This window comes from Cyprinodon tularosa, unplaced genomic scaffold, assembly GCF_016077235.1.
Source record: "Cyprinodon tularosa strain WSP-4 unplaced genomic scaffold, ASM1607723v1 ctg77, whole genome shotgun sequence".
Classification (NCBI taxonomy): Eukaryota; Metazoa; Chordata; class Actinopteri; order Cyprinodontiformes; family Cyprinodontidae; genus Cyprinodon; species Cyprinodon tularosa.
In genome coordinates, this window is record NW_024039529.1 from 1,245,269 (window position 1) to 1,367,656 (window position 122,388).

At 35.8% G+C, this 122,388-nt stretch overlaps 1 protein-coding gene across 2 annotated transcripts; it reads right to left on the bottom strand.

The window, feature by feature from the left end:
• Positions 1–51,662: 51,662 nt before the first annotated feature.
• Positions 51,663–112,853, bottom strand: lrrc4cb (leucine rich repeat containing 4C, genome duplicate b). 2 transcript variants are annotated; one of them, XM_038270637.1, is made up of 2 exons: positions 111,850–112,853; positions 51,663–56,724 (listed from the first exon to the last, which is right to left on the bottom strand). In XM_038270637.1, the coding sequence occupies exon 2, from the start codon at positions 56,695–56,697 to the stop codon at positions 54,802–54,804; it is 1,896 nt and encodes a 631-aa protein (XP_038126565.1). In that variant the 5' UTR covers positions 56,698–56,724; positions 111,850–112,853; the 3' UTR covers positions 51,663–54,801. The 2 variants fall into 2 exon arrangements, with proteins under 2 accessions (XP_038126565.1, XP_038126566.1); XM_038270638.1 differs by lacking the exon at positions 111,850–112,853 and adding an exon at positions 58,070–58,088.
• Between the last annotated feature and the right edge of the window lie 9,535 nt (positions 112,854–122,388).

Here is a 122,388-nt window from a genome sequence, read left to right on the forward strand (position 1 = left end):
AGGAAAGCCTTAATTTGTAGGACAAGTAGGGTTACTCTTTAGAGAAACACTATTTCATTTTCGATTTATTTTCTTAAGTTAGCCTTATCTGCCTTAAGTGTAGTTTTAAACCTTAAATTAAACCTTAGTTTCACTAAAGTTTTGTCAATGTTTTTTTCTACATCACTTCACATGAATTTTTATTTTGTAAGCTTTTACATCATCCTCCTTATTGCACTTTGTCCTTGTTCCGTAGTTCATTACAAGTAAATAAATGTTTAATATGAAATATGTGCTGCAAAACAGAACGAATGGAAAAGCTACAAACTCCATGTCTAAATGAAAAAAAAAGGTTTAAAAAAAAACATACCATTTTACAAGAGATTTCACTTCTGATGCAATAACTAAAGACCACAAATCCATCATTCTTAAGGATGAATAACAGTAGATTATTATGCAAAACAAAACTAAATTTTCCCTTTAAATAGTTGAAAGCGTGTAGCCATTGGATTTTTCTAGGTATCTGGAAAAGTTTTTCTTACATTTAAAAGAAAAATTGATTGATTAAAACATACTCTGATTATTTAATCTAAATTTTGTGCCAGTAAATATTTTTACTTAATATGTGTAATGGAATATCTGCAGATCTATCATTACAGAAGCTGAGTAACCAGTAGAAGTGTCTTACTCTGTGCCAAATTAAAGAGCAGTTATTAAGAATTTTAACTGCATGTGATAGCTTTATTTAATCTGATAGGAGGGCTCACAAAAGCTGACATTTCTGAACAAACCAGACCTGTCTGTAAATGTAGATAGTGATGGAAGACATGGTGTACTAGTACTGTTCAGCAAGATTCTTAAAAAATGTATCTTATCAAAACATATCCAATTTTTAATTATGTTTAAATAGCCAATGTCTGCTCTTACCTTCATTGAAATAATCCATTACTGTAAATAACTGATTACAGTCTCTATAGGAGACAAACTGATAGATCAGAGGCGGTTGCTGTAGGATGATATATCTCTAAACTGTTGCTGTAAGGTTCACATTGAGGGAAGATAAAGTCATTTTGCACCTAATAAGCTAATGGATCCTAAATCCATTTTTGCTTTGCATATGAGCTGAGCACCATTACTGTAATGGTGATGCACAGACTAGGGATGAAGAGAATGGCAAGCAATGTTATTTGAGTTTAAACCCACTCTAACCTCAAACATGTGTGTGGGGGGGTGGATTATGACAGAGGCTATGATGCAGTTGTTTTCTCTTCAGTTCCAGCCTTGGTGTTCAAGCATTTTCATCAGACGGATTAGATTGGATTAGCTGGAATTATGGCAATTTATGTTTGACTGCGCATAAAATCCTTTCTGAATTACAATTGTTAACTGTTTAAGAAAACCTCTAAAATGTTGGTAACTTATAAATCTATATTTCAGCAAGAAAAACAAACAAACTTTCTGAAACATTATACCACCAAGGGAATGTGTATATTCACAAAATAAATTACTAGAGGGGAAAAAAAGCCTTAAAGCACCTCCAACTTTAAACAAACAAAAAAATGTCTTTCTACTATCATAACCCCACTATAGCATCAATTTTGACATGCATACTCTATGCAGTCTGTACAGATTAATATATGTTTCTATTTTATTCATTAAATCAAGACGCTAGTAGTCTGTTTGCAATACCATTAACTTTTTAGCAAACATGTGGGATTAGCTTTCAGGATTCATGTGAAAATATTAGAAGCAAGATACAGATCTTTTTTGTTTTTGTTTTGTGCACTATTCAGACTTTGATCGATTCAGATCCATTACATTCAGACTCTTTACAATATATGTGAGCTGTTATTATTGTGATATCAAAAATGTATGACAAGGTCCAATAGCTTATAGCAAAGTTCCAGAATTTTTGTAAGCTTCTGTTTCTGTGTTGGTCCTTCTTGTCCTATTAAGATTACAATATTCAGCTATAGTGACTCAACAATGCTAGACGGGATAAAATGGCTGTGGAAACTGAATAATTGATAAAATGCCTTGACAAAGTACTCTTCATCTTTTTTTGAGCATACCAACCCTGGATGTTTTGTGGTTAAGTGCTCAACACACCTGATTTAGGAGTATTAATAAACCCTTCATGGAAGCTCTACTGATTGTTTTTTTTTAAAGACCTAGAAGTTTATGAATAAGCTTTATTGACATTCTGTGGGTTTGTAGCTAACCTATTTTTTCCCCTTGTGGGGACAGTTTAAGGTTAATTTCCAAAAGAATATTTTTCTTTGTGGGGACTTACAGGTACATGTATGGACCATTCAATTGGTCCCAGTGAGGACTTGGGTTTGGGAGTTAAGGTTAAGGACTAAGATATGAATTGATTTTAGGTTAGGGTTAGGTAGGTAAAGTACTGGCCCTGAACAGAGGACCGAGGATTCAAGGCAGAATAATAAGCAGTAACCATGTTAGTCTGATGGAAGATGGTCATGAACGTGAGTCATTAATCTGGTCCTTTATTTCAGTCCATGCCCAGAGAACGAAGTTGATTCCAACCGGTTGGCTGCCAACAAGGCACAGTGAGAAGCCAAAGCCGGTGCTCATTATACTGTACAGAACCAGAAGATCAGAAGTCCGAAGAAGTTCTGAAGGGATATCCAGGTTGGTGACAAGAATCCGTTCCAAATACGTTTAACAGATAGAATCCAACAGGTGTCCAGACACAGCTCAGGCAAACAGATAAGAATGTGGACAGGCAGGCTCAGTGGTTGAGAGGCAGAAACAGGTCAGGATCAGATAATCAGTAACACTAAGGTGCATGCTCTCACCACTGGCTGGAGAATAATCTAGCCCTGATGACTGGTTAGAGGGTTGGTTATGTAGAAGCTGGAGTAAGTGGAGCAGGTGGATCAGATAAACAGCAAACAGAAACTGGGCAGAGTTAGACATGTTAATGAATCGAGCAATCCAGCTAGTCATCAGTACCAAGATCATGATACATAAGTGTCTATCTTCAACCTAGATACCGTTATTTGATTTTCACAAAAAGATTCACAAGGATACTTTGCATTTAGGGAGCCCTGCAGGATCAGGCTTTTTAAAACACATCGTAATACACGCACCTCCATCATATATACTTACTCAATTCTAACTAATTTATTTGGGAAGAAATTTTATTCTGATCCAGCACTGGTGTCTTTTAATGACCGAGTTTCTGAAGTGTCTGAGCATCCTTATCACTTATGTTCGGACATAACACACCAAAATCAGACAAAAATGTCTTTTGAATCTGCTTTTCCAAATATTAAGAAAAGACAAGACCACATCTAAAAGCTACGTTTTAATCTTCATTAAGACTATATTTTATCTGTTATCTATTGTATTTATGTGCCAGGATTCTTTCTTGAATCTAATGCTCTGATAAAATCTCCATTTTCTCTGTTTTTTCTTTGATTGAACACCTTTGAGACAGGTATTTTCTCTAACCAAACACCAGGACCTGAGATCATGATAATACTCATTTGTCTTTATTGGCTGTTGTTGCTTTCACTGGAGCTTTAGTATTTCTTTAGGGCTATTACCCTGATTGAAATATTAAGGAGATAACAAAAGCAAAGCAATCTGGAAAACAAATTCAGAAAAATAAAATGTGAATAAATTCTGCAAAGAAACACACCTGGGAATATATATATATTCAGGCACAACTTTCTAATCAATCAGTCAAACTGTTGGCAGCATACACACCTGGAATGTATTCACAGTCCTGCTTGTGTTCACGTTTAGTTATTTGACCACTTTATTCCAAATGTTACTAAATTAGTTTGTTTCCTCAAAATTCAAGACAGGTCCTTGAGATATCAATGCAAGAAAAAAAATGTATGAACAAATGCGTTCTTTAAATCATTCACACAAGAAAATGATCACCATTTTCCTACTATTTCTAATCTTAACATTGGAGTCCTGTGGAATCAGTCAGCTGTTGTTGTTGTTAATTATACCCCTTCCAATTGGCTGAAAAACCTGTTTAAACCTGGAAACCTCATTTTGTATACACAGAGTGTATACAAAATAAATTTCATTTTGTACAGCTTTCATGACATTTCCATTTCTTAAAGTGCAGCAGTGATCAAATGTAAACAGTGTGGGAGAAAAACAAAAAACAAAAAAAAGGCATTGATATGGAAGTTCAAAGCATTAAATGCAGTGTTTTGGTTTGGTGCTGTCAGTATGATGAGTCTGTGACATGATTTAGAGTTTTCTCAAAAGTTCAGCTGTCAGATGGCAGTAGAGAAGAAGCTGTTTCGGAATCTGCTGGACCTGCGTTGAATACTGCGAAGCCTCTTCCCAGAGGGCAGCAGGGAGAATAGTCCATGGTGGGGGTGCAAGGGGTCATTGATAATGTTACAGGCTCGGGACGCACAGTGCTGGTATGAAATGTCGTCTATGGAAAGGAGCCCCGATGATCTTCTCTGCTATTCTCGCCACTCTTCCCACCTTTTTCCAGTCTGCAGCACTGCACCTACCACACCATACAGTGAGATAGCTGGTCAGAACGCTCTCTATGGTGCTTCTGTAGAAGGTCATGAGGATGGGTGGGGGTAGGTGGGCTCTCCTCATCCTTCGCATGTAGTATATGTTCTTTTAGTCCTAGTCGTTGTCGTCTCTGATGAGGCCCACCACCGTAGTGTTGTCTGCAAACTTCAAGATATGATGGTGGTGAACCTGGGGGCACAGTCATGTGTCATCAGCAGGGGGCTCAGGACGCAGTCCTGAGGGGAACTTGTGCCTAGGGTGATGATATCAGAGGTGTTCTGTCCAACCTGGACTGACTAAGGTCTTTTTGTGAGGGGTGTATTGAAGTTCAGCTGTTCCAGTTTTTCTATCAGATGCTGTGGGAGGATGGTGTTGAAAGTTGAACTGAAGTCCAGGAACAGCATCTTTACGTGGGTGTTCTCCTCAAGGTGTGCTAGGCTCAGGTAAAGAATAAAGGAGATTTATTATTAAAAAAAATAAAAATAATAATTTTCGTTGTGATCACTGAGTCTGGGACCGGGCGTTTTTGCCCAAATGTAGAAACACCTCACTCCTAACATCTTCCGGCAGTGACATCACGGTGCGGTGAGTCTAGTGCCATTCTCCCTGCTTTACAAGCAACATCAATGGGAACTACCAGACACATCTGCAATCAACAACAATTATTTAAGATTTCGAGAGCACCATTGAAATTCCAGAGAGCTACAGTTAAACTGACAATAACCACGTGAATGGCAGTTGAATGTTGTAATACATTGTGTAAAAGTGAAAAAAAAAAAGTAGTTCCCCTTTCGGTTTCATGATCCTCCATGGACTGGTTACTGCAGTCCTGGTGGTTGGATTGCCAGCTTGAAGAGGGAGGATTTACCATCGAACTTCTGGCCTGAGAAAAAACACATAATATGTAGCCAACATTTTGTAGAAAAATATTTTCAAGATTAATTGGATAATAGCGAATTGTGACAAACACCCAATACAGTATTGGGACTTGCTCGACAGTCGATACCGCAACGTGACGTCACAAACTGGTAGGTGGCAGTAGTGTTCTTTGACAAACATGGATGTCTCCAGTAAAGCACATTCAATTGAAATTACTCTTAATTAAAAACACTTATCATTTATTAAACAGCATATAATAATTCAATATTTAAAGTACTTTCAGAAATTGGAATTGTGAATTTCACTGGACTTTTCCTTTAACCAGCCTTTCAAAGCACTTCATCATGATAGTGCGACAGGCCGGTAGTCATTGAGTGAGGTGACCTGAGGCTTGTTTAGAACCAGAATAATGGTATCAGACTTAAAGCATGCTGGCACTACAGATTGGTTCAGCGAGGTGTTAAAAATGTCTGTGAGGACACCGGCCAGCTGACTTGCACACTCTTTGTACACCCATCCAGGTATATTATCAGGACCTGGGGCCTTTCTTGGGTTGACCCTCCTCAGAGTCTTCCTTACTTCAGCTTTGTCAAAGTTGAGTCCTCCTCCCCCTAATGTGGAACAGCTTTCACTGCTGGAGTGCTGTTTAGTGCCTCAAACCTTCCAAAGAAGTTGTTGGGTAGTGTTGTAGTCTGTGATCGCCCTTATGCCTTGCCCCATCCTCCCGGTTTTGCTGGCATCATGGAAGGGATCCTGGATCTTCCGGCTGTAGTTCTGCTTTGCTGATCTGATGGCATGGTCCAAGTTGGCATGCACTGTCCTCAATGCCTCTTTGTCACCAGACTTGAAAGCTAGATTCAGTGCTTTTAGTGATTTTCAAACCTGCCCATTCATCCAGAGTCATTGGTTTGCTCAAGTGTCGGCGTAAATTGCTCAAATTTAGCTTCACTACAAAGGCTGTGCATGCCTATATAGATGTGACACCTTTTCTTTTGATAATACGTTTGCAAAAATCTCAGAAAATAGTATTCAATAAATATGAAAAAAATAATTTATTTATCATTTGGAACTAGTCTCTAAGGGCTCTATTTTCAAAGAGCTAAATTGAAATGCATTAGTTTTTTTGTGTGTGCAATAAGGGACCAAGTCGTGGGTGATCTGCAAAGATTGCTTCCCCGGTTATTTTTCACCCATTAAAATTAGTAGACTATGCTCCACAGGCAGTTTGACAGTGGCCCTAAAAGATAAATGAGGTTTAAAGTCATGTAGATGGAGATATTAATGACATTTATTTAAAAAATAATGATAATAGTACTAAATAGTATTTATAGTACACTACATATAGGGAGCCTGTCTCAATGTGCTACCAACAAAAGGAACTGTGCATGGTTATGGGTTTTTAAAAAGAGGACGAAAAAAAATCTATGTGTGACCAGTAAGAGCTCCTTTCACCCTCTCTCACTCTTTACAAGCTATTTTGACATTCTATTTTTATAAACCTGACACAATATTCAAGTTCAGGTATTATTTATGATTTGATTGAATTGCATAAATATTGTCTTCTATGCTCTTTATTTATTTGTGGCAGCCTGTGGTAATGTTTTCCTTATTAATATAATTGTACAATTTAATTTTTAGAAGGTTTGTTTACATGTGCACAGAATCCTTTTCCATCCCTTGTCACACCATCTTTGAAGATCTGCTTTTTATATACAAACAAGTTTGCACCTGTTGTAAGATATGTACACCTGATGATCATGCCCTAAATCTGCAAAAATTGAAGCACTGTGAAACTTTTCTGGCTGCTCTGTAGACTTTGTCCAAATCTAAACCTTTATATGGCATTGAAAAAGGAAAAGTGTGGTTGTACTAAAACAATCTTTTAAAACAAAGTCTTTCACAGTCTTTCACATAATGCCAATTTAAATAACCGCAGTCAGACTTTGCTATTTTTAAGCATCACTGGTCTATTGTTAGGATTAAATGTGTAGGTTGTTTTGTTTTATCTTATTTTTTTCTCAAAGGTGAAAAAAAATTAAACGGCATTGTATGTTTTCGACAAGGTTGGTCGCTCTAATACTGTATAACAGAAGAAATGATGCATGCATCCACAAAATCAGTACAGTCTTTCACTTTCAGCTTTAATTTGTCATTTTTACTTCCTTCTCATCAGTATAATTGCATGAGCAAAGCATTTGGAGCAAAACTGGGTTTTGCCACAGAATGAATTTTGAGAGAATGCATTTAGTCCTTTGTCTCTTACCAGCTATTAAGTGTGCCATAATAGTTTTTATATGAGCATTCATTTGACTTGGTCCATCATTATGTGATATATTTTTTTCTGTATGAGGACAGAATGGCAGAGAATTTGAGGTTATTCCACAGGCGCGTAATAACAAAGTGATAAACACTGTTATATAATGGAATCCTAGATGAATTCAAACCATTTCTATTATACACAATTTATGGATTTATATGCCTTTTTAGTCACTTTTAAAGTGCGAGTACAGCTGACAGCTACTCTCAAACATTTTGATCCAGTGAGATAAACATAAACATATCTAAAGCTCTAATATGAAATAAAGCATAGGTCAACTATGTTTTTTTAAATTCATTGTAGTATCAATTGCCCACATTCTATCTATAAATGTAAAACCTTTGATACGTATCTTTTAACTTGTGAATTTTCAGATGTCCGCTTCCATCTTTTTTTTCTTTCCAAAATAAGACCACGTTTGTTTTCAGAAACAGTCAGAAACAAATCATGGCAACCACAAAAAAGGGCTTCATATTCAGTAGAGGCAACTGGACATTTGCTCAATTGTTATGATGTTTTGACACTTACCTAGAGCAACCTGTAGCTGGAGCGCTCCCGTTTTTAAGCACATTAAGGCAGATTCCGATGAGCACATTCCGAGTCCAATGCAGATCAAAGACCCACCCACTGTTTGCCACAGTCAGTGGGTTACAGAATATTACTTGTGAATGACAGCATTTAAAATGGTTCTTTCTTTTGATGCCATCTCTCTGGTTGCTTTTTAATGATTTGACTGATTGAAAATTACTTCTAAACACTGATAATAACACTTAATTTTCTTTTATGATCATAAATAATGGGTAAAGCGCATATCATATTTACAGATCTATCAAAATATTATCTATTAAAGTAAGACTGAAGGTATCGGGAATGTACACTTTGAAAGTCTAATTCTAAGAAAATATTCCTATTCCTATTCCTATTCCTGAAGAAATTCTCAACCAAGACGAGTTCTAATCCTGATCAGAAAAACATACATATCTGAAGGTATCAGGGCGATGGCTGCTGTGGATAAACTTTGCATAAAAGGACAGCTACACCGATCACGAAAAATCTCAATATCCATAAAAATAAAAAGTTACACTATTACAAAAAAATTCACTGACTAGATAAACTTGTATTTACTACTAACTGTAATTAATTTAAAACACAGCTTGGTATGATGTTGTACTGTGTATGTGGTCTGATCTGAACTTTTCCTCTTCCTGCCACCTACCTTCACTGTCACACACAAATAGTTCACATGCTTAAACACTTTCACTCTCTCCGTTTACTTTCCTGCTTTTCTGTATTTCTGTTTCTCTGTTTCTCATGACTCTGCCTTTAAACCAAAATCTAGACAACCAAAGGCTTTATGTGTGATTTAATTAGGTCATATATGCTTCTATGGGGATTAATGTTGCCTAATGTTATCTAATCACAGTTTATTATGGGTAAAGTAAGGTTCATCACACGGAATATGCATGCAGCTGGCAACTGAGAGAAAAGGTTAAGCAGCTTTCAAGATTATGGGAAGATGTTGCCTTTTTACAAGAAGCTCATAAATCAGCTGCAACTGCAAATGATTTCAAATCACCTGAATTCCCAGTTTTCTCTGCCTGTTATAACTCTCAGCAATGAGGAGTAGCTATCTTAATTCCCAAAAATATAAATTGTACAGTGTTAGACACTCATACGTACCTGGAGGGTAGATTTTTAATAACAAAGATATCTATAAACAAAAAGTTTGTACTGTTAGTGTTTATGGCCTAAACTTTCATTCTTTCTTCATAGTTCTTTTGGAGCATTTATACTTCACTAATTTGGGGCAATTTTCTGTAGTAAGAGTAAGAATCCTGGTTAGAGAAGGAACTCCAGACTGCTGTGCTGATTCCAGACACCCTTCATCATTATGGACGTCAATACTACATGGAAACGAACATGGATGTGGCTCACTAAAATGGGACAACAACCTTCCTAAAAAGAACAACAAAGAACAGACATATAACTAATGCAGAGAAGGTTTGAAGCTGTCCATCATGAAAGCAAAACTATTTAAAAGTATGTACATTTGCACAGTTTATACAGAGTACCCATGAAGAATTAATATTCCTTATTTTCCAGACTATAGAGTGCACTTCACTATAAGCCGCACCAACAAAATTATTTTATAAAAACTGGAAATGTAAATATATAAGCTGCAGCGGGCTATACATCGATGATATCTACTGTAGGGGGAAGTGCTACATATCACCTCTAGAGTAGAGATGAAGAAGAAGGCTAGCTCCTGTTAGCTTGCTGGCCCGTGGCATTAAAAGTCACGTCTAATTTAAACTCTGCAAGAGTTGTGCAGTCTCTTTATTGGCTTTACAGCTTTAATGTGGCGAAAAAATTGAATATGTGGAAATTCAGGACATTTGCTCTTCATCTTGAGTTTCTTCTCTGATTTCAAACTTTGACTTTTTTTCCCCTGGTGGTGGAAGAAAAATCCACAGAAAAGCCATACCTTCACATAAGCCGCGCGTTTCAAATCTTGGGAAAAAACAAGTAGTGGCATAAAGTCCAGAAAATACACAATCCTTAGAAAACTAAGGATTGTGGGCAACCATATAGCTCCTAGGCAGCAAATAGGAATGTTGGGAGGACCCTATTCTAAATCAAGTATCCATAAGAATCTCCTTCTTACTACCGCCCCCCTTACTGCCAGCATGATTCAAACAACACTTATGGCGACTGCTGACTGCTTAAGTGTCCTTATTGATTTGCACAATCATGGTATCAACTCAAGACTAAAACATTGTTGATGGACACAACCAATTATTTACTTCCCTTCTGGTTGAAAAATTTGAATTATGCTTCTTTTCTGTTTTCTTTTTTACTTTTACAATAAATGTATTTACACTATTTTATTGGGTACTTTTCACTTGTAAAATTATACAACTGGGGTACTAATGAAGCCGTTGTGTACAGAATATTTTTGGAGAATATTTTCTTTTGCAAGGCTATATGCATGTATAGGTCCAGCACCCAAAAGCCAATCATAAAATGTTAAACGTTGTATCCTCATTTTGTTACCCTTACAGTGGATATCCTATCCTGTGTTTTTTTTTAAACAGAACATTGAATACTTGTGCAGAAAGGACAATCTATTATCAGATAACTTCTAGTATGAAAAATGATCTTCCTTCCAGCCAAAAAATGACTGCCAAGAAAAGATGACTCCTTGTCAAAAGGTAATGCAGTAGATTTTTCCTTATGGTGTTAAATGTTTATTTTGTATAGATGTTCTAAATCATATTTCAAAACCTTTCCCCCTTATTTTTATCCAAATGTGTTTGCTGGTTTGAAAGAAAAATTTGCTCATATTACTAAACCTTTTGCTCTCTGTCACACAAAGTTGTAGCTGTTGTACAGTGTGTGGCAAGAGATTTATGCATAGTTAATGATACCAATCTCAGCATAGTGAACATTGTCAAATACTATCACAGTACTCCCTATGTGGGGCACTTTTGTGCTGTTTTGGCAGCTCCTGTCCACACAGCCCTTTTGTAATCTGTCATGGGCTTTACTTGAAGTGCACTCTACAGCAGCAAAAGGGAGTTGGTTTGATTTCTTACTGCATGCCCGCCCAAGCATACCAGGAAGGTACAGCTATTAAAATGTTAAAAATTAGGGTAAACTTATACAACAGTTATAAACAGAGGTTTGAGTATGTTGACATCTCACTATTTTTACAGTGTGTTCTAGACAATCAGAATTGCTAAACTAAAAAAAAAAAATTATTAATTAATTAATTATTAATTAATCCTTATTACTTTTAATATAAAATACAACACTGCTGCATTTAGATAGAATGGTGTGGCTTTTTGCAAATAAGAACTGTGAGCTTCTATTTGGATCTGATATTGTGAGATTTTAAGGTTAATCAAATTGTCTGAATAATCTGAGACTAAAACACATGAATCTGCTTTCAACCAAACACTTGCACACTGATGGTGGTAAGCTACATTGTAGCCACAGCTGCCCTGGGGCTCACTGACAGAAGTGAGGCTGCCATACATGTACGCTTGCGCCATCAGTCCCTCCGACCACCATCAGTAGGCAATGCAGGTAAAGTGTCTTGCCCAAGGAAACGAAAGCCGGAGCCAGGGCTCAAGCAGACAGCCCTCTGATTGCAGGGCAAACTCCTACACCTGACGCCACTGTCGCCCTAGGCTTAGGTATGCACTGGTGATGGCTAGGTTTAGCGTTATTGTCAGGCTTTGAGTATATAATGGTTTGAAAATGACTGAAAATTAATTGAAATCATATAATCATCAATCATATAGATAGATGAGAATGTGTGTCTGTTTGCACTTATACATATGTCTTTGTGTGTTCATGTTTGTCTGTCTCTGTGGATTTGTAAGGATGAGTTAGAAGTATATTGTCACTTCCATTTTTTTCTGCTGTGTAACTGCTTTTCTAAATCAATTTTGTAACCGGCCAATGGACTACATATGTGATATAGCTGCATGCTATAACCTACCGTGCATCAAATGGTGACAGCTACCAGCTCATGTTTAAACTGTCAACTTTCCTTTTCTAAATAACGTTCATTGTTAACTTAAACCCAAAACATATTATAATTTAGGTTTGCTCTTGCATCAAGATAGTTTCATTAGCTACAGTAAACATACATTGCCAGCAGTAGTGAATGTATAACTAATTATACATTTAATTTGCACAGGTGAGGTTCACTTTGAGCCAAAACATAAAAAAATGCATTTTATCTCCCCTATCTCAATTGTCTTAATCACAAGTCTGTTAATCATTTGCGTATTTGATTGTTTGCTATGGCGCTGATTTTCCTTATAACCTGAAACCATAATACAGGCAACACGATTTACATTTGGGTAATTAAAGAACAGATACCAAAGTCCTTAGGGGACTATTTAACAGATGATATAAAGACCTGTGAGTTCTGAGGCAAAAATTACACCTTATATGTTGGATTTGTTTTTCTGTCTTAAAATTAGAAAATACACAGTTCTATTTTAATCAGATCACTGTTGCATTGACCTATCTAAAACACAACACTGAAATCTGTTGGCATAGTCAGAGATGTGAAAAGGTTTATTAAAGATATCTGAAGGTTTACTAGAATCAGTGACAGTGAACATTTAAACTTTTAGTGTTAAGGTGCCAGTGACATGCTTTTCCATCAAATCAATAAATACACGGTAGAACATTTAACATTCCATTGTGATAAAAAATATAATGAAAGACAGTTGTGACCCGTAATGGGCATATTTCTTTGTTAATATCTGATGGTTTAAACTTTAAACGATGAAACAGTTCTGGTAGACTGCTCATTGTGCAAAAACTGCGTTAATATGGCAAAAAAGCGTATTTATACTTGGTTACCACGGTTTGTGCCATTTTTCTGAAGTGAAGAAGATGCAGAGCTGTAAAACTAATGAGAGACAGCTGGGCTGGTCTGACTGAGCAGAGCCTGTTGTGATCTGAGGATTTTCTTTCAGGCAAGAAATGTCTGACTTTCTTGGAGAAGTTATACCAAGAGGTCTAATATTTTACAAACAAAGGAGGACCATGAAGGGAGATGATATTTATATGCATTTTAGTATATTTAATATAAAAAGCTCACCAAAGAAGCATTTGTTGCCAGGTGGACCAATGCTCAGGAAGTAAGAGAACATCCTTGTCACAAAAGTGGCTGTAGATATTGATACTTATTGTAAATTATGAGAAATCCAAAGTAAATATGATTAACATAAGAATTAAGCTCCGAAGTCCAACCATGCTCATTTTATCTGTAGGAAATAATAGAAACTCCACCAGGGAGTTCTGCTCATAGTCTGTATTAGTCAGATTTAATACATTGTTTCATGCTATTATGTTAGGAACATGGTTTGTAGATATATACGTAGGCCTGAGATTTAAATTCCAAATGAGGTGCAGTCTTCAAGTCCTTAAGTCATCTGTTTTTGTGTCCTGCCACTCCACTGCGCCACTCTGCTTCACTTGTGTGTTTTTCTACTGCTGTGTGGCGCTGTCAGCTCGGTTAGCAACTCTATTAGCAGCTCTAACACATACAGAGCTGGGCTCTAAACGTGTTTTGCTCTCTAATGACAGCTGATGTTCTTCTCCTGACTGCTTCATTTCTCTCCCATAGTGACTGAAATACATCTGTGGAAACATGTGATTCTTCATCGCTGTGTGTCATCTGCTGTAAAAGCAGTTCGTTTATGTGCTGGGATTCAACAAAAACACAAGCCAGTGGTCTGAGAGGGCTTTGTTTTAGGGGGATTTTAACCATTTTTCTCAACAATCACTCGCTTCAGCGACATGACATTTATTTCAATCATATTTCATAATTGTTTTTATAAACACATGTATATTTAATTTAACAAATGATATACTAAACATCTGCGATAGACTTACCTGTCCAAGGAGTAGCATGTCATTCACCCAGAGACTGCTGGAGACCAGCCCTACTGTTACCCTGATGGATCAGCAGAAGAAGATGGTTTAATTAATGGACATCCCAAGCACTTTATTATCTGTCAGTTTTATGTTATAAGCTATAGAAGCCTTTAAGTACACCAGTAGATATGTTTTACAGAACTTGATGAAGTTCTGCAGTGTATGTATGAGCGATAAGAGCTTTTGGGAAATGGATGCACAGGTGTATTGTTGCCCCATATAGTGAAGGCTGACCAATACAGTAGGTGAGTAGAGAAGTTGTGATTATTTTCATCAACAGTGATTAATACATGTTAACTATTTTAGAATGCAGAAATGAACCTAAAAAATTACAAAGATTTATAAATCTATTGTCTTCTGGTTATCTGAGATTGATTCTTGAAGTTTACACCTCTGATAACAATCTCTCTTGTGAGTTCTGGCTTTTTCACTGGGGTTTCCTTTCAGTAGAATGTGTCTGAAACAAGCCTCCAAAGGAAGGTGCATCCTGATCATGCCGCCACCTTAAATGACCCTTTGACCATATAGCTTGCCAGTGCATGCTGAAGTTTATGCCAAGAAGGGGCAAACTGAGCCAAATCATTAGTAAAAGCATAGACGACACCCTCACCCAAAGCCATACACCTACATTATGGCATATTATCCATTGATTCCACAAACAGGATTAGAGTCCCAGAAAAAGATTAAAACATTCATATAAATTATTTTAATGTCTATAATGTGTAGATCCAAGTATGATCATACACTAGAGAGACTGAGTCAAATTCCAGGCTTGATATAAGAAGTTGTCTATGGCAAACCTTTAAAAACATCACAAACTGATAAGGTATCAAACTGATACCTTCCATCCAGTCTGACTGAGCTTTATCTTGTAATATACAATTGGGGGAAAAGGTTTTGGCCTACCTAGTTGAGGATTTAAGGTGATAAAAATAATGCTTTTCACAAACTAATGGCTTTTTTTTGTTACATTATATCTTAAAGAAAAAGCCATTGGTTAAAAACATACCAGTTTCTCTATCAATACTTTACTTTTTAATTAGCTATACAGAGAGTTGATTGACATTTTGACAAACATTGTTTTTTTTCCCTAAGTGAAAAAATGACATATCCGTATGATATATTTCTGGATTATGTATTTATTCAAAGTGAGGAACTGAGCTGATGGAAATTCTGTTTAGCAGTAACATTGTCTTCTGTGTCATGTTGACTGGGATTTTTGGATGTAGGACATTGTGTTAATTCGTATTGAATGAATTTGAATCTGTGATCAAATGAGGCTTGAATGTCAGATTAAAGGTTCCGTGAGAGACTAACATCCTCTACGCAGCTATTAAACCATTTTTTCATGAATCCCACTTTTAGTGATATTTTCTATTGTTTTTAAGTTATTAAGCAAAGCATATAGGAAGGAGGGAATTATGGCATTTAAATTTAATAAAGATTTGAATATATCAGTATTTAATTTATAAAAATGGTTTCTGAAATGAATTAACTGACCAATTGTTATGTTTCTTCCCTTTTGGACTTCTGTTATTCTGTGTTTTCTTGTTCATTGGTTTCTTTTCCATTTTGTGTTGTATTTAAGCAGTTTTATATTTTTTTGATTTACTCTCTTCTGCCCCCTTGTGTGCGTTTCCTTTCCCCTTGGCTCCCTTCTAGTTAATTCCATTCAAGCCCCATATCACCCCATTAGCCCATCCTTTGTTCAGTTCCCCAAATATAGACCACCCCTGCAGTTCCTCATTGCTGGTTTCTTGTTTATTTGTTGATTAGTCGTTTCTTTGCTGTTCGTTTTCCCTGACGTTTCTGGATTTTTTGGTTTTCAGTCGTGATGGTGAGATGATGCCTCATGAGAACTTTGAACCATTTGGCAAAGTTGCTTCAACGATCCCCACAGTTCATGAAGGTTAATGTGAACATGTCATCACCTACTGATGGAGTGCGTAACTACAATTAGCAATTTAATCTGTCATTGTTTGGTACTGTTGTTCTTGTTTTTTTTCCCCCCATTTAAGTTCCTTTGAAATTGTTAATGATTAGTGTGTATGATAAAATCTTTTAGAAGTTTTTTGTGAGTAAAATGTCTTACAAGAGAAAAAACATTTAATGAACACCGTTTTTCTGACATTTTCTTGAAATGAGCTCAAGCAGACAATGAAATTCCTTGTGCAAATTGGGCAATGATGAGCAAAAGGAAAGGTGTTAGTCATTTTATTCAAACAATAGTTTTTCCACAGTTTCTGATTTTAATCGCATTGGAAGTTACGCGTTCAACAAATCTTTTGGTTAAACCAACTAATCTAATTTGTGTTTTTTAACCCAATCTATATTTGTACTAGGTTAAACCAATCCAAATTAGTCACATTAGCCAATAATACTTGTCTAACCAAACTATTTTTAACCAACTAGATTGGTTGTTTTTCCAACAAGTATTCAGACGTCATCTATTTTGGTTTCTCTTCCAAATTAAGAAAGCCTCAATATGTGCCTTGCGGAAACGCCCCCTCCAGCACTCAACACACGCCTTCAAGCCTCGGCTCATCTTATAACATCATTCGTTTTCAGTATTTTTTGTTTTCGGATTTCACTTTTGTTGCCCGTTGGATTTCAATTTAATTTGTCTTCTCATTTCTGCATTTGGGACCTCAAAAACCTCTACCAAACCTTGACACAGATGATATTTTAATATGCTAAATGTGACTAGATTCAATTGAATTTATTCTTTTTATATTCTGCTGATTCACAATACATGTCATCTCAAGACAGTATAAGCGGAAAATCCAGTCAAATCATACAGACAGATTAGTTTATAGTTTTATTTCTAAGGAAAACCTCATAGCATTGAGTCATTGACTTTGCTGAATTTTCTCCTCTAGATGGGCATGTGGCAAAATTAGATACCGGTAGTTCCTTGCATTGTGTTGTTGACTCTGCTGCACTCTCTTACACGGAACATACATGCAGCAACATGTGAGAGAGAAAAAAATAACCTTTTTAGACGAAGGAAAATCCAGAAGAACCAGGCTATGTGTGAGCAGCCCTCTGCTGAAGGTGGGGTTCAAGGAGACAGAAGCAGACACCCAGAAGCACTGATTAATTCATATAAATGCATATAGAAAACAATCTAAAAGTGTTACTTATAACTCATGCATATTTGCTAAAAATCAGTATTAGAGCTTACAGTGGGGTAGCTACAGAGATAAAAAAGGTCTTTTGATCTTTAGCTTTGTCGGCCTTAGATAATGCTGCAAAAAAGTATAAAACAAAGTTTATGACTTTCACTGTTATTTGCTTAAACTTAGGTTGAACACCACAAATTACCGCTGAATAAAATCTGCAAGGCTAAAAGTGTTTTTAAGAACCATATGATCAGAATCCATTTTTTAAAATGCTTTGCCACCATTTAATATATATATTTTAACCTATAGAAGTACTACTAATAGGGCTAAGCATTGCAATGAAACTGATGCTATATTTGGCGATTTTGAGCTATTTTCTGGTTAACTTTTGATATTAATAATAAGATATAGTTCAAACTTCACAACTCCTAACTTTAAATAATTATTTACTGGCCATTAGAAGTTTAAGTGTTTGTTTTTGATGACAAAAACTTAACAGTTACCTGTTGTGTTCATTCCTAATCCTAAAATGCTTGAGCCATTGTTGATACGGTGATAATTAAGCAGAAAATGCTCACTGAATGCGTGAATAAATGTCAGACACTCTTCCAAACATCATCATTATGTTGCTCTTCATTACACAGTTATAGATTTGACTCATGAATAATAAAAAGTAACAAATATAAAGCCATCTAGTCTAGCAAATCAGCCAAATTGATTCATAATAATGTTCAGTGGCAATGAAGCCTAAATTGCCAAATTTTCTGTGCCTATAGGTCATAACAAATTAGAGATGCTGTCATTCACCCAGCTAACTTATTTTCAGCTTCTCCCTCTAGAAAAATAACATGGTGTAATTAATTATGCTCCCAAGCCAGTGCTCCTTGTCTAATTCCACCAGTTGTAGTGGGATTACATAAAGGCGCAGGATGGCAGAGTTTCTATGTTTGAGTAGATTTTATCTCAGTTCGTACCTTAATTTCCTCTTCAGAAGCAAGGGAAACATTATTAGGGGTTTCTTGATGTACCAGGGGAACTGCACTGTTGAGACTATGTACAATGCTTCTCATACAAAAGATAAACAATACTTTAGAATAAAAAGCAATATTTTTATCCTTTTAGAAATATTCAGACATTTATATAAATACAAACATTTCAGAAGATCTTAAGTGTGCTCTCACATTTATTTATAATTCAAGAGTCTTACTGTAGCTCTTATGTTTACAGTATGTTTGCTCCATTCTCATTTGTGCAAAATCATACCTAAGTGAAAACAAAGATTAGGCTGGTAAAATAACCAGTAATACCTTTTAATCTGGAAAGTTTCCTAGATTAAAATTCAAATCAAGCAATTCTTGGGACCTTTATATTTCAAACAGGTACACAAACATATTTATCTGTGTTTTGTGGTGGGGGAGAGTTGTGTGAACTTAAAACCCATTTGTTAAAATTTGAGAGAGCAAGGTGGTTTAGATCGGAATGGGAGATAAAGCTTTAACTCAGTAGCACATGAGCTTAAATTGTTGATAATTGACATAGGCTACCTTACATTTCGAATGCTGACACTCTCTATATTTCCAAATTGTAACCCCACAAGTCCAGTAAAATGAAAACTTTAGAAAGACAGCAAATCTGCAACCAGCAATTGTTTTTTACAATCTCACTCAATAAAATTGTACATATTACAAAGATTAAGAAACAATGCTTTAGGGTTGGGTTCTGATTTTCCAAGAATTTAGCATTTTATATATATATATATATATATATATATATATATATATATATATATATATATATATATATATATATATATATATATATATATATATATATTTTTTTTTTTTTATTTTTTTTTTTTTTTCTGAAGAAAATCTAAATTCTGATTTTGACTTTAAAATCCAGTTTTTTAACAAAATATATTCCACTAACAGCCTAATTTACACTGCACCACAGTCTTTCAAATTTTCCCTGTATTTCATCATACAAAGTCCTGGTTGAAATTAAAGGTTGTTGCATTGCTCTCAGTGTCATCTTTTTTGTACAATTATAGGCAGAATTTTATTCTTTTGTCTGCTATTTTTTGAAAAAGAAGAAATCAGCCTCTCGTAATTTCTGTAAGATATGTATCATGCTGTGGCTTGAAAGTCATTTTTAAATTGGTATAAGTTACTTTATTTATCCCCTGTCCTGTCCTTGACTTTGCTGGCACATTTCTAGTTTATTTAGCAATCTCCTTTGTCACAAACATGACTAAATAACCCAAAGAAAAGTGCATGACCTTATTACCAACAGTAAAAGGTGTGTGTACAGATATAATTGTCTCCCCAACAACATTATTGACCACTGGGGCAAATCTATGATTGAGGCCGAGCCCCTTACTTTAGTGTTTAGTGTCCGAGATGCATTAGTCTAATTTCCTACATGACTTTTATTCAGTGTGGTATTTGCACTAAAATAGGTCACATTTTTTATTCTAAAAAGTATTTCCAAGTTTTGATTAGGTCTCGGTGTACAGTGAGGGTTTCTGACCCCAAAAGCCATAAACATAGCAAAAGTAATTTCACTTTGCACTACTTTTCAGAATCAATAACCTTCAGGTTAGACAGTTAATATTAGCCAATGTAAAGATGCTTTAGAAGTAAATGTAGGTGACTCTACAACAATGTAGTTATAGGACCCTAGACACTATTTAGGGTTTTGGCACTATTCATAATTTTTTTATTAATTATTTATATAGTGGCTGTTCAGGTTCAGCAAATAAATAAAATACAGAAACACAGCAAATATGAAGAAGTGAACTGAACACTTATGCTCAGTTTTTGAAATGCATTGAAATATGAATGACATTATACATGACAACTACAGTATTTAAACGCTGGTTCTTAGTTCTTGTGTAGGTCATTAAGAAAAAAAGGTGTATTTCAAAAATACAAATAAGTATGCAGAGTTTTTCGAACAGTCATTTTTAATTGACTGTTCAATTAAAAATGAACAGTCAATTGAGTGGTAAAAATGAACAGTCAACAGTCAATTTTACTATAATTTTCATTTTGAAATGAATAATGAGTTAGGGCAGTTTTATTAAAAGATTTTTTTTATAGCAAATTCATTTTTTTATTTCCTTTTAAAAAAAAAGTAATATCGTATTAAGCTGATAAAAGTGCTAATATTATTTAGGAAAATTATTTGAGAAACTAGATTTGTTGCACTGCCTTGTGCAGAGGGAAATCAAAGCACTTATCCTTAGACCACAAACACTCACACTGTTATTGTAAGCAAAACCATTTTCCAGTTCATTCATTTAAAGTATAGAGGCGTCAAAGAACGCTGGACTTGATGCTATTATGTTCTTTTCCGCCAGCATCATTGTCATACTCTGTTTACTGTGTATCCAGGGTGTTGCCTTTTTTTTCTTTTCTTTTGAAAGAAAATGAGCAAACTCCTGCATCAGTGCCATTTAACAAAAGCAGTGCTTCACATTTATATGTGGTCTCATTTTCACACACAGCTCAGTGAAAAGCAAAGTGATACCCGTGGGGTTGCTTATGGCTCATTTCTTAGTCTTGTCTTACGTTTGCTGCACACAAACCCATTAAACTGCAAGGTCTTTTGTGGAGAGCCTGCTCCGTCATGTGCAACACAAACAGATGCGCTGTCAGTGCATACACAGACATCCCCCCAACACACACACACACACACCAGCCTTAAGGCTTCTTTTCCTCGGAAGGGAGAGCCCACTTTGCAAAGTGGGTGTGTACAAGAAACGGTAAACTCGGTGAGTGGTAGGAAACTCTTGGATGTTTGACGTTGACTGAAGACTCTGCACACTTTGTTGGTGGTGTTGACTGGCACTCGGGAGATTGCATCAAATTAGATTCTATTTTAGGGAGAAGATTTTTCATCTACTTTGTAACCTATATTAGATTTTTATTCTTGTACTTCTGAACGTGTAACATCTGAGTGCCTGTAATGTTTAGGAAATACCATAGTAATAGGTATACATTTCTATAGGATAATCAAAGGGTATAACTTTCATTGTAAAAGGATCATGCAGAACCCTGCTTTAAAAGAAAAAAATCATGATTCCTTGCAGGCTCACCACTTCAGCCAAACAGTTCTGTTTATACAAGGTGGGAACCAATGGAACTGTCTTCCACAAACACTCAGAGGATGTTCCACCTATATTTTTTTTTTAACTCAACTGAAAGAATGGCTATGGAAGAATCCAATATGTACACATTAGTTCACACAGTATTGCACATTTCATTGTATGAGATTTTTATGACTGAATCTTGACTAAAAAATGTATGTTGAGATTTTTACTTGTGTTTTATTGTGACTCCTCAAAGAACTGTAAAGTGTGTTGTGGTGCGAATGAAATGTTAATATATAAAGGTTTGTCAATTTTATTATTTTATAAATGTGTAACCCCTTTAACCCCTGCCCGTGGGATAACAGATGGAAATTAGCCTTCGGCTACAATCTGGCATGCTTACATATGTTTTTTTCAAGTCTGTATCCATTAGGCAATATATCAAATAGATACATTTAGTTAGATTAAATGATGTAGAGTTGAGATACACCGATCCTGTTTTTTCCGGTCCGATACCAATACCTGGGTTGAGCGTATTGACCAACATCCAATAACTACCCAATTCAACTGTTGAATGAATGAACCATATGAATATCAGAGTGAAGGCATCAGCCTTAAAATAAACTCTGTTAAAAAAGGTTACAAATTAACAGCGATATCAATGTAATTGTACCTGTTATTCATCAACAAATAAGCAGAAAAAGGAAAGAAATAAAATTTCCCTTCAAAGTGCAGTGGATTAGATATTCGATATTAACTCACCAATATCCGATCCAGCTAGTCAATATCAGAACCGATATCTGATCCAGGTCTGGGATAGGAGCATGTATGAAATAGAGCCCTTAAAGACATATTAGATAAAACATGAACACCATCATGTTAGTTTGTTGGCTGTCGTCCCCAATTAGAGAACATCACTGTTATTCTAGTTTCTAGAGGGAAAAAACTGTCTGGAACTACACTTTATTTCTAAAGCATTTTCTGTGTTGCCAAAAGAGACCATACATTATTTAGGTGACTGTTTTTTTTAATGTAAAATCTCACTCTTGACACAATGCAGATCTGAGAGCTGATTAAATATTGTTAGTATCAGGAAAAAAAAAAGATGACAAAGCCATTCAAACTCGTCCACTTGTTAGCTCTTCATTTGCAAAGTTAAGCTTGGAGAGGCAGCATCATTAGTTGCATCCTTTATGTCATGCAAACTGACTGGTAACAGACTGTGCTCTGAGACTTATCACCAACAAAATGTCCCTTCAGTACATATAAATCTTTGCAAAAAGGCATTCTCATTTGCAGGTCCATCGACCTGGAAAGGCTTACAGCTGCATCTCAAGTTTTCCAGTTTCATTTTGTTTGGCTACTTAAGCATTAGTTAAGCGATGCTGAAAGAAAAATCCTAAAAGGAGTACTTGTTTGTTGAATTATATAATGAAGTGTTAGAGCATTGTTTCAGAGTTGATAGTACATAGAGCACTTGATAAAATTATATGTACAGGTGTAGCTTGAAAGTGATTGTTTTCCCAGTTTGACCCTTTTATATAAGGTCCTAATCTTTAATATTTCTGTTGCATTTTATGTATAACATGTTGTATGTTGGCTTAAACATGTCTCTTTGGACAATGAGCCCTTTTGTCTAAATGGGACTCATCTGTGTAAAAAAGGTTATGAAGAAAAAAATGTATAAATGAAAACGTGAGCTAATTAAGGATATACCTGGACAACATGTCAGAAAAAATCATTCAGTTTCCATTTTGTTTTGCTTTTTTTTTTAGCCTGAGTCAATCTAAGCAAATAGTTAAAAGAGGTCTAGAAATTTGTACAGATGACTTGAAACATCTAGTTGGATATTTCTTAGTTTTAAATGTAGCCACAAAACAGCTAAATACATGCCAGAAATATTTTCCTCCTAATCCTATACATATTAGAAGAAAACATAAGATGAATCATTCCATGTCTAAATTGTTTTAGGAAAATTCACAAATAACGGTTAAAGAAAGGCAAGAGATGTCTTTGGAAATGTCAGGTTTGTATTTGCATTTTCATTTTCACAAAGATTTTAATCAGAAAACATTCAGTATAAGGTCTCACCAAAAAAAAAAAAAAAGATTATCAAAGGAATGATTCACTATTCTACCTCCATATGGGCTAAACTTTGAAGAGAATAAATCCTGGAGACCTCATGCTGTCCAAGTGTTTTATCTTGGTCACCATAGGTGGTATATCACACATTAGATGCTGTAGAAGCCTAGGGAAACAACACCATAGTGCGCATTAATTGAAATGCACAGCTATGCCATAATCTCTGTGGTTAATTTGCATTTTGCTTTTCCACTCTCTGATCTTTTGTTGAAGACCTCGGGTGGGTTTTCCAACACATGCATGCTGACAGAGAAAGAACACCATATTGAGATCATGTGTGGATGTCCCACTGATAAAAATATTTAGAGGCGTTATTTGTGCAATGATGAAAAAATGTGCCACTGGCCCATAAATGGGTGTAGTTCTTAAGCTGCAACAAGGGAATGAAAATTGTTATATCATTCACAAATTTCAGATGGAGAGATTTTCCAGCCTGTCACTGTAGAACCAAATAAGTGTTTCAAACAGCTGTTTTTGAGAAATAGGAAGTTGTTATTAGTAAGATGGGAAAAATTGTTTACTTTTTATCATCTACCACAGGTAATTTCTGTTTTAAATAAAGAAAATAGAGTGCCCGTTTTATCCCAACTGATTTTACTAAGACTTTAAATGTATCCACTGACATTTTTAACTTGAATTAAGCTGATGGTTTTTACACACATCTCTCTAAAAATTATTTTTTGTTGGACCAACTTACTGAAGGTGTAAAAGCAAGATGTCTGCCAGCCAGGAGGCGGCTAGTTTGAGCCCCATCTCAAGAGAGTCTCATTCGTTGACACATTGTGGATCATTATTGTCAATGCATGGATCCAAATATGTATGTGGGTTAAGAACCTGACATCTATTAAACAGGCATTATGGAGATGTCCAATAATACTGCCACCTGTGGCCAAAACACAGAACTTCTTTTTTCTTTTTCTTCTGTTTTTCTGCTCTATTTACATTGCAGTGTCCACATAAACTGTAAAAGCCCCTGCATAATTATAATAAAGCAATTTATATGCATGAAACAAGTGGAGCAATATGGCAATTGCCATACTGCTACACTTGTGAAAGTAAAATCTGTTGGGCTCTTTTTGGCATCAAGACAATTATTCTTATATCCATATTGCCAGACAGGACACTATAAAAAAAAAAATAAATAAATAAAAAAAACACAGAACTGCAGCCTTCTTCTGTTTGTTCCCTTACCGTGTGCTTGTATTTGACAAGGTTTACTTTTTTAACCTTAAATTCCATCTTGAAAATAACGCTTTAATTGTTTTCTGTGTCTGACCCATTTAACATGGACGCGCTTGATGTCACATTCACTGAACAGCGTGGAAACTTACAACCTGAAATAAATTCAGGAAACTAGGCTACAGGCTTCAGATGCATATTACTGAATTACTGAGTTGTCAGTCTGCACATGTTGTTTAAGTAGTAAAGGGTAAAATAAAAAGACTATTTTAAAGATATATTTTTCTGTATAAATTTACATAATATCTCTTTAAATACTGATAAAACGTTTTCTTTTGTATGTGGAAGGTAAACTAGTGCATTAAGTGTGGATTTGTGGTTTACAGTTATTTAACTTACTGTATCTAAAGCAATTCATCTAGCGAACATGGCTACATTTTTTAAAAAAAGAAAACAAACAAAAAATGAATGTTGGTCCCTGAATTGTGACCCACATTTTTTGCTGTAATATTATATACCCATGCAGATATATACATTTAAAAGGTTTTGGGACCCCAAAGCATGGTATAATGCAGGATTGACTGACTTACTGTTTGGTGGCAAAGCTGTAGATCTTCTGAGTGATTTTCCCATTTTTATTATAAAACAAGTCAGTAAATACTAATATTTTGCTCTGTATCAAAACAGGTGAAGTGAAATCTATTGGGTAATTTTTGATCATTTAATAGACCGCAATATGAACTTTTTTTTTTTTCATTTTGGTTTTAAAGACCCATACACTGTTCAACCTGATCTCGCATTCATAAACCCTCAGGGTGCTCTTGAAGATGAAAAATTCATCACAGAGAATAAAATTTTTTAGGGAGTCTTCAGAAGTGCAAGGATAGTAGATGTATAAGCAGCCAGCCTTTACAAAGCTGTATATTTCATTAGGACATCCATGCTCATTTTGGCCTGTTTAACATCATCTGAGAAAAAAATAGACGAGTTTACGCCTGGTAATCTACCTCCTTTAACACAGAAATTCTGAAATCCTGCACCCACCAAATCATGAATGTAGGAATAAAAATAAATAAATAAATACAGAGTGATGGTTATCTATGGAGTATCCATATTTTTCACCCTTCTAACAGATTTTCACCACTCAATAAAATTCATTGCACATATTCTAATAATCACATTAAACTTCTGTCATGTTCTTCTTCTAATTCTATCTCATCCTGAGGTCGCAAAATTTCCCTTGTAGTCACAAAGTGTTGATTTGCATAAACAAGTGGCTTGGAAGCTGGATGTAGCAGACCTGGCGCATGCTTTCAACTTAGGTTGGACTAAAATCAAAGTGAAATTCAAAGCTCTTAGTGCAAAAAAATAGAAAATCAGGCTTGTGAAGTAGAAAGGCAGACAATTTTGGTAAAATTAATCAATAAAGAGCATCACAAATGGCTTTGAGAGTAGCTTTTACACTCAGGCTTCAATTACAGAGCTGAGGTGCAGCAGATCATAGGTTCTGAGTAACTGATATGTCCCAGATTGAGGGAGGGAAAGAGACTTTAAGATAGAGATAGATAGATCATAACACTTAAACTTTCTCCCGTTTAATTGTATAAAACATAAAGTACAAGATACAGATTGGAAAACTATAAAAGCAAGCCTTTATTGATTGCATGAGAAGTGTATGCAGTGGAAGCATATTTGTTTAATGATGAAGCATAATAAAATAAATAATATCAGTGTTGCAAAATACAGGCTGTTTTAATGCTTTTATCACAAACAATACTTAAAAAGATGCTGCCTTTTAGTTTATCTGTTTGTCATTCATTTCTATCTGTAAAGATTTAGTGGTGAACTCTGCTTTTCAGTGTTTCTCACAAAAATAACACTCAAATTTTAGACAAAAACAACGTGGAGTTGATAAGTGCTCTGCTGATTTGAATCTTTAATTATAATTTTACATAAAAGGGACTCAGATATATATTTTCACTCCCAAAATCTTGTTTGAATACTAGCTGGGCTCAAGATCGCTTCTTTATCACTTTTGGAGATGGAAGCAGGGAGGGTGAAAAGCCTACTGGAGAAAAAACATCTTTTTAATATATTTTTTTTGCAAATAGTTTTATGTTTAAATATAGTTATCTAATATTTTAACAGTCAGAAAAACACTACCACATGCAAAATCTTTTTATTTTGCTACAAGACAGTTAAGACACCAAAATATGTAAGTGATGAGATATGACTGTAGAGCAGTTAGAACAGGTGTTTGGAAGGCGAGTTTGAAATGGAGGATATGCGTGTTCTTAGTGTTGCTAAAGAACAAAGTAGTTGAAGTTCTGATGGTTTTATAGATAAGAGGAAGTGTGATACCAGGAGCTTATCCAAAGAGATGAAATGGCCAAGACTGAGTGCAGGTAACTGGTTCAAGCCTGCAGGCAGATTTAGAATGAAGAGAGCAGAAGATGTGAGGAACCACTGTGGAAAAGCTAAGGACACTTTGTGGAGAAAATAGTAATGTTTGAGAAATAAATCCATTCAGAGGAGGAGACCTAAAAGGCAGAATAGACACCTAAGGTGATTTTTTTCAGAGGGAAACTAACAGTTTACCTTGAGAATGCTGGATTGTGTGATATTTGTTGAACATAATGCAAAGAGTAGCTGTCTGCCAGCCCTTTAAAAGAAGGAGCCGAATCAGCAGATTCATTTCAGTGCGAGCACCGCTGTTAGCTTTCCCACACCTGCTGGTGGAAAACCTGCATCTCAAGGAGAAAGGCAAACACATACACACACAATAGTGCATTTTGCTACCCAACGTTGGCCCCCATAATGCTTTGCCCCAAGCTCAAATCTAATCGTGTCTATGTGGTTTGCGTAAGTAGCTTATAAAACTGGGCAGACTTTCACTCTGCTGAAATGGTTTCCAGTTTACATGGCAGATAGCGAGTTCTTTGTGTCATTTACCATGTATGCATCTTATGACACACAATCACTGCAGGCATTGCTCAAGGCTCCATTAATTGACCACTTTTATCTAATAGTCTCATGCAGGATTCAACCAATAACAGCACACTGGTGTGTGTCTGGAGTTGGTGTTGAAGGTAGTATACCAAATGCATAACATGCAACTGAGAGCTATGTGACACAAGGTGGAAATGTATGATGTAATGTATGTAAAATCCCTATATCGTCCCACAGTAGGGACAGTCACTCTCTGCATTTAACCCATCCCTTTGGGGAGCAGTGGGCTGCGATTGTGTGGCATCCGGGGAGCAGTGTGGGGTTAAGGGTTTTGCTCAGGGACCCAGAGTGGAGGCGGTGGGGATCGAACCATGTACTTGTAACCCTCTCAGAGAACAAGCACACTGCTCTAACCCACTAGGCCAAAAAGGGACACTATAAAGAGATACAGTCAACTGACTGACTTCAATATATTTAGGAATGCCAGGGATTTTTTTTGTGTGTTTTATCCAGCAAACATCTATCTTTTATATAGATTATATATCTATATATATATATATATATATATATATATATATATATAGATATAGGTTATATATCTCAGACAGGTAGTTGCTGATCAGGCCACCCCTCCAACCCAGAGAAGCACAGAACAAACCATGATGCTTATTGGTAAGGGGGATTTATACAGACCAATTAACCTTATTCCTCTGACATCCTTCCACACATGTATTTATCTCTATGCAAGGATATTATATTTCATCCCCTAAATTTTCTTCTTGTTTGCATTAGGTTCATAAATTAGCAAAACTGCACCTGAAATCATAACAGCTTCTGAAACCTGCTTTTATGTTGATTCTCTCTTTGAAGCAACTGCTCTGCTGCATGTTTCGTTAATGGAGCTTTAATGAAAACAGTCCTTTGTATCATGCAATAATAGTATGCCTGTGATATGAAAATTGTCCTTGTCATCCTGTCCTAAAGATTGACTGTAATACAACTGGTAAATTGATGCTAAACATTTTCCAAATATGTGGTAAGAAACCATTCTTTTGTATTTGAAGTAAAAGTGCAATACCTGGTGTTGCAAAAGTTTTCACTAAACTCTGAAATGGAGCAACCTATTGAATTGTTCTAACAATTCACTTTAATGTAAATTCTGAATTTTGCTTCATGGATCATTTAAAAAAAGCCATATAAAAAGAGATATTTTCACTCTGAATATTACACATGGCCCATGGCAGCACAGAAATAAATTAATATCACAGTAAATAAGTCTTAATAAACTGACTATATAAACACTGCAGACACATGCATTCATCATAAGATGCCAAATCATGCATTCTACTGCATCCTTAATGGTCGTGTCCTGTTGAAATCCACATGGAAATATCAATGGATGAGCAATAAGTGGGTGAGAAAAATAAGAGCTGAAAGTCTCCTCAGAGACAGTTTATACTCCTGGTGGAGTGACCTGTCTTAAATAAATCATTCAATTTCGATGGCCAACTTCGCTATCATTTTTTTTAATCCAGCATGGGAGACAGTGAAACAAGATAGAAGAGTAAGCTCTTTGCTTTCTTTTTTTTGACTTTGTGTTGCTTCAAGGCTTTAGAAACTCGAGTTCCCGAACTTTTTCCTTTTTTTGTTGTTGACCCACTTAAATGTTACTGTAAATCCACAAACTGGTTTTTACAGTTGTGCAGAGAAAGAAAAATCTCTCCAAACATTTTTGCTAGTAAACAAGAAAACAGTTTTCAGCAACACAAATTTCTGAAGCTCTGTTGACAGATTAACCTCATTAATAACCAATAAAGCCAAATTTCTTTGCACTTACTGCACAGAGACCAAACATTCCTTTTGTTTCTTCCTTTTAACAAACAGTTTTAATTTTTCAAAGCCAAAACTAAAATTGTTACTGTAGTTTTGTGGATATGAAGGTTATTGGCCATGTGAATAAAACTATGTTGTAAACACTGCATAAGTTGGTTATATAAATGCATATGATGTATCATTATATCTTATTATAATAGCTGGTTTATTGCAGTGATTGACATTTCACCCTTTGAAATCTTAATGTTTTTTAATAATTGATTTCTTGTCTCATCACTCTTTGAATGGATCAGCTCTTTCTCTGATCTATAAACATTTTTTCAATGATTTTTGTGTTCTTTTATCTCTCACAGCCAAAACACATTTTAAGCATTGTATTAATAAAAACAAAGAATATATTTATGCAGCACAAATTAGAAACAGTTAAATTAAAAAGTAGCATGAAGAAAATCATACAGCATAGTCCTCTTAATGCTTTGTAAGTTATGCTTAGGCTTGTCAGAATGCTCTGAATGCAGAATGTAAAGACTCAAGCACATCCACCAAGTCTAAAATATATGACCAAAGAAAGGGAGAAAAAAAATCTTCAAGGAGCTTAATGTCCTGACAACTTTAAGCAGATGTTTCTTAATATATTTTTTGATGGCCACATTAAAATGACCACCAGCTTTCAGGGAAAGTCCTTTTAGCGACAAATTATGTGGAAGAGTGAAATGTTGGATGTTCATATATTTAAACACTACTCACACTTCAAAGTACATTTTAAAGGTTCCCAACTCCACACACTTGCTCTGGTATGTAATTTATTTAACTATGGTCAAAAAATGCATTTAAGTGTAGTCAAACAGGTTAAATAGATTTTAGTACTTCGACTAAATTAGAAGTGCTAATGTATTGGTGGATCTGGCACATGTTCTTTGAGAATTGAAAAAAATGCACTTTAGTTTGCAGATGAAACTGAATCTTGGAAATACCTTGGTGTATTTGCTCCACAGAGTTTAGGGCTATTTCTGCAATATTTGCTGTTTTTTTTTTTTTTCTTCTTTTTTATTCACACACATGCATATCAAAGTAATCTGAATCTTCCAGAAAAACAGAATCAGCAAATCATGTGTTTGCTACAGGAATATGCCTTCCAAAAGGTTAAGGACCTGATCCTCAAAGATTCCAAAAAAGCAGAACTAAACATACATAAATAAATGTAAGAAATTGCAAACAGTAAGTATTTGGCTTGTTTTGGACAAACTACAAAAGGGAGTGTGCAAATGCTAAGTTAGTTATGTGCAATATATAAATTGCATATGCTGCTAGCCATTTAAAAGAGGCTGTAACAGAAAGATAGAGTTCCAAATCATGTAGTTGGATGAAATTATAATAAAAATAAATTACTTAAAAACAGTAACATTTTAACATTAAATATTATATGAAGTGCACTTTACATAAATGTATCTCAGAATGCTAAAAGCAAAGAGATAAACAGTTAAATATAAAAGAATTATCATCAGTCACTTTGCAACCCTTTATATAGTTGATATTCCTGTTGAGGTTGTTTAATTAGAACTTACAATTGTTTGGAAACAAATAAACAAAAAAAAAAACAAAACAAAAAAAGAGACCCTCAGTGGTGTTCTTCATGTCTTCAATATAAAATCTTCCAGCAGAAGGCTGTCGCAATGTGAGAGCAAGTTTTAAAGCACAATCTTTATTTAAGTTACTCTGCATTGCCTGGTACAACAAATAGGCTGGGTTTTCCCTTTATCTTTCAGTGGTCATAATATTATGACAGATTTTTGTATTTTTAGTAAAATGAAAGCCTTGCTGATTCAACAAGCTACAGCTTGTGGTTAAATTCCCTTCATATTAAACTGTGCAGAAAGCACGTTAAAGTGTAATGCTAGGAGGCTCCTGTCAGACTGGCTGAGAGTAGTCTTTCAATATTTATCATCCTTGGCCAGTTGCACAGGGATATGACTTATGTATGAAAACACTTACAAGCTGCAGAACAATGAAGATTTACACAAGTCATATGAGATTAGTTGTGGCTGCAATTTGATGGTTTCAAGCTTGGTGGCTGAAGGCTATATCAGGCTTTACTTTAGAAACTACCATGTTTAAATGCATCAATATGCTTTGTTAGAGAGATAGCTCTTGTGGTTCTGGTAGCTGCAGTATTTTATATTGCTGGTTCAGCAGGTAAATAAATAGGCTAACATACTGTTTTTATCTCATAACACTACATACTGCACATCTGCTCATGTGGACCACTGAGTGCACACAGTTTGAACTCTCTAATAAACATTTTCTGTGACTTGCTACTAATGGGCCATCAAACCGATATGTTTAACATTTGTTGTAATGTCCCCCAAGGACATAAATTACACAAAGCAACAAAATATTTTTTTCAAAAACAAAACCATTATTGACCATTCCCTTCTTAAATGGTTTTCATATTAAATACAATTTAAGTGTAAGGAAACAAATCTTCAAACGCTCTTATTGTTGCTTGATATATGTGGGGAAAAAACAACAAAGCATGACATAAATACTTATTTAAAACATAAAAAAATTCTTCACTTGTGAAGTTCAGCAGTTGCTATCTTTTGACCTGGGCTGCTAAAGAGGCTACACCTGCACAATACAAAACTTCAAGTATACTTGAAACACTAGATGCTACTTCAGCTAATTGAGATAATTACTTTTTCATTAGCATAAGGAGAGCAGATGCAAGCACTCGAAAAAAAAAAAAAAAATTAAAAAGTTTTAAATCCTCGTGTTGTAGAGATAATGCCATCAATGTGATCAAATCATGGAATGTAAATATTACAATTGAAAGTGGATAAAATGATGATAGATTTGTAAAATTAATGGTTAATGTTTTCAGTTATAAGGAACTTGTCTAGTGGTGTCTAGTGGTGTGGGGTTTATTTTTTTTTTTCCCAGTTTGAGTAAAGGATTTAATAGCATGTATAGTAACACACTACCTCTTTTTCCAGAAACATACTCTTGTTTCAAAGTCTAAAGACAAATTTTATTAATCTAATTAATTAAATAAAATTAATTTAATTTAACATCCAACAGTTATATAAATATTTAATGCAATTGTTTTTGCATTTTTTTTTAATATTTTCCATCTAACAGCTTGAGAGATAAATGGAGGAAGAGCATTCCAGAAGTTAGAATAGCAATTGAAACCTATAAAAGACCATTGGTTTTAGAGAAGGACATAGGGAAGTATTAATAAAACCCAATCAGATTAAATTCATAATACAAGTTTAGTTTGAATAGGACTGAAAATCAAATGCCACTAATAAAATTTGGCCTCTTCAAAATGATTTCTGGAACTAAGCTAAATTCAATCTACATTATATATATTTGAATCCAAAAACAATAACATTTCATAACACTATGAAATGCATTAAGTTTCTTACCAAAGCCAGAATACATATAATTTCACATGCTAAAGCACAAATTTAGACTGGCAGTCTGAACTTGCCTTTAGGGCTTTAAATGAATGGAGGTGAACATGTGCCCAAACGTACTGTTAGGTAACTGCCAGTAGTCAGTATTTTCCAAGAATATTTAAACTATAATAACTTAAAACAAATTAAATTATGTCAAACATTCTGTGTTAGATCCATCAACAGCATTACTGTACATACGAGTCATATAATATCACATTCAGAGTTTTAGACTTCAGCTGGCTCTATATTACTCATACCTTGTTTTTAAATTAATACAATTAACCAAGCAGACTAACAATCAAAAGCATCCCAGAGTATAAACAATTAAAATGAGAGACATTTGTCAGTATTTTACAATATTCAGAGATTATTTTCATATGAATGGTTTATTTTAGTTTAGTATGGGTGGTTAATCAAAAATGCAATGTTTTAAAGTTTAATGTTCATTTCAACAGACAGTAAGATCCTGCAGCGGCAGTTTGTGCACTTTCTGAAACAAAAACTAAGGCAAACTCTCCCTAAGGATATTACAGAGGTCTAATTTTATACACCCAATATAATGCTATTGATCAACACCTCCTAACTGCCTGGTTCCCACATGGGTTGTACCTATTCCAAGTGGAAACTGCTGAACATCGAAGTAAAGAGAAAGCTGCTCCTAAAGATGTGAAAGCAGGAAAAAATATGCTCTTTTAATTTACTTCTTATTGTATGAATGCTATGTCCTGTGCTGACCTGAATAAGTTTAAGACTAACTTCAAGATTGCAATACTATGGAGTTTCAACATATTCCACTTTGGCATCACGTATTGGAGAATTGACAACAAAGCCAGTTTTTTTTTTTTTTTAATAGATACCATAGTCCTCATAAACCCCATAATATGTTCACGTGTAAAAGATCACTGAATACAATCACTCCATCCATCCATCCATCCATCCATCCATCCATCCATCCATCCATCCATCCATCCATCCATCCATCCATCCATCCATCCATCCATCCATCCATCCATCCATCCATCCATCCATCCATCCATCCATCCATCCATTTTCTACGTTTTTTGTTAAGAGGAGGTGAGTCCATAAGTGGAGACATCCTGATTCCAGTGGTAAAACAAGCCGTTTTTCATAAATCAAGCAGGCTGCAGCCGTTCCATAAGGCTGGCCGAGAGGGAGAAGTAGTGCAGGGAGTGCTGCTTGAAGTAGTGTCGCACAAATAGACAGGAGCTGTTAGGGTATGTTTGATATTCTGCATAGTGTGAGGAAGATGTGTGAAAATACTAGTATGATGTCCACACATCATTTTCCCAAGAGCATTAAGTATCCTGAACATTTATTTTGTCAAACTTGAGACAGACATTCATGTTCTTCTTACTGCAGTAGGAGCTTTCACGTTGGCTTTTTGTTTTCTACTTTCTACTCATGAATGCTGAATTTAATAGGTGATATCTGCCCAGCATAAATTATGTGTCTTTTTGCAACCCGGTTGAGACATACTGTAAGTGTGCCCTTGGAATCATTTTGGTATAGTAATCACTCAGGGAAAGATTCAGTAATGGTTAATGTGTTCACTTTTTGTGAATTATAACTCTCACTATGGCTCATCTAAGTTTCAAAACCTTGAATTTAGCTTTGCATCCATATGCTGACTGATAGATGTCAGTGATTTTCTAATTCTTTTATTTTGTTGTTCTGTTTTAGAGATTCTATAAATTGGGGTTTTATGTTATATGTTTAAGTTCTATTAGCCTACATTATGCTACCAGATATTTTATTTTTAAGTGAACTCTTTATTCTACAGATGAGGAAGTCATTTAACATATTTCAGAGATGTTCAAAACCCATTGACACCTCCTTTCTCTGCCAATCTAACAATTCTAAACTTCCACCATAAAACGGGTGAATTCAAACGAAGCACCAAATTGATGTCAATTCAGGGATGTTGCCTTATTTGGTTATGGCCTGTACTTTTGTCACGCCCCAAAATTGACATACAGACCAGCCCACTGGTTCACTGGCCCAAGAACATGAATAGAGGTAGAATTAAGACACCAGTTTAGTTTAGCCTACAGTTGTGTTTACCTCTACAGGAATTACAAAGCAGGCAGTTTCTCTATTGAAAATGAGCCAGAACCACGGGCAGAAATGCTGTGTCCCAGGCTGTATGGAGAAGGGGGAATATTTTCACAGTCTTCCCAAGGATCGGAAGACTTGACAGGCATGGAATATCTATATGAAGAGCACTGCAAAATTTGATGCTCAGCTGTTCATTTGTTCTAAGCATTTTACTGCTGGGCCGCTGACTGGACTGGACCGGGCATTCGAACCGAGCGGTGAGCTCCAGGGCTGGTCCAGGAACCATGGCGGTTGGGGACATAGCAACTAAACTTGAACAGGTGACGTGATGCTTCTCCCCCGTCTGCCTTACCGTGGCATGGGGCCACCAGTGTCCAGGCTACCATCACTGGGTCAGGTTTGGTCGCTCTGTCCCCAGCCCCGACCATATCCTGAGCTCAAGGCTTGGTTCTGCTGCACTGTAGTCGGCCAAAATCCCAGACTTTGAAATTCCCCCCAAGCATTTTTTTTAGGTAGGTCAGGGAAATAGAAGATGTCTGGTCACCCTACCATATAAACAATTTGATGTTTCAGTGAGTGAGTGCTTGTTGCTATGATGCATCTTTGCTCAGCAGCTTCCAGATTCCAAAAAAGCAAAACTAAACATACATAAATAAATGAAAGAAATTGCATATAAACAATTTGATGTTTCAGTGAGTGAGTGCTTGTTGCTATGATGCGTCTTTGCTCAGCAGCTTTGCTCGATGTAAACCAACCAATCAGCGCACACCTCATCTACATATTCATGAGCATACCGTAAAAGGAAGAAAACCTGTCGTTCCATTCTAGGGCTCTCAACCAGGCTTGCATTAGGGCTCATAGACAGTGGTGTCATAAAGTACACACATGTGACTTAAGTAGAAGTATAGATACTGCAGTTTAAAAATACTCTGGTAACAGTTGAAGTATCAACTTGACCTCTTTACTCAAGTAAAAGTGAAAAAGTATGTGCTCCAAAAACTTAAAGTATAAAAGTACAAAGTAACCTTTTAAAATAACAGCCTGATGATATCCTTTAGCATCAGCACAAATTTGACGAATAGCTAACCAATGAGTGTCTGCGTTATATGACTCATCCAATTACACGAGTTTTCACTAGGTGTGGATGGCGCCAATGATCTGCATTGGATGGCGCACACGATGTGAAATAAATATTTATTAACATTAAACCGAAGCCAAGAGTAACAAGTTATGTTTGTTTTATAAATGTAAGGAATAGAAAGTACAGATACTTGTGTTAAAATGTAAGGAGTAGTAGTCAGAAATAGGGAGAAAAATAAGTAATGGAGTAAAGTATACCTAAAAAGTGTACGTAAGTAACAGTAACAAAGTATTTGTACTTTGTTACTTGACACCTCTGCTGATAGAACAGCAAATATGCCATTTTCAACCAATGCTACACACCCTATTCAGAGACCTTAAGGACAGCATCACATACCCTATATAATCATTCTATGACCCCTTTAAAGAGCTAACTGGCACATTGAAGAGGGTGTAAAAAATTCTGTATTACAGTACAATCTAATTATTACATTATCAAAAGAGACAAAGCTGGGGAAAAATACAAAGGATTAGCAAGCTGAAGTCTTCAAGGTTTTCTCTACTATAGAGAACAAAAATATTTGCAACTTTTTTTCTATGACTCAGCATTGCACAAGACACGTTTCAGAAGCATAAAGGGTAGAAGACAATACATTAGACGGAATGACCTCCTGGCTTTGAAAATTCCCCAAAAGATTATTACTTTCCTTCTTCTGAAAATCCCGTTAGAATTTTTTTTTTCATGTATCCCCAAAATTGCTCTTGTTCCACAAGACACCGTCTCAAAAGTAAAAAAAAAAAAAAAAGAAATATGGCATTCCATGTTATTAACTCTGAAATATTTTACAACATTAAGTGATTTTGAACCTTTAAAAAAAATCTGACAAAAGTATGATAAAATTTTTATGTTTTCTGTATAAATCAGGTGCAACCAACGCACTCTTAACTGCTTTAGGGCGGGTGAGCTTTGAAGTGGGGACTATAGACAAAGATAAGGAAGTGGTGTTAAAATGAGTGACTGGCAAGTCTATCCATTGTGGCATGGGGCCGTGGCCATGAACAGATATGCGGCACGTATTGATCACATATCAGGGAGTGAGTGTGCCTTTTGTCAGGCTGAGGAAACACTACAGAATCTCTGGATCAGATGTCCCAGACTAGCTCCTCACTTCCCTTTGTTAAAAAAAAGTGTGTGGCTGGTGTAGGACACAGTTTTAATAAGGAACTGTTTAGTTTTGGTCCTAGATATTTATCAGCACTACAGATGAATATTTGTCTGGTTCATTTTTTGTTTGGTCTGGCACAGATGAGCATTTGGCTCACCAGGAGAAATAAAATGAAGGAGGCAGGTTCTGTAGATGTTGAACTGATGTTCAGAGGCCTGGTGGCTGCATGTCTTAGGATAGAGTTTGCCTATTATAAAATGGTGTCAGACTTGAATGAGTTTATTTCTATTTGGGGAAGTGGAGATGTCTTATCTCATATAATTAATTAAATGTTTATTCTCAGTTTTTAAGGGGGTGGACTTATGTCTTTTGTTTTTTGGGTTGTTGTATATGAGTAAGTGTATGTTATTTACAGTACTTGTGTTTATTGTAAATGAAACAGTGGAAGTCTGTCTATCTATCTATCTATCTATCTATCTATCTATCTATCTATCTATCTATCTATCTGTCTGTCTGTCTGTCTGTCTGTCTGTCTGTCTGTCTGTCTGTCTGTCTGTCTGTCTGTCTGTCTGTCTGTCTGTTGTGTAGATAAATAGATAAACGATGACATAGTTATCCTTTCTAAATTGTAGCACACAGACATGGATCAGAGTGTCTTCCACATGTTTGGGCTGTTATGTTTCTCTTGTTCTGATTTAAGTGTCAGTCTTCTTTGCTATTGGTGAATCTTTGTTGTGTTTTGATTGCTCTGTGTTATTATTCATTGCTTATGTTTATAGATTAATTATCTTCTCAGTTTCTGTTTCTGCTTTGTTCTGTCATTTCTTTATTTCTTTTCCCTCTGTTTGCCTCAGATTTCTTTCAGGTCCAGATGTGATTACAGTAATTCAGTAATAACCCTCCTTGGTTTGTTTTTTGTTGTAGGCTAAAAATTTTAAATGAAAATAATTTGTTGAACTTGTTAAATCGAAATCACAGGGCTTGGATCTTTTCAAACATGGGAAGTTGTATCTTAGTCTCTGCCATAGTTTCAATCTGCAATGCATCTCTCTCTAACTCTGAGGGGATTGTGTTTATATCGCTGCATATACATTTACTGTAATAGTTTGTATTATATTTATTGTCGTATATTTAAATTTCTTTAGCATCAACATACTTTAAGCACTAAAGGATTGTGCGCCTTGGTTGGCATTAAATCAATTACACAAACAAAGCTGTTAAATCCATATTTCCCAATAACACCAGTTAGTCCTGAAGGAAATCATGTGTTTCTATATAAGAATCACACCAATAAAAAGACCACAAACACTAACCTAAAGCTTAGATGATGTCAGTGCACTGAAAGCAGTGATGTTACAGCTACAGGTAGTTTACTACACAGATTTATTCCCTTAGCCCAGCTAATTAATATGCACTCTACATTGCAATGATTAGTTTCTTTAATAATAAAAACACTCACACTTATCACTTACTTAAGTTGTGCTAAGGAAATAAGAGCCAAACAACCCTCTTTCTGTGCAGCGTACTTTTAATTAACATTTAATTAAAAAATAAAATTATAATTCTAATATCATGTAATGCACATTGAATAAAGACTCTTTCTAATTTCCTCTTTCTCTTTCAATAATATTTCCTTTTTTTTCACTTGAGCGGTTTCACCTGGAACCTGGATGCTAAGCCAAATCCATGCTGGTTTTAGGGTTGTATTAGGGTTATATCCTGGCTGGACAAGAACCCCGGGCGTAGCTTCTGTAAATCTTTCACTGACCACTGGCAACTTTTAGATCTTCATCGTTAAAGCTTCTTTATGTCCTCTAAGTGCCATTGGTATCTTCGAGCTACGTGATGCCCTTCTTCTTGACAATAACTTCCCTACTGAGCATTGGAAGATAAATGTGAGGGGCAGGGGAGGTTATATACTTCTTAGTTCTTGCAAAATTAGAAGTGACTCTCAATTTGAAATATTGCAAATATCCCTGTATATCTGACGTTAAAGCTTAATTTGCCTGAATCCTTTTGCTATTATGTGCTAGACTCTCTAGAGGGCATCTGTGTACAACCTGATCCTAAGAACCCTGCATGTCTTTGTGTACTCTTTATTTTATTTCAGATTTTTTTTTTTGTTATTGGAGTGATATAATCATTAACCCTGTAATTAACTTCAGTTTATAATTTTAAAGTCTTTGAAATGTTGTTTAACATCAAACACTTTCTCCAACCTGATATCCTTAAAAGTCTTTGTTGTTATATGCTGGGGGATAGCTATGTTGTTCACTTGTCCTTTGCCTGTCTCCTTCTGCAACATTTACAGTGTAAGGGCTCTAGATCTCTGTGCATGGTAAGGACCTTAATTGTCTCAAGATCACCAGCTTTGTTATTCTTATCCCAGTGGGAGTTTTTGATACCTTGCCAAGCATACATGTTCTTTCTGTCAAAAAAAGGCCCAGACCTTTGTGATTACTTACTCTTTCTTGATATATAAAGGTCATAAAAGGAGAAAAAAACAACAACTTAAATATTCCTTGAGCTTAGGCCTTGAGTCTAAAATGTGTAGCCACAACAGGCTCTTTGGATCCTTGGGTATTGCTCCTATTACATTTACCCAAAAGGTATATAGAAAATGTAAAGGCTATAACTAAGAAAAAGGCTTAAATGTATTTTAGAATGTAGTGTGAAGGCTATTTCTTATGAAGTATTGTTTAGTCTTTGGTGGTAGGTTGTTTTTGATGCTGTTTAATTGAAGTTTCTAAATTATACTGTATATTGTTCATTTAAGTTTTTTCTTTTTTTTTTTTTTTTACTTTTTTTATTGAAGGGTCATGTGGCTCTTCATAAGTAGTCATAAGTAGTATAGATGCACCAATCCATATTTTCCCATACCAGTCCGATACCATTAACTGGGCTGAGTGTATCGGCAGATATCCATTATCCATCTGATTCAACTGCTATGAATGAACTGTATATCTCGCCATGTGAGTGAAGGCGTTAGCCTCTACATAAACAGTGTTTTAAAAAGTAACAAATTAACACAGATAAAAATCCACTTTATATCATTTATTAGCAAATAATCAGCAAATAGAAAATAAATTAGAATTCCATATGAAGTGCACTGGATTGGGTCTTGAGTATCCAATATCAAATCCCTGATATCCAATCAAGCTGATTAGTATCAGAGCCGATATCCAACCCGTGTATCAGAGCATCTCTAGTTGTAAGGTTGCCTCTCTGTGGCTTAGTCTTTATTCCAACCATTCAGCATGCTCTCCAACACCTGCCTTCCCCTCAGAAGATGTTTTTCTTTGGCTGCTATCTTGCAGATCTATAATGGTAACATGGTTGTTTCGCTACTATTACATTTTAATATGATATCCAAATCTTTGTTCAGGAAAGATGCTTTTAAAGATATTTTAAAAATGATTCTACAGAATCTCCTTATATTCTACACACTGTTGGTCTTCTTTTGCTGTAAGTTTCAAAGAGAGGGATTTGCTCTGTTTAATATTCCTTGTATTCCTCCACTTCTATTTAAACATTCTGTCCAACGTCTGTCCTCCCACCACTTGTCTGTCTTCCTTTACTTACAGCAGCTGTTGCTAGGCAACAGCACATAGCTGCATTACAATGTTAATATATACATAAAACGTTATCAAACAGTTGGTGAATGGCTATTAGATGTAAATTGTATCACTGGGTAATTCACTTTTGTACGTTTGTATGTTATGTATAGGCAAGGACATCTTTCTTTTTTAGGAAATAGCATGTGATATGCTTGTGCTTCTTTATTTTCCTGTCACACTAAGAAACAGAATACTATAATATATAGTTAATTCTAATCAATTTGTGTTTTTTTTTTGTTTGTTTGTTTTAAGAATAGATAAATGAGATATTAATAAGATTTTTAGATATTGAGGAACATTGCAGATAGACAACTTCCCAGAATAATTAAAGACCTTCTAACAGTTAACATCTGTTAAGTTGAGGCCCATTAATCTGGATTTATTTGGATGTGAGAATGTGCCCAGTTTTACCTCCTATCACAACAACAAAAAAACTACCCATAGATTCTCCACATTTATTTCTATATATGTAATATTTGATATCAATTGTGCCAGTGGCTTTTTGTCACACCTTTTTCTTTTATTCCTTTAATCCCCTGTTCTACTCACCTGCTGTGACAGAGCTACAGATTTTAAGAAATCCCTGTCAAAGCTCATTTGAATACCAGCTTCCTGTCAGGTTTTGAACACACTATTTCAATTTAAGATATTGTATTTGTCTTCCTATCAGTAGAGGGATTTTTTGAGTGTTTTGATTCTTTTTGAAGAGAGCGTTTACAGAAAGGGTCAAGTCAGATATGTTTAAACATTACAGCAGCATAAATTGGTCTTCCACATATGCAAAAGCTCTGTTTTAATATGTTCTTTTAACTGAAATATAACAATCTTAAATGGAATAATGTGTTGTACACCCTCATCTCTATCACAGTATTTTAAGATTACCCAACAGCATTCATGGATTGAATGCACATATAAAACAATGCTGCATTTCCTGACATTTTACCACAGTGCGACATCCATGAGTAATAAAGCTGCAACAGGAACTTCACTCGCAACTTGCACAATTCCCTGTAATAGATCATTGCACTTGCACCACTAGATGCAGTTAAGTCTTTTGACAATCTCTTCCTCATCTGAGATATGTCACAAACATTAAAAAAATACTACCTTAATATGCAGAGCAATGCCATTATAACATCACAAATGATCAGAAAATGTAGGTGGCTGGTACTGCTAGATTAATCTGATTTTACAAGTGCCAGACTGAAGAAGCAACTGGTCACTTGAACAGCTGAACAGTCAGGTTGGCTTCTGCCAAACCTACCCAAGCTTGGAAAAGAGCAGATAATTTCAGTGGTACTGCCAGCTATCACTGCCAACACAGGTAACCACCTGTTTAGCATAAGACACCTCTGGTGCATCCAAGGCAATCACTGTTACCAATGAGGTAGTAGACTAATTCATCTACCAGCTGTTCAGGATTCTCAGAGCTATAATCATATAGGTGCTACCATTTATCCAAACCTGAAGTAACAGCTGTTAATGAATCATCAAAATGTCAGGCCTTGTCTTCAGTGTGTCCTAAAGTTCACCTGGGACTTATGATATTGCCTATTTCTTCTTGACCAGCAGTGGATTGCCAGGGTGTTTTGTTGACATTTATACAGACAACATAAATCTCCAAATGTTGTTTGAATTGATTTAATGACATTCATTTAATTTCACTTTGGGATAAATTGACTATTTTTGAATTGGATTGAATTATTTACTGAATATTCTTGAAGTTTTCAGCTGTGTTTACTAACACTGCACCAGACAACACTGCATACTTCGTTTACAATGTCTCCTAAACATCTGTTTGTCTCTACACACCTGAGTCATAAGAAATGGTTCATGCCAGAATGACTTGTCACAAATACATGACAGACCCTGCAGCAGTTTGCACAAGTGTCTTAATGTTGAACTAACTTGATACTTTAACAAATACCTATTTTTTTCTGCATTCTTAAAAAATAAAAGGAATCAATAATTGTTTTGAACTTTTCCAATTGGGATCATAAAGTGCACTTTATAGGATACCCTTAACAACTAAAAATTACAAAAAAACTTTCAGCAAAGTAAGGAGTACCAAGAGAGGTGACTGGAGGTTAATGGAGGGATGCGGTCATGACAGAGGAAAATGACAGTGAATTTGAGATAAATTAATAATCTAATAAATAAAATACATTTAAATGCTGACTAGTAAGTAATAAATGCTCACTTGAAAAAAACTGTTTGCCAACGCCTGCTATACTCACAATTCTATCTCTTGACTCACCACAGCATGGTTTGTCTGAGTGGGTAGGATTCTAGTACGTTCTGTTTTTACTCAGAGGTATGAATACCAAGTAGAACTCTGTTTTTTTTCATTGTTAACAGTTGATCGTATCAGTGGCTGGGGAGGCTGTATACACGAGAAATAGAGAACATAAGCAGGAAAAAGGAATGCATAATTCTGAGAACGTGTCACTCTGATTTTCCAGTTTCAAGATAAATCAAAAACACTAATATACTCTAACGTTGGGGTGTGATGTAGACATGTAACAAGCTGAACGTTTTAACTAATACAAAAAATCAGCTGCAGCAGCCATTTGAAGTTTACAGAAAATGTCAAAGTTTACACAGTTATCTAAAGATAGCATCCTACAGGCTCAATTTATAGTTTATCCACAAAAAAAAAAATAATTTTGAGTTTTAATGTTCCTATTTCTATCTTTAGATATATATTGCTTTGTTTGCATATTGCAAGAACTCAAGAACCCATGAATAGCTGTTGCCAAGACAACTTACAACCATTTCTTTTACATAACATATGCTACATCTACTGTATGTGATATTATATGATATATTTAAGTAGCTTTCATATTTGCATGCAACTACCAAAAAAAAAATAAAATAAATTTTTATTTGTACTAGCATGAAGGTCTTTTGATTTTTGAATTTTTTAAGTGTCATATATCCTTGAGACAAATGGCGTATTTAACAATGGCAGCCAAATCTGTATTGTAAGACTTAGAAACCACCTCTCTCCATTTTGCTCTATATCTGCTTTTCTCTTAAAAAAGAATCGTATAGAAATCAGCTTTACGATAAACAAAATCAGAATTATAGCAAAGTGGATAAAGTCACTTTTTAAACACAGACCAGAATGGTAGTTACCTTTTTTAATATCCCATAAAATACAAGGCATTTGGCTGCTTCTCTTATCCAGTCATTGCAGGCAAATGTTTTAAACTACTTTAAGCACAAAAGCTGCCAAAACTGTAAAAGATGCCAAAACGCAGAAAGAGGAAGCCACCAGAGACTGGAAACTCAATTTAAAGCTGTGGCTCATAGCTGTTTAAACAGACTCCCTATAATATTTCTGTAGCATCTTGTTATCTTTTGCAGATAATTTAAATTGAAAAAGTATATTGGACAATAAGTCAGCATTGTATCTTTTTCTTGTCTTTTTTCCATTTTACCATATTTCACTGAGAACTAAGTATTGTCCTAACAATGTCCTTTAGTGTAGGTGTGCATAATTATCTTAAAGTGCTTATAATTCCTCCCACACTTTTACATATACGGAGTTGTTGTCACATGGGGCCATTAGCATTTTACTGTGCCAACCAAAGTATTAATACCATTTTTCCCTTTTCAAATGTTTAAATGTGGTTTATTTAACATATGAGCTCTTTCCTCAGAAAGTCTGCTAGTTAATGACTTGATTTGTGATAACCACATTGATTTATGTTGTCTTACAGAAACTTGGCTGCAGCTAGAGGATTATGCAAGCATAAATAAGGCAACTCCTGCTAGTTATTTAAATTTTCACATACGCAGAAATTCTGGGCAAGGAGGAGGAGTAGCAACAATCTTTCAGTCTGACTTACTGATTACTCCAAAAGCAGTTAATAATTACAATTCTTTTGAACATTTAACACTTAGTTTACCTCATCTCTTTCAACCTCTTCTTTTTGTAACTTTGTATCGTCCACCAGGGCCTTAATCTGAATTTTTAGATGAGTTTTCAGAGTTCTTCTCTTATTTGGTGTTAAATACTGACAGGGTCATGATAGTGGGGCATTTTTAAATCCACGCTGACATCGCAACCTATAATGCTATTGGCTTTGTTTAAAATGTGATTAGTCCCACACATTTTCATCTTCATACTTTGGACCTTTCTTATATATAAGACTCAAATTCACTGCTGATCCAGACATTTGAATTGAGAAAGTTTCCTGGAGAGGTGGCGAAACGTCTTTTAATCTTGGAAACCAAGTCCAGTTGATATTTTTTGAACTTTTATGGAAATTCTCTTTACTATGTATATGCTCCCAATTGGTAGAATTATTAGACAGCATGGGATTCATTTTCACTGATATGCTGATGATACCCAGCTGCTTCTGTCTATAAATCCAGATGAAGCTAACCCATTACATAGATTACAGGCAAGTTTTGAAGACATAAAAACCTGGATGACTCTTTACTATCTGCTCCCGAATGCAGACAAAATAGAAGTTATAGTCTTTGGACCAGAGTCTTTGAAAAGGAAGCTGCTTAGTCAGTCACTTGATTTGGATGGGATTAAACTGATTTCAGATAATAAAATAAAAAATATTGTTGGTATTTTTAATCAGGACCTGTCATTTAAATCCCATATCAAAGAGGTTTCTAGAATTTCCTTCTTTCATCGGTGCAATATTGCAAAAAATAAGAAATATCCTGTCCAGGGGTGATGCTGAGAAACTAGTCCAAGCATTTGGTACTTCAAGGCTAGATTATTGCAATTCTTTACTATCGGGAAGTCCACAAACAGTGGTTTAAAGCCTTCAGCTGATCTAAAATGATATGAGAGATACGATCTCTCTTATCCTAGCTTCTCTTCATTGGCTTCCAGTTAAATGAAGAATGGAATTTAAAATTCTCCTTCTCGCATATAAAGCCTTAAATGGCCAAGCTCCATCTTATAACAGAGATTGTTTGTTATGTTCCTAACAGAGCACTTTGCTCTCAATCTGCAGGTTTACAAATGTTCCCTAGAATTTCTAAAAGTAGAATGTGAGGCAGATCTTTTAGTTATCAGGCTCCTCTCCTCTGGAACCAACTACCAGTTTTAGTCTGTGAGGCAGACACCCTGTCTACTTTTAAGGGTAGGCTTAAATCTTTCATTTTTGATAAATCTTATAGCTAGAGAGGCTCAGGTTATTCTGGGCTATCTCTATAGTTATGCTGCTATAGGCTTAGACTGCTGGAGGACATAGGGACCCCTTTTTCATCATTCTGCTTCATTCTATCTCTATTCTCCCACTCAGCAGAAATTGTTAGTTCAATCGCTAACGTTATGCTTTCTCTGCTTTTTCTCATAGTAGCTTCATCTGGTCTGTTCCTGTTTGGCTGTGACATCATCCTGGATATCAGCTGTGCTGCTGCCATCAACACCTTTTTTATAGATGTTGGAGATCGGCCTGTTTTTCAGTGTAGTCCTGTTTTACTGACAGTGACTGAGTGGATGTGCTCTCTTCATCCACTGACATTGGAGCTGGCTCGGAGCTCATCTGCCTGGCTGTGTGTTTCCTGGATGGGGCCGCCTTTTACAGTTGCCTTTTGTATCTCTGCTTCTGTCTCCTTGAACCCCAGTCTACCTTAGCAGATGGCGGCTTACACTGAGCCTGGTTCTGCTGGAGGTTTCTTCTTGTTTAAAGGGAGTTTTTCCTCCCCTCTGTCGCTACAACCATGCTTAGTGTGAGGGATTGCCTTCGAGTCAAAGAGTCGATGCAATCAACTGGTTTTCCTTAGATAGAAAACTTTGAATCAAAGTGCCTTGAGATGACATTTGTTGTGAATTGGCGCTATATAAATAAACTGATTTGAATATATACCAATAAGTCTTTACGTAATTATGTGAGAGTTTTGTTTTATACACCATGTAATGCATTATTGTAACAACAGAGTTTTAAAATGTTTTTTTCTTTGGAAACAAAATCTTGAAATGGTCCTCCTTAGACAAATAACCTAAGTAAAATCTGGTAGAACCATATTCCATGAGAAGGCACATACTTAATGCATTGACATATATTTTCAGTATGAATACCAATATGAAACATTGTAGTAATAAGATGCTATAGACAATAGAGATGTTTGTAACTCAAGCAGGTTGCTACACAGAGCTGATGGGAATAGGGATAATGTTAAAAACTGTACATTGTCAGAAGAAAACCTTACAGGCATGAAAACACTTGAGACTTGGAAGGAACAAAACACTAAATAGGTTAAGCATGAGCGATTCTACAGGAATAGGCAAAAATAAAAAAATAAATATGTTAATATTATATATTACACCTGTAATAATATTTACAAGCATGCTTAGTGTGAGGGATTGTATTTGAGTCAATGCAATCAACTGGTTTTCCTTAGATAGAAAACCTTGTATCAATTTGACTGTATGATCTGGTTGAACTGTAAAGTGCCTTGAGATGACATGTGTTGTGAATTTGGCGCTATATAAATAAACTGAATTGAATTGAATATCCTGTATAGCACTTCTGGATAGATGCAAACCACATTTTGTTGCTTTGTACTCGTGACAGTGTAATGACAACAAAGTTGAATTCTATTCTATTCTATTATGAGACAGCTATAATTTCAAGTATTGGATAACCATGCATACGTTTTATGCACCACTTTTTGTAGGTATGTCACACACAAAAAGAAAATTGAATATGACAAATTTTAGCTCTTTAATATAGCAGAATAAAAAAAACAATGTTTATTTTTTCTCTCAAAGCCCTATGCCTTCATCACTTAGAAGAATTAAACTAGTTAATCTAGTTTGCCTAAACAGTTAGAACTAGCTGGCTTGAGTGTTACAACATTGCTGTATGTCTCCAAACAGCTGTGTTCAGTGAAGGAAATTGATGTGGAGTTTGAAAGGCAAAAAATGTGAACCCTAAATATGGCTATGATTGCTTAACCATCCAGATGCCTGCTCTTTCTGACCCTGAGTTGCAATGCCACAATATGTTTAAAGACTATGATGGGGACCTTTGCCGTTAGCTCAGATTCAATATGTGGCATGCTACAAAAGAGTGCTTGTTTTTCTACTAACAGTTATCGGTAGAAAAAATAGCATTTAGCTAATGATCTATGTATACACTGAGTTTATTCATGCAGTCACTATTATGCTCTTATGTCAGTTTACATCAGCAAACATGGATGTCATGAGCAGAGCATCCCTAAGTTCTTATTTTACTAATTGACCTAGTTTTGCCTGATGTGGTCTGTAAATAAGCTGCACATTAAAATCAGCCTTGTGTGCCCTGGATATCCCTGTGCTAATTCAGGATCAGTCATTGTTATAAAAAAAAAACTGAACTTCTGCCATTTTTTCTGAAAATATTGCAAAAAATCTATCGATATTGTTGGGTAACCTTAACAGGTTGTTATGACTTAGACTTAAACATATTTTATTTTGTAATTTTGTACACACAAGTGCATACAAAAAGAAATTTTGTTTTAGTACAGCTCTTTAGACTTTTTAATTTTTTAAAGTGCAGCCTTGATAAAGGTAAACAGATAAAAAACACTGTTATGCACTCCTTTATTCATTCTTTGGATTAGGAAAAAAAGGAAAAACAAGTCACATGGAGTTGTGGTGACAGTTGTGTAATTTTGTGTATCATAGATTTGCCACATCTTTTATCCAGAGAGTCCACGGTTTTTAATCTTGTCATAAAGTTGTGGACTTACCAAACTTTAATGTTTATCATGTGGGAGTTTTAAAAATAGCTTAGGGTTTGGGTGGATGACTGAGAATCTTCATCAGCATATTGCACTCCACTTTGGGAAAGACACCCTCGGAATAATGCGTGAGTTGGATGACTGAGAATCTTCATCAGCTTAGGGTTTGTAGACCTTCTTCTATCTCCTATTCAACTTAAAGCCAATTATGAAACATCTTATGCATACAACACCAGATAGTATGTTAAGCATTGAGTAGAACCAAAATGCAAGTGACTCAATAATCTGCCCTAATGTTTCTTGGTGTTTGTCCGTTATGAGAAACTGGATCCCCTCTGTGCAAACATGACTGCTTAGCACTCTAAAACACACGCCACACTTGCACAGTATATACCTTACTTACCGGTACGTTTTTTACTTAACAATATTGGACAATCTCACCTCTTCTCTTGCCATCCACATTTAACATGTTTGTGTGTTTGCAGGATTACGGACAACAGCTGTGAAGCATGCTGTTTTGCAGGTTGTGGCCTGTTTAACCTGTCCTTTACCTAGAAATCCACTCCTTTAAAAAATCTCTTTCCTGAAAATAAGAGTGACTTTTTTCAATGATTGTGTGTATTGCATGTAAATTCTGGTAAAGCAAAGTGCACAATTTATCTTTTTTTTTTTTTCCGTGATTACTAATTGAAATTGAAAACATTTAAAATAAGATTACCATATTTGTGCATGGTGAATTTTTTACAATCCGTCCACTGGAAAAAAAATATTAACGGGTGCCTTTCTAAAGAGATGTGGAGTACAATAAATTAACATCAAATTGTGTTCCAAAAAATCAGGGGTTGTGATTAAATTCGATCAAATTAGTAGCAGATGTTCTCCATTTCTGCAGAATCTTTAGTCAAATATTTTTATTGTTTGTTCATGTTTTACCTGTGCAGTCAGTATGAACTCAGCATCCATACACAAACATAGACTGAAATAACAAATCAGTCAAGCTGAAAAGCTGTAGGAAAGTGGTCAAAACTAGAAAGATGGGGATAATAATGGATGTTTATGAGGCAAACCAAATTACAGCAATACCAGCTATAGTACTGCAAAAGAGTATTTACTGTCTTACAGATTTCTTTGGATTTTCTTTTCCAAAATTGCTTGAGATAAAAAAAATAAATAAATAAAAAAAATCAAATCAAATCTTGATATCAGCATAATCTCACTTCAGTAAATGCAAAAAGCAGTTTAGAAATCATGATGTTATCTACTGAGGGTAAAAAAGCTACCGAAACCCATCTGGACATAATGTGAAAATTTGATTTTCCCACCTTCCTAAAATCATTAGCTAAGTTAATTAACCACACTCTTGTGAACAATGTGTGTTTTTTCAGTAGTTAAACTCCCAAGGCAGAAAAAAAAAATTATAATGAGCAAAGAAGAAAATTATGAAAAAAATGCTTGATTTATAAAAAAAAAAAAAAAAAAAAAACAGGGTGGGACGATGTGCTGTTTATTTTAATCCAATATCCTATCTTCCAGGGATCCAAGGACACAAGAAAGGGATTGATTTCTGGGAGATAAATCTCTTTTTCTTTTCTTTTCCCTTTCACTTTGTCCCCCAGGCAGCTATACTAACTGCATTTCTGAATAGGCTGCATACCAAGTTTTCAATGAAAGGGACAACCACATCTACCCCTTTATGCATCCTGGTGCTTGGCAGCTGCATCAAATTTATTCTATCTCACTAATCAAAAATTCAACCCCTTCCAAAATCTAAAGAAAAATACATTTAAAAAAAATTTCATTTTTAAAATACACAAAAAATATTATTATTGCTTTATGAATACATTAGTGTGAGTCACGGCAGACCAATTTTCAGTAACACTGTAGCTGAAACAAGTATAAAATCTTTGAATGTTAATAGGTTAATAATATGGTCTTCTTTTGCTCATGCCTTAAACAACTTTTAGCTGGGCTGGGATCATTTTACTTAAAATGGACTTCATGATCACAGCGATTGTTCTGTCGCCATTCCTAACCTCTCATCTGTACACCCTAAAACCAACCTAATAAAAAATAATTCAGGTATAGATCAGTTAACCTGTAGTCGGTAGACTGGGGATAATGTCAGACTATTCTGCAAAGCATCGTGTAGCATGCTGACAATTCATTAATTTTATTTAACTTTTCTCCACAAGCTCTTTAGTTGTTCTTTGTGATAGCATGTTTGCAGTCAATGTACTAACTGTGGTTTTAAGTGATGTTATTCTCTTTGTAATATATTTGTTTCATTTCATCTGCAGGATACTATTTGTGTTGTTGGCATTTGAGGTGGAGTTTTGTGTTTATTGTAGTTTCTGTTACACAGCCACTCTAACATCTATCGTCTTTCTAGGAAATGCCAAATAGTAGGGTTTATACTAACAAATATGTTTTGTAATGCACTAACATGAATGTAATCCGTTGTTATTGTTAAACCTTCACCAGACTAATAAATAACACCAGATTCTTTGCACATTTGTACAAATATTATCGGTTTTGCTCTCAATTTTCCTTTTTATTGGATCTGACATAATTCTTTAGCTGTAATGACGCCATTACTTGGCTGATCAATCAATTAGAGTATTGGAATTGACGGTGGGCAGGTCTGGCCCTTTATTTCAGTAGCGTCTGATTGAAGCAAACTGCATTTGCTACATCTTAAAGGGGTACCACTTTATATTGAAGCACTTCCTGAAAGCAGAAACAGTTTCAAAGAAATTTGTGACCACTATTCTAATGTTGAAGTGGTTCTGTCCAAATGAGATCCGGCTATTTGCTGTTTTTGATGCAGCATATTTTTGATTCCTGTAAAGACTGATTCATTTTGTGTAATTTTTTTATTTTTTATTTATATTCCAGTGTGTTTCAGAGAAAAGGCATTTTACTTTCATCGTGGAAATACTTACTTGTCTTCTTTAACCCCTTTCAAAAAAAAAATCCTTTTAAGCTTTCATAGAGCTTCTTAGAACAGATATTCTAATATGAATGGAACAAAGTCAGCAAAATCCCCCCAGCCTTCTCTCTTAATAATCAGGTCCAACTCTTTAAGAAAAAGAGAATTGCCATTTTTTATTGTATTCATGTACATTATGAACTACAATCTCAGGTATCAATAATGAACATCATCCTTAATGAAATTATTTGGACTCCGTACAAGCACTCTTTTTTTCTGGTTTTTGTTTTGTCTTTTTTTTTTTTTTTTAACAACTTGGAGCACATGTAAAATTATGATCTGAAGATCTTTTTTTTTGCATTATGCTTTGAAAATACTTTTTTTTTTCTGTAGAAATTTAGCCATGTGATGATTATCCTCTCCGAAAAATGAGAGAGAATGTCCCCACATATGATAACTCCCTCTATATATGGACAAGTGGCAGAATAACACACAAGAATTTGATCACCTTGGCAGGGGGTTTGCACAAAAAACAAACTCGGTCTGCTGGTATGTCGAGTCCAACATTCTGCTCGACAGTCTAGACTCAATTCCCTCCAGCAATCAAATATCTTTCTAGATAAGCTATCCTGCCAAAAGCAACTACCAATACACAGATATTCCATTCATTCTTAAAAATCACAAGCTTCAAATATATATAAAAATGTTTTACCTTTTTTAACTGTAGCCAGCATCAACACTGAATCATTAATCCACCAAAAGCATTGAAAAGGAAGTGAGCATTTGGAAAAAGGAAAAGAGTGAAAAGGGAAAGAATGGTTTATTCATTGTCTTTAACATTAATTGCGCTATTTTTTGTCATCTATTGTGAAGAGCCGCAGTTGACAGTTCCTGGTTTAGCTGCAAAAGCCTGACTTGCATTTTACCTGTCTGGAGTGCCTTTCAAAACAAACGATGAAATATGTACTTCTGCTTTTGTTGCTAATATAGTAGTGTAAAACCCATAGACATGCAGTCAACAAGCACAAAAATATCTCTACAGTCGGTATATAGAAATTTAAATTCATTTAATTCAACTAATATAATGGGAAAGCATTTAATACCATCACAGAGCTAAAACACCTATTATTGTATACCAGCTTTTTGGCTCATTTAACTCGAGTTTTTGACCATTTATGATTTAGGATAGGCTCCGAGTCTTCCAAGGCCTCCTTTTTATTAAGGGGTTCGAGTAAGATCTACTGTTAGATCAGTTCAAAATATTTATTACTTCCGAAAAAAAAATTTAATTATCCTCAGTCTAACTGTGCCCATGGCATAATTAACTGCACTTCTTTGAAAAAGTACTAGAAAATGTTAAACTTGTGGGTCAATGGTGGTGGCGATCAAGGATTTTGTATCTATTCTGATGCAATTTGTATGAAAAGTATGCTAAAAACACTACAAGCCAGATTTTGTTTATCAGTATAATGTGCCATGTGTGTCAAATCCCACGAAACCTATTTGTAAATAGACATTCCATTAAGCCAGTTTTGTTAATACCTGGCCCAAACTGTGAATTTGCCATTGGGAAATTAAAATATTCTTGTTGCACAGAGACCAAAGCAAAAGGCATGTCTACCTCTTCTTACATTCCACATAAGGTCACTGTTTCCATGGTGACAAGCTGATGGCTAGTTTGCCTCCTTATTTATCTATTTTCCTACTTCGCCCCCATCATATGTGCAATATCTTTGTTTGAAGACCTTTTCATGACCACTGTTCATATGAAGCCCCTTATGACTACTTGCTTCTTGCTTCTAGCCCAACCACTACTCTTTACTTTCACTGCTATTATCCTTCTCTTTAAGACCCCTTTTTTGAAGACTAAATGAAAACCCCAGAATGTAAATAGACAGGAGGAGAGACAATGTTTTGATGGCTTATAAATGGTGCAACATTAAAGAGTCTAGGAGTTTTTCCTCTACATAAGATGAAACTGAGCAGGGGTTGTGTCAATATCAAAGCCCTCTACCCTCTGTAAGATGTCAGGCACAAAGTCTCATGCTGTTTTCTTATCAGCTTTCCTCTATTAGTCTTGAAATGAACTGCTGATACAGATTGATGAGATTGATGAGCTATAACACAACTTTTCTTAGTTTGTTACAGATTCCGAGCTGCTTCACTGATTAAAGTAGCCCTGTGTGTCTGACAGGGTCACACTACATTACAAACTAGACTCATTTGCCTTTTTATCTGAACAAACAGATGGACTATCAGCGCCTGAGCTCCTGTGACCCTGGGGTGACGGCAAGGTGGCGCGACACCGCGTGGACGTAAATCATTACCAGGTTAACAGGGAGGCTGCAGAGCACAACCTTATGCTACCCTTCATTTTCCTAAGAAATATCCTGCCATTGTGAGGCACACATTTGCAGACAAAGCAAGACAAATGAAAAATGAAACGAGTGAAGAACATGTTTAGCTCCTGGATAAAAAGGCAATCCCACCAACTAAAGGAGTGAAAAACAGGGCAAATGTTGACCTGAATTTTGTGTAATTTTGAGATAGAAGAGAGGAGGAACAGAAGGAAAATGATTAAGGGTAAGAAGTCTCGAAAAATGTGAGGAGGTAGAGTGGGAGCAGACCTTAATCTTAATTAAAGCAAAGGATGTATGGCTGTTGTTTAGGAGCCACAGGGGAAATGCACATTTACTCATTTGGCAGCTTTGCTCTGTGGGCATGCTGGTTCCACGGTGATATAAACTAGAGCTGTGTCATTAAAAGATCTAATCTTGTTGTGAGTGACAGCTGGAATATGGTAGTTAGAAAAATATCCCAGCAGTTCTTTTGCTAAATGTCTCATACTGTAAGTGTCTTCAGTTTTGGACACGGCAATGCCCTTCGATGAATTAACAAGTTAATGGAATTAGAAAGATGTCAACATGAGGTCAAAACCTGCAGAGATTTTCCCAATCTGCAATTAATACAGATAAGATTTACCTGCAATAAACCATTCTTTCCCTTGAGCAGTATTACACAGAGTGAGAGAAAAAATGAGCTAAAAAGCTATCACAAATTGTTTTGTTTTTTTTTTTCATTTAGCCACTAGACATTTTTAATAAATAGCTTTTGTTTTTGTAAAGACCCTTTTTAAAGTTTTAAGTCGTCCCTTTGCCAGACAAGATGGTTAAGTGCCATCAAGATCAGCTGTCAAATCAACTGCATTTTATTTCTTTTATTTTTATGTTTTGGTCCACTGTACTCCAGTTCTAGACTTATATTACTGAATATATAGTCAATCTCAAGGTCAGATTTGGGTTTCTTGGACATTGTCTTTTGAACAAGCTTGAATCAGCAAAGGTTCCTGTGTGGCCGAGCTGTGTATGGTACTGAGCATAGGAGCGTGGTGATAAGTGCTCTTGTAGGTGTTGTAGTGGTTGTAATGCTCCAGTGGGGGGAGCGACAAGTGTCTCTCCATAGCAGCAACACCTGCAAGCTCTTCTTCGACAGTAATGACTTCCATGGAGGAGGCAGGACCATCAGGATCCTGTTGGTTATGCTGCTTCCTCATCTTATAAAAAATAACCAGCAGAACAGCAGCCATGAGTGTAATGGCTACAAAACATCCAATGATTATCTTGGTGGTTTTCATCACCTCATCTAGACCATTGAGGGCTCCTTCTCCATCAACATCGATAACTGGTATGGTGTAAGTCCGCTCTGTGGTCCTTGTTGAAATAGGCACACCCTTTGTAGTTGAGGATGGCATCCATTCGATTGGGGGAAATGTAGTTTGGCTGTCTTCCACAATGGTCTCAATGGTCTCCACAGTGACTGTGGTAAAATAGGTAACTCCATTGTTATCAACAGATGTGACATTAAGGACTGCAGATGCAGTAATGTTTCCTGCTGTGTTGCTAACCATACAGGTGTAAGTCCCAGTGTCCTGCATTGTCACACTTGTAAAATTTAGTGTCCCATCATTGAGCACAGACAACCGTACCTTATAAGCCCCATGTGTTATCAAAGAGCCATTTGGGGTGAGCCAGCTTATGGATGTCAATGAGCTTGTACGACATTTGAGTTCCGCACCCATACCTTCTGTCACATTTAAATCACTGGGTGGCTCTACAATAACAGGAACATCACACTGGAAGTAGCTGTGGTCCAGTTCACCAATATATCGACCTTTAAAAGCTGAAGGAGAATGGCAACGAGCACAGCAACTGGTATTGGCAGGCACCGTTTCCTTAAGCCACCAACTGAGCCACAAAATATCACAGTTGCAGCTCCAAGGGTTGTGGTGGAGGTGCACTCTTTCCAGATGGTGCAACGGTGTAAAGAGGTCATGTGGCAGAAATGTCAGGTTATTGTGAGCAAGGTTGAGCTCCACCAGTGACTGAAGATCATCAAAGGAGTTTCTCTCTATAGTTTGGATCTGGGCATGCATCATCCAGAGCTTCTGAAGGTTCACTAAACCTGTAAAGGAACTGGGTTTAATGACAGTCAACTGGTTTCCTGACATTTCTAACTCTTCTAGCCTAACCAAGGGTAATATGTTAGGGATCTCTTTAAGGTTACACATTCCCAAATTTAGGTAGCGCAAGTTGGTCAAGTCCTTGAAAGCTCCATCAGAAATGTAGGAGAGACGCTTGAGCTCCCCCAGATCTAGCCTGCGAAGTGAAGGAACCCGGTTGAAGGCATAAGATGGTATACTTTCAATGGGGTTGTTACGTAGCCACAGTTCTTTAAGTTTGGACAAGTACTCGAATGCTCCGTTGGGAATTGTCGTAAGTCGATTATCAAAGAGTTCTAAGGTATTTAGACTTGCCAACCCATTGAAAGCACCGATTTCAATGCTGCGGATATGATTCTTGCTCAGTTGCAGAATCTCAAGGTGGCGTAGATGCTTGAAACTATCTACCTTGATGACTTGAATTAGATTATCCTGAAGGTTCAGGTAACGGGTGTTGGTAGAAATGCCATCTGGGACATCCCGTAGACCTCGGCGTGTGCAGATTACTTTGCTGAACTGGTTACTACATGAGCAGACAGAGGGACAGGTCTGAGCACGAACTAGCCCAGCCACCACCAGTATCTGAAGAGCCAAAAGAACCACAAAAAGGGGGTTGGACAGCGCCCCCTTCAGCCTACGACCTCTCATTGTCTGGCGTTCGAGGGAGTAGATCATTGTGTTCCGCATTCATAGTTCATCTGTCGTTAGGCTTACCTGAGAATAGAAAAGAAGAGAAAAAGAAAACATATTCAATAAACATTGAAAGAAGACCAGTGCTGGTGATGTATTTATCCAGGAAACATAGCTATATTTATTTGGGCAAATTATTATTTGCTTGTTTGGGCTTTATCATTAGATGTATTTGCTTAAAGATTCAAAGGGAACGTTTTTTCAAAAACTAAAGTATAGAATTTAGTAATAATCTCAGTTTTTATTAATAATTGTTAATATTTAAAGAATATTTAATTACAAACTGCTATATTGTATAAAATTCTTAATAAATTAAATGAAAAATTTTATTTTTTTAAATAAAGAAACAATAAATCTGCAAAAACCAAAAGCTATTTTAAAATCAATTGCACAAAAAATACAACCATGCCTCAGGTGACTTCAACGTGAATTTTACAATCTGTAGAACTTGGAAGTTTTTTGTTTGTTTGATATTTCTCCCACTAAGTGTGGCTGCTGACAAATTGCAAAGAGTAAATTATCTGTGCCTAAAGAAAATCCTTTACAAACATTTCCATCAGAAGGAAAAAAAATACTCTCAGGCTGAAGGCTAAAAAGCTATTCAAGCAAAGAATGTCTTAACAATGTACTGTTTTTACTAGCCGAATAGAAAAAAAAACCTCCTATACTCATCTTATTACCTTTTTGGTTTCTTTAATGATTGATTATACGCATTCTTTTAAACAAAAAAGTCCAGTTGTACATTACTATCTATTTATTTCTGTTTTGAATCCAAAAACGACTTGTTTTTTCACAACTGGAAGACAGGATATTGTTTCTATCCAGATATTAGATTTTATATATGAAATTAAGGTAGGGTAGCATTAAAAAGCATTATGGGGGTATTCTAAAATCAAATGAAATTAAGATTTATTTGATTCAACCAACAGGTCTGGTTTTTAAGAAAAGCTAAAACCCCATAAAATCAAATCAGAGCACATCCTGTACCTTCCACTTAGAATCTGCAGTGTTGATATGCCGTTACTGCTGGCTCTTTTTACATTTAAAAGTGACAACAAATCTATATATTACTTATTATTACCAAACATAAGGGTTAAACAGAAACGTGGCAAGGCTTTGTCAAGATTTGCTAATAAGTAATTCACACTCTGCAGTGCAGTCTCTGTCTCTGCCAAGAGCAGGACACTTTATATCATAAAGTAAATACAATAATTAAAAATAAACATTATGTACTAGGTCCTACCGGTTTTTTCGTTTTGTTTTCTGTTAATCATCTCTTTCTGTCAGCCTACAAGCAGAGAAAATCCAGTGTGTTATGACAGGTGTTTTCTAAACTGTAAAAATTGTTAACTGAGATGGAAATGCTCACCAGTGAGGGTGAGGGGCTGACTTAATCAAAAGATATGAGTCTCGATGCCTTGATTTTGCACCAACTAGGCTGCCACAATACTCTTGATGGAACAAGGCTGCAGAGAGAAAAGAAACTGCAGGGGAATCAGATCGAATAAGACCTCCCACTAGCTGAAGCTCATTTTGTCTGGCTGGAATTACAACAAACCCTGCACTGCCACCGAAGAGAAGAAAATGTCAGACATGCCAAACACACTGACAGTGATTATCTGCTGCCAATAAAACATATCACTCTGCAAATCCAATGGAATGCTAAAAGAAATGAAGCTTGCAAAGACTCCAAGAGCAATTTTTGCATTGACCACACACACCCTATTCATAATGCATTTAATGCCTCATTACATACAGAAATGGTATATATATCGCCAAAAAAGGAAAAAAAAAAAACCTCCTTTGTTGATGCAAAACTGCATGGATTAATTTCCATCTAGCTGTGCTCAACATGTGTTCAGAGCCACAGCAAGTAGTAGCTGCTTACATCCAAAATTGTGCCAGTATAAAGGCACAGCCACCCTTATACTACTGCTCCTACACTAGCATCACTGGCTTTATGTCTGTCAGCGCAGGGATTTGCTAAATGTATTGGTTATAAAGAGTTTGTCTGTAAAGTACAAGGAAACACATGGCCCCTTCAAGAAAAACAAGGAGGCTCTATAATCAAGCAAATATGCCTTTAAAATTACGTCAGATAAAATAGCAAAGTTTTATTTTAAACAGCAAGATGTGCTCAATTAAATAAGGCTAAAACACTGAAGCCAGCGTGGCACAAAAGCATGTGTATGTCCTCATAAGAGGAATAGAACACCCTAACACATGGAAAGAAAAAACAGTTTCATGTTTTCATCGTATAAATATGAGATAAGGTATTCTACATCTGTTCTGTTATGAGGATATTAAATCTTTTAGGATGAAACAAAAAGCACAAAACGTTGCATTATGTATTACTAGCTTTGCAGTCACATTTTGATTTTGATATTCACACAAACTTGTTGGTGTGTTTAGCATTTTCCCTCAGGGTACAGGGGGTTTTTGGAATCTTTTCTGTGGAACAGGATTAGACCAACCCAGTGACAAACACAAGCATTTGTATTTGCATTTGTAAAATCTGACTAGTTTCTTGTTTAGGGGAAAGAAATCCTTTTCAAAACCTCTTTTTAAAAGTGCATAATTCCTACTCCTAAAATATATAATTGTTTTTATTTTTATTATTTTGTGCAATTAAGGTTTTAGGATAGAAAGGATCAGAAAGCAAAATTAGTAAAGTTGGTTTGTTAATTAGACAATTATAGATAATTTTCAGTTAATCATATGGATACGAAATTGAAAAAAGGGCCAAACATGAAGTAGTGTGGAATATGTCAAGATCTACAATGAAAGAGAAATAAGTGTTGTTACAGAGAGGGCTGTCTGATTAGCTGAGTATCATCTTGCTAATTAATTCAACACATTACTGATTCATTGCATTTGCATACGTTTTTTTGATATCTGCTTTTCAAAATCATTGGCGTTCATATTGTGTCTTCACAGGCTGCACACAATGCACCCCATATATAGATACTGATGAAGGATGGCTGACAGGTGTATATATATACACTATATTGCCAAAAGTATTTGCTCACCTGCCTTGACTCACATATGAGCTTAAGTGACATCCCGTTCCTAATCCATAGGGTTCAATATGACGTCGGTCCACCCTTTGCAGCTAGAACAGCTTCAACTCTTCTGGGAAGGCTGTCCACAAGGTTTAGGAGTGTGTTTATGGGAATTTTTGACCATTCTTCCAGAAGCGCATTTGTGAGGTCGCACACTGATGTTGGACGAGAAGGCCTGGCTCTCAGTCTCCGCTCTAATTCATCCCAAAGGTGTTCTATCGGGTTGAGGTCAGGACTCTGTGCAGGCCAGTCAAGTTCATCCACACCAGACTCTGTCATCCATGTCTTTATGGACCTTGCTTTGTGCACTGGTGCACAGTCATGTTGGAAGAGGAAGGGGCCAGCTCCAAACTGTTCCCACAAAGTTGGGAGCATGGAATTGTCCAAAATGTCTTGGTATGCTGAAGCATTCAGAGTTCCTTTCACTGGAACTAAGGGGCCAAGCCCAGCTCCTGAAAAACAACCCCACACCATAATCCCCCCTCCACCAAACTTTACACTTGGCACAATGCAGTCAGACAAGTACCGTTCTCCTGGCAACCGCCAAACCCAGACCCGTCCATCAGATTGCCAGATGGAGAAGCGCGATTCGTCACTCCAGAGAACGCGTCTCCACTGCTCTAGAGTCCAGTGGCGGCGTGCTTTACACCACCGCATCCGACGCTTTGCATTGCACTTGGTGATGTATGGCTTGGATGCAGCTGCTCGACCATGGAAACCCATTCCATGAAGCTCTCTGCGCACTGTTCTTGAGCTAATCTGAAGGCCACATGAAGTTTGGAGGTCTGTAGTGATTGACTCTGCAGAAAGTTGGCGACCTCTTCGCACTATGCGCTTCAGCATCCGCTGACCCCGCTCCGTCAGTTTACGTGGCCTACCACTTCGTGGCTGAGTTGCTGTCGTTCCCAAACACTTCCATTTTCTTATAATACAGCTGACAGTTGACTGTGGAATATTTAGGAGCGAGGAAATTTCACGACTGGATTTGTTGCACAGGTGGCATCCTATCACAGTTCCACGCTGGAATTCACTGAGCTCCTGAGAGCGACCCATTCTTTCACAAATGTTTGTAAAAACAGTCTGCATGCCTAGGTGCTTGAATTTATACACCTGTGGCCATGGAAGTGATTGGAACACCTGATTCCAATAATTTGGATGGGTGAGCAAATACTTTTGGCAATATAGTGTATCAATGTTTAAAATGATCATAGATCTTGACTGCTGAAAATCTATTTCTATATGCTTAGCATATACCTAAACAGTAAAAGGATTCAATGCAGCAGGACAAAAATGCAATCTACTTTATCACTAAATTTAAAGAGATGTTTTTATTTTGTTCTCTGCATCCTATCTCTCTATTGTCTGTTGTATCAGATTTTTTAATACTGTTGTTGCCATTGTAACATACTTTAAGTTTTATATTGATCAAGACAATATCTGAGAAAATATTTCCACTATTCTATGGCTACAAAGGTAATAGAACATGGCACTTATTTTAAGTGCAACAATTTTGGAAACCATTCTACTAAAATGTTACCATCAGGTGCTATTTAATAATGATCTCATAAATTATCCTATCTTGTTCTGACACAAAGGAAATTTAAACCATACCCACTCAACCTGTCCACAGAGGTGAAGAAAATATAACAAGGTAGGGACAGCTGTGACATCTTATTAAGAACCGACTATATGAACAGTCCAACACATTTTGTGACATGGTTTGTTGGTCTGTTACTAACTTTTGTTTTTTTCCAAAAACCTAATATTGATCAAGTCCTTGCTTATTTAGTAATTTAAACTTGACCACATTGCTTTTGTCACTTTCATTTATCAAACAATGTTGGAAATGTAAATCTGAAACAGTAATATTGTCCTTTTTTCAGAAATTCTGGGGCATGTTTACAATATTGTGTCACAGAAGGTGTATGGGGGGGATGGCACCTTGTGAAATCGGGCATGAGTCAAAAGCATCACCATCACAGACACTAGGACTGGCTCTGCTGCACTCTCCACCATGCAGTTCTTCTTCATTGGACACAGTGCTTTATGTATTCGGGTGTGAAGAAATAAATCTACCACAAGATGCTGTTGGGTGCTGCTGACTTCTCAGCTATGCTCTGATTCTTTTAGTACGATCTAGCATTATTAAGGTTATTTAAATAAGACAGATCTAAAACATTAAATCATTTTTTGCAGAGCCTTTTTGCTGAGAGTTATTTGCTGTGGGCATTTCTAAGCTAAATCTGTGCCTATAAGTAGGGTTAAGTTGCTCAAACTGCTTTCCAGCTGTCACAGGCAAAATTCTGTGTCATGTTTACATTGGCTGTGCTAATCACATCTGTTGTTTTTCTCTAGCCATTTAATCTAGTCATAATTTTTATCAGCCACTTAAATTTGTCATGTGGATTTGGCCAGCTTCTTTTAAACAACTAGAGCTGAAATGCCATTTTATGTAGTTTGCCTTTTATTAACAGAATATTTCCCATTTTCTCTATTAAAAGCAGTGCAATAATTCAATGGAGTCTAGATAAAAGGATAATTGTGTTCTAAATAATGCTCTAAAAGCCAGTTTATGTAATTAATTGCTAGTTTATACAATTAAAAGTCATCAGTATCAATTAAAACACATATCCTTTCCAAGACAATACTGTAGATCAGCACGCTTAGAAGACTTCACTGTACTAAAGTCTTTCACAGATAGGTTGTCTTGTGTTAACAGTAAATCAGCAGGCAATGATGTACGGTATTAAGATGGACAGTAAACTTCTGGAACAATACCGCAATAATAAAATTGGCATAATAACCATGTTTTCAGTTCACTCGCTTCGCAACACAGAATTTACCTATACTTAATTTATTTGTTTCCCTGATGCTTTATATTGAATGCACAAAGCTTTTGAAACATACAATTATAGAGACACACATGTGATGACACTGTCAACTTCTTATAAAGTGGGGCATTTGAGGCTAATTTGTTTATAGACCTTAGTTTCACAGAATGTAGGTGAAACATATATCTGTTTGTTTCATGTTTTAGCTTTGGGTCACCCTTTTGAAAAGCAAAAATGGGTAATATTCCTCTAGAGATGGTACAGTTGACCCTTCATCCTGATCTATATCCCAAAGGCCTCTTGAGGAAGTAAAGGTTAAGCAACAGCAGCGCTTCCTGAAAGCACAGTAATCACTTTGTTTGACAAAGACCAACTTCATTTTTCTTAGATGAAAGGGCTTTTAATGAAAGCCATTTAATTAAAAAAAATTGACAGATTTGAGAGCAATCAATTTGCCATCTGGAATTACAGCCAGATGGACAATAACTGTCTGTTCCAACACTGCAGATATATTTAGCATAGCATCAGTTATTATGTTATGGAAAATAATGGAAAATGATCACAGTGCTTTGGGAAACCAATCTTTTCAATGTATGTCTCATTTACAATCAGAAACCCTCAATCTAGTGTATTACTAGTATCCAGTGTTTATGCCATTTATACCCTTAAATGAACCTCAGCTTAATCAAATTCATTTACAGGTTTGTTTTTTCTCCCACAATGTTTACATTTGATCAGTGCTGCACTTTAAGAAATGGAAATGTCATGAAAGTTGTACAAAAAATGTTTTCATTTTGTAAACACTCTGTGTGTACAAAATGACAATAAAAGTTGTCATAGTCTAAGTCTAAGATAACAATGGTGAACCAAAAGCATCACTGAACACTAAAAATATATCAGATGGAATTTGAAGAAGGATGTCAGAAATTCTCAACTTTTCCTAGGATATATAAAAACATTTTTACTTTCATCGAGATTAAAAATGTCTTTTAAAAGAGCGTCTTGGCCAAGAGAGGCAGCAGTTTAGTTATATATGTATTTCAATGAGCTATCAATCAACAAATCTAAGCAGATATTTACAATTCCCAAAAAATAAAACGAAACCAAACACAATTTCTAAAAACTGCCATGATAATTTAGCACTAAAATTAAAACACTCAAGAGAAGTAGCTACATACAAAAGTTTTCTCATCCCTGTTAATTAATATCCTTTAAAAGCGTCTAAAGAGACCATCTTACAACATTTGAAATCCTTCTTTAAACGGTTCCATGCATAATGGGGAGCAAACTGCAAACGCATTTGTAGCATCTTTTGAAGCACTGTTCAATCTAGTGTCCAAAATAGAAATAGTGGAGTATATCTACAAACCAAGCTAGATATAGCGCTTACAATACTAGCTATGGTGACAAGTCATATTTAGCAAAGCAGCCAAAAAGGCCTGATAACTACAGTGCAACTAACCGTACAGTAATCCACAAATCCGTCTTATACAGAAGAAGAAAGGCATTGTAGAAAGAAATCCATAAGAACCAGTTATAATGTCTGCAGTTTGCCACTAGTAATGGATGACCCATGCAACAGATGAGATAAAATTAATCATTTTTGCCACAGTGCATGTGGCAGACATCTAACTTGTCACTAGACTGAACAGCAGTTATTATTTTTTTCCTTCTATACTGTAGCTGCTATTGGTCAGTACCAAAGGGACACAGAGCAAGAGGCTAAAGAAACACCTTTGAAGTGTTAATTTAATTCTTTTTCACATCCCATCTTATGGTGCCTCCATTATGATAATTACAGAGGCTAAATAATCTGCAGGGACCTCCATGTTTAAATCCACTTTGCAAAGGCTCTGTCTTGTCTCTGCAAAGGGATTAAGACAGGGTGCCCTGGGTGGCAGACTGGCTGAATGTGAGGGCACTCTTAGTATTCGTGTCACTTGTCTGGCCCACCAATCTGCTCCCATGACTGAGCTTCAAAAAAGAGATTTGCAGGATTGGCAAACTGTAAGTGGAAGGGCATCGCAGTGGAGTTGTGGCGGATTAAACTAAATGAAAACATGGCAGTGTGCAGTGTGTTAGCATGAGTCAGCCACTATTGACAATCCTGTTAATTGTCTGAGTATACTGTAACAACTAGCACTCCTAACAATAGGTTTTAGTGATCAGAAAGCCGAGGGACACAGCTAACCCAGAAAAATATAAGTAGAAAACAAATGCACAATACTTCTTCTCTAAAGAGGGAGAATGAAAAGTATGTAAGGTAAAATAGGTGGGAACACAGCCAGAAGCACTGCATTAGTAAGCTAAAAAAAAAGCTGCCTGTTTACTCTGCTTTGGCTATCATTTATAAGATGATTCTGAATGAATTTTATCACACTTCCCTTAATTCAAAAGATGGATTTTCAAATGTTTACTTAGAGACCACATTTCAGTAATGTATTTTTTTTTCCCAATAACATTCTGGCTCTTTGTAAAATGTAATTACAATGAAAGAGATTGCTTTTCACAAGATGTAGAAATTAGGACTCCCCTCTAAGTAAATTTGCAAAGCAAAATGGGTGAAAACTAAAGAATTTGCATATTGTCCAAGTTGAAAAAATATATACTCTCAGTGACATTATTGTAGAACAAGAAGGGGGTATAATTTAAAGTGAAGATGCTGGTTAGTTCTGTTAGTACAGAGGGACAAAACTGTTTTTTCATTAAATATGACAAAATAGCATAGTAGCATCAATTGGCAGACTTGGCAGGATGCTACTCCCTCCAAAATGCGGAGTGCTTGAAGGGATTAGTTCACTGAAGTGTCCTCTGTTCCGTCACAGCTATTTGCCAATGCATTCCAGCCATTCTAGTTTGCAAATTGACTGAAAGGAAAAGTTGCAGGCAACAGCTTTTTCTGAAGCTTTTGTGCTCACACTTGGGGAGTGACAGGATATTGACCACAGACACCATACGCAGTGCAGTCATTTTTTTTTTCTTGTTTAAGATTGCTGCCCACGAGAAAGGCTCCTGCCTCTCTCATGAAATATTTTCCTTGGATACGCCATGTTTATTGTGAGGTGATAAGTCATTCCCATGTCTTCAGTGGTGCAGTGCTCACTCCAAAATCAATAGATAATCATGTTTAAGGTGTAAAAGGATTCTCATCTTTTGGCTTTGAGTTCCGGTGGATTATCTGGGTGCCAATATTTCTGACCTGCTCATCTTTACTTGCTGCACATGTGTGCTTCTTTTCATGCATCCAATAAGTTTCATTTTAAACTTTCGAAAATTGCTGAAAGTTGTGAAAAGCAAGGTGTTTTACACATTAATGGGAAGAAGAGGAAGGCCTTAAAGGATGGAAGAATACAAGTTGTGTTTGGAGGATGCTTTCAGGTAGGATGGTCTTGGACATGCAGAATTCCTTAAAAAAAGACTTATTTGTATTTGAAATGTAAAGTAACAACATTTAAACAGTATATTAAATATTATCTTTAAGTCAAATCTAAGAAAAAAACAAACTTTTCAAACTTTTTTAATCCAAATAAGGTTTCCTAAATTTCTATTGAGTTTTGAGTGCAAAATTAAGACAATCAAGCATAACTTTCAAGTAAATCGTTGAATACTACTTTAACATATTAATACAAATCTCTAAACATATCATGTGAGGACAATCTGTGGTGGCTGAGTGGTTAGCATTTTGGACTTGTTGCTAAAAAGTCCTAGGTTGAACTGCGGATGCAATTGTCCTTATGGGCACTTTATGGGGCTAAATCAGTACAGCTTGCATTGATCAAGAATGTGAGATTTGGCATTAATAATTCAAAAAACTTTAAATTCAAACATCGAAATTCAAATATTGATAATCTAAACATTGAAAATGCAAAGGCTGAAATTTTAAACATCAAATTTTCCTCTGAAAAAATAAAACAGACGATTACACTTTCATCTTCAGCTGCAGCATTTTTTTTTTCTTTACAAGAAATGATTTCAATGTCACTGTGGTGTTCCTTCAGCTTTGATCTCACTACAAGCTGGCACTATTTTGGTGTTGTGGGGGCGGGGCTAAACTGAAGGTTCTTTCAAGGTTCTTACATTTTCAATGCTCAATGTTTGAAATTTCACTGTTTGAATGTTCAATGCTTGTGTTTTCAATGTTTTACTTTTCAGTGTTGGAATTTTCAGTGTTTTCTTTTTTTTTTTTTTTTTTTACAGTGTCCTGTCTGGCAATGTGGCAATAAGAATCATTGTCTTGGTGCCAAAAAGAGCCCAACAGATTTTACTTTCACAAGTGTAGCGGTATGGCAATTGCCATACTGCTCCACTTGTTTCATGCATATAAATTGCTTTATTATAATTATGCAGGGAGTTTTACAGTTTATATGGACACTGCAATGTAAGTAGAGCAGAAAAACAGAAGAAGAAAAAGGAAAAAAGAGAAAAAAAGAGAAAAGATGAGAGAAAGAGGAGATAGAAAGGAGACAATGACAAAACATTTTCAGTCTGCTTCATCACCTGTAACGAGATGAAAAAAGAACAGCACAACCAAAAGACATGGTACGAGATATACAATAAAGCAACACCTTGAAACTATCGCTAAAGTAATATTATTAAGTCTGACATGTACTCTGTGTTACCTGAAGATATGAATGTGGGGTTTCTGTTTGGAAGTGAATGTGAATGTGGAAGTGTTTGACTTTTCAATGTTTCAATTTTCAGTATAAGAATTTTCAATGTTAGTCTTTCAGTGTTTAAATTTTCAATGCAAAATCTCTCTTTCGATTTCAGTGCAAGGTGTCAATTATTTTGCTACATGGTACTCCAGGTTCCTCCTGCAGTCTAATAATATTATTAGGTTAAGTGGTTACTTTAAAATACTATTAGGGCCGGATTTATCAAGATCCAATTTTGCGTGCAGTAATTTGAGCTCGCGAACTGGAATTTTGCGCGAGGGGCTGAACCATGGTTTGCGGGTGATTTAACAAGAGCGATTGTGTAACTGGTGGCAGGTGCAAAACTGTTGGAGACGCCCTATTTAAATGATGGTTTTGCGCGTTTCGTGGTTTGCGGCAAAGTAGTTTGTAGTTTGTGCAAACTAGCGCATTTAGAAATATTAATCTTACAGTGACACCCCGTCCAAAAAAAAAAAAAATATAGAGGCCTATATATATATATATATATATATATATATATATATATATATATATATATATATATATATATATATATATATATATATATATATATATATATATATATAAACTTTGGCAACCTTTATTCCCTAAGATGGTATGTGGCTGAATTTCTACTTCACTGCAGTAAAAAAACAACAAAACAAAAACAGGTGCTTTGTATCGGCCTGTAGAAATATACACATACCAAATGGCTCACAAGAAGTGACTGTGGATAAGATGACTGCCCATACGCATCCCCGCAGCATTGGCATGTTGCTCCACAGGCGCAGAGGTCGGGGTTCTCCGGTAGGGCGTCAGGGCGACATGGCATTTAGAACGTCGGACAGCACTTCTGAAAAACGAGATTGGGAGATCCCAGATGCAAAAAAGTGCAATGTTGCAAGAAGTTTTGTGATATCTGGTATTGCGTGGGTCCTCCTTGTGGCTGGCTCCAAATCCATTCTGAGTTCCCCCAACAGCTCCAAAATGGCAATGCAGAATAAACGATATATTTTGATGATCGTTTCCTCCTTCATTCCAAAAATATTCACACGGAGTGAAAAAATGCGTTCTCTGCGTCTCCTTGCTTCATTTCGATGTCTCCTTCTTGCGACAATAACCGCTGACATGTGTGCGCAATTACGCATACAGACCATTTGCACCTTCTTTTGAAGCGTGTTAAATATAGAGTCAGATACCGTTAGCAAAATTGCTTTCAGGTTTAATAAATCACTTTCCGAGTGCTAAATTAATATATTTACATGTTCTCCTCCCACAAGACGCACTTTTGCGTGTAAACGCCCCATATTGCATATTCATTGCAGAAAAAGTACTAAATGGATAAGAGGCGCTATTTAGCACGTTTTAAAGATCAAATCCTTTTAGCACGCTGTTGATAGATCAGTTTGTACATTTTTTAGCGTGCGCAGTGAAATAGCTCACGTTTTTATACACGCAAACCTTTGATAGATCCGGCCCTTAGGCATAGGGTTTGTATTCAAGCTTGGTTGTCTTATCTACGTGTTTCCCTGTGATGAACTGGCAATCCTTCCTGTTGCATACTCTGCACCTTTCCCAATGCCTGCTACAGACAGGTGCCTGCCCCCCAACATCTTTAAGGATAAAAAGATTTAGACAATGGCTGGATGGGTAGCCTTAAAAAAAAAGAAAAAAAGAAAGAATTGTGCTGTTGCTCTGATTTAACATGGGTGAATAATTTTAATGCTGAGACTTCTAGTCAGACTTAATTTTGTATGCACACTGAGGCTAGACTGCAGCACTCATAATCATGTTTAGAGTTTTACAAAATGCTCAAGATGAAAGCTACAAGGCAGCTCCGCTGCTGTACAGATAATGGCTTTTCCTCAAATGAATTGGCCTCTACAGTATCGTCTTAAAAGCACATTGCTTGCAATCAGACAGATCCCATGAAGGTTATACTGTGTGCATCTGTGACAAGATACACATTTGTGTAAATTAAAGAATAAGATGATGTATTAAAAAATACACCAATCAGTAGAAATATAGAAAAATATAATCTATAATTGTTTTGATACTAGACAAGAATAAATACTTTGTAATCAAAAAATGTTAATATTTGAAGATATTAACATTGTTGAAATTGGATTTGAAGGTAAGAGCTTTAAAAGCAGAGCTTCCTCAGTCTGTCTATCTATTATCTTTTTCATTAGGCAGAATTTTTAAGGAAATCTAGAAATCTGTCTTACTTGCAACTCGTCTCAATCCTGAATTGGAGATGCAGAGATGTTCCAAGGCTAAGAGGATGTATAGTTTCTTCAATAAGTTGAGAGCCTTTACTAGGATATTTCCCCAGTGTTTTTGTCTGAAAATCCCAAAATAGCCCTGATCGGTTAACCAAACCACCTTAACAGAACCAACCTGTCGAGGAAGCTCATTTAATCTTTTATTGCCATCATTTTCTTTTGGTCGTAATTATAATTGAATGGCTTATAAGTATTGGATTGCAAATGGTCGAATATATTAAGATCATTATTCCTTTTATTGGGCAAGGATGACTAGGAGAATACTCTTACTTCTACTACTATCTGAATGATTTTTGAATGTCTTCCCGCAGGACCCCTAACAAAATACTTCAAAGGACACTTTTGATCTATGGATCCAAAACTACAAAGAGATATAACAATTAAACTACCATGACTCAGCAACATTCTCCACGGTTCTGTCGCATTCTTAATAGCAAAGCCACTGGCCTTTTTCTAACATCCCAATAGCATTTTTTTTAAGTTTTACCCTTATACCCTATAAACAGGCTGACTTATCCTGAGAGTAAACATGCAGATGAACTATTTGTGTACATAAGAAAGCCAAATCTTGTAAAAATATGTTAATACAGAATCTTACAAATGTTATTTAAGTCTTTCCCAATTTGGTGAATCTGCCTATGTTCCCTTTTTGAAAAAGGTAGGTTGAAAAAGCTATTTTTTAAATGACCCTGACATCTAAATACCTTAAGGTAGATCATGTGCAAGGTCACGTTTTCATAAGGAATATCTAGAGCCAGGCAGACGACTATGAAACTGCATAATACCACTGTAAATGCAAAGAATGAAGATAATATATTCTGATGTTAATATAATCACTTTGATACAGGGATCTCTCTAGAGGTCACATGAAACAGAAGCAGAGTTTCAGTCAGACTAGACAGATAGTGACTACGCTATACAGAGCAAATTTAATGTTATGATCTAAAGAAATCTGTTCTCTTAAAATGCTCTAACCAAGCTACAATCTAGGCCCCAATTACATAAAAAGGTACTGTTAGAACATAAAAAAAGAACATCCTTTTTTAATAACATTTTGACAATAAAACAGTCAAAACATTTCAGTTTTTAACAATGAAAAATATTTCCACCTAAAAAGTTCCAGAATAATAAGATTCTTTATGATCTTCTTAAATTCAGAAATTAGAACATTAAGGTTCTTAAACAATCTAGAAAATGCTAAATGATGCTCATGGCTTTGAAAGGTTTCAAAAGGTTAATTCAAAACATTTTAGTTTAATATATGCACACCTGTATTTTAAAGTCACATAAAGCAATTCAGGATTGCCGTGCCTTTTAGACTTGTAATATCTTAGAATAATCAAAAGTAGTGATTGAGAGATTTGAGAAAGTGAACAGTTTGAATCATGCTAGGTTTCCATTTTCAGATACCTGATGTGCCATTTTCATTTGTTCAAAGTTCGAAAAATTCAGAATATAATCTGCAAGTTAAAAAAGAGCATGAGAATGTCACCCTACACTTTAGATAAAGTTAATGGTTTTGCTGGAAATAATGTTTTTTTTGGGGTGTAAATATGTGACAAACAACACAAAAGCAAAAAACAAACTAGAAAAAAAATGTGAACATTCTGGAGGAAGGTAATTTGTAGCTTTGTTCAAAGCTGAACTATACAGATGTATATCGTGTGGGTATAACTCAGAATGGAAAGACCTTTTTTTTTTTTAATTAAAATGAACCCAAAGATAAAGATGGTGCATTCTAGAGAAATCTCAAGGCCTGGTTAAACTAAACTCTAAATCATTGGTCATATTATCAGATTGGGATGGAAAAGGGACGAACCTGCACCCCTTACAAAGCCCGTTATGGCAATGGCAGCCTCAAGACTGATGGTAAGGGAAAACACTTTTCAAAGATTTTGAAGCACAATCCTGACCAATATTGGGACATAAGCCAGGTTAAAAGGGCTCAGGGCCCAGCAGTTCCTTCAAATGGACAATGATCCAAAGCATACAGCCAAATGTTTTACAAAGTGACTTAAGGACAGTTTGGACTGATCGTGATAAAGCTCTGATCTTAGTCTCATTTGAAATTGTAAGTAGAGCTGAAAGAGTGAACAAGAAGAGTTATACACCTTAGTCAGTTACACCAGTTCTGTCTATAAAGACTTAAACCATAGACATATATAAAAATATATCCGCAAACTGTTGTGGGATTGGTAAAGAATACCCTAAATGTTTGACTCGGTTAACAGCAGCAGCAAGGTGGACAAATAATAAATATAGTCTATTTTTTCATATTAATTGATCTTTATTCTGGTATTTACAATCATAAATAATGTTCATCTTCTGTTCACTGTACCTGAAACTGTTTTAGAGAATGACTTAATGATGTATAAATACCTTTTTATCTTTATCTCCACTTAAAATTCGTATTGTTGTTCTCCACAATTTCTAAAAATGGCAATAAAAACAATTGTTTTAATTTGTAATTGAATACATTACATATCTAGTTTAAACAAACAGTCCCTCAAAATGCTTTAATGCTTATTTAAAAGCTACAAAAGAGCAACATTTTTTCTATATCAAACAGAGGAAAGAAATCGGTAATAGAGCTTAATTAACACCATCAAATGACAGATAAACGCCTCCCTTTATTGGTCAGGCATGAAAAAAAATCAAGTCTTTAATCAACTCTGGTGCAGAAACTCTCTTATAACTACAGTATGCCCTTTGTTTGGAAAGATAAGCATGCTGGGTCATCTTCACAGAGTGTTTCCTCAGGGCTTGTGGTTAGTCTTTGGGGAATTGCTGACTTGCTCAAGGGCAGGACAAAAGCTGTTTGCTCATTACAGTACAAGTCCTTATCTTTTGTGGTTATAACTGTAAAGCTTTTTAAGACCTTCTGCTGAGGATATTTCAAAAGATTTTTGCAATACAAAACCTGCTACTAGACCTTTATATGACATGAAATTAGGAGTAACTTATAAAGAGGTCCTATTATACAGATGAGTTGTTCACCTGGGCATTTATATTGAGCAAGAGAATAATGGGTACTTCTTACTATTTCACTCTAAGTATATACCTGCCATGTCCCATTGTGTTCTCTTATGGTTAACTGCCTACCACACATGCCTATTACTATCTCCAAACACCAACGCTGTACTCCTTTTTCCTCTTGTTTTGGTGTGATATATGTTGTCATCAATATGTGCAAAATGGTTGAACACAATACTCCAGTCATTAATCAACTTCTCCTTTCTGCTGCAGCAACTTACATCATGAAATTAAATTCCTTTTGATCAGATTACTATAATCATCCACCTTTCAATAGAGGGTGATCAGAGACTTAAGCTCTGTTTAAAAATAACCACCATCCAATAAATTTGGACTCAATAAATAAAAGCTGAAGAGCAGACGTTTTCTCAGTGGAGTGCGTTAGATTTTTTATTTTCTCTCCCTCTTCACTCTTACCCCCTCCTCTCTCTGCTCTCTCTGATAATCTGCTTTGATTAATCAGCAGTGAATGCATGATGCTAAGTAGGAAATTGTTATAAAATCAATCCAAAATTTAAAGTGAATATAAGTGGAGGTCTATAATTTTCTAAAAGCTGCTTCCACACTGTGCACATATTTTCCAACAAAGGTGCAATTCTACCAAGAGGAGGAAAAATCTCCATCTTATGTACAGTATACTGTAATTGTCCATCTACTGCACAGATTTGTTGAATTTTTATAGCACGAACTATGAACTAGATGATCAATAAGAGCTCTTTTGATGGTAGAAGAAGTAATATAGGAAATACAGCAATCCAAATGGTGAGTAGTGTAGCTGTATTTATGCTTGCACTGGGGACGGGGTTAGTTTTCTCTTTGCTAATAGCTGATTGATTATGTTTAGCCAGTGTTGACAGCACACAGTAGGTAGTCCATTTTTTTATGTCGTTATTTGTTCCGGACAAAAAGTCTCAGCTCGCTAGCTAATAGTTTGTGGTGGTGTTTATATTCCCCATTAAAATGTTTATGATTTTTATTTCTCTATTAATCCTCACCACATTTATCAGCTTTTCTGTTAAATTTGTGTGCAAAACCTTAAAACAAATTCCCATTTAATACACAGAGGAGAAAATATTATGATTTTATTTCAGCAGGTTCTCAAAGAAGAAGGCAATATAGAGAAGTTAAATTGTTACTGACATAATCAGTAGTGTCACAATTATTGGCATTTCTGCAAGTAATGCATTGAAGAAATTTATATAAAGTAAATGTGTTAACTATCATCTTCTACAACACATCTTTGCACAGTCTCTCTAAATCACTCAAAGTAAGAGGTTCTTTCTAATGCTCTCTTCAATTTAGCTAAAAAAAAATCATATGAACAAAGCATGTGGTTCTGTGTTGCATCTTTTTTACCAGAAACCAGTCCAAGTGGCTTAAAGTGAAGGACCTAATTATTTTCATAGACATGCTGACCACTTTAAGACTTATGAATACAAAAAAGCTTAAATTAAATTTTTTTTCAACCGATTATAATTATATAGTAGCAATTGTGCAAAAAATTAGTTCTAAAAACATCTTTCTTTCTGTTGGTTTTCTATATTCCTGAATAGTATTTTTCAGATTAAAGTAAGAGATTTCTATCTTTTGTTTGAGATTAGGTAATTCCATCCATCCATCCATCCATCCATCCATCCATCCATCCATCCATCCATCCATCCATCCATCCATCCATCCATCCATCCATCCATCCATCCATCCATCCATCCATCCATCCATCCATCCATCCATCTCATTCCACTTATTTCATCAGGATTGCAGTGGGGTCAGTGCCTATGCCTGGCAGGCTATGGGCGAGAGGCGTGGTAATTTGTAATAATATTTGAAAATGTATTTATTTTAGATATTTTTAAATATGCGGGGGGAAGCACTGCCATTTTTATAAACCGTACTCGGTACTGAAATCAAAATCTGTCCAACTAAATTTGTAAAAGATTATATCCACTGACTTAAAATTAATGTAGATTTCCCACCCACCAATGTTAGAATTAGGGTTAGCAGTAATTAGGGGAGGACAAACCAAATGTATTAAATGAGGGTTAGATATTAATTTCACTGACCATAGGTTTCGGTTTCCTCCAAAACTTCTTGTTTAACATCCTTTTTGTGTTCAACAGAACTTGGTAGCAGAAATATGGACGATCAAATAAACAAAAAAACAGTGATTAAAAATCTCTGCAAACAGCAGTCTGCGGTTTTTAATAAAAAAAAAAAAAATTTAAATTAGATTTTGAATTGAAACATTGAGTTAAAAAAAACTTGAAATTAGTTTATGGATTGAAACGTTGAGTTGACTTATGGTTGTGGAATAAAATAATTTTACAAAAAAGATTTACCAAATAGGCCAAATGAACCAACTTTCAGTGTGCACTTTAATGATTGCAAAGAAATGGCTGTACTCTGTCCCTGTAGTAGGGTGCCTTTCAAATGCATTACTGTAAAAAAAAATGTCCGCAACTGTATATTGGTTTTTTTATTCTCCAGCTGCACAGTATTTATATTGTTGAAACACTTTACAGTACAATATTTTAATTGTTTATTTTTTAACTCTTCACGGTTATGTTATTCTTATACATTTTTCTAAGGTCCACATTTGTGCAACCATTTTTTTCTATAATCTTTTTGTTGATGTAACACCAGAATTTCCCCTTTGTGGGAGTAAAAAGGGATTTTCTATTCTATTCTGTTCCATTCTTTTCTATCTACAGTATATGGTGTACAGGTTCTGAGGTAAAATAGTCATGTTTATTTTATGTGTTAAAAAAAAACACACACACCTATATCTATTTGACACCATTATTTTCAGCTTTTACTTGCCAAAAACTAATAGTAATTCATTATACTTGTTCATTTATACTTGTTAGTCATGGCTAACAAGTATAAATCTATTCATACTTGAAGAATTTCACCTTGAGTTTTATTCACTATTGAAATTGCACCGGAATAACTTTTAAATATGGGTAAACATTAGTATTTTATGTCCAATCCTTGTGCTAATTATTGTTTACCTGAGGCAAATTGTTTTTCTCCCTGTGCACTTAATACGGGTTCATTTAGCTGTCAACCTGACATAACACTAGGGCATATAATGTGAGTTGATTATAAATCACACACAAAAATGCAAGATTAATTTTGGTGCTTGCCTTTTTATTTAATATCACTATCAATTTAACCCATGTATTTGTAGCAAGCATGTTTGATGAGCACCTTTTGATCCAAATTAAAGAAATTGCCTCCTCCATGTTATTCAGTTTTCTCTTTCATTTGATCCAACGAAAAAGATGAATACATGCTAATCAACTTGACGTGACAGGATATTAAACGTCAAGTACCCTAAAATATGAGACTAGTGCATTAAGAGAAAGGGCAAGAAAATTGAAAATCTGTTTAAAAGTGTTGATAGGAATATACTTCTTTAATTATGATTTAGAGGACTTCAAACTAGTTGAATTAAGTCACTTCAAAAAGGTTTCTGAGGGGTAGCTCAATATTTATATGTATTTAACGGCTTATTCATCTATATTGTAATAGGAGCAAAATGTCATAACGCCATAAAATTCATATACACTCCCACCTAGTTACATGATTAGAGAGATTTAGTTACATCTACAGTATCAGTCGTGATCACATAATAATAGCTAAACAAAATAATTTTTTAATCAACATCTTAACTCTGATTTAAACAAATTTAAGTTGAATTGTATTATTCTAAGTGTAAGCTATGCAAATGTAGTTGTTGCATCTATGTTTGAAATTTTGGCCAAAAAGGAGGTAATAGTCCAATGATAGACTAAGTAGAAATCTTCTGATCACATGTGAACATATCTGGACTGTGCGAAAATACAATAGTAGAATAATATTAGTGGGATAAAAGACGTCTTTGCAGATGAATGTAGTTGGAAAAAAAATAACAATAACAACAAATGGGAAATAAATATCAGAATTATACATAAATCATAAATACTAAAGGATGTTTATAAAGAACAATGACTGAATTTTAACAGCCATTGGAGAACATGCATCAGAGAGCCTATAAAGGGATGTTTTGTTTCGGATGGGTGGGTGCATGGGGTGGGGTGGGGGGGTTCTCCTACAGCGGTCATCTATAACTTGTGGCAGGAGGGATTTCCCCCCCCCGAATTGTTCTCTTACAGGGTTTGCAGGAAGCACAGTAATGTTTTATTAAATTACGATGGGCTTACCTTGGTTTGCGATATATTGGGTCCAGCAGGGGGAGGTGCTGGAGCTATTAGAGCTAGATCTTGTAAATCTGACCATTGCTCTCTCTCTCAACAGAGAGGGATTGGAGGGATATATTATGGTAGTTATGGAGACTATATGTTTGATTTTTAGAATCTTAGATTTGAATGTTCCTATATTAACCTTTTTATTAATTCATTTTTTTACTTCTTGTTTGTAGCACAACTTTTATCATTGTCATTATTTTTAAAACAGTTATAATCATCACTAGCTTCAACTCCTTGACTTGGGTTTGTCTTTATTTTACAACCACTCTCACTGCCAGTCGCACATGCATGCTATTTATTCAAACGGGGCTGACCAAACTTGTTTGTATATCATGTGTTTTTCAAGTGCAGTTTTTGTAGACATGCCCTACAAATTGCACAAGAAATATTTTATTGCCAACTTTAGCTCTCTTATTTAGATTCTTTGAAGATCAGCCCTGAATGTGTTGTGCTTAGGGATAGAGGCTGGGCAGCAGACGTGCTTTGTTCTGTTTATTTTTGTCATTGAGATCCAAATGGATTATGTGCACCTATAACACATACACATACAAATGAAAACATACAGCCTTTAAGACAGAGTATGCTATGTTGTGTGTTGATCTGAGCTGCCGGCTAAAATCCGTCCTATAGATATCAATTCAGCAGATCAACTGCAAGATTCGCTGATGCTAATAAAAAAACAAAAAAAAAAACAGATATAGTATTTGAAGCAGAGGAGGACACTGGCCATGGGCTAGTATACTGTAAATCACCACAAGGATTATACAGACATCCGATGTTACTCTTTATAGTTAAAATGGATTTACTTTATATTATTAACTAACTTAATCTCCTGCATTCAAGAAAGACTCTACTTTATCGAAACACATTTGAAGATGTTTTTTTTTTCTGTTTATATACAAAAGAAGTCCAAATAAATTAGTTGGTATTTGACAATCTTAATACCATGCCATCCATGGATTTTTATTTGAATGGAGATTTTTTTTTCTTCTCCCTGTTAATTAATACATTTGTTCATTTGCATATTTAGAGCACATGGAGCAGCAACATTTTAAATCCTTTCCCATTGACTAGATTGTCAGATTTTCTCTCTAGTCTTAAAATTGAACCCAAGTATGAAAATATATGATTTGATATGCTGAAAGATTTTCCAATGAATTCGCTGTTTCTCTTTCAGCACTTTGGAGCTGGGTATTTAGTTTATAGTGGCAGTTTTTCCTAAAACAGCTGCCAGCTGTGATTCAGATCCATTTTTGTACCCAGAACACCTAAACAATGACCTAAGGGATGCTGCAGTTCAAAGAGAGACTCTCTATTGTTAGCAACTCCATTATAATTATACAAACCAATTAGACAAAGTATATGCATATGGCAAGAAGCCATAATGACAAAATATTGCCAACATGGATGTAATACAGTAAATATTACTTTCTTGTTCAATAACTATACTAAATATTGGGGGAAGGTTTGTGGAAATACAGTAAAGAAGTTTAAGCCAAAATGGTGTTCTTTCCTGACTTGGTTTGATGAGCTTGAAATTAATTCTAAACAGCAAACACAATCAAATCCAGAAAACCACATTTTGTTTTGTTGAATTAAGTCAGATGTATTGACTATTACTGACTTTCTTTCCATTAGTTTCTCTCCTGGAGCAAGTTGTATTAGTATTTTAAAAACTTAAAAATTACTATTAATTTATGAAAACTGCTCTAATAAAAAGTTCAGAAAATGTTTATACACTCTCTGTGATGTTTTTTTTTTGCCTATCCTTTTGATTTTGAGACTACCCAGTGATCTACTGGGTGAAAGCCACAACGGACATGTTTTCATTCTATCACAGCGATGACATATAGACAGGAAAACACATTTACACCTACGGGCACTTTAGACTCTCCAGGTCACTTAACTCACTTGTAATCGGACTGAGTGGTATCTAAGTGTATACCATTTCTCTCTCTCTCTCTCTCTTTCTGTTCAAAAGAACTCCAAAGCAAATGTACCTCTTTCCATTTATTACCCATTTATCTAACACATTTAGTGGAAGTGACTGTACAAATACAGACTGCTATAAATAATCTAATTAAATATGTTTCTCAATAGGACAACTAATTATTTAACACCTTTTTTTAATAATTAATAATATCAAATAAATGACAGATTGACTAAAGGTTGCCTCTTTTTTTTAAACCAAGGTAGTAAGCATATGTGCAAGGTGCCATTTTGAGTTTGTACTGGGAAACATCAGCTTTGGCAGCATCAGAGGCCAACAGTGAAATGCTATGTTCTCTTCAGTGTTTCCTTATAAATAAAGCATAAAAAGCAAGTAAAGTGCTTGGTATTTTAGTGGCAAGGCTTCAATACAGAAGGCATATTAGCCCAGTTCCAAAGCAGATTCAGGCGACAATACTTTGATCATTTTGTTCCCATTCAAAAGTAAAGCACAATAGATCATTGGTTTAAGTTAGAGAATTTTTACAAACAAAAAACACTGCTAAGTCATTTAATGCAATTTAGAAACCAGTGGAGAAAAAAAAAATCAAAGTAAAGATTTACATTGTATGTGACAAATGAAAGACAGTGAGTACATGTAGATGTTCAACTGTGGTTGTTACTTGCAATAGGCTTGATTATTTCAGCTTCATTTTGTTACTTTTTTTATTTCTCTTTTCTTTCTCTTCAGCGCAACAAAATTAACTCTCTTCATTTAACCCCTCCCCTTGCGGAGCAGTGGGCTACCAGTGTGCAGGGCCTGGGGAGCAATGTGGGGTTAAGGATATTTGCTTAGTGACACAGAGTGGCAGTAGGTGGGAGTAGGTCCCAAACTCAGAACCTCTGGATTCCAAGTGCAATGCCCTAACAACTAGACTGCTACTCCCTGCCAAATTTACACCTCCTTTCTAAAATGCAATGTGTTGTGATTCTGAAACATTATTATAAATCAAGAAATTGTCCAAGAAGTTTGGAGTCAGCGATAATTCATCCAGCCCAAGTAGATAGGCCTAAACACTCAATGTGACAACTTAGAGTCCCAATTATTGAACCTTTTCACGTCTCTCCCCTCTTTCTCCATCCAATTTTCTATTAGACTACTTTGACATAAAAACCACTAGAGCCAAAAACAAACAAACAAACAAAAAGCTTTCTAAATCTATTCCATTTATGATGATGAGACTTTTTTCCCTATACAACTAAACTGAGAGGCAGAAATGTGTATGTTTTTGCTCCTGTCTTGGCATCAGAATGAGGACCATTTTTCCTATTTTTCCATCCAATTGAGGACCGGTCGTTGAAAAGTGATGACATTTTTCTGGCCCTCACAAGCTATTTAGCTAACGCTTAGGTTTAAGGCATAGGATAAGTATGCACCGGTAATAAAAGTAATTAGAACACAGAAAGCTTGAAATGACTGACAATCAATGGAAGTCAATAGGAGACAACACATTGTTCTCACTACATAAGTAAAGATGAGAATGGGTGGGCACATGTTTGTGGCCATGTCTTTAATACCTGGTGGGGACATTTTCCTAGGAATATGCTACATTTTGGGGACTCATAGGTACTTGTGGGGACCAACAACTGGTCCGCATAAGGAAAGTTTCTCTTCTTGGGGTGGGGGTTAGGTTTAGGACTAAGGTGTGAATTGAGTTTAGGTTAGGTTTAGGGATAGGTATGTGTCGGTAATGGTTAGGGTTAGGGCAAGGGTCATGGTTAGGCCATATAAATTAGTGGGAAATTAATGGAAGTCAATGGAAGGTCCCCACAAGGATATTGTGACACAACATGTCTGTGTGTGTGTGTGTGCTTGTGTTAGGGAGGGTGTGTAAAAATTTAAAAGTAGTTACAAGGTGTGCAAACCTAAACTAAAGTATATTTTAAATATTGTCCTCAAACAGATTTATTTGTTTTCAATGGCATTACAGAGAACTACAACAGAGTATTAGGGCCATACTAACATACAAAAAAAAAATAAAAAAATAACTAAAAAAAATCTATATATATATATATATATATATATACCGGTATATATATATATATATATATATATATATATATATATATATATATATATATATATATATATATATATATATATATATATATATATATATATATATATATATATATATATATATATATATATATATATATATATATATATACTTTTTGTAGTTTTAGTAATGATTTTAAACTACACAAATAAAATTCACATCATAACAATGCTAAATTCATGATATTAGGTCTAGAAAATTCAATAATAAAAAAAGAAATTAAGTCATGATTTTAAGCCTATGAGAACCAAATCGTAGCATAAGAAGATTAAAGTCCTAATGTCACCAGAAAATTTTAAGTCATAACATTATGAGACTTAAATTATAATATGACAAAAACAATATCCCATTATTATAAGATTAAAAAAAGTAACCCACTTTAATTTAAACACTTCAAAGAAAGAGCAGTCCTCCCTATGAGTTAAAAAGCTTTACTCTGGCTGCAGTTTGGCTGAAATTAATTAATAACTCGACTGAAAGATTTTGTTTTGATAAAATATTTACTTCTCTGATAATATAAAACTTTACTCTAATATTAATACTTTGATGTCACAGTATTATGACAACATTATGACAATTTTAGAACGGCCCTAAAATGTCATAGCATGGAAAAAGTTTCTAAATAATTTATGATGATCTTAGTTTTTGCATAAATAAACATTGATTTAAATAATTGTCTGTAAAATTCTAATTTGTATATATATTATGTGTTGCTGGCTTAAAAATCAAAACAATTCAAATCAAATTCATGTGTATGCACACTGCAGAGCAGACTATAGGAAAAGCATATGTACTCCTAGAACTTGGACAGAAATTTGGTTGGCAATAACATTTTCTGAAAATAATAATCCCTTCTTGTGACTTCTAGTAAAACACATACAATAGCAAATGGAAGAATTTGGCACAGGTGAATGATGGAACACAGCAAAAGCAATCAGACATTCTCGCCATCAGGACCTAACAAGATTGTAGATCATGGAGTTATAGTTAATGGTACAATCCTGTTCATCTGATATTTCTTGCCACACATATGTTATGTACATTTGTGGACAGAGTTTTTTGATAGGAAGTATTCTAAGCAGATATAGCACATTGTCTCTCCTGGGCTCTATCTATATGTGTGGAGCTGCACTTCACCTTAATCCTGGAAGCTTTTTTCACTCTCTTTCCTGAAGCACCTTTCTCCTTCTCTGCAGTCCCCTGAGAAGCACTATCCATCTCCCTCATTCCTGGAGCTTTTCTCTGTCTCCTTCGCATTCTCTGCTCTCATCACTAAATAATTCCTTACTGAAGAAATCTAATCAAATCTCAGAGAGAGTGAGAAACGCTAAGAGATGGGGAGAAATTGTGTGTGAATCAGACTTGGTAGAGGAGGGTAAAAGGGACAGAATGTGAAAGTAGCATTGGCAGTGTGTGAGAGGGTTGTAGAGTGACAGACTTGCTAGTGCATTAGCAGTCAGGGCACTTAGTATGAGGAATCCATTCATTATTCATTAGCTAATTCACCATGTGTAGTAATTAAAATGAGAGGTTGCTCTAAAATGGAATGAGCTATGATAGACTGGTTTTCTATGCACAATATTTAAAGGAACTTTTTTGTTCAATGCTTAGGGTTCAGGCTTTTATAAATCATGTCTCATGTTTAAATGCCTCAGCTCGGTTTTAGGATGGCTTTAATGAAATAAATGCGTAAGCTAACAGTTTTGTCATATGAGATTTAATATAAATGTACAACCTCTATAAATTACATACTACCTTTGGATAAAAAAAAAAAAACATTGCTTTATCAATCATTTCTATTATAATATGTGCAAACACTTCATGGGTACAGGTATGAATAAAATTTAGGATTTAGCTGACTAATAATGTTAAAGAAATCATAAATAACCCAATAAGTACAATAATTACAAACATTTGAACCTATTAGCATTGTAAAATGTGGTTTAATGAATATTCCAATTATCAGTCTGAGGAAAACTAAATATTTTGAGGCCTTTCAGCAATTTGAACAACTAGGCACAGCTCTGGTGCACCCAGAGCTGAGAGGAATTGTAGTCACAGCTGTAATGCAGGTGATTGACAGGCCAGGTCGCCAAAGTGAATTTTAAGTGAAATACCTTAAAAAACAATCTGGAAGTGAAATCGTTTGGACCTAATCAGCCCAAAGACCGATGGAAATGGTACACTTAGTCTTTTTCCAGGACCTGGTCTGCCTACAAAGCTTAGTTAACTGCATGTAGCGAGGCTAACGCTTTATTCTGCTGCCTTGACTGCCTTCCTCCTTTTTCGAACGTCAGGATCTGACCCAGCATGGATAAAGACAAGTAGGACTGATTTCAAGCATTTTTTAGTGAAGGCAAAGAAGAATGAACATTCTGAGATTCATATGGAAAATAACATAATATAGAATACTTTGTCTAGATGTTTGTTAATTTGCATAGTTGCTTTTAAATAAACACAATTTAAAAAAATAAATATTTTTTATATATTAAAAGAATATAAAGCTGACTAATAGCTTTTCCATTATTAAACTGGTGCATTTTTTTTTTTTTTTTTTTTTTTTTTTAGGTTTGTGACAACATACTGGACTATGCAAAACACAGATTTGACTTTACAAAGCTTCGGAAATGTATGTACAAAAAGTAAACCTGTAAATGAAATTATGTTTTTTTTATAAAGTATTTTTATAATGTTTTTTGTTGTTGGCATTTATGTAACTATACTGGTGTGATAAGTTAGTACACATTTGATTGGTATTTGGTATATGTCTATTTTGAATTTATAGCTCCCCCTTCAGAAAACTCCACCAGCCGCCACTGGTTTGTGTAGATGTTGAAAATATAGATGCATACATGTCACCTTCCATATGGGAAGTGTTAGCCTAGTGGTTAGAGCAGTGCACTTGTGCTCTGAAAAGTACCCGGGTTGGTTCCCACATTCTCCTGTATCCTGAGCAAGAACCTCAACCCCACACTGCTCACCGGGCGCCACACAATGTCAGCCCACTGCTCCCCAAGGGGATGAGTTATATTCAGAGAGTGAATTTCCCCATTGTGGGACAATAAAGGGATTTACATTTGTTTTTTTACATGTCTAGAAACATTCCTTCTTTACATCTTTAGAACCAAAGACCTATAGAAAAAGGGATAGGGCTGCAGCATATAACAGTTGCAACTGGTGCAAAATACCTTTATCAAGATAGGACATCATGGGCATAATTTTCATGACTACAGGACATGTTTCTTGCAAAAATTAGTCTGGAGAATGATACGAAGAGGTGGTGGGTAAAGTCACACCATCGTTCTATTATCTCAAAAGATGACTTTAGTTCTTCACATAACTATTTCATTTTTAGTTTTCGCATTCCTAGAATTTAAATCAAGACAGGACTTGATCAGTGTAAAACTGGTTAAACAATACAACATCCATGCCAGTCTCTCCCTTTATCTGTTTTTGTCACCTGGGATAATAGTTTCCTTGATAACATTACTATTAAAATTAAACTAATCATGTTCTGAAGGTATTTAGGTTACTGGAATCTTCTTGTCAAAGCTGGAATCTAAAGAGATATGTCAAAAATGTGCATCATTTGTATCCCATCATCCACCTATTTGTAGGTAATATTTTGGTTCACACTTGACATTTCTCATGTCTACTTGAAGTCAGGTTTACTGTAGGCATTCTCTGCCATTGTTTTTGGTGGCTATCGCTTAATAACCATGTGCTGTTACTCTGCCTGCATCATCTGCACCATAAATAAAAGTACCCATAGGTCTACTTCAAACTCTTTCCAGGTTCATTTGCCAATGGTGGCACATTGCCATAGATTTTGTTAACAGCCTCTCTGCTTCCATATAAAAGCATAGTATACACTCACAATTTACATACCTCAGCAGCCTCTGGTCTTTCCCCTTTCGAAGTTTCATTTGGGTACCTGCCATCTTTCCTTCCATCTTCTTTTACATTTTCTGGAATTTTATCTGTCCAAATCAATCCCCATAACTTTCACAAGATCTGGAACCAACCCAAACCAGCTCTTCAAATTACTGTAGCTTTACAAAACCAAAGATCATCAAAAAATGCATTCCTGCTTCTATCTAATCTGATGATTAGTAGGTCAGAACTTTAAATAATTCCTCAGATAACCATTTATAGATCATTAAAGATTGATTCTATTATCAGCACCCTCCACCCAGCAGGATAATTGAGAATCATCCTGTCTTCAGTGTAATTTGTTGATGCATGCAGACAGTGTTGTTTTTATTATGTAGACTGGGAGGAATATGGTCTTGAGGACCACCATTTGTTTTCCGGTTCTTGTTTTTTATCTGTATCCTGGTCTTTATGTTAGTCTTAAATCAGTCCACCCTCGCTCCTCTCTATGCTGCAGTCATTTGGATCATTGGGCCTTATGCAACAAGATTTTTGTATTATTTTCGTAAATTTACCGTACTTTTTCTGTTACCTTCGGCTGTTACGAGTAGATCACATCAGATTCTAAAGCTTCAGTAAATGATCCTCAAATGTCACACATTCCACCTGTATGTTAGTGAGCCCGTGTTCATGAGATTTGCAAATCTGCATAATTCCTGCCAAAATAATGCAAACTAAAAAACTAAGCATGCGGTTGGGGGAAATAACATATGACATATAAACATATTAAGCAAATGTTTCATATGAGTTCGCCCTCAACTAACACTAACCCTAACCCACTTGGCAAAATCCTCTTTTAATACCCATGCACGCGTACATTTCCAGACCATGTCTTTCATCCTTTTATCGGACTCTTCATCTCTCTCCCACAACATATAAGCATAATGATGTTAACTCCAAAGCTCTAGTTGGATAAATTCAGACAGACCCAAAACCAAGCATTTCACATTTTGTGTAGAAACGAAGCCAATGCAGCTTCCAGAATACATGTCTAACATTAGAAAAAATTTCAAGCAGGATCATGTTCCTGAACCTTCTTTCTGAACTTTCTATCCATTTTATGTCAAGGTGTTATTTTAATAGTAGCTTAAACCTACATAGAGCCCACTACTGACTGCTTTTTTGTTTATGTAATGACAACAAATTAAACCAGACTCTCCTTGATATCAACATGCCACATGCAAGAGTAGTGACTAATAATTATGTCCTCAGCAAAAGAACATCTTCTCCTTAATCACTTGTTTTTGATTTAAGTACAAGTTTTTTTTATAGAAATGCATGGGACCCATTGTGTCTACCTGAATCTCCCCTGCCTGCATTCTAATTGTGCCTCAAGCCAGAGTTCCACTGAAAGCATAAGCGGAGATCGCCCATGGCACGTCTGCGATGCGGATTCTGCAAAATGAATCTATTCCACCGTGAGCATCTAAGAGTGGAGCACCTCTTAGCAGATGGACTGCGATCACACAAGGATTTCATCCTCATGCAGCAGTAGTATACACGTATAAATAGAACAATAAATTGGTAATATGGTCTACTTGTGTCCAGCTTGTCTGCTGTTTATCTGGTCACTTCAACCTTTAGCCCATGCCTTTCCCATTCTAATGTTATCTTTTTTTTTTAAAAGTGAGTCATGTCTTATGCTCTGTTTTTTCACCTCCAAAATAAATATTTCATGGTCCATGGTGTTCTATAATACGAGATTCTCCGGCGGCCCTATGCTTGAGCTGCAGGTCACATTTTGATGTTTTAGAATAACATGTGATCCAGAATTTGCACATTTAACTTTGAAACTCCATAGAATCCACTTTTTTTGCAACTGAATTCTTTCCAGAACCATTTGCGGTGGTGGAACCACTCTAGTTGCCTACAATGGCTGCAATCAAACATGGCAGTTGGGGAAGGACGCGTCGCAGCATTAAAGCGATCGATCTAGCCATGGTGTAATTCATTCCCCCTGTTGTCCTATATTTACATATTGTGCTCTGGTTTGCAAACTTTGCCAGATTATTGAAAGCCTTACAGTAAGTAAATGTCCAGGGCTATTTCCTTGTCTGCCTTAATTACGTTTCTGTCTTCTGCTTTGCCTACAGTATTTTGGATATTCTTCTGGATTCTGATCAACTTTGTTGACTACTGCTTCCTGCCTAAGCCCTGTATCTATAGGCAGGAATTTGCCTCTCTGCTCTCTACTTTGTTTCTGTGCTGTGACAACTGATTCAAGCTTTGACCAAGTATATTTCCTAATCACAGACTCCTGCCTATTCCTTGGACTTTGGTTTGAACACCTTTATATCCCGTTGCATTATGATCATAGAGCTTCTGGATAAAACTCTATCTACTCTACTCTATCAGAGTCCCTTTCTTTGTATATAAAGCTCACAGTTATGTCATCCTGCTGTTAACAGCCTTCTGTGCTGAGAGGAGGAAGTTCAGTTCCCGGGCATCTGAGGTTAGGCTTTATAATTGAACTTATCTTCCACCTTGAGTTCCTGCCCAGCCATTAACCTTACACTTACAACCGTACAATTTTTACTATCTGAAAAGCTGTACGGAACAAAATTTCATTTGGATACACTGTGTACACAAAATTACAATAAAAGTTGTCTAAGTCAATACAGCAGGCCTACTGTCTTAAATATTTCAAAACATGTCCCATCTTTTATACTTACAAACTTATATCTCCTAACTATGACCCTGCTTTTATCCTGTTAATCCAGAGTAACCATTCCATCACCTGTATAAATAATCTGTTGAAACTGGTTTCTACATTTGTTGCCTGCAAAAGGGTCTCATGACAAAAAAACGTTGTAATCACACTTTGCATGGTCCTTATTCACACAAGAAAAGGTTTTACACATTTTCTGTGTATCTGAGGCAAAATAATAAATAAGGACACACCCTTGAATATGCAAAAAATATATATAAACATTTAGAGACTGGTCTAGTGTGTGTTTTACCCCAGGAGTCAAGAGTTGCAGAACCCTGTCAGTTCAAAGACAACTGCATATCGTAAAGACTTCAGTATCAGTTTTCGACACTAGGAAAGATAAAATGTTTGTCTATAATTTGTATGAAAAAAAAATTTAATTATAATTTTTAGTGTTGCAACTGATTCACTTTGGAACTTAATCCCCCCCAAAATAGTTTGAGCTCATGTGCCAACAGCACTTTCCTTCATGTGTAAGCATTGTGCCCCTTATGGCCTATAAGTAATAGCAAATGGGATCTCTCGTGGCTTTCTTTTAACAATGAAAATTTGTGGAGCATGATAGAGAATAACTAAAAGGTAACTTCAAACATACTGTATTCTATGTTGCAGTCCATTCATAGCAGCTAAAAGCCAGTCAACTCTAGACTAGATTTAAAAAAAACATGTCTCTGCAAAGCATAGGGCAGACAATGAATAAAGTGTGATTTTTTCCTACCAGCAAGTGAAGTTAATCCTGTTTATCTTACAGGGAGCCCTCATTGGAGAGAAATATTGTTGAGAACAGAGTACAGAACCGAAGACGCACAAGCGACCTGGCTCTTCTTCCTCCTGCGGTTCTCTACATGGTGAAAAGCACTGTGCCCTTTACCAAAATATCCAATAGCTCAACTGTTGACAGGAAAAAGGTGGGAAATAAATCTGGTGGTGTTTTTCCCCAGATGTTCATGAGCTCTATGGTAAAAGAATTCCAGGAACCATTGCAGAAAATGCCCTCCTGGAAAGCATTGTTACTATGATCAGTTGCTATATCAGATTATGAACGTGTTGAAACTCACACTGCTCCTTTTTAGCTGCCACACCATTACAATGGCTACCAAACATGTTATCTGTCTACCTTGTGTTAAGAAATTAGGCATTTGATGATGGTATTTGTTAAAAACATCTCTTGCAAAATTTTGAAGGGCTGGCTGTTATTCTACAGGACCACATATTCTGTTGTCATTACTGCAATGACTAGAATGGCTTTTGCACAGGAGAGTATAATGCACAATTGAAGGAACCCAAAAACATACTGTACTTTTTTATTGTTAGAACAATCTTAATACTGTCTTTTGTATCTAGGTACTAGTTAGACCTTTTATTCTTTGCTTTAGGGAGTTAGTAGCAGTCACTACAGAACGTTTTAGAATAAAGATATAAGATCTACGAACTTAACACTTTTCCATCCACTGAAATGAACCTGTAAGGCAAAGACAGAGTGAGAGATAGAGATTTTATTATAGCTTGAAAAGCACTTTTAAATGAAACAGCTCTCTCTCTTTTTTCCAGACAGGTTACCAACAAAGTATGGGTGTTTTGCTACTGGTGTGTTTGGGACCACAGTATTTAAAACATCTTAGCAGCAATTTACAAATTGTTATTATTATCAAGATAAAGCTTTTAAGCAACACTATCAAAGTTTCAGTGCTGTGGGCGTACTGTACCTTTCCTTCAAAAAGAGCAAAATCAGCAGAAAAAAGGTGTAAAAGGTAAATATTTAGAAATTATAAAGTCATTTTTTAAGAGACCATTTTTTAGACCCAAATGGGCAATGTGTCTTTTGACGATGGACTATTCTTTTTAAGATAATTGCTTACTTTTGTCACATATGATGATAGAAATTAGACATGGATAATATATTAAGTAAGAGAACATGCCTTTTTTAATGATTTTTTACTTTAACATTATAGGTGACCGAAAAGAGCATTTTCCTCTGGGTTTCAACAACTTAAATTTCTGGTTCTGTGGGGGCTGGTTTCTATTTCCATGGATAATTGTCTAGTAACCTTGGTGAAATTAAGAACACCTACTGAAACAGACAGCAGGCAGCATATATGTTACTTATTGTGTTAGATTTAAAGTTTGGATTTAAATTATTTATGGACATTTTTATGTTTCTCAAATACGGCAAAGCTTTTTTTTTTGTGGGCTACTATTTTTTGCTTTTTAGATCTGAATTTAGAGTCATTTACATAACAGCTTGGGGAAGCTTTTAGGGGAGAAGAGAGAACTTGTCTTTTGTGTCAGGAAATAGTTCAAAACAATTCAAGTTAGAAAATGCATTCACCATTTATATCTTAATTACTGTTTTGTCTGTATAGCCTAGCCTGGCTTGTGCCTTAGTTCCCAAGGACAAAAGCAAGACATACATGAATGGACTGAGGATTGAAAGACAGAAAAAGATGTTGGCTTAAGCCACAATTGCTCCTATCTCTCTTTTTCTCTCCCTTCCTTTCTCTTTCCCTCTCTCTGCCCTGGTGTAAAAGCGGGTGTTCGTCTCGTGAATACAGATTGCATTACACAAGCAATCCTCTAAACGACTGAGACAAGCTAACATACTGATGTCTGAAATGGCCTTCCTCTATCTGCAGTCCTTTCGCAATGTCAAATGCCTATTTTCATCTTTCATCAAAAGCCTCTTCTAAGGGTAGAACTCAACAAAATATTAAATCCAGTCTTTTTTACTCTTAGCTCCTCCATAAAGCTATTGCTTTACTATTTCTGTTTGCTTTGATATTTGTGAGAAAGGAGAAATTGTAGTTCCATGAAGATAATTGAAGAAACAGCTTAAAGCACTGTTGTTGAATTCTGCATTAAATAATCAATGTTTAGTAAAAAGACATTATGGTCCGAATAAAAGTGGATGGTGCTGTGGTATCTCTCCAATTGTCTTCTCTTTCATGCCTTGGCAGTAGACCGAACCCAACTTAACAAGATTAACCTTGAGCACAGTGGCCACCATCAGACTAAATGTTTGCACTTCAAAATCACCCTTATAATTAATGCATTATGTTTACTCTAATGCTGCATTATAAATATGAAGCCACTTTATTATACAATATTGTGGACAAATTATTACTATGGTCCTATTGCTCTATTGTAAATTTTATTCAGCCAAGACAAGAAGAATCGGCAGATTGATTATTTATATAACTTTATATATGTATAACCCGAAGAACCAAGGCACATGAGCCGGTAATTGGTTATATATATCAACAGCTTTGCTATTGAGAACAAAAGCTTAAGTGTTTGGGTTTGGCTGTACAAAATCATGCATTCTGCTAATTCAGTTTGTTTCTTACATGTTAATGTGTAAACCTTTGACTAACTATCAAGCTAATGGGTTAGGACAGTCAATATCAATTACAGAAAATCTATGTGAAAAAGTATCTCTACATGTACAAATTGTGTTTGTCTTCAAAAAATGAATCAGATAGAGCATTTCTCTTCTGAATTTAAATGATTGTGTCAAAGGAACCCGTGTAGACTTCCCTTTAAGTGTCCATTTGTTAAGTTTAACAAGAACCCGCCCCCCCCCCCCCCCCACCACATAAAATATATATAAAAATATAAAAAAAACTAAACAATTTCTTGCCATTGATTTATAAATAATTTAAAGATAATATAATTTAATTAATAATTTAATTAATAATTTAAAGATAATATAAACAAAGCAGAGCTGTTTATAAACCACTGCCTTTTATTTTCAGTTCCTCTTAAATTCGGTGTAACAGTTGTTTTGTAAACATGAGAAAAAATGTAAAGTTTCATGTAATGACTGTATACTAAAAGTAAAAGTAGACATCAAAAATCTCATTTGATAGAATCCACTTTGCTTGTGTAAGGTGGGGGGGCTGGTAAGAGCTAGTCCAGGCTGTGATTGACAGCAGCATATTGGCACTACAGCACCACAAACATGTTGAGCATAGCAATCCCAATGATGACAGTTTTAAGGCTGAGTGGTCGAATGAGGCAGAGAATTTCTCTCCACTGTCTTCACCAGAGACAGAGGAAATGGGGGACAGCTCTGTAGAGACGGCCATTTTAAGGCATTTTCTATTTTGTTTTCTCTTCTAATTAAAGGTGATAGCTAAATGCTAACTCCTACCTGCCAGTAAGAGGTGCACTCACGCTCACCTGCTCTCCTTTTGTTCTTTTACCCAGCTAGTTGCCAGTTCTGCTAACGATAATGCTAACCAAGCCAAGTATTGAACTTGTGCGTTTGGATGAAAAGTGGCAACCTCTGCATGTCTTCTGAGCCACTTTTCTTCCTTAAATCGGTATAAAAGCTTGACTGAAACCATTTCTCAGACCTATCACTAAGCTACTACTGTAGGATCTGCTCACTCTGCCATGTCTCACATGACCTGGACCTGCTATGCAAAATTTCGTGTTGAAGTTGACATAACCAGAGGTAAATATTTATAGACTTTATAGCTGTAGATTTTATGAAATAAAAATATATGTAATTTTTTCAGTAATATTATTATTTTTTTTTCATCTATATCATGCATGTGAAGATTGGTTATTTTTGAAAAAACTGTTGTTTTGATGAAACGGTTGTAGCTATTACCTTTAATGTTTTTTTGTTTGTTTTGTTTTTCCCAATGGTTTCTTAGATTATGTGACTGACTAAAACAAAATACTTTTTATAAACAATTATATAAATTTTTATTATCACTTATAAAAAAAGGCGTTTCATTTATTGTCAGTCTCTAAGCGAACCAGAGAGAAGCTGCCTAGGATAGAGCTGCTTATGTTGCTTCTCCCTTGGTGAGGTCAAATAGGCTAAGCACATTTATTTAATTTTTATTTTTAGCATTTAATGCATTCATCCCTTTTTAAAATGAGGAGGGCACTGAGCAGGCAAAAAAGCCGTATTTCAGCAAATGTGCAGAATGGACTGAACAAGGCCCAGGGCTTTTAGACAGTGCTATAAGACATCTATTTACACAACTTGTAGCAAAAAAAAAAATATTTAGGGGTAAGATGTCCTATAATCTAACAATTGAGGAGAAGAAGTTGCTTTAAGAAACACATATTTAAAGGGAATGGCTACTTTTAGTGAGAGGTAAGTGCTTGAAAAAAAAAAAATGGTTATGAAGAGTGATGTGTTAACCTCGGTGTCAAAACAAGGAAAAGAGCTGACAATCATTCGCTCACTGAACAATCTACATGTTTCAAGCTAATCTATATTGATAACCATGAGGCAAAACTGTAAGCCATGCCTGCATGTGTCTATTCTAGCAAAAACACAACATTGTAATCTAACAAAACAGGTTTTCCTAATACAGAATGCAACATTTATATCTTCTAATTGATTAAATTCTAACAAAAAGGATAATCTATTTAAAGTAATATGATTCATATTAGATAAGTATAATAAAAATACATTTTTATAACAGTCACGTTATGTTAATGTTTTGCTGTGTCCTCCCCACTGTTGTTATATCCTACAGACAAGAAGCCACAAGAAGGCCAAGGCTTTATTAAATCATACAAATAGAGAAGTGAGTGGAAAGAAAAAAAGGTGGTTGAAAAAGGTTAACAAGTGACAGGAATATCCATATAATGTAGAAAATTGTGAGAAAAACCTTTAGGCTTTGAGGATATTTTAAACGTTTAGACATAGACTGCAGGAGTTATTTTTTGCAAGTGTGTCCCATACATAAGACAATTTCAGGCATTGGCTACAAATGTTGCATGTTGCATCTGAACAAAATACAATTGCAGAAATATCTTACCTAAGAGGAAAGGGGGATGGACTTTTTTTTAGATTACAACAGATTTTATATGTTATAGCTTCAAGAGTCTGGAAGAAAAATGTCAATAAACAGAAATAAATTTGCTTGGGGTCCAGAGTCAAGTTTTTGAAATTAGTCATAAATTTGGGCGTGTTCATGAACTGTTTTGGGGGATTCTAAAGTTTGTGATTTCATTTTTCAACAGGACTTAGTTCTTGCCCACTTAAGCAAAAGTATCTCGACAAAGTTTAATGTCCATAATAACATGAGCTTGATTGGCCACTGACTTTTTCTTTCATATGAGGCATAAAGAATCTATGGCAAATTATCAAGAGGAAGATGGAAGACATCAGATAAAATTTTCCACACTAGTTGAAGGATGCTACTAAAAGCACCCAGTGCTTTCAATTTACTTCAAGAGAGCCAAATGCATATAGAAGTTTGAAAAATTACTGAGTGCTTAAACTATTTAACACCTGGACTTAACTCTTTTTCACTGAAAAATGTGTGATGGATATGTTGCTCCTAAATAGGTTTTAACCCCACTTTTAATTTGGCAGATTTAAATACAAGCAACATATTAGGAAACACATCTGAATTTATATGCATATTGATGAAAGCAAGTGTGATTTGTATTGCTTGTGTAAACTGAAAAGAACACAGTAGCCAAACTATTGTTTTTGTGTTTGTCTTTATGACTATGAAGGTCATGTTCTTATGTTTAAACCACACAAATCTATGGGTGGGAGATATGCAGATGAAGGTGCTTACCACTAAGCAATTTTGCAAACTTTAAACTGATTGCAGATTGCATTTTAGTGTCTATATCAAATAAAAAGTTTGGTGCAAGCTCACAACGCAAAAATTTCTGCTTTAAATTTGGTAACAAAGGGGACATTGGTACAATGACAGATGTTAGAGAGTCTTTGCGCATGTGAATATATTTGGACTGTAGCTATTCTTAATGCAATTTAGCGCTCCTTATTTGGACTCTTTGAAGATCAGGCACAATGTTGCATGTAAATCAGACATGCTGATTAACAGAAATATAACATGAAGCATCATCTACCAAGACAGTGCATGAGTTACCAAATGTGTAAAGGTTAGAGAAGAGTACATTAGTCAAATTTCTTGACGAAAGATGTTTAAAATTTAAAACAATTCTGTTTGAAAATACTTTTTAAATACAAAAAGGAAATCAAATGTTGTGATTTTAATGTGTTGCTGTAGATGTGGATGGCTGTAAACAGTAAGGATCTTCTGTATCAGTCTTCCAGCAAATCTGGAGAACACCTTAAAAATCAAGGATCTAAGCGTAACATGGAAGTTAAGATTATATTTTTCCAAAAATGTTTACTTAATTAGGCAAGTAAGTAGAATTTTAATTATATAAAACCTTTCACAGATAAAATACAAAGTGCTTCAGAAAACAGATAAAAAGCAAAGCACCACAGTTCATTGAAATCCTGCCTGTACAGATATGTTTTTAACTGCAAATTTAATTTACACATCCAAAAGATGGAAGTCAGGTACTCTAAATATGTTTATGCCTACATGAGTATATAAACAATCACTTATAGGTATGCAGACTGTTTGTACCAATGTTTGTCAAAGAACGGATCCAGTGAATCCAGGTGAATCCACTGTGATAGGATACCGCCTGAAATGTTCTCATCTTTTCCAAAACATTTTATCGAGAAAAACAAATAACTAAAAGATTTTCTATATTTCCTGAACCAAGATTATGGAAATTAGGCGTACTTTGGCTGTTAATGTTAATATTATTGGCTATTAAGGGCTATTAATCAAAATTGATACAAGTGCAGTTTATATCTAAAAATCTTGCATTTTCTATTAAAAATAACTGGAATGTAGGTGCAGATCACAGACTAAATGTAACACAGCACTGGATGAACACCTGACATTTTCTAAGGAGCCTCTGAAATCTTCAGCAAAACTAATAAATGAAGATTATGAACAAATGCATACTTCTGGCTGGAAATGTCATCAAAATGCATATAAATGCAGATTTTGAATGATGCAATTTTCACATAAATATGGGGATAGTCAGTCAGCAATTTCCGTTTTGATTGGGAGACACTGGGGAGTCAAGTGACTTGATGGCAAGGCAATGTAAATAAATAGGCCAAATAAACGTGGGATTGAAAGTTATTTTGAAGACAAAATTTAACAGTATCACGTTTTCCTGCTGACCATGCTTTTTAGTGATGCTCGGTTGACATGCTATATATTTGCAATTTCTACATCATCGATAAACCTTTTTTGGCCAGCCAAGTATTTGAATTATCGTAACTTAATTTAAATTTTTATTAAAGTCTAATTTCATAAAAAGAATAAACATCTTAAGTACGCTAATGTAGGTATTTAACATAACTTTCTCCATTTTACAAGGTAGCTCAACATCAAACAATAAGCTGCTCAATGTACCAACAACAGAAAGTTTTTCATCCTTAGATTAATTTTTGTGATGTGCTTTTTCATCTATGTTCCTGGCGGGGTTGGGAGTAAAATGTCTGAAGGTGATTTTATATCGGCAATAATGCATAATACAATTATGACCTTACCTGTGTGGATAAGTTGGTAAGAATCAGTCTTGGTGGCGTAATAGACCAATAGGTGACATGTGTGATAAATCAACACCATTACAGTAAAACATGGGAGTGATCACAATGATTATTCTAGATTTGCATACTTTCAATGTGTGTTGCATTTCTGTCTGATTACAGTGCCCTGAGACAGATTTCTTTTCATAATAGTCACATTTACATGTGTCAAATCATTGATCAAAGAAAAAGGAAAGAAAAAAATCTATTAAAACCTACTGGTAACTGTGTGAAGAATCTCATTAAAAATGTATTCGATAAGATTTCTCTTATTAAATAAAATGCGATTTTTCATTTATATGTATCAAATATGTTGTAAAAATCAGCTTATCTTTGTCTTTTATACAATTTTGTTTAATGTTGTGAAACAATTAAGTGTGATCAAAAAAGCTAAAATAGTATACATCTGTAAGGAAATATTTATTTAACTCAGTTTAATTTATGTATTTCTGGCCCTTTAGCAGAATCCCTGATACAGATGTTGATTATTTAGTATGTTTTTTTTCTATACTTTAAAAGAAATATAGCACATTAGTTTCTGTTTTTCTATACATATACCTAAAAGTCCTCTTTCTGACATGTAAACTGATTCAAACATGTACAGGTGTCTCATGGCTCCTCCATGTTGTGTTACACTGTCCTCTAGATATTCTCAGACAGTGTATATGTTATGCTATCAGGCTTGGAACAGGGCCAGACTCATCTCCTCAACTTTGGGTCATAAACAAGACTTCGGCCCAAAGACTGCAGAGTCTTTTAAAACAGGGCTCAGCTTGATTGGACATACTTCTGTGGCTCCCACCCGACCACTAGCAAGCCAGCTGATCAGAGAGGCAGAACAAAGCTGTTCTCTTACAAGCTAGTCTGCACTCAACCTCTTGTACAGAAAACAGGATGCAATTGTACAGAAATTCATAAGTAAACCCACTACAGCTGCCTGGTAGGTGATAAAGAAAATGCTCTAACATTAAAAGTAAGACATTCTGTATTACACAAATCTAAAACATATATTCGTTATAATATGCTGATTTTATTAATGACATAATCACTGGTATTAGTATGAGGGAAAAATTAAATCTAAACCATCCAGTGGACATTAATAAGGTGGATGAATCAAATTTAGATTTATCTGGCCCTATGCATTCTGCATATTCACACTGGTGTTTTGAACGTGTAATTTGTCTGTGAATATTACAAAAGTGCACCATTTGGCTCATGAATATGAAATAGATGGAACCACAGGCTCTCCTCATAATCAACAGTCAACGCACACAGTCCGTCGTCAGCTCCGTAGCTCTGCAGCATCCTTTTCTCTGGTGCATTCAGCCAATCACTGCCGATCATAGCCTTTGCTGTGTGTCAGTGTTGGGGCAAACTGCTTTTGAAAGCCGTATCAATGCAGTCTTTTGTTGCCAAGGATATTTTAAATGCTCTCAAGAACTCTATCTCTTGCTGTTTCACTTTTCTCTCCTTTTACTTGCCTTGGTCTCTTCAAGAACACCTACGTATTTACTAATGGAAAATGAAAATACATTTGTTAGTCTTTTATTTACTGCCAATGGATAAGCAATAAAGCTTACTGTAGAACAACACTGAAACATGATGCAGAGCTAAATAGCTAATGCACCACCAATCTCTACCCATCCGTTTACCCCGCCTTAAGCAGCATGGCTCTGATCCAGCATGACCATATGCCCCTTAGCCGAGCTGCTCTGTGCTATAATAAATGACTCATGATACATAGTCGACATATCATCACTGTCCAAGAATGACAAACCACTGCTGGATGATACTGGTAAGCAATCTAGTGAGTTAAGGTGGTGTTGTTTTTGTTTTGTTTGTTTTTTTAAATACGGCTCATATTGGCATTTTTCAGTTAAATGAACAGTACATTTATTTTCTCTCTGTAATTATTTTTTTGCTAACCAGCTGATTGTGTGATAAAATTGATTTTCTTTTTTAAATCAGAATATTTATAACTGTCATACTTTATTGTGGCAATTTTCAAATAAACTAAGAAAAAACAACATTTGCAATTTTTTTGACAAATAATGCTGAAACCACAGTAATTTACTGTTAAGTATTAGCAATTAGGCAATCCTGTCGGATAATTTTTCACACAAACAAGACAATAATGGTCTCAAATTCTTGACTGAGCAGCTGCTGTTTTATTTATTAGAGACGATTCTAATTAATAAAACCTTGGTAACAGGAAACAATTATTACAAATATATATAGTCAATTATGCTGATTCACCAATACATTGGAGATGACTTAAAAATAAGATGCTTTGTATATTTTTTTTTATATTTTTTATTAGGAAACAGTAAATTAAATCTACTAATTTTATATTGCTTTGGAAAAGTGTAATAAGTGTAATTTATGTCTATTGAATCTGATCTGAATATGATCAAAATGAAGTGGTGCATAAATGTCAGAGAGATTTTATTTATTATAGTAGAAATACAAATCTAAAGTTGGTGAACCCTTAAAAAATATATATTTTCTTTAGTGAAATATCTCTACCAACGTTGCATGTCAAAAATTTTTTTCTAATGCTGAGCAAATTCAGCTCATTCCGATTGGATGGGGAGCATCTATGAGCTGCAGTTTTCGAAGCATCACCGATTTTCAATTAGAATTTAGATCTAGCTATAGACATTGATCAAATATAAATATGCAGCTCTTGCTGCTCTTTTAGGTTTTAAATGCCAGAAGAGGAACCTTTACCCCAGTGAAATCTTTTTGCAGCCTCTAGCAGGTTTCCTCTGCAGAAGAAAAAAAATCCCCTAAACATAGTGCTGCCACTAACTTATTTTACAGTAGAGCTAAAATGTGCAGAATAATGTGCAAAACGTGAGGGAAAGTAAACATGCACTGCAAGGTACAGAACAATATTGGTAAAAAGCATAATTTTCTATCAACTAAGAAAATTTTATTATGGAATAATTGTACTGTAGTGATGTAGTAAAAATGTGTAATGCAATGATAGATTCAAAAGGCTTTTCAGAAATGGCATGCTAGATAAGTACATCATTGACACTAAATGACAATTGAGCTCTATTCAAATGTTTTCTCTTCTGGTTCTTGTTGTAAGATCTAGTTCTTTATTTAAAATAATGAAAATCTAACAGCATGGTTTGACATTGTGGGAATGTTTGTTGAAACTTGTTTAACTTGTTGAACAAATTTATATTTCAGCCTTTTTTTGGACAAAAAACAGAATTATTTAAGGATGTGTTTGAGTAATTAAAATCAGGCAGGAACATCTGTATGTATTTTCATGTATACATACTTTTGTTTGTGTATAAATATTTTTGGGATATTTTCCCTTTCATTCACTTCGTCCAGAAACAAATTAATTAAAAAAAGTAAATGACCGCAGGTCTGCAGGGTGCCTTACATTACTTTACTGTTAACTATGGATTTATTCTGCCCTTTCCTAAAAAAAAAAATCCTGAATCTGTTTGATGGACAACTACTGGTTCCTCTGTCAACTAAATCTCGCATCAGAGTTGTGGATCTCAGCAGCTCTACCAGAGTTACCATGGCCCTATTGATTAATGATTGACTGTTTAATGCTCTATTTGCCAGAACTGTCAATTTGGGTGCACAGAGGTGTCTTAACAGGTATGTAGTTTCACTGAATGGTTTCTATTTTCAGACAGTTTATTAGTCTAACCCTGCTTCAAACTTTCATCCAACTGTATCCTTGAATTATCGCCTGTGTTCCTTACTCTTCATGATGTTTTTTTACTGATGCAATCTAACGCACCCTGAAAAAAAGCTGTTCTTTAAAAATAAACAGATGTTGACACGTCACTAACAGGAGTTCACTCTTAAATTTATCAGTGTAAATATAATAAGCTGGTTTAATAAATATTTACGCAGAGAACTTAAAGACAAATGCAGACCACACTTCAGATTTTGATTTCTTTCTTTTTCAGGATTATCAGGTTTGTCTTAATAAAAAAAAAACATATTGTGTCTATTGTGTAAGTGTTTTCTTGAAACTAAAGTAACTAAAGTTCTCCCTTTGACCAATGCTTTACTCAGTGTGGAAGAAAGTGATGCATACTTATCCAGTCACACAATAGGACTTATGAAAGGAAAATGGGTACAAATAGAGGTGGATACAGTGGTCAGGTAGAACTGCTTTTTATGATGATTATTAATGGGCTTAGAATTTGAGATAAAGATGCCTCCCTAGTTTGTGTCAGAGTTTCCTGCCTGGATAATTAAAGTCCTAGATGCAGGTGCTAGGTGGATGAGCCAGCAAGAATTTGCTTTGGCTGTGTACTACTACAGAGGTGTTTTACACTGGCTGGAGGAAAGCGATTACCTAATGATAATTTTTTATTAGTAATTAAAATCTTTGGTACCTTGTTAATTAATTAACTGTCAAGTAAGCAGATGGTCTTGTGTGTTAAAAATGCCATTTTTTCGGTAAGAAGGATCTAAACCCCTCTTTTTTCTAACTCCATGAAAAAAAAGCAAAAAAAACCTTTAAATGCATCTTTTCTTTAAGAACATATGCTGATCCAAGGTGGCCGATGTTTGCCTGTGAAAGGGCTTCACTACCATCTGGAAAGGCCAGGCATTGACCCATTACCCTTGCAATTAGGAGTCAAAGACTACAAACCTCGCTCTTGTCAGTATATGCGGCTTACAGGCTTGTTTGCTGTGTGGCCAAAGTGTGGAGAAGGACAAGCAAAGTGTGTTAAAAAAAAAAGAACTTAATATGTTGCTTTTATCTTGTATGCAAATATTCAGAGGACTTTCATATTTAGATGTTCAAACATCTGGTGACCTTATCATGAGCTGTCTTGAAATAGAGCATTGCTATTAAAATACTAAAGCAGTATTTTGTTTACAAAAACTTCATGTTTTTTTTTCTTAATTTTTTTAGGTTGAGGGATAAACCTTGTTTTGCTTGGGGTCTGTGAGCTGACACCACTCAGCAGCAGCCCATGAGTGATTGTAGCAGCCGTGAACATTAACGTTAAGGTTGTCATGTGTAAATCCTAAATTTATTAAGACAACATGATAGTTTAAAAAGAAAAAAATCTATATAAAAACAGGGTCGTTCAGCATAAGCTATAGTTTGCTAAAAAAAAAAGCTCTGGTATTAAAATTATGTCTAGAAGCATAGAGCAGCCTGCTGTGTGTTGACATGAGCTCGGGAACTGTAGTTTTTTTAATTGCATAATATTACTCTGGTCGCTTCATCTTTGTTCCATGAACATAAATTTAGAATAAAATCGACTTAATGTAAAAAACGTAGTTCTGTGATTAAAGATTAAAAACAAAAGAGGATAGAAAGTGTCAGTTTAGGTATTTTACACAGAAATATCTACAAAGAAGAAATAAAAACTGATGCAGGGCATCTATAACTATTGATGATACAACAATCAAAGAGGGAGGATTTTACCTTGACTTCATTTATTTCAAAAGAAAAGATTTTGATTTTGGTGATGCTGAACAATAAGGACCAAATGAAAAATTATCTGATAAATTCCTTTCTTTTTTCATTTTGCTCTTTTGAAATGAAATAGCTAAAAGGTTTTATGAGAACCAGAGAGGCAGGCCTAAAATCTATGCCTGACAATAGAAGAACATGATGTTCTTGCAGCATTTTATAAGCCCTTCATACATCATGTCACAAAACAGTATAGGCAAAGAAAAGGACTGACACAAAAGAATAAAGATGAAGTAAAGGAGCCACACACTCAAGAGGCAAGCCTGTCATCATTGCAGCACTCCCATCTCCCTTTAGTTGTGTTAGTCTTGGTACCAGTTACCGGGCCTTTATCTTTGCAATTAGACCAATCTATTGGAATCCAATAAGTACAATCTGTGGTGTTTGCCAAAGCAGAAATGAACTAGATAGTTGTTTTATTCTTACAGTGACTCAGTTAACTCCCACCATGAATCGTGTTCCTCATAAGTTGTAACATGAAAGTCCATGTGTTCATAGTAGTGTTAATATATTCACACATCTAAGCTAAATGAACTGGCAGGAGATAAAATGTACATCAAAATGTGGGGAATTAGATAGATTTGCACGGAGTTAGAGAGAGATAAAGGGAGAGAGGAGGGGGCACTGAACATGAGAGAGATACAGACTCATCATGCCAGTCATCACTTCAGTTATTATCCCTAATTCTCGAAGGGAATATCTCAGTAAGGCGGAGTAAATTCAATGCTGATAAGCAGACAATGAGATTTTCCTGTGCCATGTGGCAAAGCCCTTTCAAGGGCTTCCTTTCACCTACAGTGTGGTTTAACTCAATGCATCATGTAGCAGAAAACTCACATGGCTCTCATTAGTGTCGGCTGGATTTTGCTTTGTTGCTGCATTTTAAAGCTGTAGTTCCAGGTGCTGCACAAACTGTTGGTGGGATTTTACTCTCGTTTCTCTGCCCTCTGTGAGTCTCAGTCTAATTAGCACTGTAAACCCAACCACAAAATGTTATAGGCAGAACCGTGACTTCTCACATTAGGACATCCTCCATGAAATTTCTGGTGTATAAAGCCCTGGGCTCTGGGTAAAGCCAAAGCAGTGGAAAGTTCAGATTTTCACACAAAGAAGCACATGATGCAATGATGTTTAAGGTTTAAAGTTGTAGGCACAATACCTCAATAAAACTAAGGTACTTTGCCTATTCAGTATCCTGATTAAACATTCTGCCAAATAATGAAATAACACACCAACTGCTTGCTGCATTGGTACTTAAATTCGTAGAAGCAGAATCTGCTAAGGATCCATCAGAATAACCTTAATGATCCAAAAACCTGATTTGTTTTTTAATTTTGCAAGTTTTTATATATATTTAAAATAACTAGGGCTGGGTATTGTTCAAAAATGTTCGGTTCCGGTACCAATACCGATACCTTCACTTCGATACCGGTTCCTGAACGATACTTTTTTCGATACCAGTTTTATAATATCAATTCGAAGAAAAAGAAAATTACACAACATAAAAAAGTACAAATCTTGAGTTTTATTTTAAGCTCTGATTTTTCCATTTACATTTTTCCTCTTACATAAAAAAAAAATCAGTGTCTAATATTCACTGTTACATTGTGAGGACCTTTTTACTTAGCAGTTTTCCTTTAGAAAAATGACCATGTCTGACAAACAAGCCCGTTGAATGGGAATCCTACTGACAGCGCACCGCTGGTATGTGGGGGTCTGAGCGGCTCCGACAGAAAGAATATTGAAGGCAGGATGAACTGACTGCACTGAATAAGTTTTCAGGTGGATTTTCCCACTTAAAAACATAATAAAACTACTTTATTCCCACTGATCACAGCAAATATAGCTGCAAGGCAAATAAAGGATAGAGTAGCTCCGCCCAACGCGTCAGAGCCATTTTTCGACCACGCAGCCAGAGCAGCAAAGCTGCTTCAGCAGCGCGTCAGAAGCTGTTACAAGCAGCAAAAAGGAAGCAGCAGATGTGATTTTGCTGCTTCTGTTGCGTCCAGTTTGAAAGCAGCATGATTCACTCCGCTCTGGCTTTGCTCTGCCCACGGGCTGCTGAGAGGAGGATGGTTGCGCCGGCTGCGGTCCGCTCTTCTTGCAGTCAAACACCGAGCAAGTTTCTGCTGTTAAATTGTTTCCATGCACTCTGTATTGCATTAAGCACTATTGGCATCAGTCTTAATAAAGTGAAGCCGCACTTTTGACCTGGGGGGCATTTTAAAGGGGTTCCACGACGCTCGCAACCAGTTCACAACAGATACACATGAACCCTGGCTGTAGGCGTGACCACCTGTGTATTTGTCCTGGATGCGTCACGTTAAGTGTTACAGCCAATCACCGAAACTTGGTACCGAAAGACGAGGCACGTTTCAATACTCTGTAGAACCGAAGCATTTCGGTCGGTACCATAAAAGAACCGAAGTTCGGTACCCAGCCCTAAAAATAACATTTTAAAACTAGTTTTAATTTATTTATAATAGAAAGTGTAAAAATCTTCATGGTATTTCCACATCACCTAAGGATGCTGGCTTTGATTTTTGGCAGTGTCGTTTAAATGTGCAAGAGATAACTTCACTAAAGGAAAAACTGGGGAGGTGAAAATGCCTGAGACATTTGCGAACCAACCAAAGCTTAGCATTAGCATTAGCAGACCTGACAACCAGCTGTAGTACAGAATGAGAGCAGGCAAGCGCAAGTGTCTGCAGTGTGCCACTTACTGGCTGGGAGGAGTGAAACTTGCAGCTATCACATTTAATGTTGCAACTATTCAAAATGGGATAAACAGGAGACCATGCAGTTATTAAAAATATATAAATAATGTTATTAGGGACTTTCTAGACATCCCCATATATCACTGGACACGTACTGGAGGTTCTCTTGCCAAAATACACAGAGGCAAGTACTAGACATCATCTACTTGCCAAAGAGTTGTTTGAGAAGCATTGAGGAAAAATGTTTTGAAATACTAATTCAATAACTAAATGAAAGTGTGTTGTTATATCAGATAACTGATACTGAGCTTTCATCAGTAAACACTGGTGAGGGATTTCAATGAATATTTGAAAGAGTCCCAGATCCTCAGTGTTTGGTAATGTGTGACCTAACAGTTAAGTAGATGCAAGATGCTGTTTATCTGGGTCTTTTTACCGGCGAAATACCTAGTATACCAGCAAACTAACTAGTATAATAATCCTATACATGCGGCCAGTTTAGAAATGGTTCATCATACACAAAAAAAACCCTCCTCCTTGATTTTCCTATATTCTAGACCCACTCCAACCAAAGAAGAAGTAACAGGTAATCCCAAGGGATTTTATTATTTATATTTTTGTTCAATTGGCTAAATGGGCTTGTTTAAATAATTGACAGCAAGGATGCATAACTATGTAAAATGCTTTGCCAACTCACAGATTTTGTAACACGTTCATGTTTTAGGTCATTAAATATATTTGATCAAATTATAACAAAGCAAGAGCATACAGAAAAAAAAGTTTAAAATTTAACTTCAAGAGATGATTCCAATGGTTACATCCTTAAACTAAAAAGTGAGAGCAACTGACCACAAATTAAAATAAGGAGAAATTAGGAAAACAAGGAACTTTAAAGAAACTTCTAAGAACTTGCCAGATTACCTAAAGGCTTGCAGAGAACAATTGGATGACTCCTAAGGAGGTAAGAAAATCACACATTTAACTTTCAAATCACAGCAGGCTTAACTCGCCTCAGATAAGGTAAATACTGTAAATGTTATTCAAATATAGCAGATGATCCTGGGAAAATGGTTTCCATAAAATAGTTCCAAACATCACAAATTGTGTATATTTGCCAAAAAAAATGCCTCGATGTTACCCAAGACTTTTGAAAGGATACAGTATTGTGTGGAGTGATTAAAAAATTAAATAAAATGTCTTGGAAGGTTTTTGTTATATAACATAAAACTAAAAACCTTTCAGAAAAAAAAAAAAACTACAGTGATTATAATCAAACATGGTAGCAGCAGTGTGACAATATTCCCTGATAACTTGTCTTGAGGATGGCACCGTAAGTTCTGCTCTTCATTAGAAAATCCTGAATAAAAAGGTTCAGCTATAAAGTTTTGATCTTAACCTTAAGATTACCAAAAGTTTTGTTGTTTTCTTCAAAATCACCAAGGCTTTTTCTAAGGAATCAGTAAATGAGGCCAATCAATTCCTGTTAACATATTCTTTGATTTTATTCTCCTGTGTTTCAAGTCAAGGTGTGCAAACACAAAAGGAGTTTTTCCCAATAAAATTATTGCTGTGGGGTGGTACAGTGTAGCAACACATTACGGTTCCACCAATGGCTGTGACAAGCTAATTGTTTGCTTTCACATAGCACAACTTAACCATTGTAATCCAGCTAACAAAACTAAATAAATCAATTTCATGTATATATATATATATATATATATATATACTGTATATATATATATATATATATATATATATATATATATATATATATATATATATATATATATATATATATATATATATATATATATATATACTGTATATATATATATATATATATATATATATATATATATATATATATATATATATATATATATATATATATATATATATATATATATATATATATATATATATATATAATTATATCGCATAAATATAAAAAAAATATACAGCAGGTTTCCACTGCCTGTTTATCATCTGAAGTTAAGAACCCATTTTCAACGTTAAAATAGAAAACAACATGCTGACTACTGAATGATGTAGTGTGACATTCCTTTGACTCTGAACTTAATTAATCAGCATCTTCTGCTATCAGCTTGGGATCAGAACTCTCAGATCTCTCAACATCCCCAAGAATAACTCATGATAAACAGCTTTATGATCTATCTTGATTGCTGTGTTGATATTTCCTAATTCTATTTAAGCTGTTACAGCTAGAAAAAAAACAAAAAACTTTTAAAATCATAGACCTGAATCCATAAGACAGTTGAAGCAAAAGATAAAAAATACATAATTGCCCAGAGGGTATTGTTTACTGTGATTATGCATTATTCAGAGCAGGAGGGCAGGACTCAGCTGTGCCACACATCACAACACTGCCATATCTAGTATATAATCACAGAAAATAATGTTGACTTGTGCATTATTGCAAACCGTATATGTGTGTAGGTTGTTGGAAATCTGTAGAGAAATCTATAAAAGGTCATTATGGCATTTGCAGAAAGTGGCTGGTTGCTGAAGAGGCAGAAACATGGTGCCTGTCGACTGAAAATACTCTTTCTATCAGGGCGTCTTGCTCGAGTTGATTGCTGGCTTCTGCTACAGGCCACTGCAGACACATGGTACACAACACAGATGGTAAAGTAAGGCACCAACAGTCGCAGTCAAAACAATTATGAGTTATATTTTTGCAGGCATCACTGCAGCGGCTCCACACAAGTCACATTTAGTTGTAATGAAATAGCACATTATACAGAGAGTGAATCTTATTTCTTCATACACAACAGTCATATTCATAGATTTGGAAAAGAAAATTGTGAATGACACAGAGCGGGATTCACTGAATAATCCCCTTTCTGGTGTACAAAGGCATAACTTAAGCTGCCACAGTGAACGCTAACTCTCTCTCCAGCCTGGCATGCCTTGGACTCTTTCACACCCGAGCAGTCCAACTGAGATCACCCTGTCCCTTGACTCGACACCAACACATGTTTTCTAGAGGTATTACTGGAAAGATAGCAGAAGCAATCTATCAAAATGGAGCTGGCTGGAAGGCAGTCTAATCTAAAGAATTTTTCCTCTTTTTTATGTCACAAGGACGGATACTATGAAGACATATGTCAATGTATTTAATTTTGTCTATATATTTAAATATGTAAACTTTGTCTTACCTGCCTTTCAAGTTTATTCAGACAGAAAATATGATACAAATTACCCACACTACCATATTCTATCCTCAGATCGTGCTATATTATGATGAGGCACCACTGTAAATTGATGAAACAACAAAACATATACTGCATATCATAAAGAATATTCCTCAAGGACTGCCACCATCAGTCACAAACCATGAAAGTGTAATGCAGAGCACAGTGGAAATGTATCAGATAAATATATTTTTTCTTGTTGACAAGAAACTATAAGCTTTAAAAAAAATCAACCATAAATCCATTTAACACAGTTCAGCAAAAAAGGAAGGTGTTGGAGTTCACACAAATATATAATCAAGGTCAATTATTACTGCTTGAAGGTGAATCATTTGATAAATAAAAGTGATGCCAGTGCCATGATTATTATTATAGGGAATTAGGCATAGGACAGTGGAAAATCTTATGGTTTAACAGAATTATCTTAGTTTTACAGGATTATATTACAAACATGTACAAACATGTATAATAAAATTACAATGTGATCCAATTTTTGCTTTGAAAAATAATCACACTAATTTAATGTTTTAAAACTTTTTAGGAAACTTACTTAAACTGAACTTATTAATATTAGTTTTCAAGTTTGTAGTTTGCAGAATGCTATACCTTTACTGTAAAGATGGGCAGATGGACGGACGGATGGATGGACAGATTGATAGATCTTTTCTTTCCTAATAAAGTAGACCAACACAAATTAGGTCTTGCATTTAGATAATCACAGGGATTGTCTTTGCTTGCCAACTATAGTTGTTTTAAATAGTGTATTTCTGAAATGATTGAAGCTCTCTGCTCATTTAATTTCTATACAGTACAACTATAAATATGGCCGTCATTGTCTTCTTGGGAAGTGCAGTGAAAGTGAAGGACTTAAGGTTCTGCAAGCTGCCCCACCTTGAAGGAATAGTACACCCAAAACATGATTAGCCTTCATTTTCTACTCACCCCCATGCTGAACAACACTCTGGAGTACTTTGTTGATATCTCAAATGCATCTGGAGATCTGGGAGGCTTCTTGCTGTCTGCTGACATTCAAATAATGGAGGTGCCCAGCGCCCGAGGCAGAAAGGTCCATAAAAGTCCACAAAAAACGTTTCAATATTCCTCCATACTGCTCGTCCAATGTATTCCAAGTGTCCTGAGTGGGTAGCATCCAGAATTTACTCGAAACGAAGTCATTTAGAATGTTTTTAGAGCATAAACAGTACAGATACAGTAGTGTATCTCCAGATGCATTTGAGATATCAAAAAAGTACTCCAGAGTGTCGTTCAGCATGGGGGTGAGTAGAAAATGAAGGCTAATCATGTTTTGGGTGTACTATTCCTTTAAATACATTGTAGCTACATTGAAGGTGGGGAATGAGTGGTGGTATCAATCACTGTTTCGGTTGGGAACATCTTTCATCACTTTTCTAGGATGTAACTTAACAAGTGGGGCAGTTTAATGCAAAAATTTAAGGATTCTGAAAGCATATGTGTGAAAATCCGAGATACATATTCATACAAATAATCAACTATGTCAGACATTGTCAAAAGGCATTCAAGGGTTTGGTTGATTATTATTATTGTTATTATTGGTTATTTTTTATAAATCAATGTACAATAATGGTTCGGCTTTCCTTTTCAAATTCAAACACTACTGTGTCTAAATCAGAAGGACTCATTATTGCAACAAGAAAAGATAATTCTATTCAGCACACGTGGTTGATCCCTAATTGGTAACAATGGGCTAGAGCCAATCCCAGCTGACACTGATCTACAGAGAAGTAACAACTTAAACAGGTCTTTACTCCTAACAGGCATAAACACAGAAACACACCTCTGTACCTGTTATTTTTTCAAACATGGGGCAATCTGACAAAGCATGGTTGAATTTGACTCCGGGAAAAACAACATGCACGACATACTTTCAACCAGGCATCTGGAGAATGTATTAGGAATTTTCTTAATAACTCATCAACCTTTTTTTTAAACTCTTGTCCCTTTGTATACTATCTTTAGCGCGGGTTCTTTCTTTAATGCGTATCTAAACCACCAAAGCCAAGCATTAAGCCAAGTCCAGCCAGCTTACTTCTTTTTCCAAGATGTCAACCCGAAATTAGACTCAGACTTGGCTGTGGCACAAACAAATTCTCTTTAGCTTTATCTCATTGACCCTAGAACACAAAGCTTTGGGGAGCCAAGAATACTTATTTGTGTGACTCACCATTCAAAATCTGAGCAAAGAAAATTGTACATGAGAGCAACCAGCACTACATATTACTTGACGATTAACATCCCAGCAGTCTTAGCGTGGTGTGAAAACCCTGGGCAAACCCAGTTGCTCATTATTTAGATTCCTGCGGCTCTATTTAAAAAAGAAGCATGAATGTCAAAAAAGGGCTGATTGTTCAAGTACACTTAGCTGGAACCTTTATAATATATGTCTTTGGCTGAATTGTATTGGATGATGACTGCATTAAAATGTCATAGTAAATAACTGGAGATTTACATTATATAAAAAAATAAACTAGAAGAAAACTGATATGAGAAAATCTCTCAGCTCACAATATGTGTCAGAGGAGTAAGGTAGAGCATATTACAAGGAATTTATGGAGGAATATTACTGCAGAAATCATAAATTACCCTTTTTGCAGTAGATAATTGGAGAACAAAACCCATGTTTTAGTGTGAGGAAAAAGCCTTTATAAATGAGTCACCATTCACCCTGCTCTCTACCAGTGGTTGACTACATGTGTATCACACATGAAGAGAAATTAATTCGCCCAAGGGCTCATTTCCCACAGTGAGGGCTTCTGTCGGGGCTGCTGTAGTGAGCGGCTCCGACAGGTTTTCTCCATTCAGTCCCTTGGCAGGCAGGTAAATGCCAAACTTCCACAGCGTTTGTCATGGTGATCACATTCCTTGTGTTAAGCTGTTTGTCTCCTGATGACTAAACAATTAAACGGTAATAAACCTGCAAACCTGATGCCATGACAAGAATCTGGGCCTTGCTGCAAAAGCTTGAATCTAATGTTTTTTTAACTTAATGGCTCCACATTGTTAACCAAGCAGAACACAACACTTCTGTCTGCGGATGCATATCCCTTCATTGAACTTCATTTTTCTTCTAAGAACATTTAGAAGCACAGTGTGGCTCATCAGGTGGCCAATTTTCCTACACAGAGTCTAACAGGTGTTTGTTCAATAGTGTTTACATTCCATTTATGAGATATATAGACAGATCTTTAAACAATTTTTAGAAAGAGAACATCACTGAGCAAATACATCACCTATTTATAAGGAATATGGTACAAACATATTTGATACAGATGTAATAACTATATATATAAATCATTATCAACCCTTAAATTATATATATTCTAGGTTTTCTGAAATTCTAAATGTTGTTATAACAAGTAACCTTAAGTGAATAACTGTTCTTCAAAAGCTAAGGTAGCTAAAGATGCTCTTAAAGAATATGCTGTAGATTGTGCCAGCTGTGTTCATACAAGCATGAAAACATTGTGGTAACCAACTCTCCTCACTCAGAGCATGTCCTTCATTTTACAGGCTTGCCATAAAATTGCCAGATGTGAATATGGTTTGGCATACTTGACGATGAGTCAGTTACGGTTTAAGTGGAAAGCTTTTGGCTGCAGCAGCAATTTCAGTTGCAATGTCAGTACTGTAAATGCAGGACTCTCTTCAAACCACTCCAAGCAGAGCTTTTTCAGCACCACACACTGATGGACAGCTCCTGCATGGACCACGTCTTTTTAAAGCAGTTTCACCAAAGCAACATTTTAGATTCAAAAGAACCTGTTTTTGTTGGTAGTAACCTGTTTTTGTTGGTAACCTTCTCCAGCTGTGGTAGAAGGGATGCAAGGGGTGGCAGGGCGGCAAGAGGCTCCTGCTGCTCGAGGCGCATTAACTAAGGTTTTTGTTTTTGCTATACTAAGGTCAAAACTAACAAGGACAAAATGAAATGAAATAAAGTAGAGTTGAATAAAATAAAGGGTTTTGGAGGGGAAGATTTAGCTTTTTGGTTTAAAACATGACTCTGCTCTTCAAACTCAAAGCGCCCTTCACATGGACGAGCCAGTTCACCTGGCCAATCCGGAGCCCTTTTTGCTGCAAACGTGTATGCTGAGAATACCTGAACTGAATTTGAATTACCATATGACGTAGGCCTTTTTCTATCAGTAATGTCCTACTGGCAACAGGGACTAATACAGACTCACGGATTGTATCAAGCGCTCAGGGAGAGAATTTGTTGCACCAGTTACCTTTCAACCAACCTTATCCTTATCTGCATATATCTAAATCTGCCAAAGCCACTCAAAGAAAAACTAAAGCATATTGCTGACAGAGAATGCGACAGATTGTTGAACCTTTCCACGCAGATGAGATAAAACCGTGAAAGTGTTTACGTTTGCATCTAAATGGATAAGCTGAGCGTAAATTATGAGTAAGTGGCGATAGGAGATAGTTCCGAGCAACCAAAAAAAGGGGCTAAAAGGAACAGATTTAACTGAAATACTTACGCATCTTTTCGAATAAAAGAACTCGAGGACGTCAACAGCGCAGGAAAAATCATCAGGGCCCCCGTCCACGTTTTAAAGATTTGCAGTACAACCGAGACACAAATCTCCATGTGAAAAGGGGGGCTGGAGGCTGCTGCAGTCCGCGTCTCTCTCGATCACAAGTCAAGATTTCTCGCCTGCGAAAAACGCCAAAAACTCAGAGAGAGTTGAGTTCATCTGCGGGGTGATCACCATGCTAAACCCTCAGAAGAGCAGCAGGAGCCTGCCCAACTTGAAGGCATTCATCTGGACTGAGGAGGAGGAAAATCCTGCAGTTTTTTTTTTTTTTTTTTTTTTTTAACGGTGAATGAAGTCCGTATACAGGCCGCTTCTCACCCTAAAAAAACAGTCTCCTCGGCGAATCCACAGAATAAATCGATCCAAAAAACAAGACACAAAGAGCACAAAGTAATCAAAAATAAAGGGTTTTCCCCAAATGAAATGTTCATTACCGCATGACAGTCAACGTTTACCAATTAATAGCACTGTGAATAAGGTCAGCGCAGCAAGAGATAAAACAAGCATCCAAAAGAAAACAACAAATAAAAAACTCAAAATGCCTATTGGATAAAATGAAGGATATCCGTCCTCCTGTATCTATAAGAGGCTCCGCATCGGGACAAATTGTTTGCCATAGGCTGCACTGAAATTCGCAGAGCATATGGCATACAGCGTTTTCTATCAAGAAGATTCAACGGGGCGAGATGTTTTATCCACTCGCCAAAGCGATTCGGTTTATTGATTACAATGGAGATAATTCCGCTTGTAAGGGATTGCGGGTCCAGTTTGCGTGGTTCTGGCTTCAGCGTCCGTGTGTTGCAATAAAGCGTCTATTTGCCAGCGGCTCCTAATGGTCCCCCAGCCCGCTGCCGTCCATGACTTGAATAGAGAGCGCGCTCAAATCGTCTCCAGGCTCAGATCTACCGTGCGCGCTTGTGACTCACAAGCTTGTGTTTGTTGCGCATGGGTTGACGCGCGTGCTGGTTCCCATATTGCCCAGGGACCACTTTAACTTTGACCACTTTGCCTGCGCGTCCAGCTGCCCATTTAAATCACCCAGTGGTCATTAATTATCAGGGATCAATAGCGTTAATGTATAAAGCGCGGATCTAATGCGCGTGGATATGCACTTGTGTGTACCTGCAGTGCGCGTGTGCGTGTGATTTAGTTGTTGATGAGGTATGGTTGCCACCTACAGGCGTTATTCTCTATTCAGTCATCTAAACGGACTATATATAGTTAACCTCCTCAAAATAATTCCCATTCAAAATGCTGGGATATTATCACTCCTTCACAGTGACAGGTGCATATGTCTGCCAAGATCAGGACAAACTACCATTTCCTGGTATATATATAATATATTGTATATATTCCTGGTATATATATATATATATATATATATATATATATATATATATATATATATATATATATATATATATATATATATATATATATATATATATATATATATATATATATATAAGATGCCTCTGAAACAATACAGCACATAACAGCAGGGTGTAAAATGCAGGCAGGAAGTGCATACATGGAACGCCACAACCAGGTAGCTGTCATAGTGTACAGGAACATCTGCCATGAGTATGGGCTGGAAGTCCCAAGGTCAAAATGGAAGACACCTCCTAAGGTAGTTGAGAATGACCGAGCTAAGATCCTATGGGACTTCAAGATCCAGACTGACAAACAGGTGATGGCTAACCAACCAGACATCGTGTTGATCGACAAACAGCACAAGAAGGCAGTAGTGATAGATGTGGCAATCCCAAGCGACAGCAACATCAAGAAGAAAGAACACGAGAAGCTTGAGAAATACCAAGGACTGAAAGAGGAGCTAGAAAAGATGTGGAAAGTAAGAGCAGCAGTGGTGCCAGTGGTAATTGGAGCACTGGGGGCTGTGACCCCCAAACTGGGAGAGTGGCTACAGCAGATTCCAGGTAAAACATCAGAGGTCTCTGTCCAGAAGAGCGCAGTCCTAGGAACAGCTAAGATACTGCGCAGAACCCTCAAACTCCCAGGCCTCTGGTAGAGGACCCGAGCTTGAGGATGACACATACCACCCCACGAGGGGTGAGAAAACAGTATATATATATATATATATATATATATATATATATATATATATATATATATATATATATATATATATATATATATATATATATATATATATATATATATATATATATATATACACTAGAATGTCAACCGTGTTGTTATTTGTTAGTTTGTTCGTTTTTATGTACCTTCTGCTGTTATATTTTTATTGGAAATGTTATTCAACTGCACAGCCCTTTAGGTACCTCTTGGTTTGTAAATTGACATTGTAAATATAAAATATGATTATAGTCACATTATTATTGTAAGGCAATTATTCTATTACCTTTATCTGCAATTTAAAGAATATACAGGTGAACAAACACTGCATAACACTACTTTATTTGGGCTGAACACTGCTTTTAGAAATAGGAGAGAAGCACAAAACAAAGGAAAAAAACACACATTAAACGAAGGGAAGCAAAGCACACAGGTTGGCGTTGCCCTGAAGGTGAGCTTAAGCGAATTGAAGATAGACAAAAATGAGTGAGGTTGCATTTGAACTGAGAACAGCCTGTCTCATTAGCAGACATAATGAAGCAGAAATCAGTCATGTGTTAGAACACCTCCTGGACTACAAGGCCAGTAGACACTTAACACATCTGAAAAAGAAAGCCATAAATTGATTTTTTAAACTGCAATGTTTTTATTTCTAATAACATTTGAAAGACAGATACATGCTTTTTGTTGTTATTTTTGATTTTTTTGTGTTTGATTACCAAACAAATACGTTGCCCTAGCAACTTTCAAAAAATCAATACGAAACAAATTAGTTATGTAGGGGTCAGTTGTCCTTTTACTCTCTTCTGGCTTGGCGTCCCAAACTGTTAAAATTCAAGGCTGATCCCCTGCCTTGCTCTGTGGCTTTCGGGCAATTATGTCTGTTTGGAAAACATTAATTGTTCTATTCACAATTGAAATGAAAAATGTAATTAGATCTGTGATCTTTGGATCTGTGTTGCACCTGTTTCATTGTTAGTGTATCTTTTTGGTCATTTTCTATTCTTCAGCACTACATCATGGTGACACACCGAGATTACCATCAACTGGCACCAGTAGGAATATATTTCATTGCACTCTAGGATTTAGATACAAAACATTATATAATAGCAGACTCAATATGCATAAGTATATTACATAATCTTCCCCTTTGTGTATCCATCCATCTATCCATCCATCCATCCATCCATCCATCCATCCATCCATCCATCCATCCATCCATCCCTGGCAGGGCTCCTATCCCTGACAGTCCATGGGTGAGAGGTGAGGTACATCCTGTACAGGTCACCAGTTTGTCACACGGCAAACAGAGACACACCCAACCATTCACACACACACTCACATCTACGGACAATTTACAGAAGCTAATTAACCTAACAGTCATGGTTTTAAACTTTGGTAAAACGCTGGAGTACCTGGAGATAACCCACGCAAGCATGGGGAGAAGATGCAAAGTCATGGCCATGGGAAGTGGTGAGATAAAAAAATAATAAATTTATTAATAATACTACTTTATAAAATTCTTTAAAATATTTTGGGAAATGATTTTTACTTTTTTATTTTACTATTACGTTTATTCGTATTTATTATTTTGAGGCCTAATCAACACAGTTTCATGGAAATGACGTTGTCATGGCTACATCAAGCAAGCTAGTTGTCGCCGTAGAGATATCCTGCTCATGGCAGCAGACTAGTAAATCTACATAGTCTAATGATTAAAACGAGGAGGAAATATGTTACAAAAATACATTGAGAAACTTTATCCCCATGACCCCAGAGCAAACCTCAACATTTGGACACCTATAACCAGGGCACCTTGCCTGTAGCTCAAAGTTAGAGCATGGTGCTGCCGCGCAATTGAATATCTATTTGTGCAGTTTAAAGTAACCATGGTATTCTAGTGTTATTTTGATCTTGTGTTCTTTGTGTAATGGATGTGGAGAACTGTTCAATAACATTTAAATTGTTTAATAATATAATTATTTCCTTGTGGTTTGTGTAAAAGGATTTTGGAGTTAATAGAGTCACATGTGACATGGGGCGTTTCTCAATATGCGTTCTTGAGCGTTCTCATGTGCTCGTGTACTCGTGACACGTCATCAGCCTCAGCCCGAGTACCGTTCCAATTCTCAAGAACGCCAGATCGAGAACGCATCAAATCCCCGGATGTTGTTTTCACCCCGCCCTCTTTATCGAGCATGCATCAGAGCAGACTTGTGCGTTCTTCAGACTGACCGCTTCCCCAGAATGCCCCGCGGCCGCAGCTTGATTCCAGACAGCGCTCACAGTGTTAAGTTAAACATTCCCTTTTCTGCTGCTGTTGTTCTTCAAAAGTACGTTTTGAAATCGTTTGAGGCGATAACATTATACATTTAAGCCTCCCTGTGTGGTCTATTTACAGAGTTAGTGCGAAATAAAAAAAAAAAGTCAGACGTTGAGCGGACCAGAGGGACCAGCAGACCTCCGAGGCTAACCGCAGCCAGAGCTAAATTTACCCCGTCTGTAGTGCACTTCTCTCGGTCTAGTTATGTGTGAACTACCGCTCGTTCTGATGGCGATTTTTTGCGGTTTGGTAATTTTTTTTAATGTTTTTTAAGCTTTAGAAATTAAAAATATTGTTTTCAAAATGTTTTGTGTAGGGAATAAATAGTTTTGACTGTTAAAGAAATGCTAAACAACGTTGCCTGTGATGATGTCACGAGTACGCTTCTGCTCCAATACACATACGTGCTTGCGTGCTCGCGTTCTCGTCAAGTCCGATCTTCCTGCGTTCTCGCCAAGAACGGACTTGACGAGAACGCGAGTACGTACTCGCGTTCTCGTGAATTGAGAAACGGCCATGAACACAGTGACTCAGGTTGATGGCAGCTGACCAAATCTACTTTATTATGTTATTGTGAAGTTTAATTAATAGCACATATATTCATGGGAGAACTGATGCTGTCTATGTGTTACAAACCCTGGTTGTGTGCACTGAAGTGTATATGACAATAAAGTAGTAAATCTCAGTCTATTTAATTACTTAGTTTAATTGTATTTTAAATAGGCCAATAGGCTCATAGGTCTTTTCTCCAAAAAAAAACAAAGACATTTTCACAGCACCTCCTGTTCAAAAATTACTTGTCCTGTGCAAACTCCATGCAAAAAGAATCCAACCCAGAACCTGTTTTTGTTTCTTATTTTTTTCTTAATAAAATAGTTTCAGCATATAGAAAAACGTACAGATATATCATAAAAAAGATATATTAGACATAAATCCCATCCTTTGCAGTCATTTAGGTGAGTGATGTTTTTAAAAGACAAAATATATATTTCTTTTAATATACAGGTAACGAAGGGAAAGCAGAGATAAAAAAAAGAAAGCAAACTAAGGTGCAGAACCAATGTAAAGAAACTCTTATCTCATCCATCGCGGGCAGTCTTCCCCCATTTTTTCCTCCAAGCTTGAGGGTTCTGCACAGCATCTTTGCTATTCCTAGAACTGTAATCTTCTGGACCGAGATGTCTGGTGTATTTCCCGGGATCTGCTGTATACTATTCCAGCCACTTGTAAGCTTTCCTTGAAAGCCTTACACCATGCAGTTAGTGCTGGATTGTCTCAGGGGCCTCTTATATATGTGTATATATTTGTGTGTGGGTGTGTGTGTGTGTAATATTAATGCTGTCCTTACCAAAACAAACGTTTTGTTTTTTTAAACACACAACATCTTATGGGGACAGTTCTCGTACACGGGATACATCCAATACGGCAGTCAGTATTCAGGTCTGATGAACAAAGAAGAGCATTCCTAATGCTTTCATAAAAGTAGCCTGGGTAGGTTCCTGCTCTTGACTGGTCCATCATGGGCTGATCAGTGATGCTATGAAAGTGGAAGCTTTGTCACTCAGCATGATTGCAAGCAGGGTCTTTTCTTGGGGGATGTTGGGCTAAGAATTCTTCTGTGCAGCAGCTCAGACAGAAAACTTAGAGCTGCTCTTTATGTCATTGAGGATTAAATTGCTAGTTTCACAGGTAAGAGATTTTATTTTACACTGTGGCTCCAAGGTTCTAGGAGAACCTGCCCATCTCAACCAGAAAAGTGTGATATCTACATTCAAAGTGGCCATTTGAGAGCTACAACCTAAATATGGCTTTGAGTTGTGTAGCAGGTTAGGTTTTTACCAGTGTGTTGCTTTCCTTAAACTGTTTAGTCCTGATTTTCCATCTTGGGCCAAACAATAAAATATCAAATACAGCTTAATTCATTTTGATTTTTTGCAATATGATTAAATGTTCACTGTTAAATCCAGTTAGGTATAGTCTAGTTTAATCCTCCCTTTTTCATGGTATGTTCAGAATACCAAACCATCCAAATTGGTATAAATTCTGTTTGGCCAAACTGCACCAAGTGCTTGACTCTCTCTCTATCCCTCCTCAAGAGCAAACAGCCATCAACTTCCTCCCAACAGTTATTTAGATAAGTTGGATTACCAGCTGGCACAGTAAAGTATTTCATCCCAATCTTCTGCATGTGTGAGACTAACAGTTATTCATATGTTTAATTGGAATTCTAGCTGCATATGAATTGTGTGTTGTTTTTGCACTCCTCTGCTACTCTGTCAATGAATTTACCTTTAGAGCAAATATCTTTCATCTCAATGTGATTCTACAGACTTGTTCAGTTTGCATAACCAATGACTGAAGCAGACTTTATCATCCCTCATGTTATTGACTTGCTTTCATAATTCTGTGATTAGATATTCTTGTATTTCATGATTGTCTTTTTCGATCTTTCTTACAGATATCTAATGAATGAAAAGCGCTGATTGATTGTCGAATTGTTCAAAGCATAAGTGAAAAAAATCTCAGCTACCTCGATTTGTCACTTAAACATAAAAACCAGCTAATTTCCTCTCATCTTAATTATTTTAAGGGAGTCTGTAATTTTTTCCTTATGCATTATCAAAAATGTAGCTTCTTAAATCAATTAATACAAAAAAAATTAATACCAAAAGAAAAGAGCTATAAAGTCAATTAAACTGAGCATCCTTGAGATCCTTCCCAGAGCACTGAATGTAGATGCACAAAACTAGACACTGTAGATCCTTCTATTCCATGCATACATAATTTTGCTTATATCGGTAACATATTTCCTGCAGAGTTACATTATGTGGTAATGTTACATAAGCATAAGAAACTTTGCATTTCTTATACAAATACTAAATATATGTTTTATTTATGCTCTCCTTAAATATGAATTTTAAACACCAGATCTTCCAAGGAGGAGATTGAAAAATAAAAGTGGAAGGAACGAGGGGGAGGGTTACATGCATCGTGTTTCTACAAACAAAAACCTCAGCAGATCTGCTCAATCAAATCAATGCCAAACCACTTTCTGCTTCATATACGTAGTGCCTCATTAGAATCTTATTCATTCAAGGGCAATACAAACACACTCTTATTAAGACTTGTTTGAAACTACATCAGCAACATTCAACATCAGTGGATCTAAGAAGATTCTTCTCTTTCAAGTGTAAAATCAGCATCCGGGACCTAAACAGTACTTTAAAGCATCTGTTACTAGTACTTTCTACTAAAAAGCAACGCTAGGAATAATTGAAATGAGAAATGCACTCCTTCACATTCTTTAAGAGGACTCATTTTAACATGCCTACATATAATATGTATGATCTTCTATGGATAATGTATGAAACTGTCTATTTTAAAACATTATGAAAAATGGTAACCTCAAATGCTAATGTAGTATACTGGAATGCATTAGGATGTAGTATATTGGTCAAGTTCTTTGTTTTATAAATACATGGAATTCCTTAACTTTGCATAAGCCAGATTTTTATGTGTAATCCAATTTGAATTCTACACAGTATGCATCTGGAAAGGCTCCTGTGGAAAGGGTTTGCAAAAGGGATGGACATTCAGCACAGTTCTTTGAGCTGAATTATGTAAATCACCAAGTGGCACCTGCCTCCCATATCGATCTTTTAGCCAATCACAGCAGCAGAAGCAGTTGAGTAAAGTTTCACATTGCTGATTTGTTTCACTGTTAGTGGAGGTAACTGATAAATCAAACTCTCACCAAATGCGGTAGGGAGGAACGTGCAAACATTTATCCCATCCACAAAGAGAAAAACTGAGTCCTTTTGCTAGTTTTTCAAGAAGAACTAGAGGGCATTCCAGCTAAAACAACAGGCATGTTTGTTTTGCTTCAGCCTGCCACTTTTGGTTGACGTGGTGATGTCATACACATCACTGTATTTCATTTGTCGGAAACATTTATGGATCAAGGCTAATGCATTCGTTGGCTTCTGGCAAGGTGTATTTTCGAGAGTTTGTGAATTCACAAATCTCGTGATAACTCCTCTTGCTTGCAAGGTAAGGAATTCTTAACACACCTATTCCTTTTTATGTAACGAAAGAACCAAGCAAACAAACAATGAAACAATGAAAACAATAAATTAATTAAGCTGCAAGTGGCCTGCATGGAGGCACAGATTTAAGAACTTTTGACTTGCAGGAGGAAGGTTCTGGATCTCAGTCTAAAGTCTTTCTTGCTGTGTGCAGGTTCTCCTCCTACATACATGTGTCTGATTTTTCAAACCAGTCCAAAATATGAAAGCTAGAATTATTGTTGTCTTTAAGGATTGCTATTAGAAATAAGCATGTACATGCAACATTATTGGCCCAAAAATTATTACACAGGCCACAATTGCTAATCAAACTGTACTAATGAGTAAAATAAATTTAGCATAAAAAGAGCTTTCTGTATGTTTTATAAAACTTTAAAATTGGTTTACAGACACTCTCTCTCTATCCAGTATGACTCAGTCTTAGCCATTGGTTAGTACCTAAAAATACTTAAAACTGTAGCTGGAGAGAAAGGAAAACCTAAAGATAATTCATCCTTATATACTAGTTTGTGTTGATATATATTAAATTAAATCTCTAAAAATATATTGTTCTTGTGACAGAAAGCGGAGAAAGCCACTTTCTTTATCAAATTCTAAACCAAGTCTTACTTTTGATCATACTGTTTGTCTTGTTTGGCTTTATTGCACTGTAGAGACTATATATATAAGCATTGTGGTTGTATTGAAGCATTAAGATTAATGATCCCATTGTATTATTATCAAGCTGCTTCCGAACATCAAAGGATGTCAAGAAAAATATTTGTAAACACTGTAACTCCTTTACACACAAGTGAAAAACATCCCATATGAGATGCTTTCTAACAGCCTACACCTTCAAATGCTGTTTAGGTAAAGAATACAGCAGATGATGCATATTTCAAAACTCACAGTCCTTCATGTGCAACACATCAATAATGTAGAATGATCCTGATGCTATCCCTTAAAATGTCTACTTCTGTCTTTCCATCTAACCATGCCTAACCTACACTTTCAACATTAGAGCAAAAAGCCAACAGGAATGAAGGAAAACAAGGGCTTGATTCAACAATCCTCCTGAGTACCCATAATCACTCACCGTGAATTCTTCTGGGAATGTGCCACTCTTTTCACAGATTAGCACATTTTGACACTTTCTAGAGTTAAAGGTACAGGGCTTACTTGGCTCTGTCCTTTCTAACAGCTTATCAGCGAAAAATAAAAAGAAATGGTATATGTTTTGCCTGTGACAATGAGCAATCTTGGATTTAAAACAGTTATATGTTAATTTTCTTATAATAAATTACAGGGTAGTGCGATGAAAGAAAGTTAAAAGAATAGTACACCCAAAACATGATTAGCCTTCATTTTCTACTCACCCCCATGCTGAACAACACTCTGGAGTACTTTGTTGATATCTCAAATGCATCTGGAGATCTGGGAGGCTTCTTGCTGTCTGCTGACATTCAAATAATGGAGGTGCCCAGCGCCCGAGGCAGAAAGGTCCATAAAAGTCCACAAAAAACGTTTCAATATTCCTCCATACTGCTCGTCCAATGTATTCCAAGTTTCCTGAGTGGGTAGCATCCAGAATTTACTCGAAACAAAGTCATTTAGAATGTTTTTAGAGCATAAACAGTAGTGTATAGGACTTCCTGAAAGCGCGCACATGCGCGATCACGACGCTACGGATCAGACCAAACCAGCGCATTCAGCTCGGCAAAGAACTCATGCTCTTCCTCAACACTGAAGTCCTCAGACATTTTTCTTTCGTTGTTTCTTTCTTTGCACAGGTAAACAGCACATTTCTTCTTCTACACTTGCATTATCGGCAGAGCAGACGCTGAATGCACACTTTCATCTGGTTTGGTCTGCCGGCTTCCGTGGACTTTCTGTGGACTTTTATGGACCTTTCTGTCTCGGTCACCATAGACCTCCATTATTTGAATGTCAGCAGACAGCAAGACGCCTCCCAGATCTCCAGATGCATTTGAGATATCA

Bases quoted from the DNA above. Each gene is read 5' to 3' on its own strand.
- lrrc4cb (XM_038270637.1), bottom strand. From the start codon at position 56,697: ATGCGGAACACAATGATCTACTCCCTCGAACGCCAGACAATGAGAGGT.